Below are 141038 nucleotides of genomic sequence, written 5' to 3'. Positions count from 1 at the left end.
TTAAATTCAAAGCCATTACATTGCAATGTCGTTAATTGTTATCATTATTGTTTGCTATGAAAACGAGTTAAGGTACCATTGTTTGCTATGCGAACGATGTTAAAATACCTAATAACGCACTAACTATTCATCTATTGGCTATAAATTTTTCAAATTTCAACCATGAGAATTACTTTTTGATCAATCTAGTCAGTTTTTAAGAGTGCGAGTTTTATCATTTTTGACCGCTCTTTTTCAAGAATATCTTGGAATGGAGGATTTCAATCGATTTCGCTAAAACTCTGAGGTATGACGACCAATATCTCACCTCAAAAACGGTAACTCAGTTTTTTGATATACTGTCTTATTTTATGTTTTATTCATGAAAGAGGTAAAAATCACCGCAATCAACTTTGGACAAATACTTATCGAAAATCTGAGACATCATACATTTTAGAGATCAAACTGTGCTCTTTACGATGACGTCAGTTGTCAAGTCAAAAAAATTCCCGTCATCAGTCGGGAAGGTCCCCTGGTATTTTATAGGATGCTTGGTAGCCCTTTTTTGATTATTAATTTGTCGTAATCTTTTTACAGTAACAAATAATCAAGGAAATAAAACAAGGTATGTTAACAATATAAGCGAAATAGATAAGACTCATTTTACCTCATGACTGCGGCTTATTTGGATCTCCTCCGTTAATACCCAAAAGTTTAAACTTATACCCGAAACTATTACCATGCTATTGAAATGGGAAAACATACCTTGTTATTGAAGTGGGAAAACAATACGTTCAATATAAAATTACTGGCTGATTGTATACTGAATTAGTTTTCGTTTTTATTAACCAGGACAACAAAAAAAGGACAAAGTTACGAGGTATCTATGATTTTGTTTCACAATAAGATAGCAAATTGAGGTGACTGAAAAAATCATGCACACAAACGACTAATAAGTTGTTGATACTTTGATTGGTGTTTTGCCAAGTTTGATATTTTAAATTTAGCTACTTCTCTGATTGTTTTTTTAAATATATATATATTTAGTCATTTTTCTGGAAATGAATGTGGGAGACAGGTGACAAACAAGAGGCACAAATGAGTGCAAACTAGGAGAGGTGCATATATATGTTTTACGCCCTCGCTTAAAAGAAACAAAGCTAAGCAAGAAAATGAAAAACGACCTTGGTTTTTGGTTTAAATTGTTTCCATAAAAAGAGAAAACAAGCTATTTGGGTAACGATACAATTGTAAACACGGTCAGAAAAGGCCACTTATGCACGCATATCGACTGAGAATTTATGAACTCTCCTTTCACTTTATTTAAAAAGGCAGTTATTAAAAAAATCTCTTAGCCGGCACTGACGAGATAATTTCGCGCCAATTCAGCCTGCCAGTGGCTGTGTTGTCTACTGGTCTCCAATATATAGGAAGTGGGCGAATGTACCGATACGATATATGCCACCATTCATGCATCATCTTCACCATCATCACCACCATCATTACCATCATCTCCATCACCATAATGACCATCATCAATATACTGATCATCATTATTATTAAATTATTAGTATTATTGTTTGGTTTTTTTTCCTTTCTATATTTACACTATAAAAAAACGTACAGTGTACAATAATTCCTGTATATATTTTCAGGGTCCATATGTTTATGAATTGTTTTCTTTTATATAATTTCTGCTATTCTCTTTTCTGTGATGATATTTATTGATCCATTTTTATTTGATAGAAGAATATCGAGATGAGTGGCAGTATATTGCCACAGGTAACTCAACCAGTTTCTGAATACGAAGCCGTTCAACAAGGGATTGGAAATACAAGTGCCCCCGGAACTGTTTTTCCTTCTTCCGGCGATGCAAGTCAATATCAAGAGCTCAATCTGTTAGCACAAGGCAGCCCACTAGAGGGATTGGGTCCAACGTACGAGCCTCTTCGAGCAAAATCCAAAGACTTGGAATCTGTGGCTCAACATGAGCAGCATCCGTACGAATCCCTTGACCTTAAAAACAAAAGCTCTGCTTATCAGTCACTGCAAACTATCAATATATAGTGTGCAATGTTTGACTATTGCACCTATATTTCCCGTTAAGAGTGTTTAGCACCCATTTGCTAAAGTTTATTTTAGTATATCCAATCATGTAATAAGGAAAGGTTAACCTGTTTCAATTTGCTGTAGCATTGGGGTTTTTCTTTCTTTCCCAATAAAAAGAATCTCCATTAACGCCTCCTTCGATGACAGAAAAAAAAAATGTTTTAACTAGCTAAATTAGGTTATTTTAGATGAATGAATGATAATGTAGGTACTAGGCACGCTTGTAGGCACATTGCTGCAAAAAGGGGGGAAAGGTTTCAGGCAGGTTGAAGAAATGTCCAAGACAACTGTTACGCGTTTATATCAAGTATTTTTATCTTACGATAAAAGTATGAAAACAAACATGTTATATCCCGATGGAGTACAAAAGAAAACAAATGTAGAGCATATAATTAAGTAAAAAAAGTAACGAGGATTTTGAAGTGTCAATGATGTTTTTCAACATTATGGGGAGTGCTCTTGGCTTGGTAAATAGTGTCCATACATGAAAATAATATTATTTGATGGTTTGATAATGATGATCGTCATGATTATGACGATGACGATGTGATGATGATATTGATGATGATGATGGTGATAATGTAATATCTTTGCCGATGACTAAGTAAAAGATCTTATATACTAATTTGAGTGTCGGAAAGGATATTATAAGAGCGTAATAGACTTAAAGATGGTCTACGATACAGAGATATATAAAACTTGGGCTTCATGATTATGGTAGACAGTGGCGGATCCAGGATTTTTCAAAGGGGGATTCCGTTTCTTAAACTGTGTATAATTCTCTCTTGTTTAGTCGATGTCTGACAAAAAAAATGGCTCTAATCACCTAATTTACTATCTAGTAACGGAACTTAAAGGTAAACTAAACATTATAACAGCAAATATCTATCATTTCGTGTTCAACATTATCTTTGTGGATACTTTTAAGCAAAATTTATATAAGACATATTTCTATTACCTAAAAGATCAAACCTTCAAGGGGGGTTCCGTGGACCCCTTCGACGCCGCCTGGATCCGCCACGGTAGAACTTTGTTTGTGTTTCTTTAGGCGAAGCGGCTAGTATTTCTTAGGTGCTGTTCGCTGGGGATCCGACCAAACAAACCATATCAAATTATTCTACAGCAACGATGGAAACACTTGGGGCTGTATCTCTGAAAATGTCTCCCCATTCCCCTGCAAAGTAAGACAATAATTGAATTATTCCTTTGCATTAATTTAAAGTGAGCATCCGGCATTTTACCGGCATATTTGATTTAAATTTCTCTACAACTCTATCGCGCTTACATGCTTACATCACGTTTTAGCTGCCATTTACATTCCTAAGCTAGCCGTACGGTCGATTTAATGAAGGAATTCGTGTTGCCTGTTTTTTTTTAGGCTGACAAATCCCACCGTGCAAATATAATTCCCTTATCAGACATTTTTTTCGAGTGTGGGCTAACATTTGACTTCTCGTTGGCTTGCGTTCGTAACTAGTGAAATATCCTAATCTTTTCTTTAATTTTGCAGCCGTTCTATTCAAACAGGCACCCTCAAACAAAAGGACGTGACGTCAACGAGGTTGATCTTCCTACAGTAATAAAGGCGCGCTACCTCAGGTTTCAGCGACTCGAACCCAGTCTTAAATACCGGGACGGCTCATCGGGCTTGAGAGTCGACCACATTGGGTGCCGCGAATAAAGTTAAGATTTAAAATATCTGTTGAATTTTAATCTTCTTTTGAAAACATTTTTCTAGATGAACAGGGCCGTAGCCACCGGTACGGTTGGTCCGGTTTCAACCAGTACAACTTTCGGGGGGAAAAATTGAGAAAAATAAAATAACAAAATGTAAGAAAAAACCGAAAGCCCTCGAAAACCGATCAGAAATTTGTGACTACGGCCCTGATGAACCTTCACTTATGATTTATTTGAAGCTATTTGCTGGGATACCTGTGATATACCACCTCTAAAATGCCTTCGATTTTTTTTCCGCGACAAAATGGCAAAGTTGCGCAATAGTTACCAAGGGGTCTTCAGGAACTTACCCAAGAGACCTTTGCGGGCATCTGCTATAGGGTTCCCGTCTATAGCCCAATCAATTATCATGTACCAGATATCAATCAATGTCAATTTGTTGTCAAGTGATTATGAGAGGGCGGAGCTAGCAGATCACGTGGCTCAGGTTTATGTCTACGCATGCTCTATTTCGTTGACCGCCGTAATTCAAGACAGCCGAACTAGAAATATTAATTTATCAATTTTGTAATTAGGGTCAATAATAGAAAGGGTTTACCGGAAAAAATAAAGCTGACAGCATTGACGCTTTTTTTAGGAAATAACAAAGATTGTACTGGAAGCTAGGCCAGTTTTGGGCAGGGCCTAAATTTATAGCGGAGCTCCCGCGCGGGCCGAAGGCCCGCGCGAGCGGAGCCCCATACTTAAGAAAAAATGGTAAAGCATCGAGTTGATTTTTCATGGTTTGGCTGACGTCACTTCCGTCCGTACGTCCGTCCGTCCGGGCGTGTACACAACACAGGAATCCCGCTTGATATCAAAGCAAAACTACTCACAAATGCGACTCTCAAATACACAGAAAAAAATCGCTTTAGGACAAGTTATAGACCAAAGACAATTAAAAAAACACTTTCATGTAGTCAAAGATGGATTAAGAAGTGTTCTTCAATAATTCAGGTGTGTGTTTTTTAGCAAACAATCGTATATGTATATATGTATATATGTATATATTTTTTTGACAAGCATTTTTCTCGACGAATCGACAAATCAAAGACTTTCTATCAAAACTTTTTATATTTCTATCGATAAAATTAATCTATTCTAATGCTGGAGGAAATATAACATGAAATATAACAACAAATATTCGTCCTTTATTTAGCTTTGTAAATCTTTAACAATTCGGTTGTTTTTAACCAGCTATCGTATGTTTTTCGTTCAAGAAAAAGCTTTGTTCGCCTCCTATCGCGGGGTCCATCTTTTAGGCAATGCCTAAATATATATATATATATTATATTCACTGTCTACGTTACGAACGCATCAGCTGCATGGTATAAACTACCATCGACGACTGTCTATCAGACCATCTTTTAGGTCTATTAAGCTTTTTTATCATTTCCTTTTCGACACTCAAAGGTGTATGTATTAAACAGTAATGATGAAAAGGTAAATTATACACCGTGAAAAGATGAAAAAACTTACTGACGTTTCGGACGCTAGTCCTTCGTCGGAGTAAAAGAGAAAGAAGTGGTAGAAAGGAGTGTATATATGATAGAATAAGACAAAAGAAACCAATGAGAGCGTCCGAAACGTCAGTAAGTTTTTTCATCTTTTCACGGTGTATAATTTACCTTTTCATCATTACTGTTTCATTAGAAACACCGACGCAGCTCACACTAGTTTTTAGCTAGTTATATCTTTGTATGTATTAAAGATATTTTACTTAGTCATTGGCAAGATATTTCGCTGTATGGAGCAGCTCCATTGCTCGATGACGTTGTCCTCTCCGTCCTACTCAGGCCTTGCTCAGGTGGAACGTAATCAAATATCAATTGGGAAAAATGTCGCGGGAAGCAGGATTTCGGGATTCTTCCGAACTCCCCATTCTAGACCTTCACGGTCTTCACGGTTTTATTTTTATTCTTTTTGTTATTAAATCTTTATTTTACGAGGATGACATATTTAACCTATCAGTTACCTAACTTATGGCCTTCGAAAACGAAAAGTAAAAACTATAAAACTGGAAAAATGTATTTAAAAAAGCTATACGAAAAAAAAAAGGGGGGAGGGGGGAGGGGAGGCTCCCATGCCCGGCCCCACACTAGTTAGGACCAGGTTCGATATTCTTCATCATGCCTGTTTGGGCAACTAACAATGGGTTAATTGCAGGTTGCTTGTTATATACTCTTGCATATCATTAAATAATCTCCCCTGGGATTTAATGGCCAGTTTGAATAAGCTATTTACTTTCAAATAGATTTCTTTGTATCAAACAATCAAGGTCCTTTGCTGCATGATTGGCAAACTCTTCTTGAAATCGAAAGTATGTTACTAGGGAAAGATAGCATTTTCGAAAAAAAGGTTTTGGATATGACATTAGTAATCCATTAAAACTATAAAATTTTAAATCAGAGAATTTTTGCCAGTCAGTATAGTCACGTGATTATGTCCTGCAGAAAAGAAGGGGCTTACTGTATGGGCTCCCTGTGTCACGGAACCAAAGTAAACACCTTCGAGTTCTAAGTGTGTGAGGCAGTTCTTCGATCGATTACAAACCAAAGAAAACCAAAATAACTCTCAAAATACACACTTGAATACCTATAACCAAAGCTCGAGGTGAGTTGAACTAAGTTAGTTGAAACATTCTTTCATAAGTTTTTAAGTAAAGCTTCAATTTTAAATTAAAGATTGCCTAATAAGCTACGAACATTGTGGCGTCACTAAGCAAGAAGTTCTGTATATTACTAAATTTACGATTTATGTCCACATAATAATTCTCAGCTAATTCTTTTTCTCATATTAATGAAGAAGAAAAATATACCCTATGTATTACACCTTTTGCCGTTCATTAACAGAAAATGTACATTCATTTGTGCCAATAGTTGTATCAATAACGTGTAATGTACTTTCATCAACACCACAAGTAATATAACATCATTAGCGCGGATCAACTTTCAATAACGATATTTGACTATGCGTGTACACTCATAGGCATCAATGGACAATCAATAGCGCGTTTGTACATTCATATGCGCGGAATGTATTTTCTTGTACGCGAAATTCAACTTCAATAACACCAAATGACAGACAATTGCATTTATGGACAATCATTTACCCAAAAGTGAAAATTCACTAGTGTTATTAGCATAATCATTGACAATCTATAACGCGCTTGGACAATCATGAGGATCAACGTTATATTCTATAGCATGGTTCGACAAACATTTGCATGATTCGAATGAACAATAAGAGAAATAAAACAATCATTAGCGATTTAAAAAAAAAAAACTATTTTAGCCTTCAATTTCTTCGCCATTTATACATCGTGGCAAATACGTTTGTATATATCTGAACCACTGATCACATTTAGCGATAGTGATGGTTGCCACATTTCTCTGGAACCCTTCCATTAGCAACTGCTTTCTGTAGAGACCTAGAGCAATCCCTTGTCGTCTTGCCTCAGCCCAATAGTTCGTATGTTGTTGGATCTCTGGACGGCTGATGTCACCTTTAATTGCTGCTTTAAGTGAGCTAATTGCTATTCTCCTACGAAGCCGCTATTATGGAGGCAGTTTCCTGAGTTTTTTATATGTATTAAAGTGATTTTTAAAAAAACGCTGATGATTGTTTTATTTCTCTTATTGTTTATTCGAATCATGCAAATGTTTGTCGAACCACGCTATAGAATATAACGTTGACCCTCATGATTGTCCAAGCGCGTAATAGATTGTCATTGATTACGCTAATAGCACTAATGAATTTTCACTTTTGGGTAAATGATTGTCCATAAATGCAATTGTCTGTCATTTGGTGTTATTGAAGTTGAATTTCGCGTACAAGAAAATACATTCTGCGCATATGAATGTACGAACGCGCTATTAATTGTCCTTTGATGCCTGAATGTACACGCATATTCAAATATCGTTATTGAAAGTTGATCCGCGCTAATGATGTTACTTGTGGTGTTGATAAAAGTACATTATACGTTATTGATACAACTATTGGCACAAATGAATGTACATTATTTGTTAATGAACAGCAAAAGGTGTAAAACCGATGATCAAAAAATGCAATTGTAAATTGATCGAAATAATAGACTTTTTTCATGTGACGTCAAAGCATGCAGCTCATGCAATTTGGTATACAAAACAAAATAATTTCATTCTTACCAGATTTATTGGCATATCCTGATATCTTTTAGAGTATCTCTTAGGGGTTAAAAATTACATCTGCAAATGGTTAGACCTTCACATGGCTCTGATGACCACGTTAATGGCGGTCCCATCCCTACATAATTAACTAGAGACTTAATAATAAGCAATTATTGGATGAGGTTGAGCATGATATCGTAAATTATCAAGACCGAGGCTGTGTTATCTGCCAAAGCCGAAGGCCGAGGGAGATGACACAGCCAAGGTCTTTATATTTACGATATTATGCGATACCGAATTCAATAATTTATTATACATTTTGTATATTGGAAAAACATTAACATGAACATTGCATTATAGAGACAAGAATTATGAACGCTATGATGTAGCGTGAAAAACGCAAAATTCTTAGTTCAGAAATATTTTAAGAATTCTTCATAAAATATATGAAAATAAGTTAAGGATTCCTTAAATAATTGTTTTTGTACATAATTCTGGAAATAAATACACATAATGAATAAAAACAAAGCTACCACACAGCGTGACCTTGAATCAGAACTTGACATGATAAATGTATTATCTGTAGGAAAACCTACAGATAATACATTTATCATGTTGAGTTCGCACGATATCAGGGATTGGCTGAGGACTCTCGACCAATCAGAATTGAGATACTTATAGTAAAATGTATAATAAAAGAGTTTACTGTCAAGTGGTATCCTCTATAAAAAAAAGTTATTTTTAAGAATTTCCGACAAGCATATTACCCAATACTTTTACCCAGGAGATGCCCCCTGAGTTTTGGAGCAACCCCTGGCCTGCATATATATATTTGTTTTGACATCAATCCTTACTACTATTGATATTTCTTTTATGAAAGGAGAGATTATGTAATTTTTTTTTCAAGACTGAAGTGCTTGCTTGATATTTACTAGCCCCTTTAATGGTCCGTCCAATGTTAATCGATTGATGATTGATCATATTAATTATATAGATAGACCTCATGCATGATGACATTTTATACCTACACTTCATGATCAGGAATTCTTTTTGGTAGCTTCTATTTTTATGTGAATCTACTCTATTGTCTTGGTACTTTATTGTATTGTCCATCTAATAATTATTGATAATTAAGGGACTGGTCATGGGGCAGATGATAAAAAAAAAGGGGGTGGGTCACACAATTTTGAACTTTTTAAATAGGGTGGGCTGTGTATTAACTGTATAGTGCGGTTGGGCCATTTTCCATTTCCTGCATGGAAACAATATTTCAACCTCATTTTAAAAAGAGTCAGCAAAAAAGAGCTGCTTCAAATCTAGTCCCCCCCCCCCCCCCTCCCCACACCTTTACTTTATGACCAATTCTGAAATTATTGATTATTATTGATTGATAACAATCAATACATTTGGTGTTATTAAATTTAGATTTAATTAATTTGGCATCAACTTAAACTTTTAATAGGGAAAAATGCAAGACATCTTTGACATTCTCTCGCAACCAATCATCCTTTTTTTTGCACTGCTTGGGTTTATTGCTTTGGTTTACGTCTATGGTGTGTCTGGCTATTGGATAATGAGGAAAATGAAAGTGCCAGGTGCCAAACCACTACCATATGTCGGCAACCTACGAGATCTGGCCAAAGCTGGTGGTGTCCATCTTGGAATTTTGAAGTACTATAAAAAATATGGCAAGGTATTTACCATATGTTTTGGTCGACAAACATCTATTGTCATTGCTGACCCAGAGATGATTAAGCAAATCATGGTGAAAGATTTCCACAACTTTACTGAACGGTATAACGAATTTCCACCTCCTAAACGTCAAAAGGGAATGTTTAATGCAAAGTATGAAGATTGGAAAAGAATTCGCTCAACTTTGACACCAGTGTTTACATCTGGTAAACTGAAAATGATGGTGCCTCTGATAGAGAATTCATGTAACACCCTTGTTGCTAAAATCAAAGATGTTGCAGATACAGGTAAGCTAATTAATTAAGGGAATTCATAGTTATAATGTTCCTTATCAAAGTTTATTTTATTTTATTTGTTATTAAATTCTCTATCCCACATCTTGGTTGGCTGCCATTTGTGATGTTAAATAAAACAACTACCTCCCCAAGGTAGTTTAGTTAAACAAGGTTTGAACTTGTTTAGTTAGGCGTGTGTGCAGTGTGAGTGGCCAGAATAGGGTAATAAGCCTTCAGGGCTTTATTTTAGGGTTAATTAGTATATGTAATAGGATTCCATGCTGTCCAATTAAGAAATAATTGGACGAGGAAAATTCAGAGGACTTCCAAAATTGGATGAGGCTGTAGGCCGAGGCCAATTTGGCAGTCAGAGGAATTTTTCAAGTCTAATTATTTCTTGATTGGGAGCATGAAATCCTATTACGCATTAATTATGTAGCTGCCTAATCACAGGGAGCCCAATTTAGATTAAAGTGAATAGTGAAAATAAAATCGGAAAAATTAAAAAATTTTTTTTTAAATTCGAGATCAATATAATATCCTCCGTAATGCAAAAGAGCAAAAAAATCAATGAAAAATGCACTAGAACATGTCAGAGTATATATGCATAAGATCAACATCAGATACCATATGGATCATTATCTTGATCTCGAATTTTTAAAAAAATTTAATTATTTAATTTCTCCAATTTTATTTTCACCATTCACTTTAATCTAAATTGGGCTCCCTGTGGCCTAATTAATCCCATATCAACAAGACCTGTCCAATTGAGAAAATAATTGGACAGTTACCTATATGGGATTAATGAGAAGCTGTAAATTACTTACATTATAATATTTCCTATAAAGAATAATGTCAAAGGAAAAATTGTCAGATGAACTTTTTGAGCAGCAAAAGCGTGTGTCTTGGTTTTTCATCATGCTTCGTAGTAGAGATCTGTGCTTGTACACATTGGCTGTTCTCTATGATAGACCCCTTGCAGTACGTCGGAATACAGCTCAATATGGAGGACATAACAATAGGTTTACAATTCTCAAGAGATTGAAATTCTTTTGTTTTGTCCTCCAATTTGAGCTCCTTTGACACCACAGGCAAGGTGATGTCTATACTGTAGTGTTAATGAGATTCATCAAGATGCAAAACAATTTTTTCTCTCAAATCCCATCTGATAGGGACTTGTTAAATAAAAGAATCAAGTTTAGTCTCGACTTGAACCATTGTTTCATCAGTCATCCAAGTTAATTCGGGAAAGGTGCACTTTTAATTTGCTCTCACAGCCAGCTCTTTTGATTAGAAGAATGACAGATATAAAAATTTTGAAACCAAGAATTTTTACAAAGAAATGTGTATTACCAGGCATCACATGCCCATCCCAGCCAGTGAGCCTTGTTTTCATGTATTTCACATACATTTCTTTACAAACATTTCACAAAAATACTTGGATTCAAAAGTTTATATCTTTGTCAGTTTAAGAGCAATCTCCTTTTTCCAATCAATCAAATATCTTGTAATGTCACATTAGCTTTAATATAGGTCTATTGTCAGACATTTGTTTATTCCATTTTCCCAATAAAAGCTTCCAAGAGGCTAGTCAATTAAATAACATTGAGCACTCTTACTGTGTGGACACACCAACTGGGACTACTTGAATAAAACTAACCAATCAGTTAACAGTAAACCAGACAAAGATTGAACTGATAACATGGGTTAGCCAATCAGATTATCGTGTTCACACTCTCTCTTTATATCAATATGCTATCTGATTGGCTGGTCAAAAACTAAATGTCGCAATGTGATTGGTAAATGATACTAGTTTATCAAAGTGGTCACAGTTGGAGTATCCACAAGTCCCAGGCCTCGACAGGCCTCTTAACCAGCCAATGTATACTAAAATTACTGAGAGAAAGCATAAAAACTTTATGGCCGACAATATTTCCTTTGATGTGTTGTTCTCTCTCCTTTTTGAGTAGCAGGCATACTGTAGTTGAGTTAGCTATTGTACAGCCTTCTGATCTACAATTTGATCCTCAGAATCTCCATGTCAATTTTGACTTCTGTTTATAGCTTTAGCTTTAAATACAGTAGCTGCAATAAGGAGCACTGATAGTCTGAGGGGATAAAGGGTGCACCTTCAAGCACTTTATGGGCCCCAGGATCGGGAGAATTATGCAACGGTTCTGGTTGTAGTATTTGGAGCCCTATACAGAGTGATGGTTGAAAGATACATATTTTATTCATTTTGTTAGGAAATAGTGTGGACATGTTCTCCTGGTTTGGCCAGATGACTCTAGAGGTGATTCTGTCCACGGCTTTTGGGATTCAATCTCCCATCCAGTCCAACCCAGACAATGAGTTTATAGCCAGATCCCGTGAGGCATTCAAAGCTGCACTCTTTCTAAGGGTTTTACAGATGTTGCCTGTAAAGGTTCTAGATTATCTCGAGGACTATAGTCAAGATGCGTGACGTTCAAGTTCTAGATTATCAGTTTATTCAGAGTTCAGTCAGTCAATGATTTCACAATTCCACGTTACAGGATTAATTTCACGAGTTCAAGTTTTCACGATTTCAGGTTCTCACGATTTCAGGTTTTCACGAGTTCAGGTTTTCACGAGTTCAGGTTTTCACGATTCGCTAGAATGACAATTGCAAAACCTTCTATGAGAATATATTCTGTCCAAGAAAAACGGAATCAATATACTTACACATATGTGCTGTCCTGAAGATAAAATCATTCGAATTCCGGATTCATTTTTTAAGAACAACAACTTGTCCACTCTTCCCTATATCAACTCTGTCCCATTCCCACGAGCTCCTTTTTTCTCTTCCACAGGGAACCCGCTTCTATCATGCATAAGCTATAACATTGCCATTCCAAAATATTTTGATCAAAATATTTCGCCTGATGACAGGAAATTTTAGCTACTTTAGAACAGTTGCTGAGGAAATATTGAGATCCAGAAAAGCAAAAGACATACAGGGAACAAGAGATCTGGTGGATATAATGTTGTCAGCAAAAAACCTTGATGGAAGTAGAAGGCTTGATGATGATGAAATAGCTTCTCAGTCAGTAGTGTTTCTCCTTGCTGGACACGAGACATCAAGCAATACTCTTTCCATGACAGCCTACTATCTGGCGTTGAATCCAGAAATCCAGGAGCGCTTACGATGTGAGATTCTCATTGCTCAGCAGACCAACCCTGGCAAAGCTGTCTATGACTTGATTCCTGACCTGGAATACCTTGAGTGTGTCATCAATGAAGTGCAACGCCTCAGTCCGCCAGCCCACATGGTCAACAGAAAATGCAGTAATGAGTATACCATAAATGGCACAACCATCCCTGCAGGAATGCAAGTAGTATTTCCCATATACAGTCTTCACCATGACCCTGAAGCCTGGCCTGAACCTGAGAAATTTGACCCTGAGCGATTCCGTGGCCCTGCCAAGGCATCCAGACACCCATTCCAGTTCTTGCCATTTGGTGAAGGGCCTCGAAACTGTATCGGTAAGCGATTTGCTCTGCTGGAAGTCAAGATCACCTTGGTAAACATCTTGACAAAGTACAGGTTTGTGCGCTCTCCTGAGACACAGGTTCCACTCAAGATGATACCAGGTTTCACGCTGATTCCGAAAGATGGCGTCTTCTTGAGGATTGAGTCCTGTACTAACACTTAATCTGTACAGACAATACCCTAATATACACATGTAAGATCGCAAAGTCTGATTTAATGAATGGGTAGGTTAGGTTATATATTGGTTATTTTTTCAAAACGTTCTTCGAAAACAATGTCTCTACCGCCAATACCAATTTTGCAATGTTTTTTTTTTTTCCACTTTTATGCATTAACAAGAATTTTTTGCTGCCAAATATAATGATTAAATTGAAACAATCTGATTCTAGTTAATTAGTTTAATTATTGTTATATTAATACTTAATAATATGCTAGACTATGTCTGGAAAATGAGTGCATTATTAAAACACCACCATCAATCTGTTATTGACTAAATGTAGCACATATTAACCTTTTTTAATTTTGTCAGTCATAATCACATAAAGATGAAAGATTATTCTCCTGGATGTCTGAGAAATAGCATAACAATATTTATGTCCAATCAGCATATCTGTATTTGTTTTAACTCTTATTATAAATGCTCAACCATAAAGTACACACCAGCCACTATAAATGATTATACTGTTAAGGCACTAAATGATGGCTGCAACAACCTACTACAGTACTGTAATTAAGCTACTTGAGGCAATATTTTTAATAAACTTTATATAGCAACTGGCTTTATGTTTTTAAATCGACCTATCTGCATACATTTATTGCATTGTGTTTACATGGGAATCTGCGGACTTCTTTCGGGTACTAGGATCTTCCTAGTACTACGATCTCCCTGTCTGAAATATAGGAAGATCCTAGTACTAGGATTGTGTTTGACTCTAGCAAAACACAAGTAAACGAAAAAGGAGCGATAACTCACCTACTAGGACTAAGGGATATTTATCTTGGGACTTTTGTGGTGTGAATGTGAGTAATAACGGCCCTTTCGCTTCGTACCGTTCTCATGTAAACTAAACGCAAAAGTTATTTCTCCTGGCAGAAAGATCCTACCCGATGGATCATCCTCCTCCCATGTAAACAGGGCCTAACAACTACTCGTTATCTGCCCTCCCTACTTTAGGGCTTAAAATAACGTCATTGAAAACTATGACCGTTGACAATTGGAACTTTTGAAGTCAAAACTTTGCCTTGATCGACAGTCATTTTGACTTAGTAGTAGTATCATTGAGCCAGAATAATATATGACATCTATAACATAACATGCTCCCTCGAAAGCTTTTCTAAGAAACAAATCTGCCAAAATGTATCTGCCATTTCGAAGGTCAATCCATACACCTAATCGGCTAACGTGTTGCAATGTACGTTACCACCCAATTCAAACCTTTTGGGAGTAGAAGCGTTTGTCTCTACGAATTCAACTCTGAAACCAAAATATAACGAACAACGAAACTTACTGCCATGTGGTTTGAATTGGGTGGAAACGTTTATAGCAACACGTTAGCCCATTAGGTCTATCGACCAGAGCCAGGTCTAGTAACTGTGACAGGAGTGTGACATGCTTCATGAAATCAAGGGTGGTGTAGCAGTGGAGTAATTGACTCTCACTTATCCAGCCTGGGTCTCAAGTTGGTTTCCTGGCCTCATTATCACCTTAATTATTTACAAGAGAAAATAAACTAAGAGAAGGAATCCCCCCATACAGCCTTGTAACCATCATGTGCACAGTTTGATGCTATTTTTAAACCATTTGTTTTTCTGCACGCGCATTTACTGCGCGCGCTCTACGCTATTTGCTTACACGTTTTGGGGGTTTTCCCGTTATTTCGACTCTGCCCTAAATATAAATGTGCATGTCGAAAGCTTGGCAAATACGACAGGAAATTGAAGTAGTAATTTGTTCAACTTTCTGGAATATTTTTACATTTATTTTCCAAAGCTTTTGACCTACATCGCCATCTTGAGGCAGATTTGAACATTTGAACATAAGAAAAGCACAAGAAAACATTGGCAAACAGCGTAGAGCGCGTGCAGAAAATCAAACGATCAAATAAATGATATCATTGGATGATATTTTTAGAATAGATTCTAAAAATAGCATCACATTGTGCACATGATGGGGCACGGGGATTCCTTCTCTTAGTTCATATTCTCTTGTTATTCAATTATAGTTTGCTGGGGCATAAAGTTTTAGACGTCCCCAGCCGCCTCCCCCAGGGACTTTTGTCTCGTAACCAATCTTCCTCGACCAGTCGACACGGACAGACAGACGAACAGTGACCAAGGGAAATAGAGGGACTTAGCTCGCACTCTACCTTTGTAAAAGGGCCATGTTGTGATCCCCAGTCTAGAATCATCCCTGCACGTTTTTTTCCCAATGCCCTCTAACTGAGTCAGGTCTTTTACGTCTCTGTTATTAAGGTGACTGCCTACTTTTGGAAATTGATTTAAACTTTTTTTAAAACTTCGATTTTCCGAATTGAAATTTAATGCTGATTCCAAATCTGGAAAGAAAAATAGGGTGTCCCGAGCTCGTTTTCAAGATAATCAGCATTTAATGGAAGCCTACGCACGAGCTTTTGGAGCAAAAATTGCGCCACCGGAAGTGATTAGAAAAAAATTAAGATTCATAAGATAATAGTTATTTGCAGACTATATGATTGCACGAATGAAGGCTAGTCAATCATTCTACAATAATACATGGACATTTTCGACAAAAATACATTGATTTGTCATATTTTGTACTTTCGGTGCTCTTAAAAAATCTCATAAAGTCGAACAAAAATCCCTACAAAAATCTAATTTTTAATGTGTTACTGATTTAAACTTTTTCTAAAATGTTGATATAACCTAGATTTTTAGGAGTTTTTTCGAATGAGCTATTAAAAAATTGAGAGTCTCGTGCAAAATTTGAGGGTTTTGTCCTGTTGAAGCTCAAAACGCGTATGGTTCTTCAATAAAATCTTGTAGGTTTTTCAGCGGTTTTTGAGCGCGCGCTCATCGTGGGCTCAATTCGAACGTTCAAAAGTAGGCAGCCACCTTAAGGACTGATAACAATTCTGAATCTAAGAAAGAAATTGCTGTCGAAATTAATGTAAAAATATAAAGATGAAAATGGTCAGCTTTGCTTTGGCTTCAATTGAAGGCTTTGGTGCAAAGGGGTGCATGGTTTGAGCTCTTAAGGCTGCTTCACACTAGTGACGGAATCGGAGCGGAGTCGCAAGAGGAGCTTACGATCTAGTGTGAATCAAAGAATCGGAATCGGAATCGGAAGCGTTGACCAATGACAGAGCTCATACACAGGACATTCAGAGCAGAAAAAATGGCGGCAAACTTGGTAACTATGGGAACAGCAAAGAAGCGAGCGCCGAAGCGAGGCTTACGATTCCGTTTGCGTTTTTTTGATTCACACTAGATCGTAAGCTTCTTGCGCTTCCGATTCCGATTCCTAATCCGACGCTAACGTTGAGTTGAGTCTGTTTGATATGCATGGTGTATGCTATGAGGGTGGTTGCCGCCCAGTTTTTCTCCCTCAACAATAAAACTAATTTTTAATTTGATCTCAGAATCAAGGGGTACTCTTTGTAGTGCAAACATTGATTGATCGTTCGTTTCGTGTCACGAGTGCTCAATAATTATTAAAAACTGCTTTAAGAAGTTTTCATAAAGCTTTACTACAGTGTAATAGGTTTTGTTAATGTCTACTGGTTTGTGATTCCTTTGGTTAGTGATCATAAAAGGACACCCACATGCTAGAAAAAGTGCCATGATTGGTAGCAAAGTGATGTTACTGAATGTGATTCGAATCAGTAGCAAAAGTGCCGTGTGCCAATATATTGCTAGTCTATCATTCTGTTTACTCTGACTGTTAACCAAGAAAAGGACATCATGGCTTTTTAGAGCTAACAGTCAACAGACTAGTGATATAAGGTTGCTGGTGTGGTGTTGCCAAGGTTCAATGCCCTTGGACCCCGGCACTTTTCAAGAAAAATACCCTGCGCTATAACCAATATAAAATGTTCTCCATTTTGATGACAACACTATTAAATGTAAAAAATGAAAGAATAATAATTGGCTCCAGCTCACCATTCTAAATACTCACAGGAAGCACCTACTCATATTGTATTGTACACATCTAGAGGGTTATAAGGAGGACTGTATAATGACTGCATTTCCCTCTTGAAATAAAGTTATTGTGCATGTACAAGCTGTATTTAATTTTTTACCGTATGCTTCTTGTAGAGGAGGGTTGGTATTTACTGTAAAATTTTCTTCTACTAGTAAACTGATTTCATTTGATGCTTTTTTAACCTATATAGTGTTACGCACGAGTTGCAAGGGAGCACGTAAGACCCAGTGAATTGTCGTCAAATGTGTTTTAATACACCAAAACTAATGTTAGATACTAAAATACGATTAAACTAGACAAAATCTAACCTATAACAAATTCTTAACGGCTCTGTACTTCTTAATTTACTTCTTATCCTAAAATCACTTTTGATATCAGCAGAATGCATTGACTTTCTCATTTCAATTTCATATAATCTAGTAGATTTCATGTGATTAACATAATGCATGCGTACTTGGTCATGAACTAAATCACACACAGCTTTCACTGATGTTTTCAAAGCAATATTTTTCATTAATCTAAACATAGAGTGTTTGTTTGACTATTTTTTATCTTTGTCAATGTCCCCTAGGACAGTTTTTGCATCAAAAAGTACATTCTTATTTTCCTGGAGGACCATTTTGCATCCAAAGGGACCGCATTATCAGCGTCCCGAAGAACTTTTTGTGCGTCGTGACGGACTTTATTAGCGTCCCGAAGGACCTTATTAGCGTCCGAGAGGACATTGATGTTCCTCGTAGAGGAATTATTGAGGTCTTTCAAAGACATTTGAGTCATCAAACCATCATCAAGATCTTTACTGGTCGTGGGAATGATCGTTTTCTTACCGTCTGCTGTGGTTCGATGTAGGGCCGTCAAACAAACACCTTGTTTTTTCATTCATCTTTCTATTTAAAAGCTTTCGTACCCCGCTTGGAATTCTAAGAGATTCCCCAAACACATACTTTGGAATTAATCATTCTTTAAAATCTGTGTCTGATTACATTAAATAAAGAAAAGGAATATATCAAAATATCTAGCTTTACGAAGCGAGGACATGGAAAGGCGAGTCTGCAGTCAGGGTTAATTGTTTTTGTCAAGCTTGGGCTTGCTGTTTTGTTTCGAATGGCTTCGTGTCAACTTGGTGAAAAATCCGAATTACACTCTTACTCTCCTGATTGATGAAATTATGGTTACTGACTTATTACCAGTAGTCACAAAAATTGTAGCGTGCTACGTTGGTTTAAGATTTTAGATTTCACATATTCGACCGACAGTTTCGCGCATTCCTGCGCCGATGTTCAAGCAGATTTTAAACCAAAATCCCAATTGCCCTATAACACAATGACTTCACATCAAAACGATCTATTGTTTTAACGCTAAGGATCATGGTCGCCAGAAGAGGAAAAATAGCAGCAAAACGAATTAAATCACACAAAAAAATGGTTAATTAGACGGGGAAAGGTAATAACTGATAAATGTTGTACTAAATATCCCGAACGCAAGAAAATGTCGTCTAAATTCCTATTATTCTTGCCCATGTAAACAAGCTGTGGCGTCATAATGTTATAGGTCAATTAATACAGGACTCTGACAGCCTCTAGATCCCTCGCATGCGATCAGGATGCTATGAATCATCCCATAGTTAATGTTCAGTCGATGCTTATGCAAATTTCTTGTCTGTTTTGCTTAACCGTTTTGGACTTGTGGTTTTGGGAGAACAGATGATGATCACTTCAGCTATTACTTCCAACAATTATTTAGACGTAGGGCGTATACGAAAAAATATTAGAATGTTCTGGTTATCAGTATATACACGATACTATTGTTGGGTTATGAATGTTGTGAACGTGATTTTTTTCATGCCTTTGTTATGTGGCGGAGAGGGCATTTCATATACTATTAAGTATGACCTAGTTCTATGGAATAAACTCATTAGTTTGAAAAACAAAATTATCAAAAATTTCAAAATATGCTACAGCTTGAATTCACAAAGCGCCACGTTTCATTCATTCCTTCAATGTGGAATAGTAACTAATCTATTTCAGAACACACTCCTTTATGTTCAGTTGAAATAAGGTATGGGTAAAATATTGAATCAGCGGCCAAAAGCAAGCTGTAACAGCTGGCCCAGACGACCACGCGAATAAATGTGGGGTGGATGGGCGGAGGTTGGGGTTTTTTTTTTTTCGTGGGTCCGCCTTGCTGACTAGACTAGAAGAGTTTGCTCTCCTGCATTTATAGTACCTTCCTACATTCCGCCCGGGACTATTCTATCCACATTCTATCGTGGATGAATGATAATTTCATTATTTGATCTTCGCATATCTCATTAGAGTATTATGAATAGGTCTAGTGGTTATCATGGTCACTTTACAAACCAAGTAATATATTCACGATATTCTCATCATTACTGAGATGTTTTAATTGCTTTGATTAACCAGGATTAACATTTAATTTTCTTCATAGAATTCTTCTATTTATAACAACAGAGTCCTAAGAAATAACGACACGCTCTGTTATAGCCGTATCCATCTGGACATTTTTTAGCAAAAAACCAGTAAATTCCAGGTTTGCCATCGCATCTACATTTCACTCCTCTTGCCTCTCGCTTGCCATCTGGTGATAAAGAATCTGGGATGAAGAAATGTTACATAAGACGATTTTTCTAACTGTACATATGCATGCAAAAGTGTACAAAGTATTAAAGGGGAATTAAAAAAAGAATTATATACAGTGGAATTAAAAAAACAAAAAACAAAAAAAACAAAACAAAACAAAAAAAAAAAAAACAAAAGAAAACGAAGAAAAAGGGAATAAAAAAAAAACCGAAAAGAACAGAAAATTAATATTAAAAAATATTGTTAGGGTTAATGTTCGAGGGCGTAAAATTCGATAAAGGCTTTAATTTACAACAAAGTTTTAAAGTTTTAAAGAAAAGTTTGTCAAACTAAGACTTATCTTTTGTTCTTGAATTTTTTCGCCCGCGCCTCGTCAACTAGTGAGTTTAAATTTTCATATCATTTATTCCATTAAAAGGAGGGTCTTTTCTGTCGATTTCTAGAGGCTTCAGCCAGTGATTCGTTTATTATTTGCCAATCAGTTTTCATCATTTCAATCAGTAAAAGGCTGGTCTTTTCGGTCGATTTTTGGGGATTCGGTTGGCAATTCCTTCATTTCCCAAATCGGTTTAAAGAAACGTCAAAAATGAAAGCTTTCTTTATATTTTACTCAGAATTTTGAAGATAAAATGTAGTAGAGAACATTTTTGTGAGTTGTCAATAAACAAGTCGGCCATATCTCAACCGGTAGCGGTAGATAGGTTTTGAGAGTGAATCAGCTAATCAGAGCGCGCGGATTAGATAAGCTATAGTTTATAACTAAAGATCTAGAGCTGATAACGTTAAGCACTGCATGATTACTATTGTTTAATGGGTGTATAGGTTGCATTTATATTCATGAAATAAAAGCGAGTCATAGGTTCTGCTTTCGTCTAATCAATTATTCCTAAAGAAATTAAAGCCAATTACCATTTGAAATCCTCTGGTGGACGATGTTTTGCAATTTCTACTCCTGAACTATGGAGTTCTCTCCTACACACTCTAAGTTCATTCCAATCTGCTCTAAAAACTCAGTTGTTCAGATCCGTTTTTTTTTTTTTTTTTTTTTTTTTTTTGCTCATTCTCATCGTAAATATTATTCTCATTGGATTATTGAAACTCCCATTTAATAACTCTTCTACATCTATTATTGTTGTCGTTCAAATTCATCGCCTAGAGAAGAGAAGTTTCTGGATTTGTGCTTTACAAAAAAATAATGTATTGATCTAAAGAAACCTGCGCAATAGAAGTATTTTAATAATGAATATCCTTATTCTCAAAACGTAACTCACCTTCCTTACAGGCTACTGCAACTGTAACCAGAACAGCAACAATAACCAAGCAAAGAAAACGGTTATGATACATAGCTTCTCTTTCTTCTACAACTAACAAAACAAACTACAGTTCAAGAAAAGTACTTAGTCAGGATGGTAATTTTTAAAAGTAATTTGAGGAATTGAAATGGTTTGTAAACGGTTTGTAAACTAGTGCAATTTACTAGTGTAAACTAGATCTTGTACTGACAGACCTAGAATGACTCATCTAGGAACATCTCTTGCACTTTTATGCACCAGCAATTAGAAAGAAATAATAATAATAATAATAGCAAATTATTCGTTGTCGCCACAATTACTATGGTGTTTGCTTCCACGCAGTGCCATCCACTGATCCAAGTTTCTTTTCAGGTGTTGTGAAATAATTAATATATCAACAAAGACAGGACAAGTGGTCAAACTTTTCAAACGCTTCGAACATGTGATTAAGCAAAGTTATAAAAATATATACTCGAACCATTAATGGTTTTAATCCTAAAACATGTATTTATTCCCCTAAAGTTTGTTAAGAAAAGACAGTCTTTCGTTGTAATTCAGTATCCTTTCGTGAGATAAAGGGGCGACCGCTGTGGTAAAATTCCCTCGATCATTTGCATTTTAATTTAAATTGTTGTTGCTCAAATATACTTAGTACTTCAATGTAAGTATTTAAGCCGAATAAGAATTTATAGTCGCACAGAATTTAGAGAGACACGAAAAGTGAATATCATAAAATTCTCGTAATAAAAAGAAATAATTGCGATTAAAATTCATCTGTTTTATATCTTACCCAACTCTTCTACAAGCTATTCCGTCTTTCTTATTCCTGTTCTATTGTGCTAAACGTAGGCGTATCTCACGATAACAACGTCTTATTCATTTATTAGTTATTAAATATAAAAGTACAGTAGGTGCAAGAATATAGAAATGTATATATATATATTAATTATTTTGCCTACTCTTTTATATTTTATTCTTCTGCACCTTTTGGCTATTATTGCTCAGTCCCTTAAATATTTTAACATCACTGGATAAATACCAAGGTTACCGACCTGTTTCTTCCCTCCCTAAATATTACCAATTATAAACATTTTCTTCTAGTTTTAATGGCTGCAATATTCTTTTATCATTTCTATGTTAACATGCTCAAGTCAGGGAATAGATGGTTCAATCGGCTTAACTTTTTTGCATGTCATTGACCTTTGGTGTTAAGGCGTGCGCGACGGTAAATTAACCTTATTGACATTGCATTTAAATTCAACTCGTTTTTGCTCATACTTACCTCGATAATAAACATTTTAATCGAGCATGAATTTATAGTCTTACAAAATATAAGCATATGTGAAGTGATTTTGCGGAATTTACCGTGTTCGTAAAACTAGAATGTCGACGGACAGTTGTGGACTGTTGTCAGAAATAACCTTCAAACGTCCAATAGCTTATTACTTTGTTTGTTGTTGGTTTTTTTTATTTTTTTTATTTTTATCAAGATTGAATGAAGTAGATCATATTTTTTGCCAATAAGGCCCTCTGTAGAAGAAGTAGAACATTATAAACATCAGTTTGTAAACCTGAGTTTCGCGTACGCCATCTATATCCAATGCGTGTTTTTCTATGTCTGTTGGACTGTAAGTGTGCAGTCAGACTTTGGAAGCTACGATTTGAGTGAGGTCGATCAAGGTGATCAACTCGTTAAGCGCTGGCTTAGTCAACTCTTTTTTTTTTCTTCTTTTTTTTTTTCAAAATTGCGAAGTCTTACCGTACATTATCGTAACCGTATCTACGCGCGCGTGTGATTGTATGAAATATTTGGAAGATAATAGGAAGCCATTTCATTATTATGACACGTCCTACCGTGTACGTGCTTTAAGTCAATACCGTAGGTTTTCCACTCTTACAGAAACCGGTCTAAACTTAAATGAACTTTAAGAAAGTAGTATGGATATTTTACTACCAATCGATTACCAATATGTATATTTTATTTGTTATTCATTGTATACTATGCATGGATGTCACAGTTATAGATGTTACTATTTGGTCTAAACCAATAGTATATTCCGTGAAATTGCAGGCTCAACTACTTCGATACGGAAATGATAACGCTTTGAAAGAGGGTTTCGCTACAGAAATGCTGTGAGAATAAGCTCATTTCTAGGAGGTTATAGGAAGCAACAACGACACCTAGACCAAGTGGTACAGTACATGGGACGCACTAAGCTGTAGCAGATAAATCCTAAAGCTACCATATGTTAATATGTGTAAAAAAAAAAAAAAAGGTTTTTGTAATAAACTGAATGTCCGTTTCGCCACTTTACTATATAGTTTGCTTCTACTCTTACTAGTACCACATTCCTGTTTCTTTTCATGTGATGAGAGGCCGACAATTAAGAAAGTATCAACTAAGAAAAGGACACGTGGTCCAAATTCCCATCCGCTTCGAACCTGAGATCCCAAGGGTATAACACGCAGACAAGGAGACCATCCTACCTTTACTTAGATCTTATTAACAGAGCGGGAGGTCTGTACGGGATAATTTTGACCGAGGTCAGAATGTACAGACTGACCAAGCTCGGTTGATAAGAGTTTTATTATATGACCACTTTTCATTGAAAAGAACAAAATGTTTTCGCCGTAAGAGTAATATGCGATCGGAACGGTTTTTACCGGAGAATCTAGACCAGTCCGCGATGCGATCTATCCAATCAGATTGCTCGATTTGCTAGTGCCCAGGCTCTAAGATTCACGGTAATATAATAAATATGTATTATAGACTTTCTGAATCTAACTTGTTACTTAGATATAACTTGTTACATAGTTTAAATGCTAAAACCTAAATTTTACCCACTAAACGTTTGCTAAGGAAAGATGCGTTTTGTCATTATAAACATCCATTCGTGAGGTAAAGTGAAGAAAGGGCGAAATTACGACTGCTGCGGTAAAATTTCCTCATTTCCATTTTAACTTCAACTTGTTCTTGCTCAAACATTCGTACTTCAAAGTTAATAATTTTTCATACGAATACGAATTTATAGTTGCACAGAATTTAAAGAGACACGAAAAGTGAATATCACGAAATTCTCGTAATAAAAAGAAACCATTTCGATTAAAATCAATTTGTTTATATCTTACCCAACTCCTCTACAAGCTGTTGCATCTTTCTTATTCCTGTTCTATTGTGCTAAACGTAGGCGTATCTCACGATAAAAACGTCTAATTCATTTATTAGTTATTAAATATAAAAATACAATATATGCAAGAATATAGAAATGTATAAGTTATATTTTACCTACCCTACTCTTTTGTATTTTTACTCTTCTGCATCCTTAAATGTTTGAATATCACTGGATAAAAAACCTTTAGGTTACCGACGTGTTTCTTCCCTCAGGGTCGTGGTTTAATTTTTGGAGCGTTGCAGGGATTCTGGATCTAAATTGTAAATAATTATTGCCTACTCTACTCTTTTATATTTTTACTCTTCTGCACCTTTAAAGTTTTTTAAAATTTCATCTTTTCGCAGACGATACAAATATACTTCACTCGAATAAATGCTTAAAAACCCTTGAAAAGGAATGAACAATGAACTAACAAAGCTCCATGATTGGTTCACTGCAAACAAACTTACCATAAATATCAAAAAATCAAACTTTGTTTTATTCCATTCAGCTCGTAACAAACCAAAACATTCATTGAACATTAAAATCTTGGATTATAAAAGTAACCAGTATATACAGCTTGAAAAAAAGGATTACATAAGCAAAAAAGTAAGTAGAATAGTGGGTATTCTCAGCAGATTGAGACATTTTCGTTTCAAAAAATACTCTAATCAAAATGTATAAATCCATCTTACAGCCGCTCTTGATATATGGAATATGTACCTGGGGTCAAGCTTGCAAAAAGCTTACTGATAAATTGCTCATTCTGCAGAAGCGCGCTCTAAGGTCAATATTTTTCGTGAAATCAATTAAAAGTGCAATACCAATATTCATTGAACATGAAATTTTTACAATCAAATATCTTTATTTTTATTCAGTAGCACAGCTAATGTACGATGTTAAATATGATTATATTCCCAGTAATATTAGCAAACTCTTTACTTACATAAAAGATATTCACTCCTATGAAACAAGATCTTCTGCCAGTGATAATTTCTACACTAGATATTCACGTTTAAACACTCAAAAAGATTCCTTCTCGCGAGTGGGTGCACGTCTATGGAATCAAATACCACCTTTCATTAGGAGTTTATCCAAAAAAAACTTCCAAAAGGAAATCAAAACCGTTTTATTAAACGATCTTAATATTAATCGCTATGATACTGAGATCTTCAAACTTTTTAAGTAAGTCTATCTGTAATGAGCTATTTTTCATTTTCTACTCAGTGAACTACTTTTCATTTCCTATTCAGCTCTTTGTACTCTGATTATTTAGTATTATTAACATATAAAGACATCTTTGTAAATCTACGTGTATATTCTGTGAATTTAACCTGCCTAGACTAGCTTTAGCTATATGCAGGTTATATAGTTTTTTCTTTTTTGTATTCTTTTATTCATCAATAAAGTTTACTAAAGTTTACTAAAGTTTGAATATCACTGGATAAAAAACCTTTAGGTTACCGACGTGTTTCTTCCCTCAGGGTCGTGGATTAATTTTTGGAGCGTTGCAGGGATTCTGGATCTGAATCAGTGTAAATAATTATTGCCTACTCTACTCTTTTATATTTTTACTCTTCTGAACCTTTTGACTATTAAAGCAAAGTTCTTTTAAAGTTTGAATATCACTGGATAAAAAAACATTTAGGTTACCGACGTGTTTCTTCCCTCAGGGTCGTGGATTAATTTTTGGAGCGTTGCAGGGATTCTGGATCTAAATATTACCAATTATAAACATCTTCATCTAGTTTTAATGGATGCAATTTTCTTATTAGTTCTACGTTAACACGCTCAAGGAAGTGAATAAATGGTTCTATCACCTTAACGTTCTTGCATGGAGTCCTGAACGGAAAATGTTATTTCGTGAGGTAGAGTAAAAAAGGGCGAAAGGGCGTTTTGTCGACGTTGGGTGTTAAGGAGATCTCGACGGTAAAATGACCTCATTTGCATTGCATTACAATTTGACTCGTTCTTGCTCAAATTTACCTCGATAATAAACATTTTAATAATGATAAGCATATGTGAAGTGATTTTGCGGAATTTACCGTAGTATTTAAAGAACGAGTAGGAGTGTTTTATCAGGTATAAAAACACGAGGCGTAGCCGATTGGTTATAGACCTGATAAAACACGATCTACGAGTTTTTTAAACTGCTTCAGGCGGTCTGTATGAATTTATTATTTTATCCTTAAAATGATGAAAAATGAGATCTTTGAATTTTGGGACAGATTCAGCATGCTTCAGAGAACTAGGGAGTTTATTCCACAATTTAACAGACCTGAGGGAAAAAGAACTTGTAAAGTATAGCTGACGGTGAGAATAAACAAGGTGGAAATTTGTAGGATCATAACTGCGCGTGCCATGAATTGAAGTTGCGGGGATCAAAAAGCCTAAATCCGGCTGCTTTCATGAGCCCAGACTTAAATTTAAACAAAAGGACGAGGTCATGTATATCCCAGCGATATTCTAACGGAAGTAAGTCTTAAGTTTATCTAGCCTCTCTTTATAGGTAACCTTTCTATCACGATAATTCAAAATGAATTTGGTAGCGCGACGTTGAATATTTTCAAGTAACCTACGACGTAAAGCTGTGTAGGCAGACCACAGACACGAGGCATATTCTAATATCGGTATAACTTATAAAGGAGTGTACATAAGTTTTCTTGTTGATATGTTGGTAATATCTTTACCGCACACTCGCTTTACGAGCCCGAGGACTCTGTTTCCCTTCGCGCACCTGTTCTTGATATGAGTAGCCCATGACAACTCACCAGTGACGATCACACAAAGGTCTTTGCTTGAAGGAACAGACTCAAAGACCTTGGTGTAATTGGTGAGAGGCAATATATATTACGACAGGTAACCCAACCAGTTCCTGAATACGAAGCCGTTCAACAAGCCACTGGGAACGCGAGTGCCCCCGGAACTGTGTTTTTTTTCTCTTCTTCTTCTTCTTCTTCTTCTTCTGGCGATGCAAGTCAATATCAAGAGCTCAACTGTTAGCACCAGGAAGCCCACCAGAGGGCTTGGGTTCGGCGTACGAGCCTCTTCTTGCAAAATCCAAGGACTTGGAATCTGTGGCTCAATATGAACAGCATCCGTACGAATCGCTTGACCTTGAAAGCAAAAGCTCTGCCAATTATCAGTCACTGCAGACTAACAATATATAGTGTGCAATGTTTGACTATTGCAACTATATTTCCTTCAGATTCTTTAGCATCCATTTGCTAAAGTTTATTTTAGTATATCCAATCATGTAAAAAGGAAAGGTTAACCTGTTTCATTTTGCTGTAGCATTGTGTTACTTTCCAAATAAGATAAAAACTTTATGTAAATATCTCCTTTAACGTAACGCCTCTTTTCATGACTGTAGGGGGGGGGGGGGGGGGGGAATGCCTTAACAGTTAATTAGCTAAATTAGGTTATTTTAGATGTATTAATAATAATGTAGGTACTATAGACGTATGTAGGAACATAGCTACAAAAAAGGGGGAAAGGTTTCAGGCAGATGCCCCGGTTGAAGAAAATTCCAAATCAACTCTTGCGTTATTTAGTAAGTATTTTTATCTTACGATAAAAGTCTGAAAACAAACATATTACATCCCGATGGAGTACAAAAGAAAACAAATTAAGAGCGTATAATTAAAAACAACAAGGAAGTTGAAGTGTATGTCAAGGATGTTTGCCAATATTATGGGGAATGATTTTGATTAAAACCCTCAGCGATATTTTATCTAAAAAAATCGTTGTCCAATGTAAATGACTCTCAGGATGAGTGTTGGTCAAGTACTTATTAGTTATTATATTCCTGGTATCATGGTTGGAGTAATTTTACTTCCTTGCGTAGGTGAGTTGAACAGTTATTTGCAATGCTGGAAGTGGCATATACTGTTTAGGATTTTTGGTACATTTTTGGTACCTGACAAAGGTCAACAAACAATAATCAAAGATGTTTGAGGCTTCGAGTCAATAAAAGAAGTCCAGGTTACTAAAAAACACACATTGGTGACATTCACGTATACAATCTTGAGAACGATAGCTACGTCCAAACCCTATGTCAACCCAAATTGCATAGACGTTTTAGTCCGAACTCACCTGGACCTCTCATCTTAAAGAGTTTTATGGCAGTAAAGAAGGTTGGATTCCGGTCTAGAAAAATAATAATCCAGAGTCAACTAATTTAATCAAAACTACTGTGAATTTCGGCTGCAGCTTTTAGATTCGATAGAAGTGTTAGCGAAGTAACCTAAGCTGCTTCGACTGGCCATTTCAGCCAGACTTCCAAGCATGGCATCGCCCAAAGAGGAAAGAGAACAAAACAAACTAAGAAAATGGTGTTAATTGATGCCAAAGGGTCCGAATTAAAAATTCGCTGAAATTATTTATTCATCTTATTCGATTGTCGTTGCATGAATGTTAAAAGACGGATAACAAGTCCAAAACATCTAAGTATTTTAACTGACGATCTTTAACATTTCTGTTTTTCAGACACATCAGCTCGCTTTACTAATTTCCCTCCCAGTGTGTTGTACGTATCTAGTGGAGGAACAGCCAGGTTTTTGTGGGACTACCATGTGGACGATAGAATGCAAGAATTCCAATCAAATTCACCAGTATGGTCTTTTTGTGAAAAGGGGGGCAGTGAACGAAGAATTGGATTTGATGACAAGTACACTAACTGGAACTTTATCGTCAATAGAGCAGAATGTCCATCACGATTACTTAACCCTGATAGAGTAAGCAGAGAGTCTATGACTACTTTAGTCATTACTAATATGACTAGTGCTGATAACGGGATATATCAATGTAGTCTGAAGCTTAAAGCAGGAAACCCTCTTAACCACCAAGTAAATCTGGTAGCAACAGGTAAACTTTAAGTTTATTAATAAGCCTCTAAATAGAGGATTTTTTTGAGTTCCTACAATACAACAGTGTTTCTTGATTCAGGCTCGTTTACACAGGGTGAGTATCATTTCAGCATCTTTGCATGTACCAAAGGCAAATTAAATATTGCACAGGTAGCTTTAATAACCCAAACATGCAGTTTAAAAAATCACCATGGACATTAAATGGAACACGTTAATTTTCGATTCAAATCGAGGTTTACCTTCAGTATAAACCCCTTCCATTGATTTCATAGAGCAAAAAGCCTTTTGCAACAACAGGTCACGTGACCCCACCCTCGGTAAAAAGAAACGTTGTGTCAAAATAAACACCAGAAATGGAAAGAGCGCCTCAATTTTAGTAACAAAGCAAAGTTTTGGCTTATAATGTTGACTATAGAAGAAATGGCATAATATAATATAATCCTCAGCTTATGAAATATCTAATTTTGTATTTAATGCCATTTCTCCCGTGTTACATCATGTTATAAGCTGAAACTTTGCCATTTTACTAATATTGAGGTTGTCCTTCCATTTCTGGTGTTCATTTTGATACAAAGATACATATCTTTTTGCTGAGAGTAAGGCCACGTGACCTGTTCTTGCAAAGGACTATTGTCCTGGGGGACAAAACACAAGGCCGTCTTTCCTTTTGCATGAAAAATGCATTGTTTTGTCCCCCAGAAAAAATACTCTCGGGTCTCAGTGCAATGGGTCTATTCTTTTTTTTTTAAGTGCATCCGACATTTTTGCCGAATCATCCTATGACAACTTACCACATTATCGAGGGAGAGAATTTAAAGATAAACTGCACAGCTATTGGTCCACCAACACCGAACATCACATGGGTGTATATCAAAGATGGTAGTGTTGTTACACACAGCCAAGGATTAGGAAGTGTCGTACTAAACATAGATAACATTAGTCGTTACCATGCTGGACTATATGAGTGCCAGGCTAAAAACAACCCAAACGAGGATCCAACTACTACGAGGACAAGTGTATCAGTCTACTGTGAGTATGCACAAGATGCTTAATTTCTTAGGCCCCGTTTAAACGTGGAACTTTTAAAACAGGCATTAGACGTAGAAATTGCTTAACTTAACTCCACTGCAGGTAACAGTCATGTCATGCATTAAAAACCAAGGGTAAATCAGAATGTTTTAGACAATCACATAGCCTGTTTTATCTTTTTCTATAGCATCATCAACGTTATTAAAATTCAGTAAACCGACGTACCAATCGATCCTTCAGCTTCTTAATCGATACAGTCTTATATCTGCTACTCTAAACTGTAAACAGCAACAGACAATTCAAAGTTGAAAAAAATTCCAACGTACAATCATTATCCTTATTTGTATCATTTCATTTTTAGACAAGCCAGTAGTTAGCGCATCGAATTCTTCAAGGAGCCTAAATTCCTGGAATGGTAACATGATGACACTCAAGTGCATTGTAGATGGATTTCCCCAACCACACTTCACGTGGTACAAACCCAGTGGTCAACAAATATTATGTGGTGCTAAGAATTTAACTGAAGGTAGTCAAGTGAGAGTAAAAACAACAGAGTGCGGTGCAGACTATGGGTTCTACAAATGTCAAGCTGCAAACGTTGCTGGCAGAGGATGAGCATTTTATTAGTGTTTCACAGCTGTGTAAGTATCAAAATGTGTGACGAAAATATTCAGAATCTGTAAAGGTGATGAATACATAATGTTTAACAACGTAATGAAAGAAATTGAATCTGGACGTACCAATAACAATTCGTCTGCGTGATGTTCTCTATGTCAGTAACACTGAACTGCACCAGTCAATCATGCACGGAGGGTTAATAAATAGGTTAAACAAAATAAGCCTTTTTATAGTTTAAGAATCGATTCCACTGCGCATGCGATTTTATCCCGAACTTATCCCGCCTTCTTTTGTCTAAACCTTCTTTTGTTCTTAATTAAACAAAAGAAGGTGAGAAATTCGGGATAAAATCGCATGCGCAGTAAAATATATTCTTAAACTATGAAAAGGCTTATTCGCATTATATATAAACAACATTTTAAAGGAACACAAATACAATATAATAATGAATAATAATAATAACAATGTTTATACAGGAAGCTCTCATCACCAAGGTGTTTTTCAGAGAGGTCCTGCAATTATAATGAAACAAGTATAACGTTTATTTGATTCAAATAATAGAGGGAAATAGTTATCTCATTGCATTTCATTTCAATTCAAATTAGTTCCACCAGGCCCTCCCGAATTCACGATACTAGACCATGATATCCAAGCATCATCAGTGAATGTAAGGTGGACCAAACCTGGTTATGATGGTGGAAATCCTGTTATTGGTTACAAAGTACAACTCAACACAATCCCACCACAGAAAAAGGCGACAACAGGCACTCATACGTATTTCTATGGCCTGACAAAAAACACAAGTTATACTATTAAAGTTGTCGCGATAAATGACGTCGGTTCTGGGAATATATCTGAAGTCTCCATAACAACAAAAAATCAAGGTGGGTATGATCGAGACTTCTTTAATCTGTTCAAGAAAAGCTTGTGACCCGGGCTTGTGACTCGAGAACTTATCAACTATGTTTCTTTTGAAGGTAAACCTACAATACCAAAGCTGATGCTAGTGTTGTACATCAGCAGAGACTCCAAACTGTCAGTGGTATTGCGGTGGAAAATGCCTAATGACAATGGGGGAAGAATAACAAAATATACTATTTACATGAAAGAGGTCCAAACGCAGTGGGAAAAAATTGCTGACATCTTTGATCCATCTCAACTGCAATATACAGCGACGAATAATATCGTTGATGGAAAGTCATACGTGTTTATGGTTACTGCATGGAACAAGTATGGAGAAAGTGCGAGGGATGACGCAAGTGTCAAGGCTGTAAATACTACAGAGGATAGAGCAATAATGGAAACTGGTGAGCATAATGAAAGAATATAGTATATTTGATGAGCGACTGCTGTGCTCTTGGCTTGGAAAAAAGTGTCCATGCATGACAATAATAACATTTGATGATGATGATGATGATGATGATGATGATGATGATGATGATGGTGATGCTTGATGGTGACGATTATTGTATATACTTTGTTTTACAATAACTTACAAATTCCTCGCGCCGCGCGCTGATTGGCTAATTTTTATCATCAATAAGTGGACAGACAGATAAAAAAATGACGCGTACACTCAAGCTCCTTGAAAAGGCTGAACTAGAAAAGTGCACAATGGACGAGCCAAATTTCAATTTCAACTTTTTTACACACTAAATGCTTCTAACATCGATGCAAATACTGACTATTTCGATCTTGATGAAACATCTAATATGGAGCTTGCTTTGTGTCTTGAAAAAGTAGAAACTGAGCAGCATTCAGAAGGTGCCGAAATGACAAGTCATTTTTTTCGACTTCTAATGACCAAGAGTTGCAAGAAATTGTGCTAGAGTCAACCTCAAAAGGCACTAAACGAAACACAAAATGGTGTCTGAAAATGTTTGAAGGTATGGCTTTTGTTACAGCATACTATTTGATAAACTTCTCTTTGTTTATCATGATATTATTGGCCATAAAATGTTATTACATACCTCGAATTTCCAGATTGGTGCAAGTAAAGAGGAGTAGAAATAAGACTACTAGAGATGTCAAGCATTGATCTAGATGACTGTCTAAGACTCTTTTATGCAGAGGCAAGAACAAAATCTGGAGAAGAATACAGCCGTTCGTCACATCTCGGTTTCAGGAAGTCTATCGAGAGGCACTTAATCGCCAATATCAGATGCATTAAGTTAACCAACAATCCAGTCTTTGCAAGGAGTAACAAAATGTTGGTATCAAAGCTTAAAGCTATCCGAAGAGAAAATAAAGAATGCACTAAACACAAGCCTGTCATTGAATCTCAAGACATCCTGAAATTGAAGCGAAAGCCCATTCATGAGTCCAGAAACTCCAGATGGTCTTTTAAACGATCTACTGGTGTCGCCGTGGCTGTGAAGGTTAGCGTTTGCTAAGAAGAAACAGCTTTGTATTCGATAGAGACAATTACGGGAAAGCATTTATACAGATGTTGCACGAAGAACAAATTCTAAGAACCACCAAGGGGGATTTAACGATAAGTTAAGCACAGAAAGGGAAACCAGGCTTTACAGTGCAAATGAAGATGGCGACGCATTTCACTGCATGGAGCTTTACCCTGAACGAGCTAAATCCTTTACAAAAAGCTTTCTTTCAGAAACCCAGATCCAACTTTGAGCACTCCGATGATATTTGGTATCAAAACAAGCCTCTAGGTGTTAATCGACTGTCAAAGTTGATGAAAGAAAATTCCCTGGGGGCTGGTCTTTCAAAGATGTAAACAAACCATTGTGTACGAGCGACCCCCATCGACATATTATGATCATTTCTGGGCATGCAAATGAAGAAAGTCTAGCCAGCTACAACCGTCGGCCATCAACATCACAGCTCCAGAATTGTTCAGAGATCATTTCCCATGCACTGGAGCAAGGCAAAGCTCCCACCTCGTGCAAAATTTCGCTACAAGCACCGCAGGCTCCATTGGCATCAGCTTTATCTGTCTGTTCTCTTATTGATGATAAATAATAACCAATCAGCGCGCGAGCAATTTGTAAGTTATTGTAAAATTGTTTGTTTATATTATGTCAACCAATAAGATAGCGAGAAATATTTCTGACGACGATGATTTGTCACCATTGAAAAATAAAGAGTTTCTACTGGTCTCTTTGTGGAATTTATTGTAGTGAACATTGTTTAGGTTTGTTTAACGTTTCGCCATCACATTGTCAAAGTAGAATGGGGATCCACTCGGCCACGTCTCGTGGATCCACGCTACTTTGACAATGTGATGACGCAATTTATTGTCAATAAGAGGACCGACGCATAAAAATCTGATGTCAATTTGTTAAATTAAAGCCGGATAAAACGGAAACCCTAATTAATCTTAACCTGATTTTATTTCAGGCACTAGAATAGATGGCAATAAAATTGAAAAATCGAAATATGGTAAGAATGATTACGAGAAGAAAAAAAAAGCAAAAAGCGGTATGAACGACAAATAAGGAAATGGAACAAATAGATTCAAAATAGACTAACGACATAAACAAAAAGCAATAAGAATTAAAATAGAAATAAAGAAAAAGATGGAAAAACGAAATAGGGAAAAAGGGATAAACAAATAAGAAAAAAGAAACAGATAAAAATACAAAATAGTAAGAGAAACAAAAGAAAGGAAAGGAAAAGAAAAGAAAAGAAGAAGAAAAGAAAGAAGAAAGTGCCAAAAAGGGGAACACAAATGACATAATATGTCAGTATTTTCATATTCTTTTCAACAGACACGATTGTTGGGGTAATCACGTCTCTCCTTGCTCTATCCCTTTGTCTTAATGTACTGCTATTTGTGTTCTTATGGAGAAAGGCCAATAAAAGTGGTGAGTTGCTATGTTGCAATACTTCTTTTTCATAAGGCATGGGTCTTACACTCAAAGTCTTTACACTGCAATGTCTTGTCATATATCTTTATCGTTATTGTTTGCTATGAAAATGAGTTACGAGTTAAACGATGGTTGGTAGCCCTTATTTGAAAATTAATTTATCCTGAACTTTTTACAGTAATAAATGATCAAGGGAATAAAACAAGGTATGTTAACATTATAAGCGCATAAGATAAGACCACTTCTTCATCATAGTTGTTTGTTTATTTTAAAGTCTCCTGACATGACGCTCCGTTAATACCCAATGATACCATGTTATTGCAATGACAAAACGATACGTTTCATATAAAAGTATTTGGCCGATTGTATATTGAAATAATTTTGTGTTTATTGATCAGGACAACGACAAAAGGACAAAGTTACGAGGTATCAGCCTATATCTATTATTTTGTATCACATTAAGATAGCGCAAACTAAGCATTTATTGATTACTCTGATCCGTTTTTACCAATGTTTTAAAACATTAATGTAGCCCTTTTTTCTGGAATTGAATGTGAGGAGTCAGGTAACGAACAAGAGGCACATGTGAGTGCAAATAAAAATTAATTAATTAATTAAAAATAAATAAACAATAAATAAATAGATAAATAAATAATAAATGGGATTTAGCAGTGGCATTTCTACAGAGTAGCTATTCATCCACTGTCATTCCAATTCCAAATAAGAAAGGTACATGTATATGTTTATCGCCCTCCCTTTAAATAAAAGAAGCTAGACTGGGTAACCGTACAGTATTGCGAGCACGGTCAGAAAGGCCAGTCCACTTATGTTTCCAAGTTGATTGAGTATAATGAACGTTCCTTTCGATTCCTTTTCAAAGGAAGTTATTCAAAAACATTTCTTCGCCGGAACCGGCTAGATAATTTCGCGCCAATTCAGCCTCGCTTTTTTCTACTGGCTCCGACATATAGGAAGTGGGCGATTGTACAAATACCATATGCCGAAATAGATAAACCATGTTTAATCCATGCGTATATAATATATTCATGTAAATAACACAAGATAGAAGAAAAGGGGAGAAATGCGACGTTTCTGTTTTAAAGGATTACTGCTCTTTTCTGTGATGATATTTAATGATTCATTTCTATTTTATTGAAGAATATTGAGATGAGAGGCAATGTATTACCACAGGTAACCCAATCAATTCCTGAATACGAAGCCGTTCAACAAGCGATTGGAAACCCAAGTGCCCACGGAATTGTTTTTTCTTCTTCTGGCGATGCAAGTCAATATCAAGAGCTCAATCTGTTAGCACCAGGAAGCCCACCAGAGGGCTTGGGTCCGACGTACGAGCCTCTTCGTACAAAATCCAAGGACATGGAATCTGTGGCTCAACAGGAACAACATCCGTACGAATCCCTTGACCTTAAAAACAAAAAGCTCTGCTTATCAGTCACTGCAGACTATCAATATATAGTATGCAATATTTGACTATTGCGATTATATTCCCTTAAGAGGTTAACATTATTCATCTGCACATCTTCATTTGCTGAAGTTTATTTTAGTATATCCAATCAAAAAAAAAAACATTGAAAGGTTAACCAGTTAATGAATACTGAGTTAAACAGAGTAAACGCGTGGTCTTTATTAGCAATAATCAGTTTCATCTTTATTTAAACAGAAACTTGTACTCAAATAGAAACAAGCGTTAAGGATTGTTGCGCTATTCAGATCACCATGTATCTCTGTTTGATATTTCACCTCAAAAGATAATCAGGTAGGATTTGAAGTTCCACCCTAGTGTAACCTGTTTCATTTTGCTGTAGCATTGCGTTACTTTCCAAATAAAACTCAATGTAAAAATTCTCGAGTAAAGCCTCTTTCCCTGACTGTAGGAAAAATAACATATGTTTTAAAAGTTAATTAGTTAAATTAGTTTTTTTAGATAGACTGGATAGATGTTAATGATAATGCACTAAGCAAATAACTACAAAAAGAAGGAGGCAGAAAGGTTTCAGGCACATGCCCCGGTTGGAGAAAATTCCAAAACATCTGAAACTCTGCGAGACAGGAAGTTGCGAGTTTTTATTTATTTTATTTTTTATTTTTTATTTTTTATTATTAATAAATTTGTCATTGTTATTTTCAAAATACAGTAATTTATATATTTCCTATTATAAAGTTTTGAATATATACAGTACTTAGGTCTTATTAACCGAGCGGGAGGTCTGTACGGGATAATCTTGACCGAGGTCGGAATGCGCTCGGTCTATACCCGACCGAGGTCAAGATTATCCCGTACAGACCGACCAAGCTCGGTTGATAAGAGTTTTATTATATGACCACTTTTCATTGAGAAGGACAAAATGTTTTCGCCGTAAGATTAATATGCGGTCGGACCGGTTAATACCGGAGAATCTAGACCAGTCCGCGATGCGATCTATCCAATCAGATTGCTCGATTTGCTAGTGTCCACCCTCTAAGATTCACGGTCATATAATAAAACAAACTACTAGAAATAATACAGTACAACAAACTACGGCAAGTGATAAAGTACAACTCAATACAACTAAAGAAAAAAGAACAAAAATGCAATGCCTATTTTAAGCTTATACTGTACATCAAAAAATGATTTAGGAAGCACAGATATAACTTTTGGTGTATATATCGGTACTTTTTATAATTCTCCTTCGAGTGCCCTCGTTATTTTTTCCCATTTCTTACGATGTATTGCTCTTTCTTATTTTTTACTCTGGCAACTTTATGTTCAATATTTTCGTAATTTGGTAACATGTTTTGAAACAAGGAAAGAGAAGGAATTTTCATTCTCTCTATTCCCTTATGCAGAACTAGTTTGTAAATTAAAATAATAAAGTTCATTGGGATGTCATCCACCCCTAATAATATGTTTCTTTTATAAGATTGTGGCAAGTTAATGTCATATTTTTCTAATAACATTGCAATTTGTTGCTCGTTTTTCATCACTCATGCAACTTGTCACGCAACATTTTATGTGCAGAAGCGGCCGCCATTTTGAATTGTGTAGCTTGTAGCCAATCATCGTACAGAATACAACTTGCAACATTAGATTTTGTTGCGTGACAAGTTGGATAGATAGGATGTAAAACAACATTGTTTTCGAACTTGCACCGCAACCATGTTGCGCCACAAGTTGGACGTTTTCGTATCTCGTATTTCAGCGCCTTAAAGTCGTTACTGATTCTGAAGTCATTTATTTCAATTATTCATTGCAATTGCAGGCACAGAGCTGCATAATACTGAATTAGTTCGAAGATAAACAATAATTTGACCTAAGGAACCCCTTCAAAGTCAGACAAGTCCTCTACAATTTACCTGTCTAAAGGCTAGAGCTATCTAATACCAGCAATATTTCAGTCCTCAGGAACAGAAGAAGTAGGAGTAAAATGAGAAAATGGAGTACCTGATAATAAAATTTAGAGAAAAATGCAATTAAATGAGATTACCTGAGTTTAGTTATGGTATTAAAACTTTTTCTCAAATCATCATCTAGAAATAGTCTTCGAAAGGCAAAGTACATTTAAGAGTCACTGTACATGCAGTATACACAGGTGGGAAAATAGGAGTCTAGGAGAATAGGAGTGAACCATTTAACAAGATATGAAACAATATACATATTTCGTTTGGGGGCCCGGGGACGGGGGTGGAGTTGTGTTTGTTAGGAAACCAACATAATGTAAGTAAAAAATGAACTTTTACTTGGTATTGTCCCTTTTAAATAAGAACGATTTTGCTTACCAGTTACAATGACTTGAAAGTAGTAAGGAACTTGGGCGCTTGAACCCTTTTCACGAATTAAGGCAATGTAGGTGTTTCAATCGTTGACATTTGCATTGGAAATATTGAACCATGCACGACCTGATGCGAGGTTTCCGTTATAATGAAGTCTCTTCTTTAGACTAGCGTCCAATGCAGAATTAATAACTGGAACGTCGGTATCATCGACATAGATATACTGTGGGTTAGCAGAGTTGCTACTACGAATACCCCAAACTGCTTCAAGAAGTTTTACATAGGTTTTTAGTGCCTGAAAGATGGTCTAAAAATGAATTTAGCCTCATAATCACAATCAGGATGAAGTTATTGGTATTCAAATTATTGTAATACATTTCAACTTAGCTTCGTTAGGTTTCTCGTTTTTATGGCCGTTTAAAAATCTAAGACTATATAGATGAGAATGAGATAATTATCTGTTTGAAAAAATTAATTCACAGAACGCACTAGAAATGGTCGAAAACAAAGCTTCACGCGGTACAGTGTCAACACTCCTTAACAAACGTCCCCACCTGGGGAATACGAGCAGATAAGAATTTATCGTGATAAGCATGCAATCGAAATGTCCAGCAGAGTAGATAGCTACAGCAGCACCTCCACAGAAGCACCGAGTCATTATCAAGTACTGAAGCATTCTGACACAGCTGGATCATCACAACCAGGTCAAGGTCCAACTTACTAGCCCCTTTACCATCCACAGTTTAAACAACCTGATGCTCAGCTCGCCAAGAACATGAGGGTTGTCCAAAATAGACGAACTGATACGGATGGTAAAAGTTGGATTACCATTGGTACAGTTGGTGAAAGCAATTAACATGCAAAATTTGTGCATAACATCAACTTGTTTAATGTGTGTATACTAAATATTTACATGACGTGGTTATGAATGACGTCGTCATACGTAATCATTTAGAATATAAAGTAAAAAAGGACTTAGAAAAAATTAAATAAAAAAATTAGAACCCTCCCATCACCAAATATATTACCAATGGTACAATTGGGTATTCATGGCAAGCCATGAATAAACAATCACCAACTGTATAAACTGTACCAATGGTAATACATTTGGTGAGGGGGCCCTGTCTTTATGTCTCATTACTTATGCACACTTTACCACAGGTAACCCAATAAATTGGTCTACGAAGACAGGACCCCCTCACCAAATGTATTACCATTGGTACAGTTGGTACGTTTGGTGAAAAATAGAATTGGTTACCCTGTGGTAAAGTGTGCATACGTAATGAGACACAAAGACAGGGCCCCCTCACCAAATGTATTACCATTGGTACAGTTGGTACGTTTGGTGAAAAATAGAATTGGTCACCCTGTGGTAAAGTGTGCATACGTAATGAGACAAAGACAGTGCCCCCTCACCAAATGCATTACCCATATTCCTTTCGGTCCAGTCGCGTAGGCTTGAGCCGGTCAACGACAACGTGTTTTGAATTGACTGTATGTTAATTGCAGCTCGTGTACTTCTTCACACCACAAAGCTTATGTCAGAATGTTTTTATATTAATGCAAGGAAAATCTTATACTCTTCTGTAATATTGTATACTTATACCCTTATGTCATTATCAAATCACGAAGATATATTTCATTACTTCGTTCGCATCTGTGTGCGTCACATAATCTAAAATAAATGTTCTACACTTATTATGTCATAATTGTGCCGTTTTCAATACGCTTTAATGTGCTCACTTTAAAAGATTTCAACAAACAATTACTTCTTTTATTACGGGGGTAAAATTCAGGTTTTCATTTAACATTTTAAATATTTACAACATTTTCAAAGGAATTAAGAAAAAATCGTCTTACTGCCAAATAACCCAGTGTTTACATATAAATATGGTATCACTTTCTCGTAAACATATCTCAAACTTTCTCGTAAACATATTTCAAACTTTCTTGTAAACATATCTCAAAGTTCAAAGCCTGCATCTTAAAACAAGTCAATTAGCCCCCATTCTAGCCTCATTAATTGACTGCTGGATAATATTTTTTTAATTATATAATTACCAATGAAATATCTATTTTTATTATATAATTAACAATGAAATATCTATTTTTCTCTATTTCGAAAAATTGATATCTTCACACGTGAAAATAGCATGTTATTTTCACGTGTGAAAATAACGTTATATTCACGTGTGAAAATAACACCATTGCGATGGCTATTCAAAAATATATTGAAAGAATTGCCTGAAAAAGCGAAAACATACTTCATTGATAATTATATAATAAACAGAATATTACATGGGCGCTTGGAGATACGAAATTTATCTTCTCGTGTTGAAAATCTCTCACTCGTTCGCTGCGCTCACTTGTGAGAGATCTTTTCAACACTCGAAGATAAAATTCGTATCTCCGCGCGCCCATGTAATATCCTCTATATATCCAATGTCAATCCACATATTCATTACCGTACTGTCATTCATATTTTTCCTTTATTTATTTTTATTTTTTTGTTGTTGCGTGTAGGAGGAGGACGATGAGTAGGAGAAGCAGTAGCAGTAGATGTAGCTGTGGCTATGGTTGGAACACCTGATAATAAAAAAGCAATAATTAATGGAAAATAACTTACATACTCTCATCTTTGGAAAATAACTTAAGGAGACTAAAAGCTATGCTATTAAACGTTTTCTCAAATCTTTATCAAGAAAGAGTATTTTAATCGTGTTAAACATGCAATTGAAAAAAGGACTTTCTTAACTGTTATAAACACTCTAGTTTTCAGTAAATTATATTATTGTTCTAATGTTTGGGCAAATTTATCATTGCACAACCTTCAAAAATTGCAGGCCGTCCAAAATTTTGCTTGTCGAATTGTATGCGGAGCTAGGAAATATGATCATATCACGCCTTTCTTAAAACAATTTAAATGGCTTCCAGTCGTTCGCCAATTATATTATCGTAGTGCTACCTTGGCGTTTAAATGTATGACCGCCAGTGCCCCAGAGTACCTTTCGTCGCAGTTTGTTAAACGCGCAGAAATAAGCAATCGCACTACTAGAAATTCGCAATTCATTATTTATAGATAACTAGTATTTTACTGTCAGATATTGTAATATATGTTTTTTCTTAATAATGTATGTATGTATGTATGTGTGTGTGTGTGTGTGTGTGTGTGTGAAGGGATAAAAGTACATTTAAGAATATATTATACTGTACATACAGTATACACAGATGGGAAGGTAGTCGAGTCTCTAAACAGGAATAGCTGCAGGTACAGAGAGTGTATAACCAAGATTAAAAGAACAACATACATATTTCGTTTGGAGGGAGGGGGAGGGGGTGGAGTTGTATTTGTTAGGAAACCAACATACGGCGGACGTAAAAGATACACTGAAAACGCTGCTGACGACCATCTTCAGTAACCGTGCTAACCGGGTCCCGGTAACGGAGCTTTGCTCTGTGGGGTTTCTCTGAATATGTGGAGAAGTTTATAAAATGAAATGAAATGAAATGAAATGAAATGAAATGAAATGAAATGAAATGAAACGAAATGAAACGAAATGAAACGAAATGAAACGAAATGAAACGAAAGGAAACGAAAGGAAACGAAAGGAAATGAAAGGAAATGAAAGGAAATGAAAGGAAAGGAAATGGAATGAAATGGAATGAAAGGAAATGAAAGGAAATGAAGTAAAGTGAAGTGAAATAAAATGAGTTAAGAAAAAAAGAGCTATTACATGGTATTGCCACATGTCAATCAAACGATTTTGCTTACCAGTTACAATGACTTGAAGGTAGTAAGGAACTTGGGCGCTGGAACCCTCTTCACGAATTAAGGCAATGTAGGTGTTTGAATCGTTGACATTTGCATTGGAAATACTGAACCATGCTCGACCTACTGCGAGGTTTCCATTATAATGAAGTCTCTTTTTTAGACTGGCGTCCAATGCAGGATTGATAACTGCAACCTCGGTATCATCGACATAGATATACTGTGGGTTAGCAGAGTTGCCACTACGAATACCCCAAACCGCTTCAAGAAGTTTTACACTGCTGGTCCATTGGAAAAATACGGTCTCGCCAACAAATGAACGCAAATGACCAGGGCTATTGATGACAACAGATTCTAAATAAAAACAATCATTGAAAACTCAAACATCCTTATTTAACGGGTAATTGCGCTTTATATTTAAGACTTGTTAAAAAATATGAGGACACGGTTTTGTTTTTAGATGCTAGTTGATATAACACATTCCGTCTTAGACTGTTTAATTTCCTTAATAGGCAAACCCAAAACCGGTATAAAAATATTCTCCAAAACTATTTATTAGAAATACTTGTAACTTAGAAAATGACAGGATCATCTCACACCCAAAACTCAAAACCTTTCGAACAGTTACCTAATCTTGGTATATTCAACCTTCAAAACAACTACTTAATAATTTAGTTCGCATCCCTCATCAACTCAGGTGACAGTCGGTAATGACAGATCATTGCCAGGGGATTCCTTCACTAGGGCCGGCGAAAGCGGTGCTTGATCTTTCTGGCTGCAATACTGAGATACAGCGTATGACGTACAAACAAATTCCAAACCACATACTTTCCAAGACATTGAAAGAATATCTTTATAACTTGGCTACTAGCAGAAACTGCTAAGGACCACAAGGCAATCAATCTCAAATCCCTACGTTGTCTAAATGTGCACAACAATGAAACGTTAGCCTTAATCCGAACAAATAAAAGGGCGTGACACGTAATTGAACTATTGTGGGCCTCGAACGGCAACGCCTCGAACACAGCTTACACATGTGAACCAACGAAAGGGGTGGCACCGCACGTGGAAAATGTCGACCACAAAAGCTCAACGACCAAGAAAACAAAATTGTTAATAAAATAAGTCGACTCCAATACTGACAGGTGAATAAGGAATAAAAGATAAAACAAACAAACATACGCATTTTATTTCTTAATTCAAAAAATGAAGAGAATTGCCAGAAAGTACAAGCAAAATAAAATCTTATCCGCGGCCTCCACTGCGTAACTTTCAAAAAATTACGCTCGACCTCCGCCGAGTTAACACATATTCTCCGTTCCACACCAAGGAACCTATTCAAATCTTTACTCTCTACAAACACCGAGGATTGTATTCAAATCGGCCACTATGTAAGGCGTAAACTCTTCTCGAAAGATTTTGTTTGCATATTGTAGAGCTGTTCAACTCTTCTGCGGTCATTAGGCCAACTTTATACTTCCAATATGGTAATGATTGTGATACCATTATAGGAACTAAGTTTATTTGTCATCATTTGTAAATTGACAGACATATTATTATTATTCGACAGAAAACAAATTGGAATTATACTTTCTATAAACCCTGAATAAGACATTGATATTTTGTACAGGTTATTTTACTGTCCCGGAAAACTTTTAATTGTACAATTAATAATGCTTACTATGACATCACACTCTTACATATTATTTAACATATAATGAAAGTATAAATCTGATATCTTCAAGATGCATCACTCAAATCATATGGAAATATTTTACCATTCAACTATTCCATTCATGTAGAATCAATACTGAAAATATTTAGTTAGGCGTAACAGGCACTTTAATAACTCAATAATGTCATCGATATTTATAGATATATATTACGCCATACGTTACGTCAGTAATCATATACTCAACCGCCTGTCAATCACGGAACACATCAAACTTTGCTTTCAGTACCATCAAAAGTATCGGAGTAGTCTACTCAATTACTTTAGCAGGTATCGGTGGCACCAAAAGAATCGGCTGTTTCGGTAATCTTCGCCAAAACTCGGGGCGGTTGTAAATTGAAAGATTTACAGAATTGAAAGAAAAAAAACATTTCCGAAAACAAGATAAGTACCTGGAAGTACCTGACAATGAAATACCATATTAGGTAATTAATTGAATTTTACTGGATGGTGCAATTTGACCAATCTATTCTTTTTGTTGTTAAGTAACACAACACAACACAACACAACACAACACAACACAACACAACACAACACAACACAACACAACACAACACAACACAACACAACACAACACAACACAACATAACATCATCAGCTTGTGTACAGAAAAAAGAATAAAGAAAAGAAAAAACATGAAAAATTGTGAAAGGAGGTAAAAGAGGTTATCCCTCTATTTCTTTTTTTTCTTAAACATTTTCGCTGATTATCTGCTTCTGCAATTGCTTGAGGAAGCTTATTCCATTGATTTACCATGCTTATAAAGAAAGAATGCTTATAACTTTTCAGTTTGGCAGATTTTGTGGTAAGCTTAAAGCGATGATTGGATCGTAATGATCTAATAAACAAGTATATAACGTTCATTCTGTTCAAATAATCGGGGGGGGGGGGGGGGATCCAACCACTTTAGGTGTCCTAGTGCATTAATAAAATGCTGCAAAATGTAATATATTCACAGTCAAACAACGTAGAATATGAAGCATAAACTTGGAGTAAGAAATGTAAGTTTTCGTATTTTTAGCGAGAAAACATGAAAGCACAAAAATTCCTTTTAGACCATGATTGCCCATTTGAGATACCTACAACGTTTTTTGAAATAGGTGTATATATTTGCAGAAAATGAAAATTTAATTCAATTAATAAGCTATTATTTTCAATACATACAAGATATAAGAGAATATATACGAAAAAATACATTAGTAGTTACATATTGATAAATAGCTTGTGAAAAACGGTGAAAAATATAATTTGTGTTATAGTTCAAGGTCGTATTCTTCGTTTGCAACCACGTGTATTTTGCTGGTGCTAAAGTATTTTTTGGTTCCAATCAAAAAAACGATCCTTATGACCATGTAGAGCTACTTATAAAACAACTCTGTGCGAAAAACATTGGAGCATTAGAGAATTTCTAAGACGAGCTATGAACTATATTTTAGTGGAAGTGTATGGCGAAAACCAAAATTTCAAAAAAATAATTAATGACAAAAAACTATCAAATTAACTTCAAACATGCGTACAAATCTAATTTATAAACTTGTACGACACTAAAATATTTTGTTTGGCAAAAATATATGTATTTCTTTGACTTTTCAGACACGTAATCAGCGTAAGGTGAGGGTTAATTACCGATTAGAAAATAAGACAACTCGGAAACAAAACAATGAAACCATCCAAAATTTCCTACACTTAGCCACATCATAGTGCTCTAAAACATATAGAAGAATCAAGTTTATAGCATTCATAATTAATTTGATGTTGTTATTTTCTTGGTCTATGACGTCAAAAATAGTAAGTTAACTAAACAAATGTTGTATTACCTGATATAGTTATAAAGCACATACAAAGTATCAGAACACCACAAATATTGCTTCCAAAATACATCAGGATAATGCTTCCAAGCTCAAATATTTGTCACAAACCAGGATCTAATCAGTGTTTCTTTGACGGTTCATTTCACATATTACACGGTTTTTGGGTTGACGTTTTATTCTTGATCACCGGAAACCGCAAGCCGCGGTTAGACGTTTGCGGTTAAAAGTTTGATGTTGAAACGGTGAGACCTTTTAGATTAGTGTTCGCACTTTCACCACGAAGTAGCCGCCATCTCATCACCATTTGTTTCGATGTCTTCACTTAAAATTACGAAAACTGATAAACTCTCTCTTGTTGAATCCTAAAACATAACAAAACATAACATGCCAGGCATATAAGGGCATTATTTTAAACTTTAAGCGGAAGTTTCTCGAGTTAAAGTTATATCTAAGCCTTGCCGTATTTCACTTGGCATACTGTAAAGTATGGACCCGGACTCGGACCCGAATCCGGACCCAGAACCCGACCCGGACTCAAAATCTGTTAAAGAATAGAAAAATAATAATGAAATATGACAATTTTGCACTATTAATTGTTTGCTTTTCTGTTATCCGGTTGTGATTTAGTTTCAAAATATACCTGAAATAGATGTTAGTAAAGTTAGTACTACACACGTTGGCGGATTTTTTTTATGTCGGCAACTAAAATCATATACGTGTCACGTGCAATCTCAGCGTAACTTGTATTAACCAAATACTTAGGTCGCATAAGTTGCATAATCTTTAGTTACAGAAACCTTTCTCCCGAAGTTGGTCACTTAAGTATAATATATATAAAATATATATACATAAATTAAATAGAAAAATCGGTCCGTGTTTTAAAGATTTTGGGTCCTGTTCCGTGTCCTAGTCCGAGTCCGGGTCTGGACTTTACGGCATGCCATTTCTTTTACCGCTAGCAGATGTTCCCGACGTAAAAACGTGAACCGCAGACGTCTAAATGACCTCAGGACCCTAGGTCACGTGATAGTTTAGGCTTGCGGTTTCCAGTGATCAAGAAAAAAAGGCCATCTAAAACTCTTTATTACTAAATTATAAAACTAGACCAACCACAGGCTCACCAGATTTACCTGTAAGGGATACGATCATCTTATAATTACTGAGGTAAGCGGTGTTAAATCGATGTTATTACAAATTAATGATTGACAATAACAATCAAAATCAACTTTGTTTGGTTGTGAATAGGAATTATCGCCGGATGGAACTGAAGATTTACAGGCACGTTGATTTGAAGTGGAAAATAATCTAGTCTATCTGGTGCATTTTTTCTGTTTATTCTTTTCGTAAGGGTAGTGTCGTATGTGAGTAGAGATGCTTGTTGGTTCTCTCCTGTGATTCGAGGGTTTTTTCCTCCGGTTTCACTGGTTTTATAACGGAAAAGATTATTCATCGTGGATATAAGCCAAAGATTATCCTTTTTCATTTGTCTCACGATTGTGGCAACTGGGAGGACGGCGACGTTTCGACTCCTACTGCTAGTCTTCATCAGGCGATGGTGTAGACTGGAAGGCGGTCATCCTTCATATACCATTTATGTTTCTTCGGATTTAAACATAAAATTGCCCATAGTTTTATTTTTTAAAGCTGTTTCTGTCGGGTGTTGCTAAACCCCGAAACACCGAAACACCGAAACACCGAAACAGTACCAAAACGAAACACCAGTGTACAAATACTTTTCAATATAATAGTTAAAAGTAGTAGATTAATGAATCTTTTGATTTTGAGAGCAACTGACATCATTTAAGACCAGTTTACAATGTTTTAAAAATCGTATATCTGGAAACTTTTATGTCATCACCTTGCACACATTGCGGGCGGCCACACGGGAGCCTGGCTTTATATTGCTGGTGGTGATGGATATGATGCAAAAGTTACTCTGTTGGCGGTCGCTCGATCAATCCAAAGACGAAAACACGGGGAGGGATAATACATCCGAAATTGTCAAACCACCCGTGGATATCAAGCTATTGGATACCGCTATTCACTACTTCTTATAGCGTGTTCATACTTTTCGTTTCTACTGTGCCGGCTGTATTTATTGCATCTTTATAAAGTTTGAAGCATATAATTTAGTGTATTATAACTGTGAGCTACGCCGAAGTAACCGCTGGGTACAAGTCCGTTAAGGAAAGTCCAGCTAAAGTCGACTACTCTGCGTTCCAGCAGAGCACCGAAGATGATGCCCTGGCAATTGCAATTGCCAGGTCATTTAAGGTAAGCAAATATCCGGTGTCGGACAAACGGAGACCGCAGACTGCAGACCGCAGACTGCAGACCGCAGACTGCAGACTAGATATATTTGATAATAATTATCGTTTTGAATTTGTATCAATTTGTATTGTATTTTTTCCCCTTACAAACCTATTACATTGCAAATTATATAATAAAAATATAAAAGTATATAAAGGTACCGAACTATTTGTGTGATTGAACACTGTCGCCACTGTTGTCTCGTTCAGCGCGTTACAATGAAAATAGTCGTAAGTTTACATCTCTAAAATAAATGTTCATTATATCATGTTCTATATACTAGTAAAGATGTTTATATATTTTCTTCTTTGCCTGGCGATATGGCTTATGATTTAGCCATTGTTATGTGGTGACTTCCGGTGCTTGTATGCAGGTAATGGGTCTGGTTTGTGTGGTATGATTTGTTTTACCATATAAATTTGAGTTCAATTGACCTTATGAAGGTCATGTCATTAAGAAAGATAATAATTATTGTAATTGACCGTACGAATTGTCAACGAAGAGCAACATACTATCTCTTTGCTTTTCCTAAGTATACACCTTTATATAGTACATGTTCATAGTCTTGGTGCTTATTTTCTATACTTGGATTTGCCTGGCAAAATGGATTGTGGATTTACTTAATTCAGGTAATGGGTCTGGTTTATGTTTGATCTGTTACGTTGTCAGCTGTTATTTGATATACTAGCGTAGTGACAACGCTCTCGGTAGCTCTGACGGCTGTGAGTTTTACTACGGTTGTAGCCTGCGTAGCGGCCCAAATGGGGAGGGGAGGGGGAGGAGGAAAGGGGTGGGGGCCTGTGGAGGAGGGGAGGAGGGGGAAATTGTCCCTATCATCCCTGGATAAATAAATCGCTCATAGAAATGTGCTCTAGCGTGGAAACAGTTTATCTGTCAAATGCTAAACAAAGGATATTGTACAAAATTTGTTTACAAAAGTTTTACAATCATACATGTAGTGTAGTTTGGACTCTGATTATTACTACTAATTTATATCACGTGAAATGTCAATTAATATTGTCAATTAAAAATAGTTAAACAACATTTAAATTCAAATTGGTATTTATGAATGTTTTGTGTAAGGGTGACATTCTTTGTAAATCTAGGTCGTTGATCTGTAGATGAAGGGAAGCATCAAATTCCGGATTCTTAGTCCCGAAGCACACAAGATTGGCATGATAGTATGTAGACTCTGTTTTTTTGCTAACTTTCAATCTTTCAGTGTTCAATCACACAAATAGTTCGGTACCTTTATATACTTTTATATTTTTATTATATCATTTGCAATATAATAGGTTTGTAAGGGGAAAAAATACAATACAAATTGATACAAATTCAAAACGATAATTATTATCAAATATATCTAGTCTGCAGTCTGCGGTCTGCAGTCTGCGGTCTGCGTTTGTCCGACACCGGCAAATATCTGACAATATCTCGATCTCGCATCCTTTTTACAGTATTTTGAAGGCAAACGGTATTATGGTTATATGTTAATTGCATACAAGTAAGATTATATATATTCTCACAGGACAATGATCACGACAATACCCTCAGCGAGGACGAATGTTTGGCATCAACTTTTGGTACCAACTCAAAGGTACATCACTAAACTATTTTGTATGCTTTGTAAACTATATCATGCTTCCATACGATACTACAGACATCAAGATCGGGCAATTTTGCAGCAGCAGTTAGTTAATTACGTGTCAATCACGGGACATTTGCTTTGGACGAATCACGTAAAACGATACTTTTAAATTTAATTGTGCTTCAGTTCTGCAATGTTCGGCGCGTAAGAACTTATTTACATGTTTCTTGGGTCCATCTGATGATGTTGTGTTAGCCCAAGAACAAAATTAACTGCTCATTTTTCTTACAGCGAGGACCCTCATCAGTTTAGTTTTTTTAAAGTAATAAATCTATGGAATAGGTCACGGTCACTCTGTCACGTAGCTATATTTAGGTCTCAGTCACGTTTTAATCCCAATTATCGGATTATGACAGTACAGAGTGATGACATAAAAGTTTCCAGATATACGATTTTTAAAATATTGTAAACTGGTCTTAAATGATGTCAGTTGCTCTCAAAATCAAAAGATTCATTAATCTACTACAAAAGTATTTGTACACTGGTGTTTCGTTTTGGTACTGTTTCGGTGTTTCGGTGTTTCGGTGTTTCGGTGTTTCGGTGTTTCGGTGTTTCGGGGTTTAGCAACACCCGTATGTCATGGTAAACATTCTTGTTTCCGCTTCGAGAACTTTAAACCGTTGAAAAGGGATTGCTTATCAATAAAAGTCAATAATGTTGCTAAAATACTCGTGAAAAATACCATAAAGTGCCCCTTGGACGAAAATTGCTATCTTTTCGTACAAACTTGAAACTTCGTCCAAATAATCCATACTACCCTATTAATCACCTGTAGAAATTTTTTCTTCATATTCCAACGGAAAGTTTGAAAATTTTGCGTTTTTACTACCAGCCGCCATTAATTTTCTTGATCAATGATTTGGCTCAGAAGACTGGGGATGAGTGAGGGCTATGACGTCATTTACTCTACTCATTCCAAAACACTCGTGGCTAATCAGTATACAAACTCTGTCAAACTTTCGTGTTATAGTTACAAATAATTTCTAGAGAGCTCACGGCGAGTAAAATGCCAGCAAATCGCTGTGTGGTTTTTGGTTGTAATAATTTCGCCAACAAATCGAATGGTATATCGTTGCATTATTCGCCGAAAAACAAGCAAGACGGCGACAAATGGAAAAGGTTTGTGCGTCTTCACCGGGCGAACTTCAACCCGCCAGGAAGATTCGTTGTGTGCTCCCTACACTTTGAAGAAAAGGTTTTCGCAAGGGCACTACATATCGAGGGAATGCAAAGACGTTTGCTTCCGAGAGCAACTCCATCGATCTGGCTTCCAGAGCAGCAACAAGAAACTTCTGTCAGTGACAGAAGCCGCCGCCACGTGAGCATAACTAAAACTTTGTTTTTCTTCTTTGCGTTATCAATTATCCGTAAATGAAACATTTTTTTGACATGTCACAAAAGTAAAAAAAGTATCTGCTTATTCGTCAAACCAATCAAAGCGTTACATGTGAACGACGGCCTTTACAAGAAAACTTATTTCTAGACAAACATGTCGCGCGGCTGCTTCAAAAATTCACTAGTGCGGCATATCAAAGCAACAATTATTCGTCGGCGTTTTTATTTTGATTGTGGAACAATTGCTTCAATGAATTGGCCTCGTTGAAAATGAAAGTATTTTTTGAATGTCTTTTTCAGGCCCTCAAAAACATCCTTCAGCCTGCTAAAAATGTTGAAGAAGAAGCTGAACAAATGGCTGCTAATAGTCACCTAGAAGTGGACGAAGTTGAAGACCGAAATGACCAGGAGTCGCCCCAAAATGAACAACAACAAAACCTCGGGTTGGACTGCGAAAACAATACCAGAATTGAGAGTACACATGAAGAGGTAATGATCATATACATAACTTTTTTGAGGCTACATTGCTACACTGTTATAGTGATACTTATTATGAACGACCTGAATCAATTCTTGCTTATCATTTTTAGGAACTTCTGGTCCCAAGCACAACAAGCAAGTCCACATCGTGTGAGGAATGTGTGTACTTACAAACAGAAGTCTTGCAACTTAAAGCAGACTTAAAATCCATGAAGACACAGGTGAAAAAGTTGGAGAGAACAGAAAGTCAGCTGCTTGCTGCTCTTGAACAAGCAACTAAAAAGTCTACAGTGTTTTCACAAGGTATGCTAGAGGTTATTGTCATGAAAAAATATTAATAAATATTACAAAATAATGATGATATAATGACAACGATGAAAGTATATCAAAGAAATATAAATTTATTTATCTTTTTTACACAACATTTTAAAAATAGGATGTCAGACAATCATGAACCTGAATCTGATGATGAAGAAATGGACATTGAGGAGGAGGATATCTGTGACCCTGAGTGGCAGGAAAAAGTACAGAGGGAAGTTGACAAAGTCTTCAACCAAGACAATGAAGTGGCCATGGAGGAGGAACCTGTCATTGCCAATGATGGCAAGTACAATGAGCTGGGTGAAGACAATCCAGAATATAGTAACCCGAGACAATCTTGACCCCAGGTAACTACAAGCACAAACTGCGCTAAGCAAGATTGATACACCACATCATTCATAATAGTATAATATATAAAATGTATTAACTTCCATCAATCATACTCAAGTGCTTGCACTGATCCTGTGAATTTCACTTTCTGAATGTTTTATGCAAGCACTCAAAGCAAAACTCTATGGTAGCCCCAGAATGATTTCGGGGGGGGGGGGGGGGGGGGCAGGGCTTTTACCTTGAAAAGGCATCACAGTGTTTATATAAAGCAACCAAAGTGTATTGTGTTTCTATCTAACCTGCTCTTGCTATTTCAATTTTGCCACCTGTGTTGTCACCCCAAGCCATCAATTTCCACGAAACAGACTGGGACAATGATAACTGTCACTACACTTTGCAGTAAATGCAAAAAGACCAGCACTTGGCTTAGTCAGCCCTTAATATTGGGAAAATTCCCAGCCGTAAACATTCTTTTAAGTTTTGGCATTTTGACAGCTGGGACCTCCATCAGGAAAGTGCTACTGGTGCTGAGGCACATCAACGTAATGGTCTATAATGAAACGACCTACTATTATCATCAGAGACATTTGTTAATACCAGCAATTGTCTCATTCTGGCGGCAGTACCAACAAGGTCTAATAGACAAATTAAATGGGGTACAAGTGGATTTGGCAGGAGATGCTCACCATGATAGCATGGGACACTCGGCCAAATATGGCACTTATACTATCTTCTGTTGTACGTTGGGCCTCATCATCAACATAGTTCTCATTCAGGTGAATTTTGATCACATTTATAATTTGTAACTACAGGGACAGATTGGAGGGAGGGGATATAGCTTATTTTCTTTACTAAGTTCCACTTATTCTAATTCTTATTGTTGTTAATATTATTACTATAACATTGCTATTATTATTAGTACAGCTAACTGTAATAACAAGAATAGTAAAAATATAATAACAATATTAAAGGGAATATTTGTTTTCTGTTAGTGGCCATTTATTATTAGACTCATGATTTTATTCTTACAGGCAAATGAAGCTGGAAGCAGTTCCCAAATGGAATTCCTTGGCCACCAAAGGTCCATTATGTACCTCCTCACCACAGGGATGCTGATAAAACAGTTCATATCAGACCGTCACACATCTATCACCAAATGGATGAAAGAAGAATGTCCAAAATTATGCAAAGACAATGGAAAGCCTACAATCTGCCATTACTTTGATTTATGGCACATAGCAAAAAGTATGTGGTAGTGTATAGTACACATACCTATATTGTGTTGGCATTAACTGTTGTTTCCATTTCAAGCCAAATTTTATCCCCCCCCCCCCCCCCCCCCCCCCCCCCACACTAATCACATGTTTTCAAGAGAAAAGCTGTAACAAGGATACACAATATCACTTATTTAGTGGAAATGATTGGTTAAAAGAGATGGATGTCCTTAAAAAATGTTGCCCCATTTTTCTTGTTCATGTATTTACGAAAACTTGTGTTTTTTAGAAATACAGAAAATCATCACCAAACTTGCCAAAGAAAAAGCATGTGAAGTAATAGGTCATTGGCGTAAAGCATGTGTTCGGCATTTTTATTGGGCAGTAATGTCAACACCAGCGCATTTAGGTGCAGTCAAGTTGGCAAAATTCCAAGCCTTCCTCTATCACATCATCAACAAACACACTGGCCTGCCAAACCAACTGTTCAATAAATGCACACATGGAATCCTAGCTACTCCTAGAGTGTGGCTCACTAAAAGTAAATATGACAATGCTATTTTTAATGTAACTTATGATGAAATTATCCATGCTATAATTTAAATAGACCTTATGATGAAATTATCCATGCTATAATTTGAATAACACTTTCATAGGTTCAGAGGCATATGAAAAGATATTTGAAAAACTCACCAAAGTCAGTCTAAGCAAAGCAATCAAAAATGCTTCTCCCATTGCACAAACAAGGTCCCTAGAAGGCTTTCACTCTGTGGTCAACCAGTTTGCGCCAAAGATGCTGTCATTCTCTTATTTGGGCATGTTTAGTACGTAAGTTACTTGTTTGTTGACAGTATTTGTACATTGATGCTCCCTTACCAATGATTTGCACCTTGTTGCAAGAAGTTTGTCATATGAAAAATGAGCAGTAGCATGTATATTTAATTTAGTAAAAAGAAATAATGAAGAGATAAAAGACTTTTCATGTCTTTCTTTTATCATTTCATTCATGCTTCTGCAGGTAAGACTACATTTTCACATGATGTTTTTCCAATATAGGTTTAAATGCACTCCACCAATACAAAACACTGAAGTTTGTCCTTCCTTCACAGCAATAGCTAAAAATAACAAAAGGAGAAACTAAAATGGTTAAATGTACTTCCTTTCAGGACAATACTAGCTGCCCTTCACTTTAACTATAATTGTGACAGAGAATCAAAAATTGATGATCATGGAGATAAGAAGTTGAAAGTAGTCTATGCCAAATACAAGAATGGGGAAGGGACAGTTCGTGAAGTGAGAGTACCCCAGAATTATGGTAAGTACAAAGTATTTTAAATCTGATTTTTCCCATGAACTAGAACAAGTGCAATAAAAAAACTTTTTTCTAGGAGGTCGCAGTGAGAAAAACAGAAATAGTTCAGTGGAAACACTTAATGGATTGTTCGGTGTTCTATACCAACTCCACAAAAAGTAATTAACTTGTAATGCTCTATCAATTAAATGGTTCTTAGAAAAAAATGAAATAAGTAAACAAAGTTGTAAACTTTTTCAAAATCTGTACTATAAGAGAAAAAATGTCTCAAACTTTATTCCTATTATTTCAGACTATGTGGACGATATATTCAAACGCCTGGTTGAAACACCTAGAGCTGATCTTAAACAGTTGAGAATAGAGCTGGAGGAGAGTGTGCCAGAACCTATGCATAGTATGTTGGAAAAAGAAACAAAGGAAGAGGCAATTAACAAGCATCAAAACACAAAAGGAAAAGAAACACAACTTGTCCCACCCACATGTACAGGTAATATATTCATATTTCTAGAATAACATGACTGTTCAATATTAAAAAAGATGAAAATTTGCAAAGTTAGAATCACACTTGCATAAAAATGGTAACAGAATAGTACCTCACATGGAAGGTTTTGTAATTGTTGAATGAATAATGTCTCTGTATTCCCTAAGGTTCTTATATAATTTTATTTCAGAGGAACAATTGCAAAACTTGACACAAGAAAGAAATGCTGCACGAAATGACAGAAGAGCACCTCACTGCAGAAAATGCGGGCAACCAATGAAGGGCCATGACAAAGAGGAATGCAACCGTTTATATAACCAGTAGCATATGAAGTAATCGTAAAAAATCATCAAAAAAATGTTGAATACCATTGTGAATTTGCTTATGGATGTCAGATGGTATAACATATTCTTGACAGATTTATTACTCACTATCTTACTATTGTTCATAGGATTCGTTTTAGTTTCAATTCATTCATCTGATTGTTCTTCACTTTCTGACTATTCGTCTGACACTACTTGTCCTTCGTCTTCTTCCAGGAAGCCTTTATAACTTCCATCTTCAGATGGAAATGCTCTTCGTATGCTATTATAAACACAACAGGGCAGAGGTAGTCTTTTTTGAATTGCCAGTGAAATCCCATATGAATCGAAAAAATTGTCTGTATGCAACCGATTGAAGAAATCTGAAAGATGAAGGAGTATTTATTAAACATTTTGATTTTTTCATAATCAATTCAATTACGATACAAATTTCAAAATAATTATATACTATGCTAGGTGTATTAGCATATTGAATGCAACATAGGTAGACAGAGTACAAAATCTAAGAAGCCTGAAGAGACCTCAATAAAGCTCAATCAATACTTACTCTGATTCTTTAGCAAAGCCCTTTTCTCTAAGAATAGTATAACTCCTGTTCCTTCTTGTCTTCAGTCCCACTGCAGCGGTTTCCAGAACATACTTGTCTAGACACACAGATTCAAAGCCAGGGTGACATGTAATACATTGAACTTGTTGATCCAGTTCATTCAGTTTGTCCATGCATCTCATGATGTCATTGCAACAAAAGCACTCTTCTTGCTTTGTCACTAGAGTTAGGCAACAATTAGAACAAGTGCACCTAGGTAAATAAAACAAAGATCGTATCAAAACAAATGTACCTATATATCCTTATAGAAATATCACGAAACTCGGATTTTCTTCATAATTTGCACTTGTCCTTTGAATAAAAAATGTTCAAATGAGAGCAACATCACCTAACACAAACAAAGAACCTCACTAGTTTGTTTTTTAAACAACTCAAGAAAGCTTAGAGCATACAGATTGGCTCTTGTTTTTATACGCGTTCCTTATAATCTTCCGATGAAAATTTGTTTGCTGCTTCTGCGTATTCTCGAAGACGTCTTAACTTCACTTGTGATTTGTCCTTGCTTAATTAAAGTTTTAAGTGTCTTACCATTGCCTGGACTCCCCACAAAATCTTCTTCTTAGCATCTCTTCTTCTTCGAGCTCGATTCTGGATTGCTCGTTGAACTCAGCGATCTCTTCTTCGTTGGCAATAGGTTCGAGCTCTTCACAGTCGTATATCTCGAAGCTGTTGACATTTTCCATGTTTTTGAAGCAACAGAAAGGTCGACAAGGAAAATATCGTACTCGGTCGCTGATATGAGCGTGAAAACTTTAAAAAAATCTACAGTAAACTAGCTTCTAACTTCTCTAACTTTACGAAGAAACAAGAGGAAAGACGCCAGCGTTTTGGAATGAGTAGAGTAAATGACGTCACGAGAACACCGCTGACCGAAAATAATCCTTTTGGCCGTGTTTGGCCGTGCGTAAGATGAAAAATTATTGGCGGTTGGTAGTAAAAACGCAAAATTTTCAAACTTCCCGTCGGAATATGAAGAAAAAATTTCTACAGGTGATTAATAGGGTAGTATGGATTATTTGGACGAAGTTTCAAGTTTGTACGAAAAGATAGCAATTTTCGTCCAAGGGGCACTATAAGTGTTTTTAAGTACTTATTAATTGATTTTAACAAAATTATGCATAAATTATAAACAAGACCTCGTTGGCAAGGTACACTGGGATACCTGGAGGACCTGGAGCACCTGGTTTCAACATGCACTGATAAAGTAGATATTGCATGACATTGAAATATGTGATGTGATTGCTGGAAAGGTTGCGCATCTAGAGAAGTAATGTTAGACAGTTTTACACTTTTGGGGTGTCTGTGTTGTGATTTTATTGATGTTTTTGATGAAATAGATAAGTTGGCGTTTTGAATTGAGTAGATCAGCAATGCACAGTAAAACTATACAGAATTTATTTGCGAACACTTTCTCAGAAGGAAAAATCAAAACAAACCTCCACATGGCCTGTAGATTTCGATCAAACTGGGAACACGAGTAAAAAAAATTTTCAGTTGAAAATTTTCAGTTGTTCGTGTTAGAAATCTCAAGGAGTTCATACTTACAAGTTAAACGCTCGCTAAAAAAAATGAAATTTTGACCGCCTTAAGGAATATATTTACATTAGTAGCAAATTTCGAACGACAGTGTTGAAAGCCGTTTTTAGGCACAAGGGCACAAGGACTGACGGATTGGGTTATATATCGGTGTGTTTGTTTTCACTGATGTTTGTTTTTAAATAGATAAATATGCCTCACTTATCTTAAAAGTGTGTAAGTGTGTGTAAGTATGTGTGTAAGTGTGTGTATGTGTGTGTAAGTGTGTGTAAATGTATGTGTAAGTGTGTGTAAGTCTGATTGTATGTTTGTGTAAGTTTTGTATATCATTAAATATACTAGACCAACGTCGTATTGGTAATGATGATAGGATCATTACCCCGGATGAAATATGTAGTTGCGTTGCCAATATTAGACTGATTTAGCATCGGAACGGCGACGCCGAAGACGACGTGTCGGCGCGCGGTATGGACTGGGTTCTAGGACGGCAAGACGCCGTGAGTATACGTGATTTAGCTAGCATAACGAAGGCGTGACGGATACAAGAGAAAATCAAAATGGCGTCGGTTTGTTTTTGTTGTGGTTTATTCTCAAAAAAAAAAATAAAAACACTCCTATAAAAGTCAAAGCAACTACAGTACAGTAACGTATTTAAAGTTATGGCCACAGGTGGCGGACTTCAGGTTGTCAGAGAAGCCCTTTTGCTTGCTTTCGACCAAAACATTATCGACGAGTATGAATTTGCTCTTCTCTACGATGCCAATTCGTCTAGAGAAGTATTTCCTTATTGGAAATTTGGTAGATTTGATATGGATGATTGGGATGATACTGAATGTCGAACAGAACTGCGATTTGCGAAGAAAGATTTGAATGGCCTGATTGAAGCGCTTGGATTTCCTCCAAAGTTTGTATGTTGTCAGCGAACAGTATATGTAGTGATGTCGAAGCCATTTGTGTGCTTTTGAAAAGGCTTGCTTTCCCTTGTCGATACAGTGATATGGTGCCCAGATTCGGAAGGAATCCTAGCGAGTTGTGCCTTATTTTTAACACGGTTCTGGATTTCGTTTATGACAGTCATCACCATCGCCTTTCAGACTGGAATCAACCACTGTTACAACCACAGAAATTACAAGAATATGCTGAAGCAATTCATCGACGAGGTGCTCCGTTGTCTAACTGTTTTGGGTTCGTGGATGGAACACTTCGCCAGGTTTCAAGGCCAAAGCGTAATCAAAGAGTTCTCTACAATGGCCATAAAAGAGTTCACGGCATAAAATTTCAAAGTGTGGTGACACCAAATGGGATGATTGCAAACATGTGTGGACCATACGAGGGAAGGAGACACGACAGCACGATTCTACAGGAATCCAACATGCTAACAGAGCTGAGGCGTATTGCCTGGGTAAATGGAGAACCACTTTGCCTTTATGGGGATCCGGCATACCCATTAAATGTGCATCTCCAGACTCCATGTGACAGTCAAAAGACACTATTTTGGACAGTAATTATTTAGTCATAAATCTATATTTTTAATTAGGAATGCCTCGTGTACACATAGGAATGTAATTCTTTAGTTAACTGTTTGCGTGGAAAATGCGTAAGCAAGAAATAATTTCCGTACGTAATTACATTACAGTGAGTCATGCCTAGGTTTGGCGCTTGTTTACGTAAGTTCGTGTTTGGGACATCCTGTTTGCGCCTAGGGCGTGCAATATTGCGTAGGATGTGTAAGGTCTTAAGAATGCAGGTTTTTCCATAAAAGTAGGCCCAAACTAAGCTTAAATCAGTGTAGTAAAAGTTCTTGAAGACGTTGCACATATCAAGACAAGGAATTCTCTACGATGTAAAGGTATGAATCTTTGAAGCCTTTTACACTTATACCTAGGATAGATTTAGGACAAATCTATGTTAATATCGTTAACTAGTCGTTATATTTTATAGCTTAGATTATTTATATATTTGTTAAGCATTCGTTTCATGTTGTTGTAATTCTAGTCGCATTAGCGCGTAATTTAGTACAAAGTTATTCACGCAGTAGTAATTTAGTAATCACGCTGAGTGTATCTTGTCTTTTAAACTCTTTAAAACGTTTACTATAGGATCGCTACCGCCTTACTCGCTTGTTTAACCTTTTTACTACGATAAATAGCCTTAACTGCGGGATAAAAGACCTTTTCTTTCCAACCTTTAATTTGTTCGCTACTTAAACTCTACACTCAAGGTCATTGTCGCGACCGCGTGTTCAGTAAACCGTGTAATTCTTAGTTTGTCATAAACAAAGGTTAAAATACTTACCTAAAGCCATAGTTAACCTCTAGTCAATTTTTCCTATTGCTTTTTCCATTGGTTTAGTTCATTTTAAACGGTTTACCGACTTGTACATTAAACTTTGCAACCTAGTAATTTTCACTCGCGTATTGTAAACACTGCTAATCAGTATGCAATATTCAAATTACCTGTGACGTAATTTACGTATTTCCGTTTCTAGTTATATCTAGCAAAACTGTATTTTATTCATAACTTTTAGCTATTTAGATAAGCTACAAATTTATTTTATCTCATTGTAAATATTTTTCTCGTTTTCATTAGAGATATCCTGTAATCTCGTTCCCGTTTTTTTTCGAGTATTGTAAAGTTGTGTGAATTTTTCAATAAATTCTTTTGTCAAAACCACTTGCAATCTGATTCATAGCTGAGCGCCTTGCCGCCAGTTACATTTTTGGTGTCAGAAGTGGGATTGCAAGAAAGTTGACATTAGTAGTTACTGATTATTTACCAACGGGAACGAGACTGAAATCATGGCAGAAGAAGCTGTGGCTGCACTCACAGAGCAATTGGCTGCACTCAAGGCACAGCTGGATGGCATGCAGGCTGAAGGAGGACCCCCTGCCCAACCTGTTCCTGCACCAGTGGTAAAAGTGACAGTGCCAAGGGAGAAGAAGCTGAGGAAGTATGCTGGTGGCAGAGACGACAAGGTGCTTGAAGACTGGATAGCGGATGCACAGAGGTCTGTGGCTGCCCAGAAGTTAACTGGTCAAGAGGCGGTGGATTTCCTGTACCATAGCTTAGAAGGTGCGGCTCGAGATGAAGTTCGACTAAGGCCTGTGGATGACTGGACAGACCCGGATGGCTTCTTCAGGATTCTAAGAGACGTCTTCGGGGAGAAGCTCACCAAGACCCAGCTTCTCCAGAGGTTTTTCGCCAGAAAACAAGGTGACAGGGAGCCCATCCAGGACTTTGCCCATGCTCTGATGTCAATGGCGGAGCACATAACCAGAGTACACGTAGGAGCCCTGGAAAACAAGGACCAGAACCTCAGAGACACATTCGTTGAGAACTTGCGTGACAACCTGTTGCGCAGGGATCTCAAGCGCTATATCAGAGAACATCCCGAGAAGACCTTCAACGAGGTGAGGCAAGAGGCCTATCGTAGCTCGGAAGACACAGATAGAGGAGCACATCGCCATGCAGCAGCCAAGGAGGTGTTGGTGGAGAGCAACCAAGTAAATGCCATCCAAGAGCTTACAGCAGGACAGAAGGCCCTGGTGGAGAGGCTCATGCAGCAACAAAAATTGCTGGATGAGCAGCAGAAGCTGCTAACCCAACTTACCATGAAGTTAGCAAGCCCATCACCACCACGAAGTCCCCCACGTGGTCCGAGGAGATGTTACAACTGCCACGAGCTTGGACATCTTCGGCCGAACTGCCCGAAGCCCCTGAAAGACAAGGCACCAGCAGCACCACAGAAGGAGTCAAACTCCAGCTCTCCACGGCAGTGAGCCACGCCGTGGAGAGGAACTGTAGTGGCTCTAATTCTCTTTTTCAGAACGAAAAGTTTGTCGGGACAAGTCCCACAGTGGTGGCGAGGATTGGCGGAGTACCTGTGAAAAGCTTAGTGGATACGGGCTCCATGGTTACCCTCATCACCGAGTCGTTCTACAGGGAAAAGCTACAGCCAACCCTAGGAGACCTACACCCTGAAACAAGATTACTGCAGCTGCGAGGAGCTAACGGTTTGGACATCCCTTACATTGGATATATCGTCGCTACAGTAGAGATCGGAGGAGTGGTGGTCCCTGGGTGCGGCATCTTCATCACGAAGGACACAGCAGCCACTACAGTAATGCAGAGGAGGGTACCTGGCCTACTGGGAACCAACGTTCTTGGGCAGGTGCCCCAATACCAACAGATCCTGCAAGATGAAGAGAAGAAGAGTAAACGTAAAACTGGGTTCGTGAAAGTAGCCGGCTCAGACAAAGTCTGGGTCCCTGCTTTCACGGAATCTGATGTCTTGGTCACAGGCCCATCATGGGGCACTGATGCTGTGATCGAACCCCTTGGTGTACCAGTAGAAGGAAACCTCACCGTGGCCAGTACTCTCGTGGATACTACCAAGACGTGTTACTATGTCAGAGTTGCCAACCAGACGGCAAAGGACATATGGCTAAAGCCGAGGACGCGGATTGGAATTGTGCGAGAGGGAGAGATGGTCAAGAGAGGAGAGCAGTTGGAGTTCCTACACGAGAATAACATGGTGACAGTGTGCTGTAACCTTAGTGCTGACCCTCAGATGCCACCCCAACGGGAAGCTGTGGGCAAAGTACGTTGGCAAAGGATACAGACACCCCCTCACGGGATTACCCTGGAACATTTCCCCGGGACGGAACTTCAGAGGGAGAAAGCTCTCCAGATGTTCGAAAGAAATGAAGAGGTGTTTGCTTCATGTAAGGAGGACCTTGGCTGTACAAAGACAACATATCATCGCATCTACACAGACGATGATGTGCCTGTCACAGAGCGTTACAGAAGGATTCCTCCAAACCAATACCAGGAGGTGCAACAGCATCTACAAGACTTGCTAGAAAAAGGAGTGATATGTTCAAGTGAGAGTAACTATGCCTCCCCAATAGTGCTTGTACGAAAGAAGTCTGGAGCCTTGAGGATGTGCGTCGACTACCGGAAGCTGAACCAGAAAACCAAGCGTGATCAGTACCCCCTACCAAGGATAGAGGAATCACTGGAGGCACTGCGTGGCGCAAAGTACTTTTCCACCATAGATCTGGCATCAGCCTACAATCAAGTTGAAGTCCATCCTGATGATCAGCACAAGACTGCGTTCACAACGCCCATGGGTTTGTTTCAGTACACTCGGATGCCGTTTGGACTACAGAATGCCCCAGCGACCTTCCAAAGGTTGATGCAAGGAGTCTTCCGAGAGGACATACTTCGCACCCTGATGGTCTATCTGGACGACATCATAGTCTTCTCATCCACCATTGAAGAACATCTTGAGCGGTTGGAAACGGTATTCAGTAAGCTGAAGCATCATGGATTAAAGGTTGAACCAGCCAAGTGTCAACTCTTCAGAGATCGGGTGTCCTACCTGGGGCACGTGGTCTCTGCTGACGGTGTCGAGACAGACCCTGAAAAGACAAAGACAGTTAACGAGTGGCCAGTCCCCCAGACAGTGCGCGATCTGCGATCATTCCTTGGTTTCGCGTCATACTACAGAAGATTTGTCCCCAAGTTCGCTCAAATGGCAGGCCCGCTGCACAAGTTAGTTGCTGAGCTCGGGAGCGGAGGAAGTAACAAGACCACCCAGAAGCAGATTGGCGTACTGTGGACAGAAGAGTGCCAAAAGAGCTTCAACAAGTTAAAGAATCTACTAACCTCAGCACCAGTGCTGGCCTACCCGGACTACACCAAGCCCTTCATCCTAGAGACGGATGCGTCCAACGAAGGATTGGGAGCCGTGCTGTCCCAAGAACAGGACGGAAGAGTCAAAGTGATCGCTTATGCCAGCCGAGGCCTGAGAGGTGGAGAGCGAAACATGGAGAACTACTCATCGAGGAAGCTGGAACTACTAGCCTTGAAGTGGGCTGTATGTGAGAAGTTCAGGGAGTACCTGCTGGGATCGAAGTTTGTCGTCTACACAGACAACAACCCGCTGACATACCTACAGTCAAAGAGTAAGCTGAAAGCTGTGGAGCAGAGGTGGGCTGCAGAATTAGCAAACTTCAACTTCACGATCAAGTACCGCCCTGGACGTCACAACCAGAATGCAGATGCTCTAAGTCGCATCAACCGAGATGAGGAACCAACCACAGTTGAAGTAAGAAGTACACTAGCCTACTCTACCAATACTACAGACCTACCAGAAGAAGTACGTCAACACTTGATGGTATCAGCAGCGTTCATAAGCAACACAGAGACAAGTGCACTGGAGGAGCAAGCAACCTCATTCCCAACCATACCTCTCACAGAGATCCAACGACTACAGCAGGAGGACCCATGTATCAGTCGTCTCCTCCACTACCGAAACCTTGGACGTCGGCCAAGTAAAAGGCAAAGCCAACAAGAGACAAGGGATACAAGGAAGTTGCTTAGTCACTGGAACAGGATCGAGGAAAGCCATGGAGTTCTCTACCGCCGTACAGGAGTCGGACAAGGAAGAGAGCTGCGGTTACTGCTACTCCCCACATCAATGAAATCACAAGTACTGAAGGGTGCGCACGATCAATGTGGACACCAAGGACAAGACAGGACAGAACAGCTCTTGAGGAAAAGATGTTGGTGGCCCGGTATGCAAGGAGATGTGAAGCAATGGATCTCAAATTGTGAAAGATGTGTCATTGCCAAAGGATCCTACCTTCCAGTCAAGACGCCGATGGGCAGCCTACTAGCTACTAGGCCATTGGAAGTGCTAGCGATGGATTTTACCTTGCTTGAGCCTGCAACAGATGGAAGAGAAAATGTCCTTGTGTTAACAGATGTGTTCACAAAGTTTACAATTGCTATACCTACCCGTGATCAGAAAGCGACAACCGTAGTCAAGACCCTGATTAAAGAATGGTTCCTTGTGTATGGAATCCCCCAAAGACTACACTCTGACCAAGGCAAGTCATTTGAGGCAGAACTAGTCAAGGAGTTGTGTGCAGTGTATGGAATTAAGAAGTCAAGGGCAACCCCCTATCATCCTCAAGGAAATGGGCAGTGCGAAAGATTCAACCGTACACTACATGAGCTTCTAAGAACTCTACCAGCAGAAAAGAAAAGAAGGTGGCCTGAACACCTGAAAGAGTTATGTTACGCCTATAATGCTACGCCACATGCAACGACTGGATACTCACCCTTTTACCTGATGTTTGGTCGAGATGCCAAGCTACCTTTGGACATTCTACTTCCTGATGATGACAGACAAGTGACAGTAGACAACCAGCAATGGAGTACCAAGCACCAGACTCGTCTACGAGAAGCTTACACCACTGTGACACAAAACTTGAAGGAAGCTGCTGCCGTCAGAAAGAAGATCCATGACCAGAAGGGCAGAGCACTGGCCGAACCACTACAAGTTGGAGAGCGAGTACTCCTTCGCAACCGTAAAGTCAGAGGAAGAAACAAGATTCAAGATAAATGGGACAACCAAGTGTACAAAATTGTCGAACGAAGAGACAACAATACATATGTCGTTGAAAGAGCTGATGGACATGGAGGAGATAAAGTTGTTAGTCAAGGAGAAATGCAAGTGTGTCCAAGACCAATGCTGGAGATACGAGGACGACACAGGCAAGCTGACAGGTCTAGACAAACATGTACTGCATCGCCAGAATCATCAGATGAAGAAGATGACATTGGAGGAATGACAATCGCCTTTCAACCAATGACAGAACCAGCTGAACCTGATGATGATGATGATAGTGACGATGCGTCTGAGGAAGAACTGGCTGCACCTGTACTCCGACGTTCCACAAGGACAACGGCAGGCCAACACAGCAACCTCTATAATCTTCCAAGATCCGCACTTCAGCACTGACGAGTCCACCTGCGTATCATTGTTCCTGAATTTGCTCGAGGACGAAGCAAACAAAAAGGAGGGGCAAGTGTGACAGTCAAAAGACACTATTTTGGACAGTAATTATTTAGTCATAAATCTATATTTTTAATTAGGAATGCCTCGTGTACACATAGGAATGTAATTCTTTAGTTAACTGTTTGCGTGGAAAATGCGTAAGCAAGAAATAATTTCCGTACGTAATTACATTACAGTGAGTCATGCCTAGGTTTGGCGCTTGTTTACGTAAGTTCGTGTTTGGGACATCCTGTTTGCGCCTAGGGCGTGCAATATTGCGTAGGATGTGTAAGGTCTTAAGAATGCAGGTTTTTCCATAAAAGTAGGCCCAAACTAAGCTTAAATCAGTGTAGTAAAAGTTCTTGAAGACGTTGCACATATCAAGACAAGGAATTCTCTACGATGTAAAGGTATGAATCTTTGAAGCCTTTTACACTTATACCTAGGATAGATTTAGGACAAATCTATGTTAATATCGTTAACTAGTCGTTATATTTTATAGCTTAGATTATTTATATATTTGTTAAGCATTCGTTTCATGTTGTTGTAATTCTAGTCGCATTAGCGCGTAATTTAGTACAAAGTTATTCACGCAGTAGTAATTTAGTAATCACGCTGAGTGTATCTTGTCTTTTAAACTCTTTAAAACGTTTACTATAGGATCGCTACCGCCTTACTCGCTTGTTTAACCTTTTTACTACGATAAATAGCCTTAACTGCGGGATAAAAGACCTTTTCTTTCCAACCTTTAATTTGTTCGCTACTTAAACTCTACACTCAAGGTCATTGTCGCGACCGCGTGTTCAGTAAACCGTGTAATTCTTAGTTTGTCATAAACAAAGGTTAAAATACTTACCTAAAGCCATAGTTAACCTCTAGTCAATTTTTCCTATTGCTTTTTCCATTGGTTTAGTTCATTTTAAACGGTTTACCGACTTGTACATTAAACTTTGCAACCTAGTAATTTTCACTCGCGTATTGTAAACACTGCTAATCAGTATGCAATATTCAAATTACCTGTGACGTAATTTACGTATTTCCGTTTCTAGTTATATCTAGCAAAACTGTATTTTATTCATAACTTTTAGCTATTTAGATAAGCTACAAATTTATTTTATCTCATTGTAAATATTTTTCTCGTTTTCATTAGAGATATCCTGTAATCTCGTTCCCGTTTTTTTTCGAGTATTGTAAAGTTGTGTGAATTTTTCAATAAATTCTTTTGTCAAAACCACTTGCAATCTGATTCATAGCTGAGCGCCTTGCCGCCAGTTACATCCATATAGGGGAGCACATCTAACCAACGATATGGTGTTGTACAACAAGGCAATGAGTGAAGTCAGAGTTTCAGTGGAGTGGATGTTTGGGAACATTACCAACTATTTAAAGTTTGTATACTTTAAAAAACAACTAAAAGTTGGTCTTAGTGCTGTTGGAAAGCTCTACCTCGTAAGTGCTTTGCTGGAGAATGCAAGAACATGTCTATATGAAAATATAGTTTCCCAGTTTTTTAATTTACCACCTCCTACCCTACAAGAGTATTTCCAGTAGTTATATATATATAGCAGTTGTTTTAAGTTGTAGCATTTGGTTAAGTTTCAATCTATACATTTACATTTAGATAGATCCAAATGCCACGACATGAAATAACTGTTTGCAGGTAATAGAGTGTAACTTTAATACAGACTACAGTAAAAACTCCATTTGAGAACCAGTTGATAATGTCAGAATCACCAGGCTGAAATTTAACATGAAAAATGATACATTTCTTAAGTATGCTTAAAGTGGATATCAAAGATTTTTTATTATGTTCAAAATCACTCATATGTGAACAGTGTAGTAGTATGGTTGCATTATTTTTGTATTTCAAATTTCCTTTTTGGAGATATAAACATTTGAAATATCAATATGTAAATGAGACCACGTAAATTCAATTATCATTGATATGCTGTACACTTTAAAGCATAAAGCTTTGGCAATGTGCAAAGCATGTGCTAAGGATCTAAGAATTTTTGTTTTTGGCTGGTAAATTTAAGAACCTGTTATGGACCTACTCACCTGATTTGTCACTAGATTCCAAATATTTAAGAACCATAACAACCTGACTTGGAAAAGTAGTGGAGGTTATTATATGCGGGACTTTTTACTGTATCTGCTATTGACTTATGAAAGTGTGATGTTTTATCAAAACAATTCGGTTTAATTTACACAAAGAATTGTGTTTATTTGTGGGAGGAGGATAAAACAGCAAAAACACAAAAACTGCAAAAATTGAACTCGGAACTCAGAACTGGGAAAAACAGATAATAAAATGTTTGAAAACCAGGTTCATCAGAGCTCCAAATTCTTGTTCTTAATCACTTTGTCCACTTATGAGCAAACTGTGACATCTAAGGAAAATAGGGCAAATGAAATGTAATGCTTTACATGTTTTTTTCTCTCAAGGATATTCAAATAACATTTATTATCATTCAAATTATTTTTTTAATGGAAGACACATGAATAGCATTCGTTTGACATTACAAACTTGACATTGCAATACATTTGAAAGTAAATAATTTATTTATCTTTTTTTTGTTATTGCATTCTACTTTATTCAAAATGTCAAATATATTTATAGGTTCATAAATTCCCAAAGTTGTAAAGATATTGAATATAAATGTACCTGCACAATAAATAATTAAGAAGCCTTTTGTGCCACGTGGCATGAAGTACATACAGGTGAAAGGTAATATATAACTGTATGATATATAAATAATTATAAATATGAATATATATATATATATATAAACCCACAAACTAAAGAGAAAGGGAACTTAGGCTACAATAATATTAGTCCACCCTGCTGCACCCGCAGAAGTTCTAGTTCTTCTTTTTTCTGTCTTGTCTCCTCTTCCTTCAATATTTTGTCTTCTATTCCCTTCTCTCTAAGCCATTCAAGTGTATCAGATGAAGACCTTCTCTTTACTTTCTCTGGTTTTGTGGCATCATCTCCAGCATCGTGATCCGCTGCAATTCTTTTCCTTGTTTGCCCAAATTTATGTACAAAAACTCCCTCTGCTGCAATCACCCTCAACATCATCAAGTCTTTAGTTTCACCCCAAGTCATTACTGACCTATAAAGAAAGATAGAAAAATATAAGCCAATTATGAAACAGCTCGTGACGTTTTTGTTGATCATGAGATAAAAGTGTAGTGTTATAATTGTATAGTACCATTGTATATATTGCTATTATATTATACTTAGATTACTTAATATTTATGAGCTTATACTTAATTATTTTGTTTTTATAATATAATTTCTGTTATTGTATAAACAAATTTAAATGGTATTTCTAATGATTATTTTTGCATGAGATGTTTACATTATAAATAATATTAAATTTGTAGTCTTATTATGCAGTGAGCCTTACTTTTTCTTTGATTCAGCTTCCATCCTATTTCTTCGTTTTTACCAAGTACAATGGGCTATTATAATGGAAAATGAGAAAAATTAGAATTACAAAGTTTAATCTTACATTACTAAAATATCGATAAAAACTGTCCTCTTGACACATCACTGGAATGAAAAAACAACAAGGCATGTGATAAAATATGAATTTGTAAAACTTTAAAGCACAACATTAATTGTTGTTGTTGTTATAAGTAGTAATAACCTTGATAAGCTAGTACCTAGTCGAGTTGTTCTTTAAAATTTCTTCATTAAAACAATTCAAAAACAATTTCCAGGGGCAACAGTTTTATTACACCGGTAACTAGAAGCTGTGACATTTCGCTAATTAGCTTGATAGTAAGCTTATCCACGTATTTTCTTTCCATTTGTGAAGTAAAATGAATTGTAGACGAATTGAATTATCTAGTGAACTAATTGGCAAGTATTTTAAGTCAAGTATTTGCTTAATTATATCACCTTATAGGCTATGAAAGTAAATTAAAGACTACTTACTTTTCACGTTTTCTTCGCGACGTCAAATGACTGCAAACGCCGTCCTGAACGGGACGTGTAGGACGTCGCTTCGAAAACCGGAAGTTAAAAACCGCTAGTTCCAGTCCATACCGCGCGCCGTCACGTCGTCTTCGGCGTCGCCGTCCCGATGCTAAATCAGTCTGCTGGTTTACACATGACGTCATCAAAACATCAAAATCTAAACTTTAGATCGTATAAAGATATTTCTCAAGTATGTTTTAGAAGTCAGTGTTATAAGTCACAAGAAAAAATCTCGAGTCATTTCGATGTTTGGTTCCCGAGTTGTGAAGGTTGAGTTTGTGTCAAGCAGGTTTCATGGAATCTTTTTTTGACGTCACATCCGCTCGTGCACTTCGAAGCTGGCCGTCAAATTCGGACTCATACGCGCGGTGGAATTTTTGACGGCTGGGGAAAGCCGTCTCTTGGCTATGGCTAAGGACACTAAGAATTCGTTTTCTTTATATGTAATGGGTATGCCATCAGAAGCAAAAGAACGGTACCGGAAAAAATTAAGTTTTGGTGTATCTGGAACTATTTTACCGGACCCATACATCATAAAAGATGAAAATTGGTCGACCGACCCTACTCTTTGGCCGGACCTGGACTTTGGACAGATTTACACGTACCTAGTAGAAACACCGTCTATTTTTGACAAAAAATCAATGAAAGCATACAAGAGCTTAGAGATATATAGTAAGTTTATAATACTAAATACTTTTTTGTTGGTATTACTGCAAAAGACTGTTTTGCCGAGCATTGAATGAATTTTATGGAGTCGTAAATTAATCAACCTCTATGGCAAACCTAAAAGCTTTATTTAAAATTTATCTCAACTTTTAAAAAGTTTTCAAAATATTGCTTTTCGGTCATTTTTGTCGTGAACTTGTCCTGAGCGACTTGAGCAATATGGCGGTCGCTAATTGGCTGTTTATGACACTTATTGTGATAATATTATTTGCATATGTAAACACAAGATTGTTGTCTTGAAGCTGCGTTACTTTTTACAGCACAAGTCAACTGAACTAGGTTCTTTAAATGAATTACACTGTATCATGTTTGGAATTTAAAAGATTGCTTTGGCTTTCAAAATCCTAAACTTTTCGTGATAAATTTCGCAAAGTTAAGTAACTTACGTACTTTTTATTGCACCCGCTTACCGGTTTGTAGATATGTCGAAAGTGGCCACGTCGAGGAAGTCAAAGCGTTTGATGTTAAAGAAGCACCCTACTGTTTTTTAAAGCCGGAGTTCTTCCCTCCATGAGAACGAAGGAAAAAGCTCATCAGCCGTGGGTCTGTTTACACAAAACCAGTGCAGACATATTTTGTGCCCATTGTACATGTGCTGCAGGGTAAGTAGTAATTTGTAAGTGAATAATATTATAAATGTCTTTTATGCAATTTATGACATGATTTTAATTATATTTCTTCCAGGTTAGGGGAAGCTTGTAGTCATATTGCAGCCCTGCTGTTTAAGGTAGAACTGGGCATTAGATATGGAATCAATAAAACATCTGTGACCAGTGAAGCTTGCAAATGGAATAAAGTTGTCAAAAAAGAGGTATATATGGTATTTACACACACACAGTTTTGTACAAATCTAATCAAAAAAAAGCAAATTGGAGTATCTAATCCATTCAATTTGGAAGGAAGGAAGGAAGCTTCTTTATTTTACCACGGTAAAAACATCAATCGATTGCCTAAAATATTTAAAAGTAAAGATTTACGATTAAGCTAGGACACTGTACATGTTGTAAGAATTTTTATTGTATTTTGTTTCAGATTAAGCCAACCACTGTCGATAACATCCAAGGGTTAGTCAACAGTAACAGAAAGAAAAAAGTGGATTTTTTTACACCATCCAGCAGGGATCCACTTCCAGATAGCTCTGCACTTACTTGTTTTCACAAAATCTGCCCTTATGCCGCCTTTTTTAACCTCATTCCTCCATTGCCTGGTGTTTGTCAACAAAGCACAACATCTGAGAAACTGTCTGAGAATAATTTTCCTGTCACACTAACAAGCCTTTATAATGAAGAAAACAAGTCCCTTACTGATCATCAACTGTCAAATAAAGTACAAGAAACCTTTCTAGCATATTCTGTTACTGAACATCAAATTGACAATCTTTTTGAATTCACCAAATGTCAGAATGTGAGCCCCTTATGGTTTGATCACCGCAAGGGAAGGATCACAGGTACTAAAGCTCATGATGTATTGGTCCGAAAAGAGACAACACCCCCTGACCACCTCATTACAAGAATAATGAGCTACAAGTCATATAATCTTAGCAGAAAGGATGCTGTGAAATGGGGGCTAGACAATGAAAGCATTGCATTTCAAGAATATTTACAAGAAATGCAATCCAGCAACCACAAGAACTTCACATGTAATAAATCTGGGTTCAGAATCAGCACCGCAAATTCATTCATGGGGGCAACAGCAGATGGCGTACTATCTTGTGACTGTTGCGGAGAGTTGTAAGAAGAAAAAGGAATGACATTATAGACATACGATGCTGTGAAGATGAATCTGCAATGATACATACTTTAATAGGTGTTTTGCTTTACAAAAATGTTTTTCTTATCACATGTATCAACATATTCTTGGCTCTAGCTCATAATAACTTTCTTCTATTTATTACATATGGAAAACGTATTATTTGGTTTAGCATTGGCATTGCTCACACATATTATACATACAGTATGTGTAAGAGTAAAAACAGTTAAAGCTATTTGCAATACTTTCAATATCTAATAAATCATAAAAGACATTATTAGAATTTATATGGTTAAGCAGCATTTAGTACTATGTTGCACACTTATAGAGTACAAACACTATAAGCGTGCAACATAAATACCACTAAATACTGCTAAATTATGCTAATCCTATTATTTTCTATTATTTGATTAGCACTATTTACTACTAAATAGTGCAAAGTGTTGCACACTTTTAGTGTTTGTACTCTAGTGTTTGTACTGTATCATAAGAAATCCACTATACAGCATATAACTGTTGTGCTAACAGTTTTCTTATTCAGTTCACTAGTCTTGGATGCATATTCATAATTGCAGCACAAATGGTCATTATACTGTCAGCATGAGGAACCATGTTCAAGCTCATTTTTCCAGATAGAATTCGAAAGTTCTTTAGTCTTTCCATTGCTCTCTCCACATGTATCCTAATGTGAGCAATTCTCCTACTCTTCTCCACGTATTCTCCAAGTATTTCCGGTGACGTGACCACCCTGAAAACGAAGCTGGCCGTCACGCGGCCGTCAGTTTAGCCATCATTTTGTAAACAAACTGTTGCCCTTTAAAAAGTGTATCTTGATATAATTAAGCTAAATTTTTGAAGTTTTGTCACGATGGGTAAAACGTGTATTGTATTGGGTTGTACGAACAAAGATTCGGGGAAACATAGGAAAGAAAATGTGAAGTTTCATCGGATACCAAAAGAGGAGCCTAGGCGAAGCATGTGGATAAAAGCTATCAACAGACGAGAAGAAAACAACGGAAACTTATATATGGATTCCTTCTTCAGACAACGACAGAATTTGTAGTGAACATTTCGTTAAAGGTAAGCTGATCTTAAATCGTAATTTTCCGTGTGATACAGAGTACGCAAAAATAGTATAAAGATGTCTATCTATGTCTATTTATTTCGTGTACAGTTTACGAAAACAAAGTGTTATGTTTTTGTTTTGTTTTGTTTTGTTTTTTGTTTTTGTACGGTAAACACGCTTCTCTCGGGAAATATTTAAAAAGGGATTAAAAATTATTTACATTCAAAATATTTTTGTTTAAATATCGCTCAAAATCTCCTAAGTGCGTTCATTATCGATGTAAACAATTTGCAATAATTGTTTTTGTGTACTAGGAAAGAGTGATAATCCAGAGAGCCCAGACTATAAACCAACGATGAACATGGGATATTGTAAAGGTTCAGAAACTGCCAGCAGAAGATTTTCTAGAATTTCTAAGCGAAATTATAAAAAGTCACTTGAAGATTTCTTTGCTGAAAGATCAAGATCGACAGAAGCCAGCAAACGACGGCATGATGATGATGTGACACGTACAGATACAGAAATGGCAGCAGGCGCTTTATTGGATTTGTCAGAAAATAAAGAGAACAACAAAGGTAGGAAAATGATATCTTAGCTTATATTGTTAAAATACATTTTTTTCTATACAATTTCTTTGTAGAAAAAGTTGTAATAAGTTTTATATATTTTAAAGTTGTTTATATTAAAATTCAGTAAAAATAATATATAGTATATTTTTTATTTACATATATTATATTTATTTTTTCAGATCGATTTATACATAATATTTGCTTGAAAAGATTAGCAGAGTTGAATATGGAAAAGAAGGAAATTTTAAGGGAGTTGGCACGTCTTCAAGAACAGATACACTCCTTGACTATTAACAACACACCAAAAATGAGGGCCTCAACACTCGTGAATCTCTCCACCAATCCAAATGAATCTACTCTTTTCTATACTGGCCTACCATCTCATGATTGCTTTCTCTGGTTAAGTAGTTTCCTTGCAGATTCCTTCCCGTCATCAAATATTCTTGCTTCAGCTGATATTCTTCTTTTGGTTCTAATGAAACTTAGGCTAAATGCACTTCATAGGGATTTATCCTACCGCTTTGACATTTCTCCATCTCTGGTAAGTTCTCTATTAGACAGTGCTCTTCCTGTGTTTGCAAAGCAAATCCGTTTCTTCATTCACTGGCCAACAAGATGTGACAGAGTCAAAAGACACTATTTTGGACAGTAATTATTTAGTCATAAATCTATATTTTTAATTAGGAATGCCTCGTGTACACATAGGAATGTAATTCTTTAGTTAACTGTTTGCGTGGAAAATGCGTAAGCAAGAAATAATTTCCGTACGTAATTACATTACAGTGAGTCATGCCTAGGTTTGGCGCTTGTTTACGTAAGTTCGTGTTTGGGACATCCTGTTTGCGCCTAGGGCGTGCAACATTGCATAGGATGTGTAAGGTCTTAAGAATGCAGGTTTTTCCATAAAAATAGGCCCAAACTAAGCTTAAATCAGTGTAGTAAAAGTTCTTGAAGACGTTGCACATATCAAGACAAGGAATTCTCTACGATGTAAAGGTATGAATCTTTGAAGCCTTTTACACTTATACCTAGGATAGATTTAGGACAAATCTATGTTAATATCGTTAACTAGTCGTTATATTTTATAGCTTAGATTTTCTACATATTTGTTAAGCATTCGTTTCATGTTGTAGTAATTCTAGTCGCATTAGCGCGTAATTTAGTACAAAGTTATTCACGCAGTAGTAATTTAGTAATCACGCTGAGTGTATCTTGTCTTTTAAACTCTTTAAAACGTTTACTATAGGATCGCTACCGCCTTACTCGCTTGTTTAACTTTTTTACTACGATAAATAGCCTTAACTGCGGGATAAAAGACCTTTTCTTTCCAACCTTTAATTTGTTCGCTACTTAAACTCTACACTCAAGGTCATTGTCGCGACCGCGTGTTCACCCTTGGGAAATTCTTTTATACTTAACATGTAATTAATCACTACTTAACACATGTAATTCTCGGTTTTCACGTGACGTCACGAGCGGATTAAAAGTTAGTGTCCGCCATATTGGTGCACAGGAAGCTCATTAGCATATGTCAAATCACACACGTGCGCTTATGTTTTGATTCGAATTATGCGATGTCCGAGGATTTACTCGTCGATATTTCAAAAAACGAAACCCAAGAACAGAAAAGAATTGAAGATACCTCTTCAATTGTCTTATCTGAATACGCCAAAAAGCTTGAAAATCACATTCGAACGAGATATTTAAAAAAAATCGAAGGTATTGGAGTCGACCCCGCGTGTTTACAAGGCGAGAAGTTAGATGCAGAATGTCTGCCACCGATCGAAGCCACCGATCTTCTCTCTTATCTTGTGCTGGAAACCAGCTTCTATACTTTAAGGCAGTTCAAGGCTTTCAAGAGTCTAGAGAGTTACAATCAAATGGTATCGGGCTTCATAACGAGCGTTCAAGGAAAAGCCATTGGAAATAAGTTCGTGGTGTTAGGAAAAGTTCGTCATTCGCAGCGAATGAATGAACCGCCAATACCAATTTGGATTATCGCTAATGGAGAAGGAACGATAATATCTGCCCACTGCCTTGGTTGCAAAGCAGGTCTAGCAGAGTGCTGCTCTCATGTAGGGAGCGTACTGTTTTATATTGAGGCGTGGAATCGTATACATGGAAAGTTGGCCTGCACAGAAGTGAAATGTACGTGGCTACTCCCAACTTACGTAAACGAAGTACCGTACGCTCAAGTTGAAGACATCAATTTTAAATCAGCTCGAAAGTTGAAAGATGAATTAGACGTTAAAATTGATGGTGTACAACCTTCGACTAGCACTCCGGTAGGGAAAACGAAGTCCGTCCCAAATGTCACCCCTACAGAAACGGATATGAAAACCTTCTTTGCAAAACTAAATGAGAGCCAAAAAAAGCCTGTCATTCTTTCTCTAGTGGCTCCTTATGCTGATCAATTTGTACTAAAAAGTCGGCGTGTTCTAACGATACCATCCCTTTACAATCATGAGAATCTGAAGCTGAACTACCCAGAGCTGTTACAAAAGTGCTGCAAAGTCGAACTATCTCTTTCTGATTCCGAGATAGAATTAATAGAACAGGAAACAAGGGATCAATCAAAAGGAACTGCGTTTTTTAAACATAGAGCTGGTCGTGTTGGGGCTTCAATGAGTTATTCTGTTGCCAATACAAATCCTGACCAACCATCTATCTCACTTATTAAAAACATTTGCTATCCACAGTTGTTTAGTGTGCAATCTAAAGCAATCAATCATGGAATCAAAAATGAAGGCAAAGCCATAGAGACTTACAACCATCTCATGTCTGCAAACCACAAAGATTTTGTACTGATAAAGTGTGGAGTTTTCATTGATAAGCAACATCCCTGGATGCATGCAACACCTGATTTCCTCTGTTCCTGCTCCTGTTGTGGTGATGGGTGTGGAGAAGTAAAGTGCCCTTACATTATTGAAAACTGGGACTTTGAAAGTTATGTGCTTAAGAAAAGTTCTTGCCTAGAGAAAGTGAATGGAATATTTCGACTAAAGAGAAAGCACCAGTATTATTACCAAGTGCAGCAACAATTGTCTATAACTGGTCGCCAATTTTGTGACTTTGTCGTGTGTGCATTCAGCGAAAACAAACCTCAAGTCTTCATTGAAAGAATTCTCCCAGAAACAAGTCACTGGGAAGCTATCGTTCCCAAAGTTACAAAAGTATGGCAGACATGCATACTACCTGAGATTCTTGCTCGATGGTATACAAGAAAACAGCACTTACCTGAAATAAAACCAGCAAACAAGTCCTCTGGTATTTGTTACTGTGGAATGCCTTCTCAAGGAAGAACTATTCACTGCAGTAACCCAAAGTGCCTAATAAAGGAATTTCACCAGACATGTTTGCATTTATCAGATTCAGTCCCTGATGTTTGGTACTGTCCTAACTGCCGCTTGCTAGCAGAATTTCAATGCAAAAAGCCAAGAAAAGCATCAAAGGCAAGTTCTACTAAGTGCACACATAATGATCAAGCTTTGAAACTGGACAGTATTTGTGTATGTGGCTCATCACCAATGATGAATGAAAGGCTTCTCAAATGTCACAGTGAAAATTGCCAAAATGGAAAGTTTTTCCATCTCCAGTGTCTGGACTATAAAAGAATGCCTAACAATAGTCAAACTACGTGGGTGTGCAGCAATTGCAAGGTGTCTCAAGCAGCCAAAGTAACTGCATCTAGTTCTATTGGTCCTACCACTTGTTCTTCTTCTTCAAAAGCCAACACTGTTAGTGCTGCATCAACAAGCCAATTAAAATGTGAAAACAGTATTCCACAAATGCAAGCAGCTAAATTGGACAAAAAGGAAAGTACAATCATTGGTAATAATGCTAGTGCTGTATCTACTAGTTATTCATCAATTATTGATTCCAGTGATGATGAATCGGATGTCAAAATAACACAAGTGACTAAAGGGGTTTTAGACAAGAGGGCTTCCCTTGGTAGCCTCAATGACAGTCATTTTGACATCATTAATTCACCTACTGGATGGCTGGACTGTACAATAATTCAGAAAGCACAAGTACATCTACAGAAAGTCAATCCTCTGATAGAGAGCTTTCAAAAAACAACCCTTGGCCCCATTAGGAACTTTGATGTTGTCACTTCAGAATTTGTTCAAATATTACATACAGGACATATGCACTGGGTCTGTATAAGCTCTATTGGATGTAGACCAGGCATGGTCAACCTTTATGATAGTCTCTACCATGATATCATTGCCAAAGAGGTTGAAGAACAGGTAGAGAGTTTAATGGCAGACAGCTATGTAGGCATAGAAAATGTAACAGTCCAGCAACAACTGAATGGGAGTGACTGTGGAATCTTTGCCATAGCATTTGCTACGTGTCTGGTTTATGGTTTCAGCCCACGAGACTTTACATTTGACATACCCAAAATGCGCCCACATCTGGCTCAGTGTTTGGAAATTGGTAAAATTACAATGTTTCCATCAGTTTAGAATATGTGTTTAGAACACGCTAGTGTTCACTAGCCATCATCTACTCTTTATTTGAAACAGTAATGTTGTTTTAGAAGAGCAAATGCATTAATACCATGAAAGAAATACAAAGTTGTTAATAATCATAGTAGCTATTTAGCAAATAACAGTTGGTTTCGATCCACTAGAATATTCATTACACAAAAACATATCTATACACCTATTTCATTTAAGAAAGGTTGTCATCGCTAAAGGAGAAAGGTGATAGGTTATTCATAGTTCCAACAATTTCTGGAATCACTTGTTTTTTTTTTGTTTTTTTTAAATGAGTTTTGAGATATCCAGTGTTGTTTGTAGCCTGAAAGAACTTTAAAGGCTTTGATTATTTGCGTTTATTTTCATATATTACACCTTCGAATCGACTATTGCCTTTGGCAGTGACAACTGTTTTTTTGAAATAGGTGATACAAAAGACCACTATATTCTATTGTGCTTTAAATGCAACAAAATAGTAGTAAATTTGAGAATTAATAATAAACAATTAAGATACACTAGTTTTCATCAGCAATGTCCAAAAATAAAATAGCTACTCTGACAGGAACAAAGCAGAAAAATATTTCTTGTGTCACCAATACATTATGACATTTTGAATACAAGAATATCCTGGTATTTCATTTTTATCTTTATAAATAAATTCAAATTCTTAAATTTTGGTAATAATTAGTATGTTTATAATCTAGTCAAATGGAATGATTGGTGGACAAAGGTTAACAAGACCAGAACACACCCTTAAAATGATATCAATGACTGGTACCTGTTCCTTATTGCTCATGAGAAAGTCAGTGCTCAGTGTCCCTTTCAGAATTGTGTACTTGCACCTCAGCAAACCGATTACCCTCTCCACATGAATTCTGACATTTGCAATTCCTCGGGTGTTCTCAACATCGATGGGGTCCAGCTGGCTCTTCCCCTTAGTAAACGCTGGTATAACAAGCTCTGCTCTCTTGAATGCCACACTTTCATGAACTGTAAATCCCCTGTCGGCCATTACTAGATCACCAGGCATAAGTTTATTTAAAATACCACAGTTTTCAGTGAGGAGCTTATCAGATGTTCTGCCACCCCAGGCCTTTGATACAAAGGAAATGGTGCCTTGTGGAGTGATTCCAATTAATACCTTTACAGTGTTGTGGTGTTTGTAGGAGCTGAAGGTCTGGGCTCTTGCCAGCAGGTTGGTAGGCCTTTCTATGAAGACCTCAAAACAATCAATAATCACTGTTGTCTTCTTTCCAAACGAAAACTCGAAGCATTGAGGCATTGTTCTCCATAGTTCATCCCGCTCAGGCCAATATATTAGTTGAGAGAGTCGTATGTCCATGATTGTTATCCAGGTAAAAAATATCCTGGAGACAGTTGGTGCAGACACTTCAAAACGGTATGCAAGATCCAAGTATGGCACATTAAGTCGGAGTTTCATCAAGACCATGACAAGTTCCTGGAACTTCGTTAAGCTCAACGACTTTCTTGCCACATGAGGGGCTACATGTTCATATACAGCTTGTAAAATAGTAGCTGAAGGCAATCCAGTGTAAAATAGTACCTTCCCATCTTCCAGCATATCTTCGCGATCGAAAGGGGCTTTCTTTGGCTGAGAAAACATATAATCTAACTCCTCAGTTTGTGTGCTTGACTCGGTCATTTCTGGATTAACTTCGTTTGTTTGTGTGCTAGAGTCAGTGATCTTACAAAGTTCCTCCAGCTTCGAAGTAATCCCGTCCAATAAATCGCCATCTTGGCAGTGCAACTTTGATTTATCACTCGCTGATTGAAGGTCATTTGCGATCTGGCTGATTTCCTCAGTTAAAGAAGGAGAGTCAAAAGAAATATTGTCGATTGTAGCGCCTTCTTCATCCAGTTTCGCTACCTTTGCAGCTGACTCGAACAATGCTCTTTCCTGTTGTCTCTTCCTTCTCACTTTTGCACGTTCACTTCGCGCGGCTTGAAGATCAGAGTTTTTCTCACTTACTACTGTTTTGTTGTGTCCCAAATTTAATGTAGGCACCCAATCGACGTTAAACTTATCCCAATTGGCAGCAGGTTTTCCAGAAACGAAGTGACGGCTGCAAATTCTCCCACTGTTGATGATTTCTTCGGATAACCCAACCCTACTAATGGCGGCCAACCACTTTCTACGTCGTTCAATCGACAGCTCTTCTGCCTCCTCTCCTTGACTTTTTCTAACCGATGGAACACGAAAGAGGGAAATTCCCTTATCACGAACACTCCTGGTATGACAATTTACCATTAAACAAAGAACCATTATAGAAAATGTGCTGAAAATATTGACTTTTAGTCGCTCGATTGTGATGAATCTCTTTTGTTTACACTATGTTGTGCACCAATATGGCGGTTAGCAACCGTTGTCATGCACCAAGTCACGTGGGTGAAAACCGAGAATTGAGAACTACTTAATATGTATTTAATTTGTATTTTTGCTTTACATTTAATCACTGCTTTATCCCTATTTATCAAGTACTTAATTCTGTCTTGCCAGCTAACTAATGTATATTTCATCCATACTTTAATTTTTGACTTAATATGTATTTAACCACCTACTTAATATATACTTAATGATTATAAAAGGTACAACAAAAATTGCACTTAAAATGGCCTTAATAACTACTTGATATATATTTGTCACATATACTTAATATATACTTGAATTGTATTTAACATGGCATTATCAAACTAGGTGTATAATGGATTGCTTAATCACTACTTCATCCCTATTTATCGAGTACTTAATTCTGTCTTGCCAGCTAACTAATGTATATTTAATTCATACTTGAATATTTGACTTAATATGTATTTAAACTACTATACTTTATATATACTTAATGTGCAACAAAAATTGTACTTGAATTGCCTTAATAGCTACTTAATATATATTTGTCACATCTACTTACTATACGATCTGGATTTCATGATTCCTATCACAATGCTATGCGCCATCTTCAAAAATTTATCAGAAGAGTGATTGTTCCTTAATTCACAATTAAGGATTCTTTAGATAGCGAATCATTCACTTCGGGATGGCTTCATGAATCCATTGCATCAATTGAAGAAGATAACAATACTAAGTTAAAAAAGTCTCAATCAGATACGAACCAAATCGGCACAAATAAACGTGTCGTATTCCATGCTCCTGGCGTTTCTTTTTGTACGTTTTGTTTCTATTACTATTGTGAATATGAAGATTTATAGTAGACTTCATTGATGCGGTATAAATTTGGCTGCATTTAGTCCCTCCAGCTCAGTTATCTTGGCCTTGTCATAGGTATAGTATAAGCCGTTGGAAAACGGAAAACCGCGTATCGGATCGTAAGTGTTCAGTTCTTGGAATCCTCTTGTTTGTAGTGTACTTTTCATCATATCATATAATTCTTCATGTTATGTATCATCTTGGCCTCTTCTCTAGTTCTGTCCGTCGTTTATTATCGTCAAAGCAAGCAAATTGAGTTTCTCCACGGGCTTTTCTTCTTGTTCTTGTGCTGCCCATTACCAGCCATAACGTATATTATTACTTCGGGGATGAAACGGTTTGTCTCTCATGTTCTGATTATGACAATAACATGGCCGGCTTTAGCTTACTGTTTTGCAGGCACGGTGTACTAATATATTTCCGTATATACTGACAATCTTCAATCTTCAATCTTCATTCTAGCAAAAGTAAATCTTTAAAGTAGTGCTTTGACTAGGTTGTGAGTTCTGCATATATTGGCGGACTATTCTAACGAGCTTTGGTAAGCACGCATTTAGATTTTGAAATTGAGGATTGGATTTCTTAGCCAATCATGATAAGCAGATTTATTGAATTATCGAAGCCATGCACTGTGCTCGTGATCAAAGTAAATAAAATGAAATCCGAGAAGCCACAACAATGCGCGCGAAAGTCCGCCAAGCATGTATCTTGTTTGGATTAGAAGCCGTCCCAATCTACGGCAAAATGCTGTCTTTTTTCTGTCTTTGCGTTATTCAAAGACATTTTAATGGACGTTGAAAAGTTTTATTCGTGGTACAGCGATCTTTTCTTATCGTAATCAAGCTGCTGAACTCCGAATGCGCGGGTTCTTAGCAGCATATTGTGCGAGAACTTTATAGGGCTTGCTGACAATAGGTTTCGAGAATTATAAGAACTGCTGACTTCGATTTAAAACAAGTCCAAGTTTTATGAAGAAGAATTCAAAAGGTATATTGTTTTACATACGGGATGTAAACTAGGAGGTTTCGAAATCCAACGTAGCCACAGAATACAGTAGTTGAAAGCCGGCTTGCCTTGACAGAAGATATTACAGTACGAGCAAGCTTTCTTCGACCAAGCAGTAGATTTTGGAAAATGTAAGGTAAATATCTAAGTCATTATTGCAGATATATAACTTGTGCTTCTATGCTACCTTATTTAGGATTAACGGCATATATTTACAAACATGTTGCGGTAAATGTTTCAGTTGTCGCATCAGTATGCAGTGATATTGTGCAGCTTGCTAGCATCGTTCGTAGACGTACTACAACATATCAAATTTAAACTATAATAATATGTCTTTATCGCAGCTTTCAAGCAACGATTTGTAGCGCTGTGTTATCCATGCTTTACACTGCAAAATTTTGCAATTGTGCTGCAGCGCGAGATTTTTGGCTGTAGCAACTGTACTTTAAAATACTAATTGAGTACAACTTTAATTTACATGGGGAGGGTGTATAAATACGGATTAACCTCATATACTTGATATGTATTTGATAATATAGTAGTTGTTAAGTGCGGCACAAATACCTATTAAATACCCTACTTAAGTACTACTTTAATTCGAATGGGGAGATAGGGTGTATAAATACGGATTAACCTCGTATACTTGATATGTATTTGATAATATAGTAGTTGTTAAATACGGAACAAATACTTATCAAATACTCTACTTAAGTACTACTTTAATTCAAATAGGGAGAGGGGATGTTCAAATATACATTAAGTACACTACTTTAAGTGTAATTATTGAAAAAGCAGTAGTTAAGTACAGATCAAGTAGCTTAAAAATACTCTACTTAACTTGAGGTTGAACAACTGAGTTCCTATTTTTGTGTATAAATACATTTTAATCCCTGTATAGATACATATCAAATAAAAGGTGGATTTAACAAAGTTGTTAAAATACAAGTTAGATACCTGTTCAGATACACATTAAGTCAAATAAATACACATTAAGTATTGTTCAAGTATACGTTAAGTAACAAAATTTTCCCAAGGGCAGTAAACCGTGTAATTCTTAGTTTGTCATAAACAAAGGTTAAAATACTTACCTAAAGCCATAGTTAACCTCTGGTCAATTTTTCCTATTGCTTTTTCCATTGGTTTAGTTCATTTTAAACGGTTTACCGACTTGTACATTAAACTTTGCAACCTAGTAATTTTCACTCGCGTATTGTAAACACTGCTAATCAGTATGCAATATTCAAATTACCTGTGACGTAATTTACGTATTTCCGTTTCTATTTATATCTAGCAAAACTGTATTTTATTCATAACTTTTAGCTATTTAGATAAGCTACAAATTTATTTTATCTCATTGTAAATATTTTTCTTGTTTTCATTAGAGATATCCTGTAATCTCGTTCCCGTTTTTTTTTATGTATTGTAAAGTTGTGTGAATTTTTCAATAAATTCTTTTGTCAAAACCGCTTGCCATCTGATTCATAGCTGAGCGCCTTGCCGCCGGTTACAAAGAGAGGAAGCAAGACGATCTCAGCCGCAGTGTATCAAAGATACCTACCCTAGCTGCATTTCTAAAGTTGACTGCACTGAAGCTTTTATAGAATGCCCAGCAAACTTCAATGCAAGATCTGCCACCTACAGTAACTATAAGCATGCTAATACAATAAAGTTCTTGGTTATCATTGCACCATCTGGTGGTGTATCATTCATATCACGTGCATATGGGGGGAGGGCTTCAGATAAAGTCATCAGTTTAGAGTCAGGATATTTAGATTTTATTCAGCATGGAGACACTATCTTAGCTGATAGAGGTTTTTTGATTGTGGATGAAGTGTTGTCTAGAGGGGCAAAACCCATCATTCCTGCATGTCAGAAAGGAAAGGAGCAGCTTAGTGCAAGAGAGGTGGAGAAGAGTAGGAGAATTGCTCACATTAGGATACATGTGGAGAGAGCAATGGAAAGACTAAAGAACTTTCGAATTCTATCTGGAAAAATGAGCTTGAACATGGTTCCTCATGCTGACAGTATAATGACCATTTGTGCTGCAATTATGAATATGCATCCAAGACTAGTGAACTGAATAAGAAAACTGTTAGCACAACAGTTATATGCTGTATAGTGGATTTCTTATGATACAGTACAAACACTAGAGTACAAACACTAAAAGTGTGCAACACTTTGCACTATTTAGTAGTAAATAGTGCTAATTAAACAATAGAAAACAATAGGATTAGTATAATTTAGCAGTATTTAGTGGTATTTATGTTGCACGCTTATAGTGTTTGTACTCTATAAGTGTGCAACATAGTACTAAATGCTGCTTAACCATATAAATTCTAATAATGTCTTCTATGATTTATTAGATATTGAAAGTATTGCAAACAGCTTTAACTGTTTTTACTCTTACACATACTGTATGTATAATATGTGTGAGCAATGCCAATGCTAAACCAAATAATACGTTTTCCATATGTAATAAATAGAAGAAAGTTATTATGAGCTAGAGCCAAGAATATGTTGATACATGTGATAAGAAAAACATTTTTGTAAAGCAAAACACCTATTAAAGTATGTATCATTGCAGATTCATCTTCACAGCATGTCTATAATGTCATTCCTTTTTCTTCTTGCAACTAGGACAGAACCATTTGCCAACAGGCTTCCTCTTAACATTTACACATTGATAGTGAAACCACCCAATCTTACATTCCTCGTTGTCACAAAATATCATCTTTCCATACTCTGGTTCCTCACACAGACACCATTTGGTCTCATCATCCTTGTCATGTCTGTTTTCCAAATGTTTGTCCATTATGTTCCTTGTAAGAATCTCTGGAATAACATGTTGAAGTAAAAAAAATGAACAGCGCTCAAGCAACAATTTACAAAAATCTATATCCTTAGGCATTCTAACAATTACCATAGAAACTTCATCTGGACTGGGAAATGTCATTACAACAAAATCACAATAATTACAATTAAATACAAGCATTTGAAATTGAATTTGTGTGTAGTATCTGTGATTTCTAGGAAGCTCAAGATTTTCATCTAAACAAAAATCTGAGTGATGTGCAGCTTCTTCAACAGTTAGAGCCCTATATTTGTAAGGGCACTTTATTTCAAGTGTGCCCTCCCCGCAACAGTCACAAGATAGTACGCTGGATTGCTGGTTGCTGGATTGCATTTCTTGTAAATATTCTTGAAATGCGATGCTTTCATTGTCTAGCCCCCATTTCACAGCATCCTTTCTGCTAAGATCATATAACTTGTAGCTCATTATTCTTGTAATGAGGTGGTCAGGGGGTGTTGTCTCTTTTCGGACCAATACATCATGAGCTTTAGTACCTGTGATCCTTCCCTTGCGGTGATCAAACCATAAGGGGCTCACATTCTGACATTTGGTGAATTCAAAAAGATTGTCAATTTGATGTTCAGTAACAGAATATGCTAAAAAGGTTTCTTGTACTTTATTTGACAGTTGATGATCAGTAAGGGACTTGTTTTCTTCATTATAAAGGCTTGTTAGTGTGACAGGAAAATTATTCTCAGACAGTTTCTCAGATGTTGTACTTTGTTGACAAATACCAGGCAATGGAGGAATGAGGTTAAAAAAGGCGGCATTAGGGCAGATTTTGTGGAAAGAAGTAAGTGCAGTGCTATCTGGAAGTGGATCCCTGCTGGATGGTGTAAAAGATTCCACTTTTTTCTTTCTGTTACTGTTGACTAACCCTTGGATGTTATCGACAGTGGTTGGCTTAATCTAAAACAAAATACAACAAAAATTCTTACAACATGTACAGTGTCCTAGCTTAATCGTAAATCTTTACTTTTAAATATTTTAGGCAATCGACTGATGTTTTTACCGTGGTAAAATAAAGAAGCTTCCTTCCTTCCAAATTGAATGGATTAGATACTCCAATTTGCATATTTTTGATTAGATTTGTGCAAAACTGCGTGTGTGTAAATACCATATATACCTCTTTTTTGACAACTTTATTCCATTTGCAAGCTTCACTGGTCACAGATGTTTTATTGATTCCATATCTAATGCCCAGTTCTACTTTAAGCAGCAGGGCTGCAATATGACTACAAGCTTCCCCTAACCTGGAAGAAATATAATTAAGATCATGTCATGAATTTCATAAAAGACATTTATAATATTATTCACTTACAAATTACTACTTACCCTGCAGCACATGTACAATGGGCACAAAATATGTCTGCACTGGTTTTGTGTAGACAGACCCACGGCTGATGAGCTTTTTCCTTCGTTCTCATGGAGGGAAGAACTCCGGCTTTTAAAAAACAGTAGGGTGCTTCTTTAACATCAAACGCTTTGACTTCCTCGACGTGGCCACTTTCGACATATCTACAAACCGGTAAGCGGGTGCAATAAAAAGTACGTAAGTTACTTAACTTTGCGAAATTTATCACGAAAAGTATAGGATTTTGAAAGTCAAAGCAATCTTTCAAATTCCAAACATGATACAGTGTAATTCATTTAAAGAACCTAGTTCAGTTGACTTGTGCTGTAAAAAGTAACGCAGCTTCAAGACAACAATCTTGTGTTTACATATGCAAATAATATTATCACAATAAGTGTCATAAACAGCCAATTAGCGACCGCCATATTGCTCAAGTCGCTTGACAAGTTCACGATAAAAATGACCGAAAAGCAATATTTTGAAAACTTTTTAAAAGTTGAGATAAATTTTGAATAAAGCTTTTAGGTTTGCCATAGAGGTTGATTAATTTACGGCTCCATAAAATTCATTCAATGCTCGGTATAAAAGCCATCTATAGACTAGAGGCGTACGTTGATGGGGTTGATATTTGTACAAAACAACTAGTCTTTTCTTTAAAAGCTTATGTACTGGTAAAACAGTCTTTTGCAGTAATACCAACAAAAAAGTATTTAGTATTATAAACTTACCTATATGCCTCTAAGCTCTTGTATGCTTTCATTGATTTTTTGTCAAAAATAGACGGTGTTTCTACTAGGTACGTGTAAATCTGTGCAAAGTCCAGGTCCGGCCAAAGAGTAGAGTCGGTCGACCAATTTTCATCTTTTATGATGTATGGGTCCGGTAAAATAGTTCCAGATACACCAAAACTTAATTTTTTCCGGTACCGTTCTTTTGCTTCTGATGGCATACCCATTACATATAAAGAAAACGAATTCTTAGTGTCCTTAGCCATAGCCAAGAGACGGCTTTCCCCAGCCGTCAAAAATTCCACCGCGCGTATGAGTCCGAATTTGACGGCCAGCTTCGAAGTGCACGAGCGGATGTGACGTCAAAAAAAGATTCCATGAAACCTGCTTGACACAAACTCAACCTTCACAACTCGGGAACCAAACATCGAAATGACTCGAGATTTTTTCTTGTGACTTATAACACTGACTTCTAAAACATACTTGAGAAATATCTTTATACGATCTAAAGTTTAGATTTTGATGTTTGTGGAGCCTTGTACTACGTAAGTTTACTACAAGAAAAAAATAAAAGAATACTTACTTCATTACACTTTAGGTGAATGAAAAATAGTTTAAAATGTTTTTTTCTGTCCTTTTTCATCCTGATACAATATATCTTATTTCTATTTTTTTCTATACGACGTTTTTCAAGATAAATCTGACAACTCTACGATAAAAAAGCTTTACAAAAAGTTTCGCGAAGCCAAAAATAGGCGACGCTTCTTGATTGGTTAAAAAAACAACCGGAAGTAAATTGCAAGACTCACGGGATGTGGGGTTGGGAAGCATGTGGTAACGAACCAAAAACACTTGGAGAGGGAGGGAGAGGACTTGTTTTGGATCCCTTTTCTCGTGTTCAGGCCCGCTCGGATGCAAGCATAACTGACGGCACATAAGTTTTCGCTAAAAAAGCCCAAAAAACCCTCCTTATAGAGAATTTATTATCAAAAATCCTTTAAATTATTGAAGATTAGATGTAAGTACGACGTTCTGTATACTTTTTTTGTTTTCGAAGTCGAAAAAAATAATGGAAAGCTCGACAAGATGGTCTGCACGCTAGTAAACCGCTAGTTCCAGTCCATAGGGCGCGCCGTCACGGCGACGGCTAAGCACAGGCTAACCACTCTAATAAATGAAGGAAATACTAAATGGTGTCTTGTCTTTGTCTTTTTATGCGCGCGCTATCGATTTTTTGTCATCTCACCTACCCCCCTTGGTAACAATTTTGTTTTTCTACTATACAATATACTAACAAGGTAGGCAACTTCACGGGCTTCCTGTGGAAAATTCGAACTTTGAAGAGAGAAAGCCACGAATTTATCCAGATATTTTCTGACGAAGTCAAATATCTTCATCTATATAACACCAATATTTCATTTATAAATGAAGTTCGTCAAAAGTGAATACATTTTTGTCAGTACAGTTCTGATAATATGGATTTTCTTTCTGCTGCATCGCGTGGGTAAGTTGATTCTTTGTCTACTCAAAGGCACAAACCAGTTTTGTTTTCGATCGATAGTTGCTATTTATTTAAAGATTTAAAAAAAAAGGTATTGCATATAATAAGAAATATAATATATAACGGATTTTTAAATCCGTTAAATAATAAACATAAAATGGAATATACATCCAAATTTAACAAATTTACGATGGTTGAGCGTGGTATGTCCTCTTATTTACCACGATATGACGTCAAAAGTTGTCAAAATGTTATGGACTCACGAGGCGTAAGCCGAAAAAAAATAGCCTGTAAATTTCAATAAACTAATTGTAAATAGCCTGTAAATTTCAATAAACTATTTGTAAATAGCTTGTAAATTTCAATAAACTATTTGTAAATTGCTTGTAAATTTCAATAAACTATTTGTAAATAGCTTGTAAATTTCAATAAACTATTTGTAAATAGCCTGTAAATTTCAATAAACCATTTGTAAATAGCCTGTAAATTTCAATAAACTATTTGTAAATAACCTGTAAATTTCAATAAGCTATTTGTAAATAGCTTGTAAATTTCAATTAAAATTTTTGTAAATAACCTGTAAATTCCACTATATGAATTATATACCGTTGGTAACTTACTTCTAAACTTTGAAAAAATGTTTGTAAATTATTTTCATACCTAAAACTGTTTGTAAATTACTTATAAATGAAATGTGTTTTTGTCACTCGGTAAAGATCTATATGTTAAGTGTATGCTACATCGAGTGTATAAGCCTCAGTGGCCGAGCGGTTGAGATCTCGTCTAGCCAACAGCAGGTTAGTGCTTTGAGTCCTGCGAGAACCCAACTGAGGCAGTTTTTTTTAAATCTGCTTATACACTCGATGTAGCATACACTTAGAAAACTCATTAATAATTCATGAAGGAAACACAATAGAAATTATGACCGTGAAGGTTTTATATCTGATATAGATTCGTCTTCATTTGCATAAACCTTAACTTGAATTTTCTCTATCAAACTTGGTTCATTTCGAAAAGTATTCTGTACAATATGAAAACATACATCATCAGTTTTCTAAGCCGTTTAATAAACTCGCAGATCGTGTTTTATGGGGTCTAAAACCACTCGGCTGCGCCTCGTGTTTTATACCCGATAAAACACTCCTGCTCGTTTATTAAACAGTACTTAACATATACTTATAAACGTTTTGTAAATTATGGTAATAACATCATACTAGTATAATTGTAATAATAATTGGGAAGGTACTTTCAAATTTGTTTTAAAATTTTAATAAATTTCAAAATCATTTTTAGCTTGGAATATTTCTATAATATATTCATAAATGTAAATGTTTAAAAAAATTTTTTTTTTGCCATGAAGGACTTTACTAAATCACTGAAATGGCAATTAGACTATTACATGTGATCCTGTTCCAGTCTAGTTGAATCATATCAATGACAAGGCAGTACAGAAGATGAAAGTCTAATGGAGCATTTTTCCCCCATGAAACTATAGGGCTATTACTCCAGCATCATAATCATAGTTATGCGAGAAAAACTCGAGCAAATTCAAAGCATTTGTATTGTTCTTCCATGCTATATGAGTTAAGAAGACATCCACTTTATATTAACCTTATCATTATTTTTGTATGCACTCAATTGCAAAATAGTTGCTGGGTTCGAAAGACATAAAGCATTGAAGCTGAGGCCGAAATGGTACTATACATAGAAGTGTGTTAATTAGAAGTATAACAAGTGATACAATATGTGGAATGTTCATAATTTTGCATAACTGCGTGAAAATGTGAAGCCTTTTAACATGTTTTTTTATCAACTTCATGCCTAATATGATAAAATCATGGTATATATAAAAATGTCCTTTTAGTCTCAGCTTCTGTGTTCTATGTTTTGAAACCAGACAATCATTTTGCAATGGAGTGTATATAATATTCAATGTTAAGAAGAATATAAGTTAATAACATCTCTATATATATGTATATATTTGGTGATAAGTTGTTAAATACATAACAAGCTTTCTCTGCTTCTCTTTGTATTCTTGTTGCCTTCCTCTCATTTTTCATATTTTCTTTGCTGTTTCACATGAAAATGGGATGGCTCTGTAAAAATTTTAATATGATAAAACATTAGTAATTAAAAAATTAAAATAAAGAATTACTGACAGAAATCAGTATAAATGCAATCAAAATAAATAAAATCATAAACACTTTTTATCAGACGCAGAAAAGAGTACTATATGTATGTAATTGTGGTATATTATCTGATTGATGGTATAACCTTATGTATTGTGCTGTTCCTAAAGTATTCAAATGCTGGTAGGCAGCTTATATAGCCATCTTTCTCAAGTGCTGAACAATTTCATCCCGGGTCTATTGCTAGTTTTTACTGGATAGAAAGCGCAGTCAGATTTAAATAAATACCTATATTTATTTACACAAGTACTGTTGAATAGCATTTTGTAGTTTTTTAAAGACATTTGACCGTATTTTTAAGATAAACATTTGCCTGTTTGTACTTGAAGCTCCTTGAAGCTGTTGTTTTAAAACTCGTGCTATAAAACATCGAGGCAAGAATAAACTTCGGTATTAGTAAACTTAAATCTAACTCGGCATTCCAAAAACATGTTAATAGGTTTATTGTACTGAATATGTCAGTAAATACAACTTACCTAACGATCTTTGCGCCTTTACGAGCTTCGACTGTAGATCCTGTAGATCGATGAACAACAACTAGGCATAGGAAGCGAGTATTTGGCTCTTTCGCGGTAATGCACCTCTGTCTGAACGGCTTTTCTCATTGGTTCGCAGCGATCGTGTGGTTGCGGGGGTTGTAGCCAATGGCGTTGCTTCTTTCATCGTAATTCGTAATTCCCTGCTGTTAGTTTGTTTCCCGCGCGTCGTGTCACGTTTGAATCTGCTGAAACTACTCACTTGCGAATTATTATTGCTCTATTTTGAGTTTTTATCTAGATAACCGTCGTATAGACCTCTTAGTATCGTATATTTTCAAAATAGCTTTGAATTTAGATTTAGTTGGATTGCACACTCGTTTAACGGCTGAAAGGCCGCCGCACACGGTGAGCAATTTGCCTCGCGAGCAATTTTCTCACTGGCACGCGAGGCAGAAAACTCACCGTTTGCGGGTAGATTTCGAATGTTTTAACTTCTCGCGAGGCGCTGAGTCAATTTTCTCTCTTACTTGATAATTTTGAACTCGCATGACGAAAATTGCAACGTTTGCGGAGGACGTGAACGTTTTGCTCGCCTGATTTTTCACCACAGCCAATCATAAGCGCCCGTTTTGTCACGTGATGACCTCAAAATCAAAACAAACATGGCGGCGCCAGTGGTAGAACTGCAACAAGAAGAGAAATTGGTTGAACTCTGGCCGGATTATCCTTGTTTGTACGATGTTCGGTCTACTGATTTTAAAAATCGTACTCTCAGAGAGGCCAGCATAAGTGAGCTGGAAAGGAAAGTGAACCAGTCAGGTAAGATAAAGCGCCTTAAAAACGTAATGTCACTATAAGTTCAATCGGCGATAAACGATTTTGATAAATCATTCGGCATAAAGCAATCGCATATACAGCTTTAATTAATAAAATGCTTATGCTTTTGTGGAAAATTATAGTCCTTATTAATGTTATATAACATGTTGAAATATAGAAATATGAATAAACTTTTGTGATTTTTATACAATTAATTCAGAGAAGTTATAATGATGACATTTTTGAACGCCATATCAATCATTTATATAAATGTCTGAACTTAAAACACCAAAAAATATGTTTCTTTTTTTTATCATGGAGCCCTTTGAAAGCTGAACGATCTGCAGTGACATTAAAATAATATATTATCATAATAATCTTAGATTTGTTGAATAATTTATATATTTTTAACATATAAAATTCATGTAAAATCCTTCCCTTTTTATTCAGCTGAATGGATCAAGAGGAAGCTTAGGTCATTGAGAAACACCTACACTAGATTACGAGCAATAAGCAAAAGTGGGAGTGCAAGAAAGCCTGCCTCACCACGGAACCAGTGGTTGAAGTACAAACTGCAATTTCTGGAGCCTTTTGTAGCAACAAGGGGCAACAGTATTGATTCTGTAAGTAATGAGTTTATTCATGCAGGTATATATATATATATATATCATTTAAGTAATATATTTTACTTTTGTTCCAGCTATCTACCCCAAGTACATCGTCAGCAGATGCATCGTTTAATGATTCCGAAGGTGAAGAGGAAGAGGAAGAATTTGCTGATTCTGGAAACTGCAATTATACAGGCAGTTCAAGTGAGCCTCTTAAAAAAAGATTGAAGGTCAATAAAACGCCCAAGAAAAAAAATGATGAAGAAGAACTAAAGCTAATAAAGCAAATAGCAGAATCAGCCATCCAGCAGCCAAAAACTCCTGATAAATTTGAGCTCTTTGGACAGTATGTCAGTGCATCCATTAAAGAATTTGACGACACGACAAGACATATTGTTCAGCATAGAATCAGCAGCATCATATTTGAAGCCCAGATGGGTATGAGACAACCCCAACCTCATACACCTGCAAGCACACCTTTGTCAGATGATACATTTTTTCATTCAGTTTAATAGCGACTTGTAAATATTAAACATCACTGTAGTGTGGGATACCTCTTAAAAGCTTTTAAAAATGTCCAAAATAACATTTCCATTTTCTATATTTATATATTTTAAATCACTCCATTTCAGAAAGGTTGTTATATTTCTATAACATTTATATTTAATATTATAATGAAAATGCAAACAAATTAGCTTAATATATATAATAATAGTAATATTATCTTATATATATATGTATATAATATCTTAATATATAATAGATATTATCTCAACTGCATCTTTTGTAAAAAGTATTTATTAGGGGTATTTCCCAGGTATAAGTTGAAAATACACTTAGAATCAGTAAATAGATTCTAAATAATGATTATTGAATGTTTGTAATCAATGAATATTACATGACTGTATATTATTTTTTTACATCAACCATGAAAAAAATTATGATTAAAAATTTCAAGTTTTTACCTTAAGGCACCTCATGCTGATTGAGTCCTTCATATACTACAATACAGCTTTCTAGAACAATGTCAAATATTGTTCTCTCCCTATCTTGAATTGATATGTCATCATTATCAACATAAAGAACTATGTAATTATAGATATGGGCATTCTCATTGCTTCTTGTACAATTAAATTATATAATTATTCATGCACACTGGTTCATACTACGGATCTCACCGAACAATGACAGCTAGTTAATCATTAAAAAATTCATGTGGCTACCACGCCCACCTTTGTTTACCGACACACCTACATTTGTATCATACACAGGAAAAAAATATTGATTCCCAATCTAGAGGGGAAAAATGGCAGATCACAGGGATTTTTTCTAGGTATATTTGGAAAGTGGTACCAAACTCATTCATGGGGCACAAAATCCCATTAATTTCCTTTAAATCCAATTATGATACAAAATTGGGAATCACAAATTACTTTTTTTCTTATCATAAGTTTGAATATCCTAGAAATATATCAATTTGTCATTCATCATGGGTATTAGTCAAGTAACAAGACACTATTAAATGCATAAAATTCTTTATATCCGTTGAAGTATTCGCTAAAATCAACAGTGAGGCTTACAAAGGTAGGCATGTCAGTAAACAAAAGTGGGCGTGGTAGCAACATGAATTTTCCTAATGACCTGTCATTGTCCAGTGAGATCTGTAGCAATATTTTTTCACTTTCTTGAAGAAGGGATCTTATATATTGCTCCATGAAATTTGATATATAATATCGATCTGCTTCTGTATCTCATGAGACCATTATCACCTCAGCCAATCTTGGAAGAATGGTGTTATAATAACGAAATTGCTCACTCCATTCAATTAACGCTGATTAGCGTGTAAGAATACCCCACACAGTCAGAATTGGGGAATTGTAAAGGGCGCAGTTTTGAAGGAGCGCAGTTTAAAGAACGCCACACTACTTGACGGCACTAAACAAAAATATGTGTGAAAGCCGCAGGGAAACAAAACGTGAATTTCAGTATGCATTACAAGTTCGTATGCACTTGTTTTGAATTTATAGCAGTTTCGAGCATTATTGTAATAAAAGTTTGTTTATAACATTACTCAGACTTTAGGGATTAGTCAAAAATAGAGCACGTTATGAATAGCGCAGCGCAACCTTGACGTTATAAATATGAAGACAAAGGCGAAATTCGGACAAACAAACTTACAAGTTTACTTTCAGCAGATAATTTTCACAGCCGATCGCAGCTGATCTTAGTTTACATGGGTTATTATTGTAACTTTAAGTAAAAATAATAAAATAGGTTCGTATAATCCTCGTAGCGGTTAAACAGAATGCAATGTTTGTCCGAATCTTTAAGCTATTTTTAGAATCAGTGCGCTGTGCTATTGTCTTGAACACAAGTATACAAGCCTCACAATCCCTGGAACCCTCACAACCCTTGCAACCCCTGCAACCCTTGCAACCCCTACAACCCTTGCAACCCTTGCAACCCTTGCAACCCCTGCAACCCTCACAACCCCTGCAACCCTCACAACCCACGCAACCCCTGCAACCCTTGCAACCCTCACAACCCTTGCAACCCTCACAAACCCGGTTGCAACCCTTGCAACCCTCACAACCCTCACAACCCTTGCAACCCTTGCAACCCCTGCAACCCTTGCAACCCTTGCAACCCCTGCAACCCTCACAACCCCTGCAACCCTCACAACCCTTGCAACCCTTGCAACCCTTGCAACCCTTGCAACCCTTTCAACCCTTGCAACCCTTGCAACCCTTGCAACCCTTGCAACCCCTGCAACCCCTGCCACCCTCACAACCCCTGCAACCCTCACAACCCCTGCAACCCTCACAACCCACGCAACCCCTGCAACCCTTGCAACCCCTGCAACCCTCACAACCCCTGCAACCCTCACAACCCCTGCAACCCTTGCAACCCCTGCAACCCCTGCAACCCTCACAACCCCTGCAACCCTCACAACCCCTGCAACCCTCACAACCCCTGCAACCCTCACAACCCCGGCAACCCTCACAACCCCTGCAACCCTCACAACCCCTGCATCCCTTACAACCCTTTCAACCTCTGTCACCCACACCACTCACCCCCCTGTTGTATTGAACTGTTACTGTCACAACCTCACTAACCCTCTTACCATCGCAAACCCAGTTACCCTCAGAACCCCTCTAATGTTTGGCATATGTAAAGAGCTCTCTCAATCGTGTTGTCATTAACGTGGGTTTCGGTGTGGTCATATGTTTCGATTTATTTTAGTGAGAGCCCTTCTTCGGTTGATAGTTCGCTATGAGGATTGCGGGGAATATTGTTGAAGTTAATGTTTGAAATTATTAATTTGCTTGAGGTGACGCTGGTTGTTTTTTTTCTTCGAATCTCTCAGCCAATCACATCACTCGTTCAGACGGTGGTGTATGACTCCTCTTTCGCGGCATTTTCTTCTTCCAAGACAATATTATTTTAGTTATAATGCTTCCAACATCTTCCACGTATCATTAACCAACCATAAAAAGCAATTTTAGCGCAACAGAAAGGAATAAAACCAAGCAAACCTTCGTCGTTTATTCTACTTTAACGGTATAGTGAAAATGACCGTCAAGCTATTCAAATCTGGTCACGCGTTAAAATACAGAGTTTGCATTGGTCAAGCTTTTTACATAGTATTTACATATTATCAGAGGTCTCCTGTTCGTAATTTACAAACATTTTACATACAATTTACACGGCCCCCTATATGTAATTTACAAGCTTTTTACATATTATTATATGGCAAGGTAATTTCACGCGCTATGATTGGTCAATTTGCGGTCCATAACTTACAGTACGGACCGTAAAATGAAATGGTTCACTGAGTGTACGTACTTATGATCTTTTAAAACATTCAAATCTTTATCAAAAAATATATATTTCTGGATGAAAATCGTCGGAAAACCTTCAATAAATAATTAAAGATAACTGAAAGTCACTGGCATTTAATGTAAAACCTATCAAACAAGCGACAACTCTTTCATACAAGCGAAACTCTTTCGATCAAGGATCTACACGGCACTAGTTGAGCGATTTTGTACGACTAGAAAAAACTAGAAAAACTAACTATGCTAAAGCTAAAACTATGTCAAACTACGAACTAAAGGGTGGTGAACAGCGGCTAATTCAGTAAATGAAATAAAGATAGGTTTACCGTAGAATTAACGTACATTTGTTATTTCAGTGAGCTAACAACGTCCAGTTTGAACTTATCTGAATCGATCGGGTGAAGAAGCCAGTAGTTTCTTTCGTAAACGTTTTAAGCAGTTTTCTAGGCTCATCCGCTCTTGAAGTATGTCCATATTTCAGTAATATTTCACCCCCACTTGAATTTGAATGTATTTTTAGACAGGAGAGTTGGCAGTACCTTTTTTAATTGAGTCGAAAGTGTGCCTTCTTCATGACTTCAGCCATTGTACATATGGCGGCCTGCTTCAAACAGTCAAAACGTTGAAAATTGACAAAAACTATCCATGTTCACCCAGCCGTAATTTTTCAAAGCTTTTTTTCTCAATAAAAGGCAGGAAAACAAGCGGAAGGCTGTAGTATTTTTCATCTTGGTTGTGAATATCTTGAAGTTTGAAGTACGACAGTTTTCTTCTCAATCTCATGTTGAGTTCTTGAGGTCTTCTTTTGATGCCTTTTGTGCTTTGCATTTATATGTTTTGCAAAATAAAGCCTCACTTTTGTTAACTAGTATTTCATAAAACTTTAAACTTTAGCTAAATTATTTCAAAGTAAACTAAAACTTCGCCTTTTGAGCGACTCAAACACTACATGACTTTTGGCACGTACAGGAAGCCCTTCCAATGCAGTTCTCGTTTGACATGCGCTGTCAACTTTACTTTTTGTTGCTTCGCCTCTTTTTGATCTCAATGCCTTGCCATATAATAAATATCTTATTAACCTTGTTTGCTCGGTCCGTACCGTAAGTTATGGATCCTCGTTTTTTCCACTTTTTTATGGCCCGCGCGCTACGCGCTTGGGCCATAAAAAAGTGGGGGGAAACTCGGTCCATAACTTACGGTACGGACCTCGCACTCGGTTAATAAGAGCTATTCATAATTTAAGAATCGATTCCATTGCGCATGCGATTTTATCCTGAATTTCTTACCTTCTTTTGTTTAATTAAGAACAAAAGAAGGTTTAGATAAAAGAAGGAGAGAAGTTCGAGATAAAATTACATGCGCAGTGGAATCGATTCTTAAACTATGGAAAGGCTTTATTCACTTGGCCTTAAACCGCAAGAATAAATAACCTCTGGACCCCTAGGGTATCAATCATACTATGGAATAAACCTCGTAAAAATAATCTTTAAAATCATTAATGCTGTTCATTTCCATGTTTTAGAAGCCGCGGCTCGTTTCACTCATCATCCTCCCAGTGTGCTGTACGTACGAACAGGACAAACTGCCAGGTTTGTGTGGGACTACATCGTTGATAACAAGAACGCAGATTTTGATATATATTCACCAACATGGGAATTTTACGATACTCAGAACAAAAGCTCACTAATTAGTTTCGAACATAAGTTTTGGGGATGGCAATGGATAATCAGTGCCCAGTGTCCTGCCAGCTTACTAAGGCGAGTCAGTAAGGAGTCCGGATCCACTGCTACTCTGGTCATCTATAATGTCACCACTGCTGATAATGGTGTATATGTATGTACTTTGGTGTTGTCAATAGGATTACCTATAGTTAGTAAAGTACAACTTATTGTCACAGGTATGCTACTTTATTTAACCTGCACATAAATTTATTTTTGGCACAATCATGATCTTTAAGTTTTAAAAGTTTTACTGAATGAGGAATGATGTGAAAGAGGTTGAAGCAACACGTAGAAGGAAAAAATTGCCAGTTTTACACAGCAACTGTATGTTAATTCTATATGTTAACTTTAATAAATAATATACTTATTTATATTAAAATCCGCGAAAAACCTGTGAAGGTTTCAAAACTGAAAAACAAGTGTTCGTTTCAATATAAAAGTATTTAGAATTTTCTATTCATTTTTCACTAACGACTTTTAAAATTGTTCAGTTCTTCCTCAGTTTAATCCACAAACACCATTAACGAAAAACATAGGAGAAGGACAGGAACTGAGTGTGCCTTGTACTGCTATTGGTCCACCAACACCCAACATCACGTGGATACAGATAGAAGGTCACGTGGTCATGAGTACAGGAACAGGAAGTGCTACACTGAGGATACCAAACATTAGAAGAGATCAAAATGGGACGTATGAGTGTCAGGCTGGCAACAACCCTAATGAGAGACCGGTCACTTTACAGGCTATGGTAGCAGTGTGCTGTGAGTATGGAATTGTTCTAGCTTATATGTTATATACACCTTATTCAAAAAATGTTGTCATTGCTAAACGCGATAGGCGATATGACATTCCGACATGGAAATGGTTTCGTTCACAAACATTATCGAATCATTCTATGTCATGGAAACATCTTGAATGACGTCCACCAAAACTTCCTTCTTCACGACGGCAAATTGTATGGTTTCTCGCGTGTTATCAAGAAGCGTTGTAAATATATGAAAGTTGTCGTTTCAAGGAATTCTCTTCTTTATGTACTTTTTTCCTGTTATAAAATAGTCAGTGATTGAAGAAACATTGAAAAAATGTGTTCGATGCTAAAACAAGCGGAATGCTGATATAAAGCAAGACATCATCAAACCACAAACATGTTGTTGACCAATCATCAAGGCAGATCATTTACTGACTATCTGATTTCTGATTATCAATACTAACAATAAAAGTAACAAAGTTAAAAAGTAGCTTAATATGGGATTTTATACTGATTCGTATGCACAGATCCTCCTCACATCACTGTTGCTCCACCAAATATCACAGTTGTACAAGGTGATGAGATCGTACTCAGCTGTACAGCAGATGGTTATCCACCACCATCCATATCATGGACAAAGGCTGATGGTGTCATCAAAGCTGGTCACACAGTAGCTGGGGGAACACTTAGAATACCTGATGCTATCAAAACAGACGCTGCCAAGTACATATGTACAGCAAAGAACACCTATGACAGCAGGGAACACACTGACAGTGCAACTGCCACTGTGATAGTAAAATGCAACTTATGTAAGTTGTCCTCATTACTCTTAAGGTGTCTTTATATAGTTTTCAGCGCGAGAGCGTTATTTTTTTCAAAGAAAGAAATAGCGAAATCTCGAAAACTGCACGTTAAGATATTTCCAAATTTGAATAAATTTTCTTGATAGTACAATAAGTCATGATCAATTCGTTAAATATAATATATAATACTTTAATATATATGGTTGGCCTATTGGGCACCAATGTGTTAGTCTGTATTTGACATGTAATGTTTTCTATTGTTTGGCATTGCCTCAAAACATGTAGCCACCTTACTTAAAGCATCAACAAATATTGCCGGTATTTGAAAATAATAACTCTTACAAACTTGTGGTACCCCCGTTCTTCGATTAAATTTCAATGCATGATTGAATTAGTTCGTTACAATGATTTTTATTATGTCAGTATTGTTATCATGTTCTATAGCTACCCAGTTGCTTTTTTAAAACATTACTAACAATCATTCATTTTATTTAATATAGGTAACGCTAAATCCAAGTATGAGGACACAAGCGTAAGACACTTAAAATGTAAGCACGACAATTTTGAAGAATTATATAAACTTGATATAATTTATTTAAGGTATCTGGGTACCCCAAAATTGCTATGAAATATTGATTCTTAGGTCTTTACATTTTCCGAGAGAATACACAATAATATCAATAATTAATGCATAATAATATCGACCATTTTTTTAAAATAATTTTGCCATAGCGTTTTTTAATAGCCAGAAATAAACGAAAAACTACTTTTTTAGCTTTAATAGTTTTTGATTTATTGTTGACATCACTTGTCAACGATTAAAAGGTTTTGCGCTATTAAGAGCTGAATGCACACTGGTCGCTAGGGGTACCCTGATACCTTAAATTAAAACGAGCAGTATTGTCAAAATAAAAAATAAAAAAACGGAAATAAAATGAGCATCTCGGCATTAGTAGGGAGGCGGAGTTTCAGAACATAATATTAAGCGAAACAGGAGAAATGGCATTATATATGAAATTGAACGTTTTTTAAGGATTTGTATGGGGAAATGCGCTGGATGGCAAAAGCTTACCGGCCAACACTTTTCCCATACAAATCCTTGTATGCTAGCCCAAACGTGACAAAACTTCAAGTTGCATTTTTTCATGATCAAGCAGTACTTTTCATACATCAAGTTGATTTTCATTACACCAAGACCCTTGTGTTCTATGTCTAGTCATTTGTTTCGCTTGTCTAGTCATTTGTTTTTGATATCAAGCGCAATGTTTAAGTTGACAAGCAGCCATCACAATTAAAAGTCATTTAGGTCTTTGCGATTTGCATACAAAAGGAAACGCTAGAAGCACTCAGGAGAAGATGGATTTCGATTAGCTTGCGATCGATGAACGCGCTAGGTCTGGAAGCTAGTCGCAGGGCGGGAGGAGGGAGGGCGTTGAAACGGCCATGGGCACTACTCTGCTTGTCAACAATGGCGGACCGTTTGTGGAGGAAGTTCGGCTGACAAGAAGATCTTTCAAAGGTAATTTTTGGGCAGGGCATTTTTGGCTTTATTATATACAATGTTTTCCAAAACCTAGTTTATATTTTTTTGAAATGTTTATATAGTGTTCTACTTATTTAAAAAAAAATCAGACTGAGCAAATTTGAGCAAGATTGGTTTTTTGACATCTCAAATGTAGACTAGCAACTGCGCCCGTAATTGCTATATAAAATCTAGCGTAAACACCATGAAAAATGGTTCTTTGAGTACAAAAACTAGCGAATTCATCGTAATAAAAACTCTTATCATGTCTTGGGTGTTTTTAAACACCAATAAAATTGTTTTATTGGCTAAAAACAAAGATAAACAAGCCAAAAATTACCTTTGAAAGATCTTCTTGTCAGCCGAACTTCCTCCACAAACGGTCCGCCATTGTTGACAAGCAGAGTAGTGCCCATGGCCGTTTCAACGCCCTCCCTCCTCCCGCCCTGCGACTAGCTTCCAGACCTAGCGCGTTCATCGATCGCAAGCTAATCGAAATCCATCTTCTCCTGAGTGCTTCTAGCGTTCCCTTTTGTATGCAAATCGCAAAGACCTAAATGACTTTTAATTGTGATGGCTGCTTGTCAACTTAAACATTGCGCTTGATATCAAAAACAAATGACTAGACAAGCGAAACAAATGACTAGACATAGAACACAAGGGTCTTGGTGTAATGAAAATCAACTTGATGTATGAAAAGTACTGCTTGATCATGAAAAAATGCAACTTGAAGTTTTGTCACGTTTGGGCTAGCATACCCTTGTTAAATATTTGATTGTATATTTAATGTCATTTCTTCAATACTTCGCCCTCTTTCTAAATTTGAGGTGCTCTTTTCATTTCTGGAGTTCATTTTGACTCATTTGCTCGTTTTAAGGAGGATGAGGTCACGTGCTTTCAATAGATTGTAGATTGTAGGTTTTTAAACATGTAATTTTGCAAGGAATGGTGTTATTTTTATTTGACTTCGGGTTACAGGAATATCTGTCGTTGAGGCCGTATCTTGTCACATTTTGAGGTCATTTAGAACGAAAACGAGAATGGTGAACCCCATTTTTTATTGCATATTTAAAATGTCCATACTTTGGGGAAAATGACATTTCTCCTTCTATTTCAAGGGAATCACCTTAAGAAGCTAGAGTCACACGATGCGTACTTTAACGCTTCCTTTGTGCTTAGCAACCTCTATTAGCAACCTCCCTTAGCACCCAAAAACTCGATGGAAGCACGCTAATCAATGACCATTTTTAATTGTGAATATAAAATAACTGCCATGTCGGCTATCATTATCTAATCCTGTTGTGACCAAGACCTATACAGTTAAAACCCCTCTATACCGGACCCTCAGTATACCGGAATTCTCTCTAAACCGGACAAAAGTTTTGGTCCGGAATTTTTCCCATATATCTTTTGTAAAGTAAACCTCAGTAAACCGGAACCTCTCTATTCCGTAAACCGGACGATAATTTCGGTACCAAACGCTATTTGACAATAGAATTCAACCCCGCTAGTCCGGAAGAACGTACCTTTGTTTCGGAACTACCGTCACTAGCGTATTCGTGTGTGTATAAATTGAGTCTACAGGGACAACTTCTAAACTCACAAAATTATCAAAAATTTTCTCTAAATAGTAAATCTTGTTCACAAATAGACATATAAAGACTAATTATTTGTTTTCAATGTATAAATTTTCAAACAGAATGCATAAGGAAGGTTTAATAGTGTTGAGAAATCACTAAATATCGAATGGTTCGCGAAGTTGCGGCCGCCATGTTTTTTCATGTCACATGGCTTTGGGGTCATTCCCAGAAAGAAGTTAATATTCGTTTTTTATAGTTCTGCCTTTGAGCTTGGGACAAATGATAAATAATGTTATGAAAAAATTGGTTATTGTATCTTTTTTATTAAAAGATTTGATATTTATTGGTGTCCTGGCTGCAAAATTGGTAGTCTCTGTTTCTTAACGTGCTGAAGTTCAAAGATCAAAGTCAATGGTATGTGTAAAAACTACTATTAACAAATTAATGCTAAGCTTCCTTTGAGTGTCTTTTCTAGTGTCCTTTTGCATGTAGCGCAGACCTATTGTACCCTAATTATTATCTTTGTTCCATTGTATTCCTTGGGTTCATTTATTATTTTTGTTTCATTGTATTCCTTGGGGTCATTTATTATCTTTGTTCCATTGTATTCCTTGGGGTCATTTGGTGTTTTTATTGAATTAAGTAAGTTTTGTCTGGTACCCGAAGATAGCGCCATTTTCATATAACAGCACAACAATAAACCAATAGAGTGTTTGCAACCATGTGACTCATGCAAAATCTCTTGAAATGTGAATAACAATGAAACAGCCACCATCTTGATTAATCTAACAAGAGACGAAGCTAATATGCACCTGCTCTATGCACTGAGAAGACTGTTTTAAACTCATAGATAATGGCTGCTTATTTCTTAATAGAAAATGGAAAACACAAAAGTAATGGAATGAAATCGGGATTTAGACAAACATCAAGTTCGGCTCCTTGGTATGAAGAAGCTGTCCAATTGCAACGTTTCCTCGTGATCAAAACGCTGTCAAGTCTATCGTTTAGAAACACCTTGTACGTCTAATGAACCAAATCTTTACCAGGAACTGTCGTCTATTGGCAATGCCCAGGATTGACAACACAAGACAAATGACACCGTGAACCTCTTCGTACAGGTGTCCCTGAGTCTCATGATAATGAGACAAATATGTATTAACAACCTCATTAATATTTCATGAGGAAAACATAATAGAAATCATGACCATGAAAAAAATTATAATTATGCCGGATATAGAATCATGTTCATTTGCATAAATTTTAATTTGGATTTTTTTGGACAAATTAACTTTTATGACAAAGGAACTAACCTAGACGTTTGTTAAGTAATATATACAATAAGAGGCTACGCCTCTAGTTTATATATCAGTGAATACAGTGCTAATATTAAGGTGACTGTCTACTTTTAAGCGTCCAATTTGAGCCCGCAATATATGCGCGCGAAACCAAAACCGCTGAATAACTTTTAAAATCATATGTTAAGTGTATGCTACATCGAGTGTATAAGCAGATTAAAAAATCTGCCTCAGTTGGGTTCTCGCGGTACTAGAAACACTGACCTCTCGTTGGCTAGCCACTCGATGTAACATACACTTAACATATAGATCTTTACCGAGTGACAAAAACACATTTCATAAATCTTAAAATCATGTTTATTGAAGAATTATACAAAACCCTAACATTTTGCACGGGACTTTACCTTTTGATTTAAAAAGAGGTCTAAAAATCTATGTTACATATATGGCCTTTTTTTAAAGTTAACTTGTAACACAATTTCTAACGAAAAAAATCAATTTTTGTGGGAATTTTTGTATGGACTGAAATTTGGCAAGTCAATGTATTTCTTTGTCTTTTAAATATAATAAATATAAGCATATGATAAATATAAAGTATATTAGTATACAACCCATATGTCAGTATACTTAGCTTATTTGTGTTAATGGAAGTATTATGATCATCCTGGTAGATGTAGTCATGAGAACACTGTTTGATGCGACTGACGTTTCGACAACCTGAGTGGAAGTCATCTTCAGAGTCAGGTGAAGAATAAAATCAGATTGGTCATATTTATACTGCCACGAAAACAATAGTAGCCTAATTACCTGGATTTGCATAATTGGCAGTATCAGTCTAATGAGTGCGAGTCGCTGTTTCGGTGTTGTGGTCGGGGTTCTATACAATACACATATTTGTATATATATAAAAAAAGAAATAACTATAGGTTCTAATATCTTACAAGGTTTTCTTCTTGTAATAAAGATAATGTATGTTGAGTAAAAATCGCAAGCCGGATTTACGAGGATTGATACAAGGTTTGAGAGAATAACGAATTAAAACATAATGTGGAAAAAGACTGGAAAGACAAATTATAACGATTAATCGAACCTCCTAGTGTGGATTAACATTTCTGTATTTCCACCGAAAAACAATATCGACACATTCCTGCATCATGCGATTATTATTATTGAACGAAAAACTTGCGATACTGCTCGAGAATTTAGAATTCATCGTACAATCGGGAAGTGGGTGTACGTGTAAAACCAGAACAAGATATTCGAGTTTCTAACCCTTTAAATATTCAATATGAGTACATTGGTGACGTTTGTGGCAACAGACCAAGCAAAATGCAAACATGACAAAAAATAGCAATAGCCCGACCAAATTCAGTAGAATTATTTCAGTAAATAAACCTCAATTAGTTAATTACTATGTATTATAGAAACTTATCAAAGGAAACAAATTTATAAATGAATTCATTCAACCTTTAAGGAATATAATGAGCTTTTACTTTGCTACTAGTATTTTGATCATAAAAAAAGTTTTGTTAGAGAGATGCAGAATCTGTGGCTGTAGCGTCACAAACGATAACAGGAAATGTCCAGTTGAAATTGAGACCGCATGGTCAATGAACGTGTCCTTGGATTCACCAAACGTTCATCCGAGGTTTCTTTGGGTAAAATGTGTGGCTTAAAGACCCATTGCCACTTACCGTGATGCACCGCGGTCACAGATAAATTTCGTGGTCCATGAAATTCAAAGATTCATATATTGAATAATAACTTCATAGTAAATCCTTTTCCGACATAGCACTAAGGCACAATAATGATTCTTTTACATTATTTTAAGAGTTTATTCAAAAGGTTGGCATTGTTTTTTCAGTGGTGACACGATTCAAAATGTAAACAAATTTTGATGCATCACAGTAAGTGGCAATGGGTCTTTAATATCCCTAAAGGAAAAGCATGGGTTCGACATGAAAAGAAGAGACAGCACAACAGTTGTTCCATTCGAATGGAAGCCTCATACTACTTTTGAAGATTGACAAGATCTTCGAAAAACTGGGACCTACTGTTTGGCTCTATTTTAGACAAATACTGGACCTTTTTAAAAAAATTATTATATTTCCATGAATATTTGATTAAAGCAGACTTAAATAAACCTTCAGAACCGTAAAAAGTACTCGACATATCGTTCACTTGTACTCGTCCTCGTGAGTGCAATGTTTACATCGAAGCAGAAAACAATAGAAACGTGACTCGTACCGCTCTCCAGATCTGGAGCGAATCCCGGACTGGTCATCAACTTCATTTTCCTAAGCGTGGGCATATTTAGATTTTGTCGCTGATGGATGTTCCTGAGACACATCCCCACTACATTTTCGTGAATGTGTACATGTTGTAAAAATGTTGTAACTACTTGTCCCTAGACGTCCACTCGTGTGTACAAAGCGTGATTTTGTCGCTGCTACATGTTACCTTATGCTTTGGCAAACTTTGGAAAACCTCATAATCTCTGGTCGCTCTACCAATCAGAGTGCGCGAAACTCTATATTCAGGTCTAAAATTATACTATACATTGAGATAATCAACGCAGCTCAAAGAAATGTTCGTGCATGTATGATAAACAGTTATCAAAAGCTTCAAAACAACTGAACCTCAGTTCTAAACACGAAGGAAACTGTTCCATCCATGCAAGTATACGCCGTTATCAAAAGCCTCTATATAATCTCTGTTTTAAACACGAAGGAAACTGTTCGACATTTTTCTTCCACAATGACATACTGAATGCTTCTTACTCACTGCCTCGACAGCCCGAGCACACGCTCCAAGAGCGTCAAGCTCTCATAAAGTTTTAAACGTTCATTACGAAAAATGTTGTAAGTTTTGTACTTATGTAGTCCGGGGCCTTTGTACTGAATAATAACAATAATAACCGTGGAAAAAGCTTCGTCTTTATTCTATTTAGCATGATTAAATAACAATGACCTTGTATTCACGAGATTCCCCTCACAATGCTGGTTTTTTATATAGTTGACGTCCTCTCTTTACAAGTATCCAAAATAAGAGGTTTTATAGGAACTCTAATTATTTTTAACCAAAACATTTTTTTAAACGGCGATGCGTGTTACTTAAACCTAAAAACGGCTACATTTTTTCCAATGAAATGGCTCATGACGGGAGATTCAATTTGTTCATGTTCTTCAGATAGTGAGATCAGCTACATTTACAATTTATTAATAAGAAAAATCCCTCGAAAATAATCCGTAGAACGAGAGAACAATGCTCTTAATTCGATTCAGTATGTTTAGGAGAACCCCTTGAATCATTTTGAAAATAAACGAACAATGCTTTCCTTGTTTAGATGAAGGAGACAGGGTAGTTTCCTTAAACGGTTTATAACAGTTATTTTATAAATTAAAATATACTACTTAACCACTTTGGGGATACAAAAATTGATTATTAATCATTTCCGTGCCAGTTATACCTTTCTTTCCGGAAAGAATCTTTCTTTTTTTCCCCGACCAATCAATATGCTCTTTTGGGAACAAACATTATTTGTCAGTAAGTCTTTAATTGGTCATTGTGAATAATTATTTTAGCCTCCTAAAGTGGAAGACAAGGTCTTGCAAGAACTTACAAGCAAAAACATAAGCTCAATTAAAGTAATTATACTAACTAGAAAATCTAAATAAATGGCGCACGAACGCCCTATGCTGTTTAAAAACTCAGCTAACTGGGTGGCGGTTGAATTCTGGAAATAGTCAGGTGGCTATGTGCAAAACTTTGGCAAGATCTATAAAGAGCGGACGAAAGCACCAAAATTGGCATGGATGCTGGTTAGGGTATGGTAATCAATATTAGGACCGGTGCCCACTTTTATCTTTAGCGGATATCCTGTTAAGGGGTAATGAAGTTTGAAGAATTTGCTTTGACGGGCTCCCTGTGGTAGAACTTTTAACTTGCCTATTCTTCACTAAATGATATCAAAATGACCAGCAACAAACTGAAAAACGATTAAAAGAAAACCGATTTAAAAAAAACAACAAATTCATCAATATAGCGGTTTTTGTGATACATACATTTTTACATTCTTACTGCGGAAGTGGCTAGAATCCGTTGATAGCTTCTGGAAGGAATGCGTAGCGACAAACTCCATTGTTTGTGTCACATTTTCGGTGAAAAGTTCCCTTGCTTTCCAGGGAAAGCCCTTGCTTCTCCGATTAAATGTGGACGTGATGTCGTAGCCAGTCAAATCATGAGATATAGGAAAGGAGCATGACTTCTATACACCAAGGGAAGTCGAGATGCTGTTGATGCTGAGGGACCGATAGTTTCTTCCCCTTCTAAAAGCCACCCATAAAGGCCCATTTCTGCGCTGAGTAAGGCGTGGCGTAGGTGAACTATTCGCTTATCTGCTTAAGCGTGGTTGCAGTTTGAAATTGGTTGGCTTACTATTTAACCTCTCAGCACTGTCACAAAATTAATTGTAAGGAAACAAGGGATGGAGATCGAGTAATGCAAACTTAATAAGCATTGGCTACCTCCTGTGATGTAGATACTTTTGCCGGGTGTGAATGTGAAGCGGGCCACCTTTAGAGTCAGAAATTGGAACAATTCATTTTCGTTCTTAGAGTTTCAAAGGAACTGCATCCAGTTGGCCGGTAACGTTGCTTTTCCTGATGCCTTTCGCATGTGCAAGTGGATCTTTCGTTTACTCCTTTAGACTACCAGGAACATACAAATCCCATCCACAAGACATCTAGCATCTCTGAATGCTGCAGCTGACTCACTAGCTAGGTGCGGGATAAAAACTTATCCGCCTAGTCGTCAAATCAGACTAATACAGACCAGCCCAGCACTTACCGTCGTCATTAAAGGCTGTGTCGGATCTCAACGGCCCAAAATTTCAGAAAGGTAACTTTAACGTCTTTATCAAGAATCATATTGTAATTTAGTATAAACCTACTAGCATGCGTCTATCACGAATCCTGCATTTTGATTGCCTAACGTACTCACTATCGCTATCCTGTGATAGATAGTGAGTAGCGAAAAACAAGCAAGTGCATGGTCAAGTTTCGTCGAAATCTCTGCTTGTTCTCTAAAAATGTTCTTTAAAAATGGATTTAGAAAAGACGAGACTGTATCAAGGAAAGGAATGAAGGTTTTGGATAGTACAGATAAGTAAAAACTGGAGAATTTTTAACAATTTTAACGCGAAAAAGCGGCCGTAAGATTTCACTGAGATTTTCATGTGCAAACTTTACGACGGACAAACAACTGACTACTGAGATAACGATGGCATTTTAAAAGATTTCCTCAAAGAACAGAAAAAATCCAAAAGATAACTTATTCACGCATATTTAAGAAGAATGTTAAATGGTGAGAACAGACAAAACAATAAAGAAATTATAAGTTGACTGACAAAAATTCAGTAAACATTGCATGGCCTTGAATGATCTGAGGAAAAAATCCGTTCAGCTTATCACTCATTAATTAGAAAAATTATCCCAAGAAGAGATAAAAAGGTAAGAAATCTTGAAAATAGAGTTTTGATTGTAAAAATAGAGACAAAAAGCTATAAAAGCAAGCAAGCAAGTTTAAGCTCACAGGTTAAGACATCGAGTCGAGTTCGCAAATATGAATGAAAACAGTGCTGCAGGTTGACCGTCGCTTTGTACAGTAAAGTTTTCAGCGTCATTCTTTGTTTTCAATACGATAATAATAGCTAGTAGTTTTATGCTAAAACAATTAGACTACTTGTTCTCGGTTGCAGTCTTGGACCTCTTTTTAAAAAAGCACAACTTGCTCAAGCGCAAAATGTGCAAAAGTGAGAAAGTTCAAGTAATAAATGCTTGGCTGTCTATGCAGCTTTTAAATACTACGACAGGTACAACAGAGGAAGAGCATGAAGAAGATGGTACTTCACGCGAGGACACTGAAGATGATGATAATTCATGTGTGGTCGACACTGATGAGGATACTGAAGATTTGGATAGCGACGAAGAAACTGACATTGTTACTCATGAAATAGGAATTACTGATAGTGAGAAAGACGATGACAGAGAGAAAGAAGAAGCTGAAACAGTCAATGTTACAAGAAGTGGTAGACGTGTGCAACCAAGAACATTCTTTTGGAATTTAGATTGAATATAGGTAAATCTGATCTATTCTGATTTTGCCCCCAACCCCCCCACCCCTATACTTTATGACCAGTCCCTTAACAGGATATCCGCCAAAGTTTAAAGTGGGCACCGGTCCTAATATTGATAACCATACCCTAACCAACATCCATGCCAATTTTGGTGCCTTTGTCCGCTCTGTATAGATAGAACCGTCGATCTAACTGACTAAGAGCGCGTCTGTTATATTGTATGTAATATTTGGTAATATGGAGATCTGAAAACTAAGACCTGGTGGAATTGTGGGAACAAAGTTAAAAAAATCAGAGGAGAGACTAGCCGGCCCCCCGACCATATCTACAGCTAATCCCTTGCACTCTACCAAGCACTTGCACGTTGAATTAAAGTGGAAAATAATCTAGTCTATCTGGTGCATTGTTTTCATGGCTTTTGTTGTGTTAATTTCCTCAGACAGCTCGTTAGCGCATGTCATCGCTCAAACTAGGCATATTTATATTATTCAGTTATTATTCATATTCATATTATGCAATTACCAGCTTACGATCCACAATTTATTTCGGTTTCAGATTTAAGATCTCCGACCGACAAGGTTTTTTTTTGAAATTGGTGTATATGAAGAATTAAAACTAGAGTTATTTCTCTTACTAATAGTCTGAATAACACAATTGTATTGAGCACTTGATCTTCAAACCTCCTTTAATGTAGGCTGGTAATTCAGCATCGATTTTTTCCATGACGTTACGAAACTCTAAGGTATCCTCAGCTTTGGTAAACGAATGCAATCGAGCAACAGTACAATTGGCTTTTTCTGGAGTGTTACTCAGAACCGATAACCTATTGATGAAAATAGATAAATAAATGAAAGAAAAACAAATAAAACGATTAATAAATTTAAAAAATTGATACGTTAGTAAATAAACATAAGGAAGAAAGATAAAAAAAGTACAAGAAAAAATGCAAAGATGGAAGATAAGAGAACATTTTAAAAGAAATCATAACGATGCAATATAGCATTCACTGACACAACTGACACCTTACTACCTTACAAATGCTGTTATGTCTTGAGTCTTTAAACCATGAATATCTCCAAACCAAGTTAAATAAAAACTTATGAAATCATCTATCTTATAATATAAGAACAACTTCCATCTGTGTCCACATTCCAGGAATATTGGGCTTTCAGTACCGTAGTTTGTTATCCATAGATAACTTCCTTGGGACTTTTTTAGGGTTTCCTTTGAAGTGAGATATAAGAGAAAGAGATATAGGATAGGTTAAAGCTAAAGAAATAATCATTATACTGTGTCAATGGCAAATTTTACATGAAAACATGATCATTTGATTTGTAGGGGAAATGGGGTGAATTGAAACACTTATTATTTTGTATCTTCTATACTTTCTACCTTAACGTGGTTTAATTCCTCCTTTAGCTGTTTGTTTTCTTTGGCCAGTAACATCATGTGTGGTGCCATGTTGTCTTGTACGTGTTTATCGACATGTTGTCGTTCAACTTGGGCTAAACATCCCTGATCCTTGAATGGACAATCTACCGATACTTTATAACAAGCAGTAGCCAAATGGTCATCGACATCCATCCTTGGGACAAAAGGAATTCTAATAAAACCGTTGTTGTGTTATTATTAGCGGAAATCGCGAGTGGGCCGAAGACCCGCGCGAGCGGAGCACCATACTTAAGAAAAAATGGTAAACCATCGAGTGTGATTTTTCATGGCTTGGCTGACGTCACTTCCGTCCGTGTACACAACACAGGAATCCCGCTTGATTTCAAAGAAAAACTACTCGTAAATGCGCAGAAAAATAGTTTTAGGACAAATTATAGACCAACAACAATTTAAAGAAAACTTTCATATACTCAAAGGTAGATCAAGAAGTGTTCTGCAAGAAGTTAGGTGTGTGTTTTTTAGCAAACAATAGTATATTATTTAATACTGATTTTGACAAGAATTTTTATCGGCAAATCAAAGAATTTCTCTCAAACCTTTTAATATTTCTATAGATAAGCTTAATTGATTTTAATACTGGATGAAATATAAAACGGAGAGCAAATATTACAACAAATATTCGGCCTTTATAGCATTGTAAATCTTTAACTATCGTATGTTTTTCGTTCAAGAAAAATACAGCTTTGATCGCCTCCTATCGCGGGGTCCCATCGGCAAACAAAAGAAGACTTTCATTCAATAATTTTATATTTTTTCTATCGATAATTTATTTAAATATTGAATGAAATATAAAATTGCACCAAATATTTAACTGTTCAATATTTCGAGCTAGTATGATTATACAAATAATTTGTGTTGTTGAAAGATGTTATTGTATGATGACCTTGTCTTTCATTTTAACCAGTTACTTAATATTCAAAAAACACTCTGCAAATGCAAATTGATGGTTTTCACGTCGGCCATATTGGAGTAATTCAACAAAAGAATTATTGTCAATGAATTCTTTTGTTATATCCTCCAACATGGCCGCCGTGTCTTTCGTCACTTAATTCTCTTGGGAATGGTTGAAAGCCATCAATTTACTGACGAGGAAATTCATCATTTTATATTTTGCATTACATTTTGCTTTATTTTTCTATTTTGTTTCAGTTGTTTTTTAACAAGTTTATCTAAATCATGTAAACTTTGTTTATCGCAAACTTTTCGGTCATAATCACGCAAATTCAGTTCCGTTTCTTTCTCGCGCATGAAAACAGATGGAAAAAAAAAAAGAATCGAATTAAAATCGAATCTCAAAATCGACAACTATTTACAGCTTATGTTTTCAAGCTTATCGAAAAGTATTTAAGGCTTAAACACTGAAAGGAATAAAAATATTTCAATGAAGAATTAGGATAAGAAACCTATTTTGAACTGATCATGATGACTCATTTGGTTAAAGTTCAGGGCCTTCATTTCACAAGTTTAGTTAGTTAATGATCTCCAGCTAACAAGAAAAAATATTTTGGCAGTCATTGAATGAAAGAAACAATAAATAAAGCGATTTTTCTGTTTTGCATATCATTAAATATACTGAATAAATTAGATATATGTATAAATGTATACTACAACGTTTCTGCAATCGAGTGTGTATATATATATACCTCCTTTTCCTTTATTGATGTTTCTATATGTTAAATATTTGTTTTTAATCGCGTAAAAAGTATATAGCAATTCAGTCAGCCCGGAGGCTACAATGATATGACAATTAAAGCTATCTATCTAGTGTCGTTTACTGTTGTCACGCAAACCATATATCAACAATATACAATAATGTAATAATATTATGAGCACAACAATCTTCAACTTGGTTGCACATATGGCATTGTTTCAGAAAGTAAATTGCTGCAGATTATTTGCTTTCAAAAGCCCTTTGTAGTATTTTGTTGCACCGATTTAGTGTTTGTACTTCAAAAACTCAAGAATAAATAATCCTGAGCCTTTGAATCAATTGGAGCGACCATACACGTCGTTACATAAAGAATACTAATGAGGACGACTTTATCAGAGATGAATCCAAGTTCATTAGATGAGACTTAGAGCCTCATCAAGGTCAGTCTCAAGTACGATCATCGAAAACCCACAACTTTTTGTTAGCTAGTGTCCCTGTCTTGAGTTGGGCATGCTGTCTTCGAAGAGCGTTAGAGGACATCACAAAAAGCACACAAAGAGGACGAAGTATGCAGACAACTGAGAACATACACGATGGAAGAATGGCCTGACAAAGAGTACGTTAACGACATCATAAAACCTTGCTGGACGGAAAGAGACGAGATAACAGTTGTCCAAAACCTACTAGTAAAGGCGAACAGGATTGACGTCCCCTCAGCAATGAGAATGAAAGTACTGGACAAGATACATGAAGGGCACCAGAGGTCATAACCGGCATAAGTGCAGGACAGGAGCGAAATCAGTGATATGGTGGCTAGGACTGAGTCGAGAGATCCAAAACATGGTAGAAAACTGCAGAGTGTGCACAACAATTAAAGTGAACAAAGCTGAGCCCTTGGTACCAACTCCGTACCCAGAACGACCGCGACAACGTATCGTGACAGATCTGTCTGAATTCAGACATGGACTAAACTGTAGTGATACACTACTTCTCTATAAGTACCTCGAAGTGGCAGCTTTAGCCAAATCAAAGAAATCAATAGAAAAAAATCGAGCCTTGAAATCGGTTTTCGCGAGACATGGAATACCTGAAGAAGTGCGCTGAGACAATGGCCCGCAGTACAGTATTGAACAGAATTCAGACCCTGCAAAAACGTGCTTGACCATGCTGGAGCACAGAGTTTACCCTCTAAATGGCAAGACCTAGACAAGCTAAGAGAGAGAAAATGATGTAGCAAGGCTTAACTACAACCAATACCACGGCCAGCGTTACAGAGCGAAGTAACTACCAGACCATAGAACCAGGAGAGGAAGTGTTGGTGACAGATCAAGATATGCCAGCAGTGGTTATGAAGATTGCGGACACTCCATGATCCTACATTATCAAGACATCCAACCTTGCGTTAAGAAGAAACTACAAACAATTGACACCAACTACCTCAAGCGAGTTAACCAGGCAACAAGAACCAACAGGCGACTTGCACTAAGAAATCACGTGACTTCTTGGATGGCAAACGCGCGCTATGTAAACAAACATCAAGATGGCCGCCGTCGCACCGGAAGGCGACAAAAACAGGTTAGTACAACCACTTAGACGTAACTTTTTAGCTTTTTTCTACCAAATATTGGTACCCATGGAGTCTTCAAGCATATTTTGCTTTTCGATTGGTCCGAAAGAAAAATTCTTACGTTAATTTTTTCACCAAATCCAAAGCCGCTTCCTGTTTGTTATCGCAACTTTTTTTCGTGGTCTTTGACCTGGGACTTGCTTTTAAAGGGTTTTCCCCTAGAAAACTTTAAAAACAATACACAGACTCATGAAATGTTAGTAAACATTTCCATTCCAAGGACGTATTTCATCGTTATTGATCTAATTCTTTAGCGAGCCGGCGAAAAAAGGGTCGCTTGACCTTACCAGGATGACTGAACTGTCGTTTGGCGACGTAGAGTTATTTGCCAAAAAGACTGGCGGAGGTTCAACGAGTCTGAAAAAAGCCTACAAATTTTTTGCCGAAACAGGATATCTCCATGATTATAAAGGTGAGTTTTTTGGGGAATTAAAATGTACGAAAAAGCTTTAAAAACGGTCAATGCTTGTGTTGTACTAGTTGTTAACTCTGGCTGTACTTTGTCGTGCTTGTATATTCAATGGACTCTGTTAAAATTTGACTTTTTCTCTTAGTTCGCTATAGTCAAGAAGAGGCAACGATAGAGAGTAAATGTTTTCGCTCGATGAAAAAATCAGAGAAGCCACATTCAGTATTTATTGTGTGCCAACTGGAAAATAAGAATTTATATGGGAAATGTTCGTGCGTGGCTGGTGCAGGAGGAGCCTGTCAACATACCCTGGCACTTTTACTATTGATTGCACACTGCAAGCAGCTGGGTCTAACAGCATTGCCCGATGAACTTACCTGCACTATGTCAGCACAAAGGTGGAATATTCCTAGGGGAAAAAAGATCACGCCAGAATGTGTTGATCAAGTGGTTGTCAAGAAAACTAGAGAAGGAGCGGACTATACTAAATCTATAAAGAGCTCTTTGTACTCCCCTGCCTCCCAATACCTGCTGCTAGACTCTACTTACAAAGAAAACCTGAAAGCTCTAGAGCCAGTACCTCTCATATGTACCCTTTTATCTGACATGTCTGATACAAACCTCCCTGCAATTTCTACAAGATTTGGCAAAGTTCCTATAGGTTGCATTTTATCTTATCAACAGAAGCTTACTTCCTCCTATATAATTAATGATTATGCTAATACTGATTTTCCTTCCTTACCATTGACCAGCAACACCTCTTTTACCAATAATTTCAGTTCCTGTTTAAATGCTGAGCAATCAGCTACACTAACCTCCTTAAGAGTTGATGAGGAAATGTCCTTTCATTTAGAAGAAAGAACTAGAGACCAAAGTGAGTGTCAACTTTGGCACACTTTAAGGAAGAAAAGAATAACAGCCAGTAAATTTGGCATAGTAGCTAAAAGACAAGCTAACTTCAAGTCTTTATGCAAGCAACTAGACCCAACCCGTCATGTCCAAACAGCAGCAATGAAGAAGGGAATTGAGATGGAACCATATGCAGCCTATAACTATGCAACCAAAGTAAAAAACAGTTCTGTTAACTTATATCCATGTGGTCTTGTTATTCATCCTGTTTGCCCATGGTTAGGGTGTTCTCCTGATCGCAAGGTCTTTGACATGGAACTAGCCACTGAAAATGCTATGAGTCCTTTTGGTTTGCTTGAAATTAAAGTTGTATGTAAAGATGTTGAAAGCTTACATGATGTGAATTATTTAACTTTTGACAAGGGACACCAATCACTTTGCTCTTAAACGAAAACATAAGTTTTTTTACCAAATACAATGTCAGCTAGCTATTACTTGTTTACAATGGTGTGACTTTTTTTGCTTTGTAAGTAGTGATCTTTATTTTCATGAGAGAATTCTACTTGACAGAATTTTTTTTCAAGAGAGCAAAGACAGAGTTGATACCTTTTATTTTACTTACTATATAACATAATGCAATCATCTGTGTTATTTCTTAGGTAAATACAAATAACACTGAAAAAAGGATAATTTATGCAATGCGTAAAAAATATTATTAATAAGTATTGCCATAAAACAACTATTACAATATATTTTATTCAATTAATTTATTTCAAATTAATTCATATCAATTGAAATCTTTTTCATGAAAAGATAAAAAGTTGAATTAATTCAAGAACACCAATTTTAATTAAATTATTTTGCCAATTATATGACTCTTGTTTTCATTATATATATATTACCATAAAACTGAGTAAATTGGCATGAATATTTATTATAAATTTAGACCCTAGGCCCTTGAAGAATCCCTTCTTATTAAGGGGCCTTGGAAGTTAGTCAACAAACATGACACAGTCCACAACTGGTTAACACTTCCTAGTAAAGATAGGGGAACAATGCCATCAAAAATGTGAAATTCTTTTATCCTTCGGATAGCCCTTTCAACATGAATTCTTAACATGGCTATTTTCTTTGTGTCTATGACTTCTTGTGGCTTAAGTTGACTATTTTCTAATAAGTAAGGGGGTATGTTAAGATCTACTGTCTTGTTCACTAAAAGATCATCAATGTCAAAGCCTTTATCAACCATAATGCTAGTATGGGGCTCTAAAAGATCTAAAATACCGGACTGTGCAGTTATTTCTTTGTCTGAAATTGAGCCTGTATACAGAGAGCTGACAAAGCACACTGCACCATTTGGTGTGATTCCAATCAAGCCTTTAAGAGTGGTTGAGCTCTTGTAGTTGCTGTACATCTGGGATTGCAGTTTCAGGGATGTTGGGACTTGCACTTTTATTTCTGTACAATCAATAATGCAATGGGTAGTTGGGTATAACATTTTAAATAGGGGGGACATATTCTGTTTAACAGTGTGAAAAGAAGGCCAAATAGGCTGCATCCCAAGGAAGAAGTACAAGTAATTGGCCCAGGTAATAATCTTACGGCTTACAGTTGACTCACTGACATTAAACCTATGTGACAGGTCAAATAGTTTCAACCCCAGTCTTATTCTAACCAAAAATAGGAATAGTTCATCAATAAGTAACATTTTTTTGCTGCCTGGGCGCCCAACTGATATATTACTTCCATAGTAGTATGTCATGGTTTCTGCAGAGGGCTGCACAAATTCATAAAATAAAATAAAATGCTGATATGAAGGAAATCCAGTATAAAATTTGATGGAATTGCTATCATTTGTGAATCTTTCACATCCAAATTTGTAGATCTTCATGGCAGATAATCTGGCCTTCAGGTCTTCTATTTCCTTCTTTAGTTTTGTTATTTCATTTTCAAGAACATCAGTTCCAGTTGTATATCTGTTTCTACAAACAAATGCATAATGATGCTATTAAAAGGACAGTATTTTGGGTTTTTCATTCAATATAGTGTTATATGTCTATAAATTTTTCTTTAATTTTTAAAGCAACATATATATAAAACAACTAATAAGCAAATTGTACTGAAAATGATAAAACAAGAGCATTTGTTAAGTCTTGATTTCTCTTTCTCTTTGCATGATTAACATGCATTGTTTATTACTTACATAGCAGCATTTGGCAACTTCCTCACAAGTACGCGTCTGGGAGGCTTGTTGATGGTCCATGCAAACTGAGTTGGTATAGCATGCTTTTTTAATCTTCGGCGCCCACATATATCCTTTTCTTCTTCATATTGATCAGTGTCAAAATGTCTTGAACATACTCTGGTGTTCGATGTTATCTAATCGAGGCATAAATATTCATAAAAACTCGTAAATTATTTCTGCTCACATATGCTTTGTATACAAATAAATTTTTGTGCGAGTTTGACGCTGTAAAATAAGACTGACCAATAAAATCTAGTAAAAAATTTAGTAATGAACAGTAACCAACGTAAAATCTTACCTTAAAGTTTTCTCCGATGTCTCTTCGTATTTTAACAATCCACTGTTTTCTTATTTCCTCTCGACAAGGGAAGCGGTGAAATGACAAACCATCATCACGTCGACCATCGCTTGTGCATTTAGGAACACAACAAACATAGTTGTTTGTTGGTCTACACGAATTGTGAAAATTCGGAATAAGACGATTTTAATTCGCGAAAAGTAAAGCAAAGGATAAAGTCCTGTGTTTAGAGTGTATTGTTTTTAAAGTTTTCTAGGGGAAAACCCTTTAAAAGCAAGTCCCAGGTCAAAGACCACGAAAAAAAGTTGCGATAACAAACAGGAAGCGGCTTTGGATTTGGTGAAAAAATTAACGTAAGAATTTTTCTTTCGGACCAATCGAAAAGTAAAATATGCTTGAAGACTCCATGGGTACCAATATTTGGTAGAAAAAAGCTAAAAAGTTACGTCTAAGTGGTTGTACTAACCTGTTTTTGTCGCCTTCCGGTGCGACGGCGGCCATCTTGATGTTTGTTTACATAGCGCGCGTTTGCCATCCAAGAAGTCACGTGATTTCTTAGTGCAAGTCGCCTACTGAGGCCCCCAAGCAAGTACATGTGCCGCAAGAAAGCAAGAAACAGGAATCGAGTCGAAAGCAGGAAGCCACTGAAACTAGAGTCAGATCAAAGAGAGAGTGGAAACCCTCATTGATAGTCAGGGAGAACTTAGTCTAGTCTGATGAAGGGACACTACATACACTACATACACTAGAGACAGCACAAAGAAAAAACGTCTACCTGCCCTTGCAGAGGGGAAAATGTTATGTTATTATTATTCTTATATGTAAATAAGTATAACACACGATTACTCAGTTCATAAAGAAGGTCGCGACGGAACACACGACAGTAAACAATACGAGGTTGAGTGCTACGACAACCCGTAAGCCAATTATCTTCAATGTACAAGCATTGTAATATATGTAGAGTATGTTGAAGAAATTAAAAAAAGTTGAGAAAAAATAATAGAAAGTACTCTTTGTAGTCTCATTGAATTGCTATCCCTTAACCGTTACGCTATTGCATTTACAATTACACTCACTCCCTTCACTTCCCTGAGTAACAACCTCTGGGACATTAAAAACATATAGGATGCATGATTTTTACTTAAAAAGCAGCAAATTTAGAATGATAACTATAAGTACTCCGTTCTATTAAAAAAATGATAAAATTCCATAACTCTGGGAAATCATGGTAAAGTTGAAATTGAAACTATTTCTGCGCAATGAAGGGGTATAAAATAATTGTTTTGTCTTACCTCCTAATCTCTGTAATCATCCCACTTGGCGTCAGACATCCTTTGGGACAGGGAATGATACTTTTAGGGCAGTAATCTTTCGCATGCAATTCCTTATCGTTTTGGATCATCGTTACTCGACAGCTAGCACACACAACAACTTTGTATTTACATGTTTTCATATGGTCTTTGATTCTTCTTCGTTGTTCTTTCACAGTACACTTTGGATGTGTACATTGCACTAACTGAAAACCACAAACGTCCCTGTATAAAATAATTGTTTTGTCTTACCTCCTAATCTCTGTAATCATCCCACTTGGCGTCAGACATCCTTTGGGACAGGGAATGATACTTTTAGGGCAGTAATCTTTCGCATGCAATTCCTTATCGTTTTGGATCATCGTTACTCGACAGCTAGCACACACAACAACTTTGTATTTACATGTTTTCATATGGTCTTTGATTCTTCTTCGTTGTTCTTTCACAGTACACTTTGGATGTGTACATTGCACTAACTGAAAACCACAAACGTCCCTGTGTTTTGCAGCGTCTTGTAGCCTTCCAATCCAAGTGCATTTCTCTTCAACTACGTTACCCACTAGTATAATTAAAAAAGAAATTCGTACATGATTTACTGGTATTCAAGGGTCAAGTGTATCATGTTCGAGCTGTTGCCTTTAACCTCTTCGAATATCAGGGTTCTCGGCCGATTTGATTTTTTTAAACTTGGCATCACATATTGAGTAGATTTTGCTACTCAGGTATTGTCACTGATTGAAGGAATTTTTTTGCTGGGTTCTGTAGTTTTCCTTCTACACAAAACCCAAAAGTTAAATTCAATTTCGATCCAGTGCTTTTTTTTCTTCTATGCAGCAGTTTTTGACGTTGCATGGCAACCCTAATTGTGAACAGACTTCGATCAGCCCAACTTTTAAAGTTCAATAATTGAAGAATTGAAGATTGAAAGTTAAATGTTGCATTTGTTAAGTTTATTAGTGAATATTTTGAGAATATTTGAAAGAAATAATTCTTGTGATCTAATGTTGTTGTTCTCATTTTCAACCGCTGACAGGAAGTACGGAAGCTGAAGTGGGAGAGTATACTTGCGCGCAAAAAAACAAACAAACAAACAAACAAACAAACAAACAATGTAATGCATTTCGATTCGATTTCACTGCATGGTTTTTATTATAATGGGAGAAATTATCTTCATCTCGAATAAAAAATAATTGAAGATTTTTTCCACGATCTTATAATTTTTACCTTTCAGTTTCATTCAAATTGTTCTCCCTGTGACTTCCGTATCGGGAGCTCCGCTTTTAGGCAGTGCCTAAATAATATATTAAATTTATTAGACAAGTTGGTAAATAAAGGTCATTTGTGGAAATCCTGGACCACATTTAGCTTATTGTATCTCTTTGGTGCTAATTTTCGAAGCTTTGATATGGTTGAATTTAGGACATTTCGAATTTTAGGACTTATAATTCGACTGAACACGGACAAAAGATGATTGTACCCGCAGAGATTTCGCACGATTTGGTAACTTCAATGTCTCAAAGAACTTCCTACCAAGCCTCTATATTAGAACTACAATGCTTTTGGAGAACGACCAAACAACATTTCGACCATTTTAGCTTGTTGCTGAAACAGTTGATGCATCTGTTACTTGAAGGCACGAATATTTCATGTACAATAAAATAACAAACTAACAATAATTGGTATTTTTATAAACTAGAAAAGATACTTTATAATTGACGAACGTTTAAAGGAAATTAAGTTTAACGTGTATGAGAAAACACAGCATTGAATCTTACCTACGAATGGGTTTAATTTATTCCAAAAATTGGAAATTAAGGTCTCATAAAACACTTGCCGTTTCGATGGCATCAGTACATTTGGTGACCAAATTGTTATTGTTTTTGTGTATCCCATATAGTAGCCTACTCGCACACCAAATTTCAAGGGTGGTCAAGAAATTTCATTTCCCACTTTGCTTGAGTCTTACAAAGACCTATTCTTAACATTAGAAAACCATTTAAAAAAGTAAAGCTAACCATTTCTAGAAGAAATTAAAATGAAGTATTACGAATTTTATTGTAACATTACAAAATTATATGTTATTGCAATGCAAGGACACTCCCTGCATCCCTGGCCGCCGTGAAAGCAAAATAAAGGAAACCGTTTTCCAGGCTAATCAAAGTTCACAACGTATACTAACCTTGTTTATCATTTTTGGTCTCTGCATCTTTCTCAGGTAAGTGACAGTACACTTCTAGATTGTCTATAATACCCTTAACGACGTAGTTACGAACCAACTTATTGTCAGTGATCACATTATTATCAAGTGGACAATTGTTGCTCGTCTTCAGCCACAGTTCAATACAATTAATGCAGAAAGTGTGACCATCTTTGCAACTTACGGGGTCTTGGAATACTTCGTGGCTAGAAAAATCGAGAGTATTAAAAAGTAGTTTCAAATGTGAAAAGTATTAAGGTAGACCTATTGACCTTGGAGTAGCTTAAGGCGATTTCGTAAAATCAAATATTGAGGGGCTTTGCTTAGTCTCCCCGCAGCCGTTCTTAGTGAAGTCACCCAACGCTCCCTCTCCAACGTTGCGTGATGACACTAAGAAAAAAAAAAAGTCAATAGCCCAAAACATGCGCGCGCACCGAAAACGGTTACAAAACAGCCTTTTAAAAATCGGATTATCCAGAGCTCAAACGAAATTCAACAGGATTAGTGCAGAGGGTTTTTTCCTCTCCCCGACCGTTGGGAGATGGGAGAGGGTTTTAAAAAATCCTCTGCTCGCAGGGTATACGTTCGACACGGCTTAAAAACGCGTGATTGGTTAATTCAAAATATTAACTGAGGATGCGCAGTGTGGTTTTCCGCTGAATTTAGCGCGGGCGGTCAGTTCAAAATGGCGGACGAGAAAGTATTCTTGTCGAGCGCTATTTTTTTCCGAAAATCGAAGTTTTTTAACTAACATATCTGGATTAAATGCCGTGATTGATCAAGAAAACAAGTCAGATAAGTATCTTGATTTTATCTGAATGGTTAATTGTATGGTTTTCAGTCTTACTCGGACAAAAACAAGTCATCGAAGTGTGTGTATTTGAATAAAAAGACAGCGAAGAAATGCAATTATTGCGCCGTTATTCTAAGTCTTTTCCTAAGTTCTGACCTATAAATGCTGCTCGATTGTCAAGATAATAATGTAAATATAGTCGTGAGTGCTTTAAATTTGAAAATATGTGATCAAAACTATAGATGAGCATGCTTTACTCCGATTATTATGTTAAATCTGTTCAACTGGGTTGCTGTAATTCGATATCGTGTGTTAGATTCCTAGATAATTCTTCCTTTTAGGTGTTTCTTGACGAAAAACAAATCGTACAATACTCATCATTGACCTAGTTTGAAAGCAAGCATGAACCTCCCATTGACAAACAGCATTTTTTTCGTCAGAAAAAAAATTTTTTTTTTCAGGGAAAGGGTTCTTATTATTCTCATTATTAGCAATGAATTAAATGCTACTTCATTTGTGTTTGCATGGGAATCTTACTTTTTTCTTTTAATTTTGATATCTCTACAAGATAAAGAAGAAGTTCTTAATATTTATGTTAAGTAGATATGGGAGAATCTCTCTTGTAAAGTTTTCAGTTTGATCTTCCTCATATCTTCAGCCAGTTTAGCTAGGCTGTTTTTTCCTTTGACTTTAAACATTTGAGTCATGCACAGGAGAATATTAAAACAACTAAAAAATAATAATAACTTTTAAAACTGTTTGCTAATAGTTATTAGTTATTATTTGCTAATAGTTATTTTCCCCTCACATTGCTTAATAAATATATACCCCATCTTCCAATTTTCAACTGTTTTGATACACTAAAATACTAAATAATAGGATGGTTGTTAGGAGTATGATTGTATCCCACCCATTAAAATGATTAAATCACTCTGGGTATACCTTCCTGGTAGCTGGTTCATCATTAATTCCTTTCGTTGAATCAGTTTTCAATCCTAAACCTAGAACTGAAATGTTCCTTATAAGTGATATTGAGGGTGAGACCTTTGTTGTAAAAATATTTTGAAAATATAAGAAAAGAAGTCAGTTTATTAATTCCATTGTATGTGTTTATTAAAATTAATGATAAACACTTTCAGGTTATGATTTTTCTATATAGCATTGTAACAATTCCTTCTGTCTAACACCCTCAAGATGCATAATAGCTAGGTCAAAGCTATAGTAGAATATTCCAGCACCCAACTTGTGATAAAAGATGATACAAAAAGGGCTGACATAGTTCACATTGAAAACTTGTTTAAAGTTTTATTATGGAAATTGGTAAACCCAAACCTAGTTTTTGAATCAACGAGATTGCCAGAATCAGGAAAAAATGTCACTATTAATATTTTCTGACATTTCAGATCTAGTATGTCACTCAAAAATAATTCAATAAAACAAACTTTAGATTTAAAGAAAACATATCAGAACAAAAAAGTCAGTTTTGAAATTTTGTAGAAAAACGTGAAGCCTATTCAGTGTAAATTTAAAGACAATCTTCCAATATCTTTTTGTTAAATTTGTTGAGTTTTTGGTAAATACCCTTTAACTAAAGACTTGAACTTGGGTAGGTCGAAGATCAGAGATACATAAAAATGATTTCCACGAAAGAAAAAAGAAACCGAATATGGCCCTCATTATCCATTACCAATTGAGTGTTTAGGCAGTGATAATGGCTATGGCCACTGTAAAATTGTCGCTGAGGCTCCGCCAGAGGGCAATAAATCTCATGCGGGGTTGCATCTATAGCACCGACGGCATTTGGTAACTCTGGCCAGCTGCCCATTAGATTTCTCCACTCCGCGAGGTTCGGCCAGATGATTTGATTTTGAAAATATCTCCACATTACTGGTAACGTCCTGTAAATAATGCGGATAACGGACGTAGGGTCTATATCTAACCACAGTGCTAAAGTGTCTATATGAGAATGTTTACGTAACCACAACATCACAAGCAGAACTTGGTTAACTACGTTTATTTTCAGTCTCCTCTGGCGTACACGGGGTTGCCCGTCTAACGTTAAGTTCTGCAAGGTTGGGAGGATATCGTTCGCAAGTCTGAGAAACGACATAGGAGTTTCACCAGTGTTCCGCCAGAAGAGGTGCGCTCAGCCTTGATATAAGAGAAAACACATCTCTACCACGAAATACTTCCCCGTGAAAATTTTCAAAAAGACGATGTTGTAAGGGAAAAGATTTTTGTTGAGGTGGTGGCCTAATAAAGGCGACAAACAGCAATATCCAGGCGACTATATTTAAAAGAAATATACTCGGACTTGCTGCGCATCCATGCTGCATGAACTGCTGAGCGAAGATGCGCATTCCAACATAAAACACGGCATTTTTCATGCCATTCGTACGTGAATCATCATGCGTGCGCTAAAAAATTGCATATTGCGCTTTCTGTGTACGGAGCAAGAGGATTCATACTTACACTCAGCTGACTACTTTCGAATTCTAATAAATGAATTCTTCAGCAAACGTGCCAGGTCAGTCTAAACATATAACTTTTGTGTTGGTACTTTCGATATCAACCCTCAACCATACTTAGTTTGTTGTTTATTACGAATATTAGGTCCCTCCAAGAAAAGTCGGGTCGGAATTGGAGAGAAAGAAAAAAGTGTTGTTCTCGAATGTTACAACACTCTTAACAGCAAAGGATGGAACGAGGTTGTCTTGACAGCACGACAGAAGATTGGAGAGATAGCAGCAAGCATGCCACAACACGTAGTTAACCTGTATTTAACCCAAACAGACGAGTCCCTGACCAGACGCATGCAAAACATAGTAAAAAGTGCTATGCAGCAGCCCTATGTCCCCGAGTCAGGAGAGATTGGAACGGAGAAACAACTTCTAGTTTCAAATCAAACGAGATATTCAAGAAAAATGCAACCAGATGAGAGAAGGGCTGAAGCCCTCAAGGTAAAGCTGGATCAGAATTTTGCTGATTCATCTCCTAGCGAAGACGAGAATATCGAACCTTCTGCTAAGAAGAAGAGGAAGGTAGACACAGCGAAAGAGGCTAACTTCGGACATGCAAAGATGTGCGAAAAAGCTATGAGCACGATGGAGAATGTTAATCAGCTTTTGCTGAAAGTAGACAAATACATCAGTGATCAGAACGGAATAAAACCCTAAACAGAGAGACTTTTCAAGTAAAAACTGTAGAAATTCGTCGAAGAAATGTAGAATGATTTATTTGAATGAATTGAAACTTTCATGTTTTGTTAATAAAATAATGAATATAAAATGCTCTAATTTCCCTATAACGTCAAACAGTTGTGCAGTGTTTCTAATTCGTGTCTTTTTTAATTATTGTTTATGTATTTGAATATTAGCAGACTTCATTAGCATGCTAAAGTGTGATATACGAATTCGCTCTAATGAACTCGTCTACGCTTCAATGTTATATTGACTCAAAAATGACTGCATTTGGCGTACCAAACAAAAGCTTCTAGCTTCTAATTAAGGGTTTAGGGGTTTTACTTACAACGTTAAATAGTTAGTACACTAATAGAGGTTAGATCTCAATTTCACTTTTCTTTTGTGTGTATTTGACTATTATACATGTACACTAACTTCAAGAAACCTGTTCACGCTAGGAGGAAAATCAGCGCTTTAGTGACCTTTATTCATCTAGAGACAAAATAATGAAGGCTCTCAGTCAGTACGCTAACATTTCCCCTAAAACTCTTTTTCATGTTGCTAGACAGGTTTAATAAAACGAGCTGCACTTTATAACGACATCAGGTTTTTGGTTTTTCTACTAAAAGAGCTTTCACGGAACTATAGTTTCTAAGCTTGAATAGTTAAACTTACCATATTGAACAGAAGAGGTTTTCATCCACAGGTTTGACAAACTGTTTCGACTTGTATTCCATTTATTCCCTCAGTTTGAACCAATAAAAACTGAGAAAGAAATCACTGTTTATTTGAGGCGAAGTTGTATGCACCAGGGTTAGTTGCCTAATGTAGGCGGAAGTGCTCGAAGTCACGCAAAGTGCCGGAAATATATGTTGGGGTACGTCTGACATGGTCTGAGCGACTTGAAAACGGCGCATCACATAAGAGTCGATTATTTTCCAAAGTTTATTTACTTTTCAATGTTTAACATTACTGACTTACGTAGATCAAATCGAAGTACACGAGATCGATGGATAGATCCGTGTTAGCGACTTGAAAACTGCGAATCATATGAGTCGATTATTTTACAAAGATTATTTACTTTTCAATGTTTAACATTACTGACTTACGTAGATCAAAATGGAAGTACACGAGATCGATGGATAGATCCGTCTGAGCGACTTGAAAACGGCGCATCATATAAGAGTCGATTATTTTCCAATGATTACACTTACACAGATGAGATCGAAGCACACGAAATCGATGGTTTTCATCGTGTTATTGTCGCTCTGGATCTTGATAAATTAGTACGGAATTCCACCAAAGTTATTCAAAATATTGATATGGAATCCACCTCGTTCCCAGGGCCCTCTCACGCAGGGCCCTGGGAACGAGGTTGGCATGGAATAAGTAGAAATTTCGACCAGAAAGACGACGAAATGCACCATCAGTACAATCGGTACCAACGGTACCAACGGTAACCATAACAGTGGGCTGTCTGCTGTGATTGCATCTGATAAATATTCATGTTTACCAAAGGGTGACCAATTCTATAATTATGAACACCCACGCTTTACCAAAGGGTGACCAATTCTACAAATCAAAGGGGTGCGTTTGAATTTAAAAAGTTTAATAATTTATTCGTGGATTTTGCATATTATAAATTACTTTCACTATCTGTACCGTCGGTAAAATACTTTTACCGTCGGCATCAGATCGTCTATTCTGGACATGTATGTCCAGTCTCGACTCTCGGGAAAATAAAACTGTTTCCCTCGCGACCAGACATTAAGTGTATACTAATACTAGTTTTATTTTATACTATGACGCCCTTGTGATTTAAAAACTGAAATACAGTGTTAAAAATTGGTAAATTGCTTTTTGGTCGTAAAAGGCCGGTTCAGGTTACGTTGAAAGTTACAAGTTTCCCCACAGCAAGCCCAAACAAGGTGATTGTACTTTTTAGAAAGAAACGTATATGGAACTGTAATATCGTAAGAATATCTAAAGTAATTTTTGCATTTAGCTTACCAGTTTTCCAGTGTTCCGACCGTTCTCTGTACGCAATTAGGAGCAAATCCAACGATTTTTAGCTTTTTACGGGCCTATTTATACGAATATTTAGTTATTTAGTTATTCTACATATATTCCTTTGTAATGAGGTAAATGTACTTGTACTGGGCTTCCTGTAATTTTCCTCTAACACAATGACTTTAAGGTGGCTCGACTGGGTTTTATTTCTGGTATACATTGGAGGTTTGAAAAGCGGAATTCGAAATGTGTCGCTGCTAATAAACCAATTTCAAATAAAGTGTTACTACATAACTAGAGATAGATTCAAGTTTTACATGATATACAATTTATCACGATCGGAGTTACCATAGCAACAGTGACGTCATGTCATTTTTTATGCATTCCATTTTCGGCGAAATTAGACGTTTGTTTAAAAAATGCTGTAAAAGTAATTCAAGTTCATATGATCGTTTTCAAGTTAACGAAGTTTCGACGATTTCTATCGGAAGAGTTTTGAAGTAATTCCCATTGGAACTTTTTTGCAGCAATACGTAAAGAATCGAATACAATTAGTTCAGGTGACACAAACCTTTCCTTTTCTGGACTTGGGAAAAGCTTCTTATTTTTGGTCTTGAATGTTGTGTTACTATACCACTAGTCTTTCTGTGAAATGGAAAGAAATCGCTTTTATGGATTTCAATAAATATGATTTCAAGCCTAGTTAGTAAAGCTGTGCCTTTTGGTCTCTTGTGAAAGATTATACTTGTCTTTACAAAAAACGGTAAAACTCACTAATCCGATAATGAATTTTTTTTAACTTCGAAATAAATCACTTTATATAAAGCAGTAAGTTCATATCCTAAAGTTTTGAAGTTGATTGAAATACCTGAAGAGCCTCGAACATAATAATCTCGAGTCCGTAAACATTTGCATCCCAATTCTAAATATGACAGCCGCTTCATTCTTTTGCACTTCATGTTTCTTTCGTTACGCATCTGTTTTGTCCAGAATAATTCCAAAGTCGTGCATTCCAATATCTCATGCATTACAATGTTTAAAGGCATCCAAATCGCACTGGACGGGATTTCAAAGTCCGGGCAATTAGTTCCACTTCGAGGCGTAAACGACTTCTCAAACTCATTAATTATTCGGGAGGAATCTTGAGATAAAAGCAAAGAAACTTATAGTCGGGGAAGGTTTTGAATGTGGCAGGGCAGATTTGGGTGTGAAGTTAAAATCATAAGCTTCCTCAATTAAGAAATATCTTCTTTTTTTTTTTTGTTGACAGGATTAAAGTGCTACTCTGACGAAAATCGTTCAAGCTTGGATTCAGCTGAATCTTCCAAAGAATGCTCTTTAAAGGTCCAATAATCACTGTATGAAGTGGTTTCTCGATATTCAGGACGAAAGTATGATATTTTTACGATTATTTTTTGGAGTCTGTGACGTCATAAACTCAACATCGAACATCGCTCCATACATTTCTTTGTAGTTTATGATCATACTAGACGCATATCTGCGTGAACTCGGGCTTCATAGCAGAAAATCGAAAGAATTCTTCGTGAACATTGTCATCCTTTTAGATGGTGCAAAGTCTGTTAGACTTTCGAAAAGGTATTTGTCCTTGTAAATCACGCGCGCTAAAAATGTTGGGGGAAGGCAATCAGGATTTTTACCATGACTTGTAAATCTCTCGTTCGCTAATTGGTTGAGAGCTATGTTCAAATAATTAACTCCTTGTTATTGTAAATCAAAGAGCACAAACTCATTGCAACACATTGTTGTCCCGAATTTTGTCCAAATACCAGTTCATTACCTTGGCTATATGGTGCTGTTATTGTTTTGCTAGGGTCAATGTACATTGTTGGGTTCTTCTCTATGTCTGTATTTAGTTTAAATTTACAATATGGGTCTTAGTCTTGTGGAGACACATCAAACTATTACAAGTAAACAATGATAAATACCGACTAGCTCTATATATTTCAACTTCATTAATATCCCTTTATAAACTCTAGTAAAGCAATTAAACAAAAGCTTCTTTTCATGTTGTGTGACTTTATTCAAGCTTATTCTCTTAGTATTCAGCTTACATTCATTTTTGTAAGTTTTCTAACCGTCACATAACAATGAAGCTTGGAGGACTTCGGTATACTTGGACGAATACGTTTGAAGATAAACTCTTTCAGCTTTCTGCTTTTGTTTCTCAGACTTTTCAGAGTTCGTACTGGTGTTCTGCTGGGTTCACGATCACGTCTATATGCACAATGATACTTATTTGACTCAAGCCGAGATAGTTCATTTGATATAGTAGTTAGCATGGTTCACGATAAATGGTTCAATCGTAATGGTTCTCTCATGAAATTCCCGGACCGACCCGTTCCGAAAACGCTCTACAGTTTTAGTATGGGTCTACCACGAAAAGTGTTTGCTTTTGTATGTGTCTTGAGCGTGTTAGATTCCACATTATTCATTACTTGAAACAGCGACGAGTCCTTCACCATATCCGCCATTACTCAAGCATGTGCTAATAGCTGACTCTACTCATGCGCATAGACTTTAACTTGACGCATGCGCCTTAGGGCTTCGAAGGCGATTTGTGACTGAAGAAAAAAAATAACGAAGCCCAATTTATACCTCGGGCATTTCTTCGAAAGCTTTTTAATTATAAATCAAGCCAAGCTTTCGAGCATCTTGCTCTTCATCAGGGCAAACGGTTGTGACAGTTTTACAAGAAACACGCAACATAACAATGTGCGCGTGCTATAGTTAAATGTATCGGTTGCTAGGAGCGCGCGTGTTACGAAGGGAGAATTAATTCCCCATTGCATTGCATTGCATTGCATTGCATTGCATTGCATTGCATTGCATTGCATTGCATTGCATTGCATTGCATTCCATTGCATTGCATTGCATTCCATTGCATTCCATTGCATTCCATTCCATTCCATTCTATTCTATTCTATTCTATTCTATTCTATTCTATTCTATTCTATTCTATTCTATTCTATTCTATTCTATTCTATTCTATTCTATTCTATTCTATTCTATTCTATTCTATTCTATTCTATTCTATTCTATTCTATTCTATTCTATTCTATTCTATTCTATTCTATTTTATTTTAATTTATTTATTTTTATTTTTTTGGGTCTGTTAAGATACGCTATATGATCTTAATTGCCTATCAAGCTACGATAGCTATCAGGCAATGTTCTTCCACTGTCTCTATTAAAGAGAGCATGTGATTCATTAGCAATCTTCCATGCCTCCAGCCATTTCCTCTGGTGCCATCGTTCTTCTTTATAAACTACAGAACTACCAAGCCAGTTAATGCTGTGGCCAGTCTTCATGGCGTGCTCTGCTAGAGCTGACTTATCCGGATGGTTCAGTCTTAGAGCTGCTTGGTGTTCTTTTTCTCTGGTTTTAAGTGCTCGTTTCGTCTCACCGATGTACTTTATAACACATTCATGACATGGTATTGAATACACTACCCCTGTCTGACTTCCCTTGTCAATGGGGTCTTTTGGTTTGGAGAGAAACCCGCGTAATTTTTGGCAGGGTTTCATGCATGTTTTGATGTTATAACGTGCCAATATGCGAGAAATTCTCTCACTCAAATTCTGTACATACGGTAACACTACCAACCCTTTATCCTCGTCTGTAGTCTCTGTAGTCTTCTTTTTCAATTGTAAATGCTTATTTATGAACCTCTTTGGGTAGCCGTTCTCTGATAGGCATGTCTTGATATGTTCTTGCTCTTTACTTTTTAAAGCATCGTCAACGAGAAGCGTTTCACTTCTATGGGCTAGAAGAACCTTAGGATGGTGACTGTTAAAGTCTAAATAGCGACCAGTGTGGGTCTTCTTTCCGTAAATAGACAATTTAATGAAGCCATCGTCACGTACTTTGTTGAGGGTATCCAAGAAGGGCAATCCATCATCTGTATACCTTTCGATGGTGAAGTTGATATTATCATCCTGGTCATTAAGGTGTTTATGGAATTCATCGATCTCATCTCTTTTGATAACACACACACTGTCATCGAAGTAACGCTTGTAACACTAAGTAAGTAACACTAAGTTAGCAACAACCACTGAAACTGGGGATCCCATTGCAGTGCCATGAATTTGCCTATATATAATAGTTGCCATTATAGCAAAACTCTGTAGAATTCAAACAGAACGCTAGTAAGGATGCTATTTCACTAGGTGAAAGGTTTGTTCGTGTTTGCAGGTTAGTGTCCTGTTGTAATCGTCGCAAAGCCGCTGACACAGCAATCTCAGTGGGAATCGATGTAAATAATGACACAACATCAAATGATACGAGTTCTTCGTCAGGATCTAATACCAATTGATTAGCAATATCAGTCCACTCTTTACTATTACGTAAGTGATACTCTGTATTGCCAACCAAAGGTGAGAGTATGGATACAAGATGCTTGGACAGCTCGTACGTAGGTGATCCAACGAAGCTAACAATAGGTCGTAATGGAATCCCTACTTTGTGAATTTTGGGAATACCATACAATCGTGGTGTCAAACCATCCGAAGTACAGATTTTCTTATATGCTGGTGCAGGGATTTTGTCTTTGAGACTGGATAGGAGTGACTACACGCGCGCTCCTAGCAACCGATACATTTAACTATAGCACGCGCACATTGTTATGTTGCGTGTTTCTTGTAAAACTGTCACAACCGTTTGCCCTGATGAAGAGCAAGATGCTCAAAAGCTTAGCTTGATTTATAATTAAAAAGCTGATGAATCAAAACTATCATGGATACGTAGCAATGTTTGATGTTGAGTGTATGACGTCACAGACTCAAAAAAAATAATCGTAAAAATATCATAAATTCGTCCTGAATATCGAGAAAACACTTCATACAGTGATTATTGGACCTTTAAACAGTATCCTTAGGAAGTTTCAGCTGAATCCAAGTTTGGGTGATTTTCGTCAGAGTAGCACTTTAATTGTCAAAACATTTTAAGGTATTCACTGAATATTTGCAAAGAGAGTGCAAGGATTAATAAATACAATGAAACTCAATTGTTGAAAACAGACGGAATTTGGGGTTAAATGAGCTTTACTTTCATTGATTGTCCTTTCATTTCAAAATAATATTCATTGTTTAAGAGCAAAGGTCCACTAATTTTAGCTTCAAATGCCAGGTAGGTGACTAAGCCTTTTGTCAAGCATAGCTAGTAGTATAACCCACATTCTTATTCGGGTTCCTAAAATAATAATCTTGCTGTTAAACGTTGGTCGTCTGTTATACATTGGATTGCAAAAAAAAAAAAAAAAAAAAAAAGAAACGCTTTCTAATTATTCTTTGCTAACAGTTTGCACTGAATACAAAGCATTTGGAAGAACAATAGATTTCAGCCAGGTAAGGCCCCGTCCACACGTATCCGCAATTTTTTTTTTTTTTTTTTTTTCGGATACGAAATTGTTCGCGTTCACACGCAGCGTATTCGAATCGTTTTCGAATCGTTTTCACTGTCCACACGTATCCGGAAATTTCATGATCCGCCCTGATGCACGCTAGTGCCTAGTCCCTTTGACGGATAGTTTTTCTTATTGAGCATGCGCAAAATCGTGTTTATGTCATCGTATTCGAAAATTTGCGGATACGACCGTCCACACGTATCCGTATTCGGAGCGTATTCAAAAATTTCCACTCTGGAGACCGTTTTCGAAAATTTTCGGATACGGATACAAAAATTTCCGGACACGTGTGGACGCAACCCGTATCCGCAAAAAAAATTTGCGGATACAAAAATTTCCGGATACGTGTGGACGGGGCCTAAAGTTCACATTCACTATGAAGGTAAATTTAAATTTAATGTTTGATAAAAATTTAATCGTCAGTCTGTTGAATGCTTTGAACGTGACTTGTAATCCGAATCCGATCCGAGGCTGAGAGTAAAACCTGTTGGGGGGGGGGGGGGGGGGGGGGGGTGTAATGATTTCTGTTCCTTGGTGGTTGCGAAATATGGCTTTATTTTGAGTATATCAATTCGGGCTACAAATGTGTATCATACAGTCTGATAGATGGATATAGGGTTTCAGTCAATGCTATGGTATCATATGACATATAGCATGACATCCTCCTTTCCGTAAAAAACAACAACATATATATATATATAGATGTATATGCAACGAAAACAATAGTAACAATGACTATATATCAGCTGTCCATGCATACAACTGATGTTGCGATTATGTGCTATTCTTGAACAGTTCTTTTGAAAATTATGCATATCGTTCTGGTGGTTTCACGACCCTGCCACTGCGTGTTGTAATCATTCCATTATGTGGTGCTGGATTAGACACTTCTGTTCCAGGAGATTCTGCAGGCGGGCTTTGGTGTCCTATGGGGGATGGCAGTGCTTCTCTGATGTGTGTTCTGTTCCGACGTAGCTCTCCACCCTTTGGAGTAGTGACTGTATATGATCTTGGTTGGTCCAACTTTTCCTTGACTGTGGCCGGTCCCCATTTTTTTGTAGAGGGGTCTTGAATATTGATGTTCTGCCCTGGCAGAAGATCCGGGATTGTCTTGGTGTTCCGGTCATAGTAGTGCTTTTGCAGCTCTTGTCGTTTCTTTAATCTCTCTATGATCTCTTCGTTGTTCTGGTTCCTAGTTATCGAGCGCGGTAGATTGTCTTGGAGCTTCCTGCCAAGGAGTAGTTCAGAGGGTGATGGCAACTTACTGTCGATTGGAGTGGACCGAAGACAGAGTAGAGCCATGTAGGGGTCTTCGTTGGTTCTTGCGGTCTTGTGCAGGACTGCCTTAACCGTCTTGACTTGGTTTTCTATGAAACCGTTACTCTGGGCGTAGTGAGGAGAACTGGTGATATGTTCAAATCCGTACTCTTTGGCAAATTCATGAAAACTAGCACTGCTGTAGTGGGGCCCGTTGTCTGATCTTACAATCTTTGGTACTCCTTGTTCACTGAAGATCTGCTTCATCAACTCAATAACCTGCTTACTGCTACTCTGCCCTCTGGGAATTTTCCTTATGAATGGATATTTCGAGTAGTAGTCAGCTACAAGTAGATATTCAGACTCGTTGATGTAGAATAGGTCAGTAGCGATCGTGTGCCAGGGTCTTGGTGGTATTTCGGTTTGTAGCAGTAGCTGTTTCGGATTACTTGGTAGAAACTCCTGGCACGTTATGCAAGATTGGGTGATTTTGTCGATGTCGTTGTTCATGTTCTTCCAGTATGCGGCTGATCTTGCTCGGAGTTTGTTTTTTTCTGCTCCTTGATGGCTAGCGTGTAGTTTGTCCAGGATTTCCTTTTGCATGGTAGAAGGAACTATGATCCGTTGTCCTTTGGTTAGGATGCCGTCGTCAATTGTGATGTCATCTCTAAAGGACCAGTATGGCTTCAGCATGTTTGATACTTGCTTAATCATCGTTGGCCAACCTTCGTATACCATTTTCTTTAGGCAGGTCAGCTCTTGATCTAAGTCCGTGTTAGCTCTTATCCGCTCGATCATTTCGGTGCTGAAATGTGGATAGATCTCGTGCACTTGTATTCTCTCGTTCTCTATCGGGTATTTCTCTTCTGGGGAGAGTCGTGATAGTGCATCAGCCAACAGCATGTCTTTTCCTGGTACGTATCTGATCTTGATATCGTATGGTTGTAATCTCAGCAACATTCGCTGTAATCGTGGTGGGGCTGATGTGAGGTGTTTGAGGTGTATGCTTTCCAACGGCTTATGATCGGATTGCACTGTAAATGGACGGCCAAACAGGTATGTGTGGAAACGCTCACAACCATAGACTACTGCGAGGAGCTCTCTCTCTATATTCGCATAGCGTGTTTCGACGTCGGTTAGCGCTTTGCTGGCGAACGCTATGGGCTTGCCCTCTTGCATGAGGGCTGCACCAAGGCCTTTTGTTGAGGCGTCTACCTGGAGCGTTACATCTTTTGTTTCGTCAAAATAGGTGAGGGTGATTTCTTCACTTATCGAGTTCTTGATTTTCTCGAAGGCGGCCTGGTAGTCGGCATTCCATTGGAAGGGTGTGTCTTCCTTCAATAATCCTCTCAGGGGTGCGGTCAGGATGCTTAGGTTTGCGATGAATGGGGACATGTAGGTGGCTAGCCCAAGGAACGTTTGTAGTTCGCGGCGATCAACCGGTTCTTTCATCTGCCTCAGCACTGATATTTTGGCGGGATCGGGCTGGATACCGTTTTCACTTGCAGATGATGCCGTAGAACTTTATTTTATTCTGTTTGATATGGCACTTGTCTGGGTTGAGTTTTAGGCCTGTTTCTTTGCATTTCTCAACCATCGCCTTTAAATTGATGTCATGTTCTTCCTCCGTTTTTCCATAAACCACGATGTCATCCACGATGCCAATAACACCATCGCAACCCTCAAATGTCTGGTCAATCTTGGCTTGGAAAACGTCTTGCGACATTCTCAGTCCAAATGGCATTCGTTTAAACCTGTAGCGGCCAAATGGGGAATTGAAGGTACTCAGGTAACTTGATGGTGTGTCGAGTACAACATTCCAATATCCACACTTCGCGTCTAGAATGGAGAAATATTTTGATCCGCTCAGCTTGGGCAAGATTTCCTCAAGGGTGGGTGTTACGTGATGGTCTCGTTGTATGGCAGCATTTAAATCTTTAGGGTCAAGACATATTCTAAGTCTGCCAGTGGGTTTCCTTCTGTATACTAAACTATTGACCCATGCCGTCGGCTCCCCTTCTCGTACTTTGGTGATGATACCTTGGGCGGCCATCTCATCTAGTTCCCGTTTAATGTCATCTTTGAGGCTTGTTGGCACGCGTCTCGGTGAGTGAATGACAGGGGGTACATTTGGGTCCAGTGTGATGTGATATTCTCCTTGAAATTTACCTACTCCGTCAAAGCATTGGGGGTATTGCGCGAGCAGTTGTTCCTTGCTGCTTATTTTGTTCGTGTTGTTTGTGGTTCTTGCAGTTTCTTTTCGTGGTTGTGTACCTTCATTCTGTGTTTCGACAGAACAGTTCAAAGAGATTAATTTGAGGTCTAGTGCTGTTGGCAACCCAAGGATTGCTTGGCCTGGCGCGTCAGTGACATAAAGGAGCGCGGTCGTAGTCATGCCTTCATAGCTGCACTGTATTTCGCAAGTACCTAGTTGCTTTATTTTCGCTCCACCATATGCTGTGAGTATGGTTTTGGATGGCTTCAATGCATTTTGGTTTGGTTCACCGTCCGTCCCGACGTTCTGCGGGAACATGCTTTGATATAATTTTAATGGCAAGATGTTTGCTTGCGCACCGGTGTCGAGTTTTGCTTTCAGTTGCGCTCGGTTTTTCGGGAAATGTGGAAGTTGTATGCTGATAGTAGCGAATGCTTCGTCCCTGCGTTCCGCCGGGCGTATGGTTCCAATTATTATCGATTGGAAATGTAGGGTATTGAAATCTTCATTGAAATCGTCATCTGTTTGCATTTCATGCACAGCGCGTCTGCCTTGGCGTGCTTCCCTATTGTTATTGCGTTGTTTGTATGGTTGTTCTTTTCTAGCGCTTGGGTTTTCTGATTCACTAGGGTTGCCTTTCTGACGGCATACTTTAGCCCAGTGGTTCAATCTTGAACAGAAATTGCAAGTCGAACCATATGCGGGGCATTTCTTTGGCGCGTGTTCGCCTCCGCAATTTCCGCATTTCCTGTGCCGATTCTCGTATTTCCTGACAGCTTGAACATGTTTGTCATCATCACTCTGGAGCTGGGCCACATGCGCTAATGTAGCTTCATATGTTCTAGCTATATCTATGGCTTTATCTAATGTAAGGTCATCTCCATATTCTAGTATACGCTCTTGTGCTTTTCGATATTTGGTGCCTATGATAAGCTGCTCGATTAAGCGCTCGTTTACTTCAAGCTGGTCACGAAATTTGCATTTGTTGGCATGATTGCGACATTTGGTCATAAAATCATCAATATTCTCGTCGTTTGATTGCTTCATCTGCTGTAGCTGGTATCTAGCTAGCCTGAAATTTGTTCTCGGCGCTAAATGTTTTTCAAATTTTGACCAAATGTCCTCGGGATTTGTTTTCTCGTCTTCGCTGTCCCAAGTGAAACTATTATAGATATCTACGCCTTGACGGCCTATCCATAGTAGGATGTACGAGGATTTTTCATTATCTGACCTCTTTGCAAATGGGCCATTGAAAATTAGATTACAGTATTGCTTGAATCTGGCGAATTCGTCGTTGATATCGCTGGTTTGCCAGTTCATAACGGGTGGCGTGAACCCTGCGGCCATGATGTTCTATCACTGACGCGGTCTGCTAGCTGTTTTCTTTTATTTCCTGTCTTGGTATCTGATTTAACCACTTACCGAATGTCGATGTATGTTTTACCTTTCACTTCTGGCACCATGTAATGATTTCTGTTCCTTGGTGGTTGCGAAATATGGCTTTATTTTGAGTATATCAATTCGGGCTACAAATGTGTATCATACAGTCTGATAGATGGATATAGGGTTTCAGTCAATGCTATGGTATCATATGACATATAGCATGACAGGGGGGTGGGGGGGACGTGGGGGGGGGGGGGGTGGGGCGGTAATGCCCTATATTCGCTATACGGGTACGTGCCGCCAAACAGGGTATGGTTTTCAGCGATTTTATACCTTTGTACGAAAGTTGAGTTCGCCACAAAACAGTCACTCTCAGCATCATTAAGGCATGGCTCTCAGATGAAAAATTGTTTGGCTATATCAGAGCCAGTTTTCTACGAATCTTCCCCAAACTTGGCAAGTTAATGTCTTTTGTGAAAAGAAGGAACCTTAGAGCCTTGGTTACCATGGAAACTAAGTCACGTGACCACAAGGCCGCCATCTTGGATTTTTAAACAAATCGTTTGTAGTCGTATTGAAACTACTTCAAAAGTCCTGAAAATCCATATTCCTTTTCATATTTGCAATACCTATATGGATCTAATTGGATATCTTGGAAATTATATTAAGTTTAATTTTTAGAATATTTTCTGTATTTTCCAAAAAATTAAAAATATTCTAAAAATTAAATTTAATATAATTTCCAAGATATCCAATTAGATCCATATAGGTATTGCAAATATAAAAAGGAATATGGATTTTCAGGACTTTTGAAGTAGTTTCAATACGACTACAAACGATTTGTTTAAAAAATCCAAGATGGCGGCCTTGTGGTCACGTGACCTGGTTTCCATGGTAACAGATATGCGGTAATTGCTTGCCTTGAAGAATTACTACTACGAGCCAAATTTGGGAAAGATTGATAGTAAACTGTCAAAGATATGAATAAATAACTGATTTTCCATCACTTCCTCAAAAGAGCCATGCCTTAATGGTGCTGAGCTTGATTTGGTCCTTGATTCACGTTTATTCTCTTACAAATTCACTTAAACTCGCTCCTACATAATCACATTCACTCGCTAAACAACGACTCTTTCTCCTTCTTTTAACTCCTCGTCCCACACCCCCTATCACATTACACACGAAGTCACTTCCGCTCAGAATAATTACAAAATCGCTTCCGGTCACCTTTTGCTGTTCATTAACAGAAAATGTACATTCATTTGTGCCAATAGTTGTATCAATAACGTGTAATGTACTTTCATCAACACCACAAGTAACATCATTAGCGCGGATCAACTTTCAATAACGACAATTGAATATATGCGTGTACATTCATAGGCATCAATGGACAATCAATAGCGCGTTTGTACATTCATATGCGCGGAATGTATTTTCTTTTGCGCGAAATTCAACTTCAATAACACCAAAGGACAAACAATAGCATTTATGGACAATCATTTACCCAAAAGTGAAAATTCATTAGTGCTATTAGCATAACCATTGACAATCTATAACGCGTTTGGACAATCATGAGGGTCAACGTTATAATCTATAGCGTGGTTCGACAAACATTTGCATGATTCGAATGAACAATAAGAGAAATAATTATGAATGTACACGCATATATTCAATTGTCGTTATTGAAAGTTGATCCGCGCTAATGATGTTACTTGTGGTGTTGATGAAAGTACATTACACGTTATTGATACAACTATTGGCACAAATGAATGTACATTTTCTGTTAATGAACGGCAAAAGGTGTATATCATGGAATTGGAGATTATATGAATGGGCAAGGTTTGAAAAGAAGAAAAACTAAAGATTGAGATACCTAAATTTAAAAAAGTTTAAATAGATCAGACAGGTTTAAATTGTAGATTTTGT

At 36.8% G+C, this 141038-nt stretch overlaps 18 protein-coding genes, 2 long non-coding RNA genes and 2 pseudogenes across 31 annotated transcripts in view; 13 read left to right on the top strand and 9 right to left on the bottom strand.

Moving 5' to 3' along the window:
* Positions 1 to 2504, top strand: part of LOC116291625 (neural cell adhesion molecule 2) — an 8865-nt gene extending 6361 nt beyond the window's left edge. For both annotated transcript variants that reach the window (XM_089030039.1, XM_089030036.1), the window contains exons 9-11: positions 577 to 604; positions 832 to 859; positions 1726 to 2504. In XM_089030039.1, the coding sequence (XP_088886165.1) occupies positions 577 to 604; positions 832 to 859; positions 1726 to 2046 (377 nt within the window). In that variant the 3' untranslated portion in view covers positions 2047 to 2504. The remainder of the gene's footprint in view (positions 1 to 576; positions 605 to 831; positions 860 to 1725) is intronic.
* A 3789-nt stretch (positions 2505 to 6293) lies between these two features.
* Positions 6294 to 14204, top strand: LOC116291624 (cytochrome P450 3A29-like). Its single transcript, XM_089030025.1, has 4 exons — positions 6294 to 6417; positions 9415 to 9931; positions 12166 to 12336; positions 12788 to 14204. The coding sequence occupies exons 2-4, from the start codon at positions 9421 to 9423 to the stop codon at positions 13591 to 13593; spliced, it is 1488 nt and encodes a 495-aa protein (XP_088886151.1). The 5' UTR covers positions 6294 to 6417; positions 9415 to 9420; the 3' UTR covers positions 13594 to 14204.
* Positions 14205 to 28425: 14221 nt separating this feature from the next.
* Positions 28426 to 30574, top strand: LOC148913447 (igLON family member 5-like). The gene is made up of 3 exons (XM_089032590.1): positions 28426 to 28501; positions 29143 to 29520; positions 30273 to 30574. The coding sequence occupies exons 1-3, from the start codon at positions 28426 to 28428 to the stop codon at positions 30572 to 30574; spliced, it is 756 nt and encodes a 251-aa protein (XP_088888716.1).
* Positions 30575 to 30918: 344 nt separating this feature from the next.
* LOC116296335 (neural cell adhesion molecule 1-like) lies at positions 30919 to 36531 on the top strand. The gene is made up of 8 exons (XM_089026023.1): positions 30919 to 31192; positions 31775 to 32053; positions 32147 to 32476; positions 34530 to 34571; positions 34901 to 34996; positions 35178 to 35205; positions 35398 to 35425; positions 36158 to 36531. The coding sequence occupies exons 1-8, from the start codon at positions 31120 to 31122 to the stop codon at positions 36488 to 36490; spliced, it is 1209 nt and encodes a 402-aa protein (XP_088882149.1). The 5' UTR covers positions 30919 to 31119; the 3' UTR covers positions 36491 to 36531.
* Positions 36532 to 40439: 3908 nt separating this feature from the next.
* Positions 40440 to 60576, bottom strand: LOC116289875 (uncharacterized). Of its 3 annotated transcripts, none has more exons than XM_089030008.1 (3): positions 60275 to 60576; positions 42543 to 42893; positions 40440 to 41356 (listed from the first exon to the last, which is right to left on the bottom strand). In XM_089030008.1, exons 1-3 carry the CDS (start codon positions 60282 to 60284, stop codon positions 41247 to 41249), a joined length of 471 nt encoding a protein of 156 aa, XP_088886134.1. In that variant the 5' UTR covers positions 60285 to 60576; the 3' UTR covers positions 40440 to 41246. The 3 variants fall into 3 exon arrangements, with proteins under 3 accessions (XP_088886134.1, XP_088886130.1, XP_088886139.1); XM_089030004.1 differs by lacking the exon at positions 60275 to 60576 and adding an exon at positions 46089 to 46647 and having other exon boundaries at positions 40441 to 41356; XM_089030013.1 differs by lacking the exons at positions 40440 to 41356; positions 60275 to 60576 and adding exons at positions 41975 to 42032; positions 46089 to 46656.
* Positions 50571 to 52527, top strand: LOC148913446 (uncharacterized). Its single transcript, XM_089025768.1, has 4 exons — positions 50571 to 51358; positions 51676 to 51864; positions 51966 to 52158; positions 52292 to 52527. Exons 1-4 carry the CDS (start codon positions 51047 to 51049, stop codon positions 52525 to 52527), a joined length of 930 nt encoding a protein of 309 aa, XP_088881894.1. The 5' UTR covers positions 50571 to 51046.
* LOC148913445 (uncharacterized) lies at positions 52881 to 55837 on the top strand. Its single transcript, XM_089029898.1, has 7 exons — positions 52881 to 53282; positions 53538 to 53751; positions 54010 to 54261; positions 54377 to 54548; positions 54887 to 55035; positions 55325 to 55519; positions 55704 to 55837. Exons 1-7 carry the CDS (start codon positions 52881 to 52883, stop codon positions 55835 to 55837), a joined length of 1518 nt encoding a protein of 505 aa, XP_088886024.1.
* Positions 55672 to 57341, bottom strand: LOC148913444 (uncharacterized; annotated as a pseudogene). Its single transcript, XR_016119776.1, has 3 exons — positions 56972 to 57341; positions 56384 to 56635; positions 55672 to 56198 (listed from the first exon to the last, which is right to left on the bottom strand). The product of XR_016119776.1 is annotated as an uncharacterized LOC148913444 (transcript).
* LOC148913443 (uncharacterized) lies at positions 58522 to 60652 on the top strand (annotated as a pseudogene). The gene is made up of 2 exons (XR_016119781.1): positions 58522 to 59828; positions 60569 to 60652. The product of XR_016119781.1 is annotated as an uncharacterized LOC148913443 (transcript).
* A 3926-nt stretch (positions 60653 to 64578) lies between these two features.
* On the bottom strand, positions 64579 to 67196 carry LOC148913442 (uncharacterized). Its single transcript, XR_016119794.1, has 3 exons — positions 66685 to 67196; positions 65110 to 66270; positions 64579 to 64710 (listed from the first exon to the last, which is right to left on the bottom strand). It is a non-coding gene; the product is annotated as an uncharacterized LOC148913442 (long non-coding RNA).
* Positions 67197 to 68393: 1197 nt separating this feature from the next.
* LOC116308237 (uncharacterized) lies at positions 68394 to 70498 on the bottom strand. 2 transcript variants are annotated; one of them, XM_089030016.1, is made up of 3 exons: positions 69775 to 70498; positions 69242 to 69296; positions 68394 to 68944 (listed from the first exon to the last, which is right to left on the bottom strand). In XM_089030016.1, the coding sequence occupies exons 2-3, from the start codon at positions 69262 to 69264 to the stop codon at positions 68650 to 68652; spliced, it is 318 nt and encodes a 105-aa protein (XP_088886142.1). In that variant the 5' UTR covers positions 69265 to 69296; positions 69775 to 70498; the 3' UTR covers positions 68394 to 68649. The 2 variants fall into 2 exon arrangements, with proteins under 2 accessions (XP_088886142.1, XP_088886146.1); XM_089030020.1 differs by lacking the exon at positions 69775 to 70498 and having other exon boundaries at positions 69242 to 69727.
* A 2524-nt stretch (positions 70499 to 73022) lies between these two features.
* On the top strand, positions 73023 to 75350 carry LOC148913441 (uncharacterized). The gene is made up of 3 exons (XM_089029997.1): positions 73023 to 73371; positions 73672 to 73932; positions 74106 to 75350. Exons 2-3 carry the CDS (start codon positions 73713 to 73715, stop codon positions 74576 to 74578), a joined length of 693 nt encoding a protein of 230 aa, XP_088886123.1. The 5' UTR covers positions 73023 to 73371; positions 73672 to 73712; the 3' UTR covers positions 74579 to 75350.
* On the top strand, positions 74868 to 105253 carry LOC116289876 (lachesin-like; the record flags this gene model as incomplete). Its single annotated transcript, XM_089032537.1, has 7 exons — positions 74868 to 74922; positions 98529 to 98903; positions 99219 to 99488; positions 100003 to 100284; positions 100779 to 100826; positions 103712 to 103794; positions 104256 to 105253. Coding segments are annotated over 6 exons (1083 nt in total), but the record flags the coding sequence as incomplete, so codon positions are not given.
* On the top strand, positions 75423 to 79082 carry LOC148913440 (uncharacterized). Its single transcript, XM_089029966.1, has one exon. It carries the CDS (start codon positions 75501 to 75503, stop codon positions 78393 to 78395), a length of 2895 nt encoding a protein of 964 aa, XP_088886092.1. The 5' UTR covers positions 75423 to 75500; the 3' UTR covers positions 78396 to 79082.
* LOC148913439 (uncharacterized) lies at positions 78391 to 80694 on the bottom strand. Its single transcript, XM_089029981.1, has one exon. It carries the CDS (start codon positions 80692 to 80694, stop codon positions 79111 to 79113), a length of 1584 nt encoding a protein of 527 aa, XP_088886107.1. The 3' UTR covers positions 78391 to 79110.
* LOC148913438 (uncharacterized) lies at positions 89991 to 91859 on the bottom strand. Its single transcript, XR_016119775.1, has 2 exons — positions 91741 to 91859; positions 89991 to 91171 (listed from the first exon to the last, which is right to left on the bottom strand). It is a non-coding gene; the product is annotated as an uncharacterized LOC148913438 (long non-coding RNA).
* Positions 92283 to 94265, top strand: LOC148913437 (uncharacterized). Its single transcript, XM_089029881.1, has 3 exons — positions 92283 to 92562; positions 93010 to 93182; positions 93260 to 94265. The coding sequence occupies exons 1-3, from the start codon at positions 92406 to 92408 to the stop codon at positions 93677 to 93679; spliced, it is 750 nt and encodes a 249-aa protein (XP_088886007.1). The 5' UTR covers positions 92283 to 92405; the 3' UTR covers positions 93680 to 94265.
* A 6036-nt stretch (positions 105254 to 111289) lies between the features above and the next one.
* LOC116289874 (TNF receptor-associated factor 5) lies at positions 111290 to 128280 on the bottom strand. Of its 6 annotated transcripts, none has more exons than XM_089029919.1 (6): positions 127500 to 127682; positions 121056 to 121211; positions 120635 to 120877; positions 112204 to 112396; positions 111842 to 112035; positions 111290 to 111634 (listed from the first exon to the last, which is right to left on the bottom strand). In XM_089029919.1, exons 2-6 carry the CDS (start codon positions 121187 to 121189, stop codon positions 111445 to 111447), a joined length of 954 nt encoding a protein of 317 aa, XP_088886045.1. In that variant the 5' UTR covers positions 121190 to 121211; positions 127500 to 127682; the 3' UTR covers positions 111290 to 111444. The 6 variants fall into 6 exon arrangements, with proteins under 6 accessions (XP_088886045.1, XP_088886050.1, XP_088886057.1 ...); XM_089029924.1 differs by lacking the exon at positions 127500 to 127682 and adding an exon at positions 121877 to 121950; XM_089029940.1 differs by lacking the exons at positions 111290 to 111634; positions 111842 to 112035 and adding exons at positions 122832 to 123055; positions 127934 to 128280 and having other exon boundaries at positions 112258 to 112396; positions 120635 to 120674; positions 120905 to 121211; positions 127500 to 127589.
* On the top strand, positions 115372 to 117363 carry LOC148913436 (uncharacterized). The gene is made up of 3 exons (XM_089029913.1): positions 115372 to 115489; positions 115796 to 115953; positions 116096 to 117363. Exons 1-3 carry the CDS (start codon positions 115455 to 115457, stop codon positions 117244 to 117246), a joined length of 1344 nt encoding a protein of 447 aa, XP_088886039.1. The 5' UTR covers positions 115372 to 115454; the 3' UTR covers positions 117247 to 117363.
* LOC148913435 (uncharacterized) lies at positions 117714 to 119891 on the bottom strand. Its single transcript, XM_089029906.1, has 4 exons — positions 119809 to 119891; positions 119343 to 119493; positions 119003 to 119178; positions 117714 to 118781 (listed from the first exon to the last, which is right to left on the bottom strand). Exons 1-4 carry the CDS (start codon positions 119841 to 119843, stop codon positions 117749 to 117751), a joined length of 1395 nt encoding a protein of 464 aa, XP_088886032.1. The 5' UTR covers positions 119844 to 119891; the 3' UTR covers positions 117714 to 117748.
* Positions 126130 to 126930, top strand: LOC148913434 (uncharacterized). Its single transcript, XM_089029947.1, has 2 exons — positions 126130 to 126169; positions 126256 to 126930. Exons 1-2 carry the CDS (start codon positions 126145 to 126147, stop codon positions 126816 to 126818), a joined length of 588 nt encoding a protein of 195 aa, XP_088886073.1. The 5' UTR covers positions 126130 to 126144; the 3' UTR covers positions 126819 to 126930.
* A 3707-nt stretch (positions 128281 to 131987) lies between the features above and the next one.
* On the bottom strand, positions 131988 to 133920 carry LOC116292390 (uncharacterized). The gene is made up of 2 exons (XM_089032482.1): positions 133900 to 133920; positions 131988 to 132875 (listed from the first exon to the last, which is right to left on the bottom strand). The coding sequence occupies exons 1-2, from the start codon at positions 133918 to 133920 to the stop codon at positions 131988 to 131990; spliced, it is 909 nt and encodes a 302-aa protein (XP_088888608.1).
* Positions 133921 to 141038: the final 7118 nt, after the last annotated feature.

Source organism: Actinia tenebrosa, unplaced genomic scaffold, assembly GCF_029948245.1.
Source record: "Actinia tenebrosa isolate PJP-AT-01 unplaced genomic scaffold, QUT_ActTen_1.0 PGA_scaffold0__85_contigs__length_37466705, whole genome shotgun sequence".
NCBI classification, from domain to species: Eukaryota; Metazoa; Cnidaria; class Anthozoa; order Actiniaria; family Actiniidae; genus Actinia; species Actinia tenebrosa.
The sequence above is the reverse complement of the archived record's forward strand: the minus strand, read 5'-3'. Positions and strand labels throughout refer to the sequence as shown.

Bases quoted from the DNA above. Each gene is read 5' to 3' on its own strand.
- LOC116291624 (XM_089030025.1), top strand. From the start codon at position 9,421: ATGCAAGACATCTTTGACATTCTCTCGCAACCAATCATCCTTTTTTTT. The intron at 9,932-12,165 runs GTAAGCTAATTA...TCATTTTGTTAG, and splicing joins CAAAGATGTTGCAGATACAG to GAAATAGTGTGGACATGTTC. The intron at 12,337-12,787 runs CTGTAAAGGTTC...CTATAACATTGC, and splicing joins AAGGGTTTTACAGATGTTGC to CATTCCAAAATATTTTGATC.
- LOC148913447 (XM_089032590.1), top strand. From the start codon at position 28,426: ATGAGTGTTGGTCAAGTACTTATTAGTTATTATATTCCTGGTATCATG. The intron at 28,502-29,142 runs GTGAGTTGAACA...TCTGTTTTTCAG, and splicing joins AATTTTACTTCCTTGCGTAG to ACACATCAGCTCGCTTTACT. The intron at 29,521-30,272 runs GTAAACTTTAAG...TTTTTTTTTAAG, and splicing joins AGTAAATCTGGTAGCAACAG to TGCATCCGACATTTTTGCCG.
- LOC116296335 (XM_089026023.1), top strand. From the start codon at position 31,120: ATGGGTTCTACAAATGTCAAGCTGCAAACGTTGCTGGCAGAGGATGAG. The intron at 32,477-34,529 runs GTGAGCATAATG...ATTTTATTTCAG, and splicing joins TAGAGCAATAATGGAAACTG to GCACTAGAATAGATGGCAAT. The intron at 34,572-34,900 runs GTAAGAATGATT...TCTTTTCAACAG, and splicing joins AATTGAAAAATCGAAATATG to ACACGATTGTTGGGGTAATC.
- LOC116289875 (XM_089030004.1), bottom strand. From the start codon at position 46,152: ATGTATTTTGGAAGCAATATTTGTGGTGTTCTGATACTTTGTATGTGC. The intron at 42,894-46,088 runs GTAATACAACAT...GTTTTTATTTAG, and splicing joins GTGCTTTATAACTATATCAG to AATCTGTTGTCATCAATAGC. The intron at 41,357-42,542 runs GTAAGCAAAATC...TTTTATTATCAG, and splicing joins CCTTCAAGTCATTGTAACTG to GTGTTCCAACCATAGCCACA.
- LOC148913446 (XM_089025768.1), top strand. From the start codon at position 51,047: ATGCCAGCAAATCGCTGTGTGGTTTTTGGTTGTAATAATTTCGCCAAC. The intron at 51,865-51,965 runs GTAATGATCATA...TATCATTTTTAG, and splicing joins TTGAGAGTACACATGAAGAG to GAACTTCTGGTCCCAAGCAC. The intron at 52,159-52,291 runs GTATGCTAGAGG...TTTTAAAAATAG, and splicing joins GTCTACAGTGTTTTCACAAG to GATGTCAGACAATCATGAAC.
- LOC148913445 (XM_089029898.1), top strand. From the start codon at position 52,881: ATGATAACTGTCACTACACTTTGCAGTAAATGCAAAAAGACCAGCACT. The intron at 53,283-53,537 runs GTGAATTTTGAT...TTATTCTTACAG, and splicing joins TCAACATAGTTCTCATTCAG to GCAAATGAAGCTGGAAGCAG. The intron at 55,036-55,324 runs GTAAGTACAAAG...CTATTATTTCAG, and splicing joins GAGAGTACCCCAGAATTATG to ACTATGTGGACGATATATTC.
- LOC116308237 (XM_089030016.1), bottom strand. From the start codon at position 69,264: ATGGAAGCTGAATCAAAGAAAAA. The intron at 68,945-69,241 runs GTAAGGCTCACT...CTTTCTTTATAG, and splicing joins GAAGCTGAATCAAAGAAAAA to GTCAGTAATGACTTGGGGTG.
- LOC148913441 (XM_089029997.1), top strand. From the start codon at position 73,713: ATGAACATGGGATATTGTAAAGGTTCAGAAACTGCCAGCAGAAGATTT. The intron at 73,933-74,105 runs GTAGGAAAATGA...TTATTTTTTCAG, and splicing joins AAATAAAGAGAACAACAAAG to ATCGATTTATACATAATATT.
- LOC148913440 (XM_089029966.1), top strand. From the start codon at position 75,501: ATGTCCGAGGATTTACTCGTCGATATTTCAAAAAACGAAACCCAAGAA.
- LOC148913439 (XM_089029981.1), bottom strand. From the start codon at position 80,694: ATGGTTCTTTGTTTAATGGTAAATTGTCATACCAGGAGTGTTCGTGAT.
- LOC148913437 (XM_089029881.1), top strand. From the start codon at position 92,406: ATGGCGGCGCCAGTGGTAGAACTGCAACAAGAAGAGAAATTGGTTGAA. The intron at 92,563-93,009 runs GTAAGATAAAGC...CTTTTTATTCAG, and splicing joins AAGGAAAGTGAACCAGTCAG to CTGAATGGATCAAGAGGAAG. The intron at 93,183-93,259 runs GTAAGTAATGAG...CTTTTGTTCCAG, and splicing joins GGGGCAACAGTATTGATTCT to CTATCTACCCCAAGTACATC.
- LOC148913436 (XM_089029913.1), top strand. From the start codon at position 115,455: ATGGCCGCCGTCGCACCGGAAGGCGACAAAAACAG. The intron at 115,490-115,795 runs GTTAGTACAACC...CTAATTCTTTAG, and splicing joins CCGGAAGGCGACAAAAACAG to CGAGCCGGCGAAAAAAGGGT. The intron at 115,954-116,095 runs GTGAGTTTTTTG...TTTTTCTCTTAG, and splicing joins ATATCTCCATGATTATAAAG to TTCGCTATAGTCAAGAAGAG.
- LOC148913435 (XM_089029906.1), bottom strand. From the start codon at position 119,843: ATGGCCGCCGTCGCACCGGAAGGCGACAAAAACAG. The intron at 119,494-119,808 runs GTTAGTACAACC...CAATTCGTGTAG, and splicing joins CCGGAAGGCGACAAAAACAG to ACCAACAAACAACTATGTTT. The intron at 118,782-119,002 runs GTAAGTAATAAA...ATTTGTTTGTAG, and splicing joins AAGTTGCCAAATGCTGCTAT to AAACAGATATACAACTGGAA.
- LOC116289874 (XM_089029919.1), bottom strand. From the start codon at position 121,189: ATGCACTTGGATTGGAAGGCTACAAGACGCTGCAAAACACAGGGACGT. The intron at 112,397-120,634 runs GTAAGACAAAAC...TTTTGTCCCAAG, and splicing joins ATGATTACAGAGATTAGGAG to GATGGATGTCGATGACCATT. The intron at 112,036-112,203 runs GTAGAAAGTATA...CTCACTTCAAAG, and splicing joins AGGAATTAAACCACGTTAAG to GAAACCCTAAAAAAGTCCCA.
- LOC148913434 (XM_089029947.1), top strand. From the start codon at position 126,145: ATGAATTCTTCAGCAAACGTGCCAG. The intron at 126,170-126,255 runs GTCAGTCTAAAC...TACGAATATTAG, and splicing joins TTCTTCAGCAAACGTGCCAG to GTCCCTCCAAGAAAAGTCGG.
- LOC116292390 (XM_089032482.1), bottom strand. From the start codon at position 133,920: ATGAAAGGACAATCAATGAAA. The intron at 132,876-133,899 runs GTAAAGCTCATT...TTACTTACTTAG, and splicing joins TGAAAGGACAATCAATGAAA to TGTTACAAGCGTTACTTCGA.